The sequence below is a fragment of the Xenopus laevis genome, chromosome 1L (genome assembly GCF_017654675.1).
Source record: "Xenopus laevis strain J_2021 chromosome 1L, Xenopus_laevis_v10.1, whole genome shotgun sequence".
In the NCBI taxonomy this organism is placed as follows: Eukaryota; Metazoa; Chordata; class Amphibia; order Anura; family Pipidae; genus Xenopus; species Xenopus laevis.
The window spans coordinates 121755736-121899914 of NC_054371.1; the positions used below are offsets into that span (position 1 = coordinate 121755736).

The 144179-nt window shown below is 37.8% G+C and overlaps 3 protein-coding genes across 6 annotated transcripts in view; 1 reads left to right on the forward strand and 2 right to left on the reverse strand.

The window, feature by feature from the left end:
• Positions 1-5344: 5344 nt before the first annotated feature.
• On the reverse strand, positions 5345-79946 carry LOC108713409 (C3 and PZP-like alpha-2-macroglobulin domain-containing protein 8). The gene is made up of 43 exons (XM_018256783.2): positions 79332-79946; positions 70469-70620; positions 66744-66766; positions 66043-66208; positions 65908-65960; positions 65070-65087; positions 61895-61949; positions 60264-60377; positions 59969-60053; positions 59428-59536; positions 58460-58687; positions 54879-55049; positions 54236-54364; positions 53720-53909; positions 52676-52848; positions 50490-50639; positions 49749-49910; positions 48201-48343; positions 45062-45124; positions 41963-42194; positions 41701-41854; positions 39621-39757; positions 39236-39287; positions 38413-38711; positions 35655-35880; positions 34045-34221; positions 33072-33153; positions 32833-32989; positions 31383-31457; positions 29239-29404; positions 28044-28130; positions 27165-27301; positions 26119-26274; positions 24778-24840; positions 24416-24615; positions 23809-23896; positions 17593-17667; positions 16955-17060; positions 11319-11429; positions 10003-10215; positions 9435-9506; positions 7473-7641; positions 5345-7360 (listed from the first exon to the last, which is right to left on the reverse strand). Coding segments are annotated over exons 1-43 (5478 nt in total). The 5' UTR covers positions 79391-79946; the 3' UTR covers positions 5345-7359.
• Positions 79947-89455: 9509 nt separating this feature from the next.
• haus8.L (HAUS augmin like complex subunit 8 L homeolog) lies at positions 89456-103808 on the reverse strand. The gene is given in 11 exon segments (NM_001096833.1): positions 89456-89798; positions 90758-90899; positions 91320-91461; positions 92392-92550; positions 93283-93357; positions 94575-94651; positions 95275-95388; positions 95596-95707; positions 96907-96965; positions 98819-98895; positions 103679-103808. Coding segments are annotated over 11 exon segments (1104 nt in total). The 5' UTR covers positions 103693-103808; the 3' UTR covers positions 89456-89665.
• A 1-nt stretch (position 103809) lies between these two features.
• myo9b.L (myosin IXB L homeolog) overlaps positions 103810-144179 on the forward strand; it is an 88680-nt gene continuing 48310 nt past the window's right edge. For 3 of the 4 annotated variants that reach the window (XM_041563000.1, XM_041563004.1, XM_041563006.1), the window contains exons 1-3: positions 103951-104431; positions 117665-118531; positions 143875-143969. In XM_041563000.1, the coding sequence (XP_041418934.1) occupies positions 117704-118531; positions 143875-143969 (923 nt within the window). In that variant the 5' untranslated portion in view covers positions 103951-104431; positions 117665-117703. The other variant, XM_041562997.1, reaches the window with a different exon arrangement.

Here is a 144179-nt window from a genome sequence, read left to right on the forward strand (position 1 = left end):
AAAAGTTAATTTAAAAGTGAACAACTCTTAACGTTTTAATGATTTTTAGCAGACATATGGTATGGTGATCTAAACTATGTAAAGATCCCTAATCCAGAATCATCACCAGGTTCCACGCATTCTGGATAATGGATGCTATAAGAAATTGTTTACAAATTCAACACCTAATGCTGTTTTATTAAAGGGACCTCACTAGTTATAGAGGTTGAGTACGGTGGTACTCCATGTAATAAAATCTTAACTTCTAAATCTTAACTTCTAAAACCATTGCTTTGGCTCCATTGAATGTCATATTGTGTATATTCTTCAAAGTATAGTTAAAGGGACACTATTCTAAAATAAAATAACGTTTTTATTCATGAGTGAAAACGTATCATTTTTAACAAAACAGCCCGGGGGAAAATAATTCACTTACTTTTGTCACTTTTATGGTTGAATGGGGAGTAATATTCAGCCTCCTTGCTTTCCCTCACAAAACAGAAGTCATGTGCTCCTTTATGGCTAAGATTCTAGCAGAGGCAGACCAAAATAGGATCCTACCTGGAAAGCATTGTTTACATTACAAGAATTTCGAGCCCTCAGCAACACTAATTGACAAAGTGGCTTAAGATAAGAGAGCATATCAAGGGAATGCCTGGAGCAGCCACTCATCATCAGGATACAGAATTTCTGCACTCTGTTAACTTATAGGTATTTGTAGGCTTTCACCCTTTTCATGCCTACAAATACCTATAAATTAACAGAGTGCAGGGTATTTTGGCCCTTTGGCTCTTTAAAGGGAAACGGTCATGGGAATTTTTTTTTAAACTGCATCAGTTAATAGTGCTGAAATCCATTTCTCAAAAGAGCAAACAGATTTTTTTATATTTAATTTTTAAAATCTGACATGGGGCTAGACATATTGTCAGTTTCTCAGCTGCTTCAGTCATATGACTTGTCCTCTGATAAACTTCAGTCACTCTTTACAGCTGTACTGCAAGTTGGAGTCATATCACCCCCTCCCCCACCCCCAGCAGCCAAACAAAAGAACAATGGGAAGGTAACCAGATAGCAGCTCACCAACACAAGATAACAGCTGCCGGGTAGATCTAAGAACACCACTCAATAGTAAAATCCAGGTCCCACTGCGACACATTCAATTACATTGAGAAACTACAGACTGCCAGAAAGCAGTTCCATCCTAAAGTGCTGGCTCTTTCTGAAAGCACATGACCAGGCAAAATGATCTGAGATGGCTGCCTACACACCAATATTACAACTAAAAAAAAATACACTTGCTGGTTCAAGAATGAAACGTTATATTGTAGAGTGAATTATTTGCAGTGTAAACAGTGTAATTTAGAAATAAAAACAACATCATAAAAATCATGACAGAATCCCTTTAAGTTAACCTTTAGTATGTTATAGAATGGCTAATTCTAAGCAACTTTTTAATTGTCCTTAATTGTTTTCCTTTTTATAGTGTTTGAATTTTTGCCATTTTCCTCTGACTCTTCCAGTTTTCAAATGGGGGTCACTGACCTCGCCTAAAAACAAATGCTCTGTAAGGCTACAAATGTATTGTTGTTGTTACTTTTTATTGCTCATCTTTCTAAGGCCTCTCCTATTCATATTCCAGTCTCTTATTCAAATCAATGCATGGTTGCTAGGGGAATTTGGACCCTAGCTAACTGAAACTTCAAACTGGAGAGCTGCCGAATAAAAAGCGAAATAAGTCAAAAACAACAAATAAAAAATGAAAATAAATTGCAAATCGTCTCAGAACATCACTGTCTACGTTATACTAAAAGTTAAATCAAAGGCGAACTACCCCTTTAACTTAAGGGGATAAAGATCATGACATTATAAAGTCCTTATTCCATAACATTTGGTTTAATGTGGAATATGGTCTTTAAAATGCCAGGATCATTATCTCCCTGATGGCATGAGTTTTCCTGATATCCCCACACATTGGGCCAGATTCAATTCAGTGAGAATAAAGTATTTTATGGTTTATGACGTGAAAACTCATGGACGAGATTCAAATCCAAATTCAGTTCCAGTTTTTTCCCTTCAATAAAGTTAGGATTTTCTGAATTGAATTGCATCTCAAATTCGCTCTTATCCATGAACCTTTTTCTCACTGAATTGAATCTGGCCCATTTTATTTTTAGATATACTTGAGAAATAAACACAGAAACTGGAGAAATAAACACTGAAACTGGAAAATATGTGTAACGTAGTAATATACAACAATATTAAAGCAGAATTAGCATTTCTTGCTATTGATGTATTTCTAGTAATTTTCTGCCTACCTGGGTCATGGCAAGTCCCACATTTATGCTTATGCTAGATAGACAATCAATCTAGATGTGACCAATTCTGTCCATGCAGCAAGACACAGGAATGATGGATAGTGCTGGTTTTGTGCAAATAAGTAGCCAGACTGCTGATCAGTCGCCTGACAGTTGGAAGTATATACACCACAAGAAGAAAGCTTGTGCTATGGCTCTGCTTATAAAACAATAGAGAAATGTCAAATGTCATTTCTTTATTCTTTTCTAATTAAAGCAACATCAAAGACTTTATTCAACTTGTGAATTGTGTCTCCCAAATGTCAGGCTAGTTGGCAGAATGGACCAGCAGATGGCGCAGTTGCTTCAATTTCATTAAATTAACAGTGTAAAAACTGCCCTAATATCTTGAAAATGAGAAAAAAACAATTACTGTAAATTGCAAAATGCTCAGAAGAGAATTGCACATTCAAGTGTTTTGAGGGTTCACCTTTTTTTTGATTGAAATAAGAGATTGGAATTTAAATAGGAGTAAAGCTCCCCATAGACGCGACGATTCTTCTTGCCGAACGACCGATTTTAGGGAAGTCCGACCAATCCTTCAAAATTGTCGTGCGGTTAGTGGGATTCGAACGATCGTACATCTTATGATTTTTCGGCCGACATCTGTCAGGAAATTGATCGGCCAGGTCAAAAAATCTTTGTCGGTCCCAGTGCAATCTCTCTATGTTTGCAGGGCCAAGCAGGCAGCTCCCCTTTGTTTTCCTGCCAAATTGGTCTTTTTAGTTGATGGTAAATTCGTACGATCGTACGATCGTTCTGAGAAAATCGTGGTCTCAAGATCAGGATCTGATCTTTTAAAAATCTCAACATCTATGGCCAGCTTAATAGAAAAAGAAGTGATAAAAAGTAACAGTAATTATAAATTTGTAGCCTCACAGAGCATTTGTTTTGAGATGGGGTCAGTGACCCCCGTTTGAAAGTTGGAAACAGTCAGTAGACAAATAATTCAAAAACTACTAAAAATAAAAAATGAAAACCAATTGGACAGTTGCTTAGAATTAGCAATTCCATAACATACTAAAAGTTAAATTAAAGGTGAACCATCAGTAGAGAGCTGGGGAAATGTACACACACACACTATACAAGACTAAATAGTAATTCACTGAGATGAGCAGTGTCACAGACACTCAAAAGATTGCCTAACAAGATCCAAGATGTTAATAATGATAGCTTTAAACACTTATATGGAACACTTATACACACATCCAGCACACACGGGACTAGGCTAATTCTAAGGATTTTCCTTTGGAGTCATTGATTGAGCAAGAAACATAATAAAAACCAGCAAAGATTTCCCAGAAATGTGATCGAGTAAAAAACACTGTTCTTAGAAGTCGAGCAGAACAGAACAACTGTGTTTTCTCTTGTGCCGGATAATACCGTTGATTCTATAGATACAGATTTGAGCATTGGGCGCACAATTTTTGTTTTGTAATTCCTAAGAAAATGAAGTAATTGGAGACTGTTGGCTTTACAAGGCAGTGTTTGAAGTTTTTGTGGCAGTGGGGCTGATTCACTTCGCAACATGTAACATAGCTGCTAAACTGCACCAGTGTTGTTAATCATAGCACTGTATCAGAAGTCTGCTTTTATTTTGTAGCTTGCAACCTTTTAGCTGGATAGAAATAAGTTTCTTTTTTTTTTCCTTTGTGAATGGTTAACTAATATACTTCTACAAACAAAAATGGTCTTCTAAATTCCATGGTCTGGGGTTGTGCTGTGAGCCTGAGTGGCCATAGATGAAAAAAGCCGACCGTTATCGGCAGAAGACTTGGATATCGGTCGGATCGTGGATCGGGTGCCTTTGAAGGCACTCAGACATCGCCCATTGTTAGTGCTGAATCGTCAGATACAGATAGAATTCTATTGTTTCTACCTGTATATCTACCTGTATATCTGACAATTCAGCTCTACACGTGTGTAGATCTTTCTTGGAAATATCTTTTCCAAGAAAGATCGTAATTGTTACGTCTATGGCCAAAGCAGAATAAACCTTCTAAGCTTCACAAACATGTATCAACTATAAAGAATATTTGGCAAAACTTACTATATCTTTTATGTTTATCTTACATGCCAATAACTTGGATTTTATTAGTAATACCCAAGGTCCACTAAAGTAAAGTAGAAAAGAGGTTTGAGGACGCTGATTGGGTAACAGCAGCAAACATTTTAATGGACACAATTCTGACTTTAAGTTTCTTGATAACTACCACTTTGGCAATGATCTCCAGTTGGAGCACCAAGAGCTAAGGAGAATACAGTAGTATTGTATGTGAACAAGATTTCTTATAATTCCTCCTGTGGCATTGCTTTGTCATCTCAGGTGCTGTATCTTGAGGATAAACAAAATAAATAAATAAAAAGAGTCCAAAATAATTATATTTCTAACACTGTTGGGTAGACAGTTACAGAAAACAGATGTATTTTTCTAAACCAAGTTATGGAAGTTTCCCTCCCTCTATCAAGCCTACCCTTAATGGATACATGGCAAAGCTTGAGAAAGTACTAGACTCATTTATAAACACTGGGTAAAATGTACACATGGGCAGTAACCCATAGCAACCTATCAGTGGCAGGTACCCTGCCCCCTCATCTCCCCCCCGGCCCCATTCACGGACAGGTACTCATGGGGGACCTGTAGGGGGGATGTGAAGCCCCAGTGGACCTCCAGTGTGATGCTGACATTTACTGCAACTATATAAATGGGTACTATGAGTTACTGCCCACTGACAAATATGTCCAGTGTTGATAAATGACCTGGTAAAAGTACAGTTTTAGGTCAAAGCTTGATAAGTTCAAGAGGGGCAATACATTCTCATTTGTTGTCTCTGCAAAATATGAAATATTAGCCAATAGGACAGGACTGTCTAGATGAAAACTGGTTGATGTTTTTTATGATCCCCCGGTCAGCCACATGCTTTATAGACGGACATCATTTCAGTATCATGTGCCCAGCATTCATACAGTATGATATCAGATATATACCAGGTAGGAAAACAATGCCAAACCAACTTTAAACACTGTTTATTCTTATTTAAGAAAGGCAGGTAAGGGGAAAATAAACCACCAGATACAAAATCACATCCATTTACATGTATACCATAGATCATGGTAAAAGCTTATACAGTTCCGACAGCAAAAAAAAAAATACCACATTCACTAACATTTAGCATTACTCCCTTTGCTGCACTAAATTGCCTGCGCCATTATACGAGGCACTAGGTAGCAGACAACTTTAGCAGTGAGAGTTGAGCATCAGTCCTAATTTTCAGTGTATAATAAAAGCTTTAAAATATTTAGATAGAAGGTGAGTTAATGCCATTTCCTCCACCGACCCCATCCATGGGGCAGGCTGTACAACATACCAAAAATCTTACAATACAAATCCACCTTCAGCAATGCAAAAATACAAATATTTTCCTTTTAACATTTAATTTAAATATGTGTTTTAAAGAACCATAAAAAAAAACATACATATATTAAACATAATGGTTTTCAGAATTAAATTATCGGATGAGTGGAATGTCATAACAATGTTAGAGCAGACTCTACAGGTTCAGGGGTGCTAAGAGCAGAAAGAACACAGGGCTCAATGCCCTATAGTAACAGAAACAAGGGGCTGCTGTATGCCCTGTATAACATGGGTAGTGTTGGATATCATAGCACTTCCACTTTGAAGCTCTTATTTATCAAAAACCATTCACGTTTCAAGTGTTTTATTGAAGTTTTACCATAAAACAAGCAGTATTGAAAACACAGCCTGTTAAGATGCAGTGACGACAGAGACACGAGCAGAGACAAATCTATCTTATGGGGGGGGAGGGGAGTAAGTAACCCTATAAAATAATATTTTAGCTTCAAGTTGTACAGCTCAGACGAAGCCTGGACTATAATTGGCAGGCTGGGACATGATGCATTGTCTGTAAGGACCAACTGTTTTTCTTGTTCACAGACAAATAAAAAAATCCATTGGACTATAATACTGTACCCGAAGTGCCACTAAAACAAATAGCTGTACAGTGAGAGATTAAAAAAAGCAAAGAAAAAAGGCAAAAAGGAATAAAGTGGTTCCACTGTTTCTTGTAAAGATGGGTGTATGATTAAAATGATAAATCATCTTTTCCAAAGGGCTGACCTAATTAATTCCATTACATAATTTTCCCTCCTGCTCACATAAAAGGACAGCTCAAAATCCACCCCTATCCTCCCCCAAAACATCAGCATTTGTGCTAGATTGTGAATTGCATTTTGTTAGTATTTCCAATCCCCAAAGACTGCCTATGCCTTGACTATTCTTAGATTCTTGTTTAACATTCAACACAAGACTCAACTGCGGGATAAATGATCATAACCGAATAACCAATTTCCCTTTTTTAAAAACCATTGTGCCAAAAGAATCATTTTAACCTACGGGAAGAATAACTGATATTATATGCACATTTATAATAAAGGAATGCAAAACAGATATTTGGTAAATCCACAGTAAATACCGTATAGCCTTGCGTTGGTAGTCACACATTTATTGTAAACGCTTTGCTTCCATAAACAGGAAAGGGATTCCTGTGGTGGTTAATAAGCTCCGCTACACGGGTACAGACAGAATAACAAAACCTGTGGAATTCTATTAAAATTTGACAGTGGTTTGACAACAGCTAATGCAACATCTTCTCTAATAAAGTGTCATTATTGAATAATGCAGTTCTGCAGTAGGAGAAACACTGTTAGGAATCTAAAGGAAAAACAGGAAACACTGTTAAATCAAGAAAGGGCACAGCAGAAAGTCCATTTGCTAACGGCAATGCTTAAAACTGTTAAAACGTGTGTCCTATTTGGAAAGGTGACCTTCATCCTCTTACAGCTACAGTCCTTTTCTTCACTCGGCTTTTAGAAGAAATGGTAATCTGACGGCGTCTGTATCAAGAGCTCGCAATTTAAGAAGTCCTTTTTTTTTTTTATACCAGTTTTGTCAATGAAATAAGGGTAAAAACAACTCCTCAGCAATATTTGTGTCTGAATTGCATACTCTGTGTGTGGGGAGGAAGAAAATACAAAAGTGAACATTGTAGCTCGAGAAGAGTCTGCACATATTGACATATATGGCTGTTGATTGGTAAAAAGCACATAAGGATTGTTTACCATTCCTCTGTTGCTGTATATATCTTTCCTGATTCTTCCGCTGAGCTTGCCACAGTAATTAATTCCGCTCCCATCTCAAAGTTGTCCTCATTCTCAGCAGCATATGGATCCACATCATACTCATAGGAATAATAGGAGACTTCTGCATGATGAGAAGGAATTTCCTCTTCTGAAACAAAGTCCAATTTAAGATAATAAATTATAGGGAACAGAATTTTTAAACATCCAATATATACAATATAGGAAACATCTTATACTAGGCAAAATTATTATTAGCATGTATTTGTAAAGCTGTACAATACATACACAAAGGGGGTTCTTTTTCAAGGTTCGAGTTGTTTTTTCCACGAAAATTTGAGTTTTCGAGTTGATTTTTTTGGTCAAAACACATTTTTGGGTTAAAAAAAATTGATTATACCCCGACCCTGGAAATAGCTTGAATCATCATCATAATTTTTGCGTGAATCCGAAAATACACCATCTAAAACCTGTTGAGGTCATGTAGAAGTCAATGGCAGAGGTCCCTTAAACCATTTGAAGATGTTAATAGCCTTCATGATGTTCGAATTTTTTTGGAGGGCTTCGCCTTGAAAACTTGAATAATTTGAGCGATTAGTGTTTTTTCCTGCTGAAAACTCGATTGATTCAAGTTTTTTCACAATGAAAACTCGATTCATTTGAGTTTTCAGGTTTCGCAACTTGAACTCGCAGAATCCCATTTTTTTCCTTTAAATTTTTTTCTCAAATAAGATACCATTCGAGTTGTGAGTTCCATCAAGTTCATTCGAGGTATAAAAAAATCGAATATTCGACTCCTATACATACAGATATAAATAAAAAAACAATAAAATAGGCCCAGAGGACAAAACTTTAAATCTAAAAGGAAACAGGTACATAAACAGTATGAACAGATGTGGATATTTTTTATGCTTATTCTTTTAATTTAAGATTAATACTTTATTTTGCTAATATAAAACAATAATGGGATTTTTTTTCTTCCCCTCTCTCCTTATGAACAGGATATTTGCTCAATGGGAGATAATATCTATTTAAACATATCATAGGCAGCAGCCTTTGAGATAAAAACAGATCATTATACAGAGGCCTTAGGGTGGTCCAGCACCAAAACTTCTCTGCTTCGGGCGACACAAATTGCTTCGTATTTCTGAAGTTGCCCTAAATTTCGGCATGAGGCAACTTCGGGCGACTTCGGAAATCCGAAGCGATTCGTATGTCATTTGTATTCTTGCCAGCGAGAAGACATTTGATGAGATTAGTCACTCGAAGTAGAGAAGATTTCTAGCTGGGCGACTAATCTCCCCGTCTGCCACCACTCTTAAGGTCAGGGCACACAGGCAGATTCAGGGAGATTAGCCACCCAGTGACAAATCTCCTCTTCGTCGGGGCAACTAAGCTCCCTGAACTGCCTCCCCTGCCATCCCGCTGGCTTATATGTAAATCGCCAGCGGGATGGCACTTGGCACGATTTATTTTCCAAAGTCGCACGAAGTTTCCTCGTGGGGCATTAGTCGCCCCGAAGAAGAGGAGATTTGTTGCCGGCCGACGAATCTGCCTGTGTTCCCTGACCCTTATCTGTGACCTGGCTATTTGTTCTTCTATCTTATCTCTGCAAACAGTGACTTGGGAGAACCAGGAATTTATTGGTTTAATTCTTGTTTAGTGCAGCCTGCCCCTTTACGGGTACCCTAAATTCAGCAACATATTGCCCAAAAACCCAGATGGGACCCATGATTTGAAGTAATGTATGTGAGTGCAGGGTGTGAAATGCTACCACTTTAATGTCTTTACAAATATAAATACAACAAACTGGGATGGTTGTTCATTGTCAGTAAAACACATTTGCCTTATTGAGTCCTTCTGCTGCTTCGAGGACCTACACTCACACAACCTCTTATAAAAGACCATATTATACATGACAGGATGAGTCCTAAAGACATTTACCTGTCTTCTCTGGAAGCATGTCTTGGTCTCTGCTTAGAGTTACATCAGTTGCTTCTTCTGATACCGTCTCTTCTAAACAAAAAGACATTTGGAAAGTTGATCAGCTGCTAAAATTCTAGGTACATCATATTGCACAGCTACCGCTCCACTTTAGAGAGCTATGTTGTAGCCCAGTTCCACTGACCCCCTTGTGTATTCCTATGTATGTGATAGAAGGGCATGCTCTCTGAAATGCTGTGCACTGCTATTCATTATCATAGTGAAGGGAATGCAGATTTGAATCTTGTATTAGCATCTACTTTAATCAGATCAGGTTAAATGTCTGGCTATACACAAAGAGAAATGGTTATTTAAATTAGCATGATCATAAAAAGCAACATCTTGAAAATTAGATGCTTCCTAAGAATTGTCGGTCAGCTAGCCATCCATGCTTGTAAAGACACCAGTCAGGAACACAACAAAGAATGCAAACTTATCATTATGTCGACTATATAGAAAAAACATATATGTATGTATACGGCCAGATTAACTTTGCTGCCTATATTAAACAATGAGGTTGTACTCTTACCTGGAGTGCACTGGGACATGGGCACACGTTCAATTCTGGTGTTATTTCTGCAGGCTGTCACATCCAGCTGGCACTGGTTCTGATAAACAGTACCATCAGATCCACACACTGGATCACCATCATACCCACAGTCTCTATAGCACATGCACCTCTCAAAATGATCCTCTTCTGGGCATGAAAATGCCCCACTGCAAGGCCCATTGGGAGAAAAAGCTGAAATGAAAAAGAAAAACCAAAGTGAAGAAATATACAGAAATATGAGTAAAGAAACACTTTGATGCAGAGGTCCCTACAATGCAGAGAGTGGGAGCAGAGAGACATATGGAAGAAATCAGCAAGGAAATTGGATGCATCAAAGTGCAGAAGGAAAAAAGGGAGGTGCATTGAAGGGCTAGTATAATCATATAATACACAAGAGCCATGAATATCCTGTAAATTATATCCTTATAAACGGTGAGTTCTGATGTCATCAGTTATAAACGGTGAGTTCTGATGTAATTTCTGTCACATGACTCACTGAAATTTTTGTATTATAATAAATAAAATATCCCCAGTTGCAAAATATGAGGATATTAGACGTTACCTCAGAGTTCCATGACCTGTAACTTATAATATCCTTATATTTTACAAGAGGGGGTACTTTATAAACAACACTATTGCCCTTGCCTCGTCTGGCCATGGCTTACTGAAACCGAGTAGCTCTAGGGAAAGCAAATACATGCCTAGGAATGTAGTAACCCTTTATAGTTTCCTATCTTCCCAATTTTGGAGAAATGATTTGATAATTTACATAAAAACTGATGATTATGCCCTACTTTTAGTTATAAAGACTGATAATTATGCCCTACTTTAAGTGATAAAGACTAGGCGTAGACAAAATATTTTTCCTTATGCAGATAACAAATGTGGCTACGGTATATCATTTTAAAAAAAATTGATGACACTTTACTACATTCAAAGGCAGAAAAATAAATGAAAAATCAAGCTTAGTCACTGGCATAAAATACAGGGATGCAAATGGACCTCTGACTACTGCTGAACTAAACTTGAAAACACCCCATAAACGCTTTTAGCCGATGGCTAGGTGCTCAGAGTTGAATAAACATTTCTTAAGGAAAGATAATGGATTATAAAACATATTTGTGATAAGTGATTTGTCTTTTTTCTGTACTTTGCCAAATACATTTTCTGGCCAAGGGGAGTCTGGGGCCCAGAGTCTGTTAATAACAGGTGATTTACCTATAGACCAGAAAGTAAGTGTCATATTAAATTACTGCTGAATTATATGCACCATGTTTTAGTTCTGAGTTTCTGACCTGTCCAGTGGTTAGTGGAGCTTTCCACCTCATTACATGTGGTCCCATCACACAGTTCTCGGGATAAGGGGCTGCTCTCGCTTGCGTTGTAGAATCTTGAAGCTTCAAAAGCTATATACAAACAAGAGATGAGATTGTATTTATTTATTTACAGTGCTTAACAATAAAACAAATGAACCATCTACGTTGTCAAACTATGACCCCCATCTAAAACACAAATGCTCTGTAAGGCTACAAATTTTATTATTATTTTATTATGAAAGGGAGAGCAACTAAAATTGCAAACTGGAGAACTGCTGAATAAAAAGCTAAATAACTCAAATAAAAAATTAAAACCAATCGGAAATTGTCGCAAAATATCACTCTGTACTTCATCAAAAAAGTTCATTCAAAGGTGAACTACCCCTTTAAGATAATGAAATTAAAAATCGTATTTCGCAAATATGACCAGATTTTTTGCTCTGCACTTCTCCTTTGCACATCTTGATAAATATACTATAGGGCTGAGACAGAATATATTTTTATTTTTTGCTTCTAACTAACATGGTAGAAGAAATTTATAATATTGACATCAATATCCCCTGCGCCAGAGAAATAATTCTAGCAAGAACTGATGGCCCTTATATTGGTATTTTTGCTGGTTATTATCACAGCACTATGTTCCCTGCTACCCAGATCTAAAAAAAAAACATCTAATATAAAATGCTCAACAAAAAGTTTCTAGAACCAACAGAGACTAGAAATAAAATGTCTGCTCTGTCATGTGCTATTAAAACTAGTTGTCAGTGGAAACCATCAATTCTGAAGGTGTGTGATCTACAGAAATGAATTCTTTTTCTAAAGCTATCCAGTAGATAAGAGCTGGGGAGAGAGACAATATCGCAGAATCCCTCTGGGTAGCTCAAAGCCTGTTAATAACTGATATCTCTAGGAACTTTCACAGATCTCCTAGATCCAATAAAAAAACTCTTAGGAATAATGTATGTGGATTAAAAACAATTACTGGACATATGTGGATGGCACCAATCCTAGCTATCAGTAGTGATGACAACTTTTGTTCGACCCCTTATAGGCTTGGCTTCTGCTTTGGGCCTTCAACTGAAACTTCTCTGATTAATGTAACTAATGAAACCCTTTAAACTAAGACATTACACTCAGGGTCGGACTGGGGGGTCCGAGACCTACTGGGGTTGCTGCACACACACCCCTGCCCCAAAGGCAAAGATACATTACACACCTCAGACCCCCCAGCCACAACGCTGCTCCGCCTCCCCCCCCTCCATACCTACCTTTTTTCCTGCTCACAGCCTCGACTGGGAGGGAGGGAGGTCGGGGGGCCCAGTCTGACCCTGATTACACTAGAGTCATGCAACGTTATCACAAAGTCTTGCAGACTCATTTTCTCAACTTTAAGCTGAGCAGTAACCCGAAGTCCCAAAGCTCGCCTATTTTATTATAAATCTTGCTATGCAAAACCACTAAATACCCTTTAAGGCCTAAAGCAACCAGGATTTAAATTTGAGAGTACAGGTATGGGACCGGTTATCCAGAATGCTTTGGACCTGAGGTTTTTCCAGATAAAGGGTCTTGTAATTTTAATCGCCATTCCTTAAGTCTACAAGAAAATCAACCCACTTGGATTGTTTTGCCTCCAATAAGCACTTTATCAAATACATTGGATGGACTCTTGATGCCTGTATAACAACTATAATTTACACTGTGCTAACTATATTCTGTGGTATATTCATTTGAAATGTGTTCATTTGAATCATTATTTGCTTTATTCTCAGACTGGCAGTCAGGTTGCACATATAGCAGGCAATCCCCTTAAGCAATAATTGTCTTTATAAAGTATAGTTCTAGTCATTACATTTGAAATAACATATTTTAACTTTCACAAGATATTAGTCAAATGTTTCTAGGCCCTAAAATTGTTTTATGTTATCTTTTTATTCAACTGTGTGCTGGGAAAAAAAAAAAGATTCTTGTAAATCCTTGTCAAAAGAGTACATTTTCCAACAGGAAGAATTTGCAGAAAGGGAAATATGAAAACAATGGCTTCCCCCTTGTAAAAACAGTGAATGCGATACAGTTTCTCCGTGTGTGGAAACTTTTATATATCGGTTTGTGAACTTATAACGTGTTAACACACTGGGTTGGCAGCTGATAAGGAAATAACCTAAAATGAATCATTTTTTCCTCCAGACTATTATTTATGTCATGTTTCCCCAAAATGAGTTGGTGAACTCCTTTATGGTAATAGCCCAGGGGTCAAAAATACATACATTGGAGTTTACTGGTGGAATTTCTAGAATTTATGCAGCTGGACCAAAACAAGTTCAACTGTAGAAAGAGAATAGAATGAGAATCTAAGGTCAAGTTGCCATGTTGCTCTCCATTTCTTTTCACTGACTGGTCCATGCTTGACCAACTGTTGGTAGTTGCTGCAGAAAAGGACACAAATGAAGGCTAATGTGTTTAGAGATGTAGACAAAGTTGATGGTGGAAGGGTAGAGACTGGTGCTATCAAGTGGGCATCCTGTGGCTATGCAGTGATAAAAGGTAATCATGAAACCAAAGGACATGATGGAAGGGTAAAACTTGCTACAGAAGTTTAAAGAACATGTGTGTGCTTCAAAGATGCATGTGTCTCACACCCCGAGTGTATCCAATCAGTAACCTTGAACCCTGGGTTGGGGTTCCGCTTCACTGAAAAATGGGGTATATTCCCATCAGTGTCCCCATGTCCAGCTGTCCAAGACAGTAAGCATGCGCAATATAGCCAAATTCACTATTTTTACTATACTGCACAAATGCAAAGTCCAGAGGCAGCCAAAAAAAAAAAAACTGGGAAGCAGATGAACTTGGTTTATCTGTTAACAGCAACTATAAATTGGGAAATTAAGATTTAACCTCGATGTTGTGCAACAAGATGAAGGGCCCCAGGCAAGATTTCTGTTCACTTGCAGTGAGACCACAGAGAACTATAGGCAAGTTGCTGCCAGACTGTATCATTGTTGCTCGACAATTTGTGTGCCAGTCATTGTTTCCACTGAAATGTTAACTATGGAATAAAACTGAAAAATATATTTAGATTGTGTTGCAAAGACAAAAAATTGTTGGGTTTGCAATGCTATTTTATATCACACCTTGTATGTCAAATTGCCTTAAAAGGCCCTCAGTTTTTTTTTTAGGGTGCTCTATCCCCCTGGGGACTTCTAGCATGAACGTTATAGCCTTTAGCACAGTTTAGTGGTATGTAGATATAATAAATTTGCCCAGGACTATCTCTAGGAATTATCAGAGTCATGGGCAAAATTACAGGGTGATGTAGCCCACAGATTTTTAACCAGAAAATCCCATAGTACCTCAGTGGTGCCAAAGAATAATAACTTGCCTCAGACAGCACAACCAATTGCTGGCCAGCTTAGGAATAAGCATTTATGGAGCACAAATATGGCAACAAACAAACACTAACTAACAAACTTTCAGCACTCAGGAATTGCTGATTTTTTTTAAACTCACTTAGTTTTATTACCAATATACTGTAACAGTTATTATCTAGCAGCTTATGTCTATTTCACTAATGTTCAAAGGGATTCCCATCATTGTTTCATATTTAACAGTGTGATAATTGCCTTAGTTTGGTGTTAAAGCACAACTGCATTGTTCATTTCTTATATTGACCTTTTCCTCACCAAAAGGTTGTGACGTCCAGCTTCTCATTTATTCCATTTGGTCCAGTGGCCAGCGGGCCCTGGCACAGGATGGGCACCTGGGCTCCCCTGTCGGGCCCATCCCCTTTAAATCATGTGTTGGAGTGCTGCTGGAGTGCTGCTGGCATGCGTACTGTAAAATCTCCCTCCTGCACAGCCGCTCGCAATAACTGTTATCAGTGGGCCCCAAGGGGGTGTGGGCCCCTACATCCCTGGTAGTTACCAAGTCTTGCACATTGTTCTATTTAGTGTGATTCTCTTTCTTTTTATCACTGAACAGTATAACCCTGTATTACAGATTCATCTCTGCATAACTCTTATTGCCTCAGCATTTCCATTATGCACTATTGTGAATGATAGGGTATAGGATATAGGTATATATTTAACAGATTTTATTGTGTCTGTAGTATCTTTTTTGGCTGCTTTATAGATGATTTGATACTTATTTGGCAGTGGGGAAAGATATATTAGAACATTCCAAGACTTTAACTGTAATAATACGGGTATATGATTTACAAATCAATAATTCAAAGTGAACTCCACTATTTAGATTTAGCATTAAAGGCAAATAATTTGTATTACTATCCAAATGTATGTCAAACCAAATACACTTACTAGATACCTTCATTATTCTAGCAACCAAAAGGCTGCAAAGAGTAACTATATTAGGGCAAGAAGGAATTGTACAGAAGAACTATAATTTAAAAATCAGGGATTCTAACTGCAAAAGAATGATACTAATAAATGTAATCACTATTGAATTAATTCTTACAAATTTAAAAAGAAAATAAATAATCAGCCACATTTGATAATACGTTGATACATTGGTGATTATTTTGATACAATTTATTGAAGAATCATATACAGCAGGGGTCCACAACTTTTTTTTTTACACGAGTCACATTCAAATGTAAAAAGAGTTGGGGAGCAGCACAAACATGAAAATGGGTGCCAAATAAGGACTGTGATTGGCCACTTGGTAGCCCCTATGTGGACTGGCAGCCTACAGGAGGCTTTACTTGGCACTATACTTAGTTTTTATGCAATTAAAACTTGCTTCCAAGCCTGAAATTCAAAAACAAGCACCTGGTTTGAGGACACTGGGAGCAACATCCAAGGGGTTGGAGGGCAACATGTTACTCACGAGCTACTGGTTGGGGATCACTGATATACAGTATACCATTCATTAGTGTTGTCTTTTGAAATCAAAAATAATTAACCAAAAATCCTCCAGAAATATTTATTGCACAAGCTACAATTGTCACAAATTGCTGGCAAAAAATGTGACTGACCATAACGGACAGGGACATTCATAATGCTTGTGTAAATGACAGCACCTATTAGCAGCATTGCAGTTACTAAACATGGACCCCGCCTTGGTTTTGACGCTAAAAAAAATTGCAAACATAATGGAGAAAGAGTTATAGGTGGAAACTATGGTCCAATATGTGAAATAATGTGGACAGCATTTGTATATACCAGTGGAACACTTATAGAGAGCCATCTGTTGGTTGAATCTGGCATTGAATGTCTATTTAAAGGTTTCTGGATTGTATGGGTACTGTGGTATATTAGGTGCCTATATTTGTTCCCCTAAATTCCCCTATATTTTGCTTCTGGTAAATGACAGCTTTTACCTTTGGGCACAACAGGTTAGACAACCCAGTACAGCTCTCACTGCTGAGGCATATGGATAAGTAAAATATGCACTGCTTATGCTGGCAAATATAGCAGGCATGGTAGACCTTTCTTTCTATCTGTCTATGAACACTCACACCTACAGACTTATTTTTAGACATAAGGCACATATCCACATGGAACTAAAATAAGTTTCTTTGAAATGCAAGTTTTTCTATTTTGAAAACATAAAACAGAGGAGATGAGTGCGTAATTCACAAATGAAAGAGATATGATACGTACTTGGCTCATAATAGTCATAAATTTTGACCGGTACTGGTGCGGTTTTTCCCACAATATACTCCCGAAATGCTTGCAGCTTTACACAGGTCAAACACTGACTGGGAATCTGCAGAATGATACGTTATAAGTATATTTATTTTGGAGATGGCGGAAATTAACAGAAAACACAAATTTTGTCATGCAATGCCTCTAGCACATTTATTTATACAGCTCCATGCAGGGAGCCCACAGTCAGTTATGGGGAAGTGAAAACAAATATTTATTATTGCTCAGTATGGAAGAGGGGGCCCTAGTTGAAAACGGTAGTGTTGTGGAATCCCTTTTCACATCGTATACCCGTATGATCTGTATTTATATATATGTATATATATGTATATATATATATATATATATATATATATATATATATATATATATATATATATATATATATATATATATATATATATATATATATATATATATATATATATATATATATATATATATATATTCAGGCCCTAGCAATTTAGAAACTCTGGCAAATTGCAGATAGGCTGCCATACACCAGTACTTTATATTGGGCATCTGGAGCTGGGGATGAGCCTTTGTGTACTTGAAAATGCACTTTAATATTGCACTGCCCAAATGTAACTCACCTCATCAAAGTAGAACAGCACTTTTCTACCATCAATCTCATACCGTTTGAGTCCAATCTGCTTGTTTAAGAGCAGCTTAAAAAAAATGAATAGGCACATTATTATGGGTACATTAGGGAAAGACAATTCTAAATGTTCTAGCAACAATGTGAAGTTAAAAAAACGACAGCATAAATATATTTTAGTGATCAAATTCTAATAATTAAATTCATCATAGAAGGAAATGCTTATTTTAGCTTGAAGTCATGCTCGGACCGAAAACGTCTGATTTTCAGCATTCTTCGCAGTGATGGTTATAGGTTATGACAAGCTTTACGCAACACAATTTCTCTGAACTTGCTGTACGTATTTTGTGAGTTAATTAGCACAATCATTGTTGTGTTTGTGCTTATAAGCAAATTGACAGGTTATACATTAAGTGGATATATGTTGCTGTGTAACATATTCACGGTATAACGCATTCAGTTTTATTGTAAGAGGAGAGTGGGGGTCTTGTGTGTTCTTAGCAATAAATGCCATAATAGAACACATTCTTGTTCTACTTGTTTTGGGTTAGGACTTTCTGAATGCTTAGATGTAATTTGAAGGATTCCATTTGTTGGCCCCACAGGATCCTAATGAGGCCAATAAAACAGAATTCCTCTCCCTGCTGGGAACCCCACACATTTCCCGGATACATCTTTCCAAAAGGGCTCCGTCTGGGCTGCGGAATGCCCAGGACGCCATGTGCCATGGGGTGCAGCAGACACCGAAATGCCTTGTTCACTGAAATCACACTATGTTCATATGGCAAGAGGCTCACACTGTAACCTCTTCAGTACAAAACTGGATAATTATATCCCCAGGAACAATTGCTGTTGAGGAAATTTAAATTGCATGTAATGTGAAGAATTTCTCCTGTCTCACCATTCACTGTAAAGGCAGCATTACTTCCTCCAGCAGCTTAATGACTTTTTTTTGTAACTATGCACAGATTGCTTCATAATATAAATAAGATTGTGATTAGGCTGGAAAGCACTTTTCAATGTGGATATTTATAGCAACACAAAAATAAGAGAAAGCTTTCTCTTGGCTAAATGAAACACATTTGTATATATTCCAAAGGAAAGATTTGATCCAAATAAAAACATGCATTAAGTCATATATCCACATAAGAATGGAGATAATCCCTCAAGGAGAGAAAAGGAGAACACAATCGAATGTAAAGCATTAAAAAGGCAGTATACGCTTTGGTCAACATGAGTGTAACAAACCTTATAAATCTATATTTTTATGAACTAAACAGGAAAATTGAGGGTACTCCATGTTTGGTCTTTGCAAGGTAGATAATTGGCTTACCAAAAAAAAAACTGCCCTCCCCATATGTTGCAAAGTTTAGTTACCCAGAGTCTATTATGCAGGGAGTATCTATGAACTGGGAATCTATTATCTACCTCACAAGGACCAAACATGGAGTAGCTTGAATTTCCCATTTGCCCAGTTTAGCTCATAGAAATAATGAAAAACACAGATTTCCTGTTAATAAGCAAATTGTATTTGCCAGCAATATTTATTGATATCATGTTGGATAAAGGGGTATAGTGCCCCTTTAAAGAGAACACTGCAATGTTTTAGAAAAAACGTAAATTCAAATTAAGGCCTCTTTCTGCAGTTCTGTTTGACAGCCTGATCCAATTTGTGAATACAGGTATGGGACCTGCTATCCAGAATGTTTAGGACTTGGGATTTTCCGTAATTTGGAACTTTACCTTATACCTTAAAGGGGTTGTTCACCTTCAAACAACTAGTTGTTTTCAGATAGATCACCAGAAATAACGACTTTTTCCAATGACTTTCTAATTTCTATGTGTTACCGTTTTTCTAATGTTGATGTGTAAAGTGTCATCATTTACCTTCTACAGCAACTCTAGGAAGGGGAGGTCGCAGACCCTATTAATTGATACATTTAGTTAAGACATTTCTTATCTTTGTTCCTGCTGAGCAGAATCTCTGGGTTTCATTACAGGCAGCTGTTAGAATTGATACAATAGTTGCTAATACTCTAGAGATGCTGCTGAGAAATGTATCAACTCAATGTTGCAAAATTGTAACAGTTTAGAGTCTGCACCTGAATAACTGAGCTGTCAGACTCAAACACTAGAGACACGAACATTCAACTTTAAACTTCGATTTTGAAAACACAGTAAAAAATAAATAATGGAAAGTAATTGAAAAAAGTCTTTATTTCTGGGGAACAATCTGAAAACAACTGAACTGAAAAAAGGGTTTGGAAGGTGAACAACCCCTTCAATTCTGTTTAAAAACATTTAAAAATTAAATTAACTCAATAGGATTGTTTCCCACCAATAAGGATTAATTATATCTTAGCTGTGATCCAGTACAAGCTACTGTTTTATTATTACAGAGAAAAAGGAAATATGTTTTAACACTTTGAATTATTTAATAAAAATGGAGTCTATGGGGGACAAACTCCCCGTAATTTGGAACATTCTGGATAACAGGTTTTCCGGATAACCTCTACCTGTATTTGAAAAGGTAACTGTAAGAGATTACAATATGCGCAACAAGTTTCATACTAAGCAAGCAATTTGTGGGTGTAACTATACGAGCGTTGTTATTCCGTAAACATGTCTTTTTATATAATATGATATATGATATAATAGAGATTTAAGAAGTTTATACTACAGATCATACCTGTGTAAAGAAACAAGCAGAAAGGGTAAGTAATTATCAGCAGTAAAAAGCCACAAACTGTCACTGATGTTTTGCATTGTAGTGAATGGGGGGGGGGGGGGGGTTTGACTGGGACAGTTCATTTACAGATAAGTGCCTGCAATTCTCTCTTTCTGGGCTAGGTAAGCAATTTTGTAACATACCTAAAAATCTTATTCATATCTGCCCAATTAATAAGTATTGTAATGACCTGCAGATTGAGAGATCCTTTTAAGGAAGGGTTATAGCACCATAACCCTGGGATCAGTGCAGACTTTGAGTTCTACTGGAGAACATTGATATCAAAACTCACATAAGTAAGGGAAAAGGGGGCATGCACATTGTAACCAAATTTAGTGGAGACAGGAGTCGTGATCTTCATTGCGGTATGTGCTGGCACTGAGGATCACAAAACTTTCTCCTGAGGCATATATAGCTTAAACACATGTATACATATTGCACAAGTACGTATTTGGACCAGTAGTACAGTTCTGGAGTCACTTAACGCAAGGCCAAATTTCCTTTTAAGTAAGGCACATGGAAACATAAATTCTCACAAACAAGGTGGATTATTTCTAAGCACTAAAACCCATCAATGTGCCATAATTGCAGGCATTCAAACCGCCTGCAAAGGAAAGCAATCAATGGCAATTTACGGTGTTATATCAAATCAGTTTGCTATGATACGTTATGGAGACACATGTAACACTAGCCTTAACAATATGATACAACTCCGATTTGTTAACTGGACTTATTCTCTCCACTTATTCTGGTATTTTTATTGTGTGTTTAAAGTGGTGGGACGGAAATATTACAGAAATCCCTGTGTGGAAATGGGCATAAAAAAAGATGAAAGGAAAGAGTGTAAATGTTCAGGGAAGGGCAATGGAGTGCATTAACAGGATAGGGTGGAATTATGTGAAAGGTAAAGGAACAACTAGAATGCTGCTTTTGAACTTGCCTAGCGTTAATAGCTTTGCCTGTTCCACATGAGTAGGTACTGTGGCCTTTCATCACCGGAAGAAAACAATTATCAGAGAAAAAAAGAATCATGAGTGTTTAATATTAATATCAGCAGTTGCCACAAGGACAACTTAAAGAATGTTTTATAGGGTCAGCCACTTTGAAGATGGCAGCAAATACAGAGACAAATGAAAGTGCTGCTGAAATTAAATTGAATATAGTTGATCTACCAGTCTCAATTGATAGAAATGGTTAAATAAAGGAGAGAAACAAGTAAGGGCTGAGAGGAGGGGGAAGGTGCAGGCATTCTGTTTTTATGAAGTCCCTAAGAAGACAGGCGCCACTAAACATAAAACAGAGAATGCTGGAAAAGTTACAACCCAGCACCATTCTCCAACCAGTAATTCTCACAGGCTTCACGTAACTTTGATGCTATTAAATGATTTCTTATTTAAACAACCAAATAAAACTGCTATGTTCTATACAGTTCCTCTCTTAAACTCCTCTGGTTGCTCAACATATCTTGTATCAAGCCTTTTATTCCCCATTTTATCTAACCCTATAACTGCTACTCAATATTCTGTCTGCTTAACAGAGTGTCTGCTTCTCTGTAATCAAGGCCATTACCCTATATATGCCTTTATTACAATTCTTTGTCTCTTACAGTTCTTGCTGTCGCCAAAAAAAACGCTTGTTTCTCTTGCTTTAATATCAACTATATGTGTTTTTCAGAATTCTGTTGCCTGTGCTATTAGTTGCAAGGACTGTAGTTCTGCTGGGCAAAGGCAGTCAGCACTGGTTCTTAGCGTGGGGTGCTTGATAGGGGTGTTATTAATACATGTTGATTTTGAGCCAGAGACAAACTAAGACTTAAAATCAGTGCTGGCATATTATGCATACCAACACATTTTCAGTGGCAGGCTTGCAGCCAACTGCAAAATGAAGTACATCCATTACCTACAAAACAAGCAGGCAGCAGAGTATAACCCTGAAATGATTAAGATGTATACAATATATAATGACAACTACCCCATGGAAAGTTATACTAAATAAAGACATTGATATGATAACTACATTCATGACAACTATCAAATGCAGCTCATTTTATGGTTCAGGACTATTCATGAGTTTGTAATAAATATCAAGGGGCAGGAATGGTATGGAAGCCAGTTAAGCCATCATTAATATAAATATCAGCAAGTAATAACTTACCACATCCAGTGACATGCCTGCTCAGACTATTCCCTATAATTGTCAGCATATGCCATGTAGTCTGACTTGCTAGTGCTTCCCACTCACTACTTAAAATAGGCAAAGGCAAATAGTTACATAGTTAAGTTTGGCTGAAAAAAGACCAAAGTCCATCGAGGTCAACCCCTCCAAATGAAACTCAGGTCCAAACATACTCCCTCACACCGAACTCCATACAGTCACATAAACTATATATACCAATATCTATACTAATTGTAGATTTTAGTGTCACAATCTAGACACCTGAGAACGTCACACATCATTTCCACCTGAGAACTTTACATCAAAATCTGCTCTTCCCACTTCTGCTTCCATGTTTTCTGCACTGAGACCAAGTTCATATTTTTTCTTGTTTTGCTTAACTGGTGCCCATGGCTGCCATCTTTTATTACAAACCTAACTTCCTGAGCCCTTTCTGACATCTGCTGTGGATACAAGAGACCTCTGCAAACAAAGTGTTGGAGACGAGGCTTCTGGATAGGCCCTTCGATACACGTTTCAAGAACTACTAGATAAGCAATGGCCTGCTACTAAATCAGAGCATCGTTTTACAATAAAACACTGCAAAAGCCCTCCTGCAACAACTTTTTGGCTAAACTTTTCACAAAACCACAGGAAATATCCATGGCATATACGTCCATAATCATTTTTAAGTATGGCACCTCTATGGCGTGCAACTCATGTTTATATTAAATGAAATAGTATTGTTTTTAAGAAGAAACACATTGTAACGTGGAATATACACCTAAAATATCCACTGGAGGTTGTTTTTGTAAACTAAACATTCTAGGGTTAAGCAGAACTAGCACAATAACAGTTTACATCAATATGCAATAAGCAGCATCCTCTGAGCAGTGGGAGGATTCCAAGACAAGCAGCCTCTGGCCCAATTCAATCCAGATGTTGGATATTATGCAAACGTTTAGGAAGTTGTAAAAAAAAATCTCTTTAGAGCAGATCTGTCACCCATGGCTTTCCGATTCAATTTGTGCATAAAATCCCTTCCACCCATAAAAAGTTTCTGACTACTCATACATATCCAGAAATGCCTGCAAACATATTTTCTCATTCTTTATTGATTCTCAGTCCATGTGTTTGCCTTCAATATAATCTTGCTATATACACGATTTATATACATATGTTGGAAATTTTATTTGGTAACAGTTTGCAAGTCATATACGTTTAATAAATATGCACTTAATCAGCTTGTTGTGCAGAGGAACAAAATAAAGCTGAAAAGAGTTGGCTATTTGCAGATACTCTGAACACCAGATATTGACACATAATTACCTGCTCCAAACTCTCAATGTCTGCTCTGAAGCCTGATAATAAGGACAGTTCTAAAACGGCCATGTTAGAAGCTCCTGCGTGAAGCCATCTAAAAAATCAGATAAATATATATGAATATGTTTTTATTTACATATGGCATGGTGATAAATAAGTATTGCTTTTTAACTTTAGTCAATTTAGTGGATTTGTGACTCGAGGTTTTGACGTTTTGGTGGACTATTGGTTTGGAGTAGAAGTCCCATTTTGTGTATTTTGTATATATATATATATATAAACCTGTTGTGGACACTCCAAACCTTTATAGCCCACCAGTTACCCATAGGTACAAAAACATATCCTGCTTTAATGGTTCTGCTTTTATATATGTTTATTATGAGGATATCAGCCAGAACCTGCCTGCAAAGATAATCTAGGAAAAGTACATATACAATAGGTACTGTGCCTAGCAGAACAGCTTTAAACAGAAAGTATATTTCTGCAACAAAAATATTTGTACATAAAAGAGCGAATAAAATGAATATGTATCCTTTATGATATTACAGTTTCATTCAGTTTTCAAGGTGGCTCTTAGTTAACACTTTGGAAATAGATATAGATAAAGAGTCACCTGGTGCATGCTTCAAGAGTAATTTTGTACTCTTGATGGTCCTGATGAGATCCTGGATCATCATCATCAGGGAAGGCTCGATGCGTTTCTTGATGACCTGCATGTCTCCTCTTCCTACTAAGTTTTGGTTCCTTTAAATAGATCATAAGCTGGAAAGCTGGTTTAGCCACTGGGTCAGGAACATTGTAATGAACATCAATCTAAGTAGAGTGGTACAAAATACTGGTCAGTCTCTGAAACAATGTTTTAATTGTTTTTTCATTTTATAATGATAAAGGTAGAATAAGAAAAGCTTTCACAAAAAATTAAGGACACTCTGGCAAATAAATAAAACCACAAATGATATGTGATTTTGTTTTTACCTGCATTAAACAGCAGCCTTCTCCTTTAGCACTGACAAATAAACCAGTGGGAATAGAGGGGATCTGTAAGAACACACATACAAATAAGCTATAGTTAATCATATCTAATAACATTCAGAATACCTGGACATTGGTATTTAATGATGTATCTATAGAGGTTATTTACAGAGTGGAAGGAAGGGTGAAAAGTACAAAAAATGGCCTTGATAAAGGTCCTAGGAAAGTACTGAAACGTCGACCTTTTCAACAAGTGGTAAATAAAAGTTGGTATTTTTTAAAGGAGAAGGAAAGGTTAAAACTAAGTTAGCCTTATCAGAAAGGTCCATCTAAATATACCAGTAAACCCCCAAAGTAGTGCTGCTCTGAGTCCCCTGTCAAAAGAAACACCACATTTCTTTCCTTCTATTGTGTACTCATGGGCTTCTCTATTAGACTTCCTGCCTTCAGCTTAAACCTCATTGCCCTGGGCAAGAGCATGCTCAGTTTGCTCCTCTTCCCCCGCCCCCTCCCTTCTCTACTGTAATCTGAGCCCAGAGCAGGGAGAGACTCAGGCAGGAAGTGATGTCACACCAAGTTAATTCTGCAGCTCCTATTCTAAACAAACAGAGAGTTTCTAGAGCTTTTTACTCAGGTATGTTAAAACATTCTACAGAATAAATATAGCATTCTAGCTTGCACTATTGCAGCTAATCTATTGGCAATAAAATGCATCTGTAGCTTTCCTTCTCCTTTAAAGGTACCCAGTGTGCACTTTCCCTTTTTAGGAATTTATTGTATGCATGTTCAGTGCTGGACGTTTTTGGACTGCTAGTACAAAAAATGCACAATCCACAATTTTTTTGTACTTTGCCCATGCCTGCCAGCCTTGATGAAGTATCACAGGTATATGTGCTCCATTTAAGAATGGCATGTAATTTTTTCCCTGAGAATTCAAAAAAGATATTTATTTCTCAACCTTTGAAAAACATATTCTAAGGGGTGTGTTCAAACTGCAATTTTTGAAAAATGAGCCCTGCCTACCGAGTCTTGCCTTACTGTACAGTGTTATGTTTTTACTGTCAAGGAATTGAAATATTTGTTTATACAGTATATGTTTTACTGTTCAGGAAGGCACACAGACTTGTTTTCCCCCAATAGCTTAAGGCATCAAATAAACATGTCTCTGTCCCTGAAACAACTGGATTGCTCAGCAGGGTACAGTAGTTATTGGTCTCTAGCTAAGGCAGTCCTAAACTTAATTCCTTTGTTAGAGAACTCAGCCGTACATTTGCCGAAGAATGCTTGCCACCTTAAAAGCAATGTTTTGAAAAACCCCACTCTAAAAGCTGAATTTTTACTCACTCTGGCTGTCTGAAGAATTTTCTTATTTAGGCGATGAAGTTCAAATGTTTCTTGGTAATCCAGGTTGGTTGATGCCAAAGATATTGTGAGGTTAACACCTCCAACATAAGAGAGGATAGCATATTCGGCAAGGGCCTGCAGAGCCACACATGTGTCCTAAAGATTATACAATATGCCAGTTTTATTCCAAATTATTGAAAATTAGCCTACATTAAGCTATGTAAACAAAATGTTCTTGTTGCTGGAAAGAGGTGCCAATAACTATTGCTGATCATCAGCTAGGTAGGATATGGATGGTGGGTAGACCAGAAATAGGCTTGCAACATAAAGGATGCATAAGATATAGAATAAGACTAGGGATGTAGCGAACTGTTCGCCCGCGAACTAGTTCGCGCGAACTTCGACCGTTCGCGTCCGCCGAATGTTCGCGAACGTTTGGGAACGTTCGCAGTTTGAGTTCGCGTTCGATCGTTCGACCATTCGACCATTCGAATTCCTTCGACCGCTAAAAATCGAACGATTTCCATTCGTTCGAACGATTGTAAGCATTCGATCCAATGAAAAGCATTCGATCGAATGGCTTCGATCGTTCGATTCGAATGAAAATCCTTCGATCGAACGAGTAAAATCCTTCGATCGAACTATTTTAGCGGGTGTTCGAAGTTCGCGAACGTTCGCATTTTTTGCCGGTGTTCGCGAACGGCATTCGCGAACACCAAATCGGCAGTTCGCTACATCCCTAAATAAGACTATATTTTAACATTATTTTCAAAGACTTGAAGGAGACTCTGTTGTACTGTAGATATAGTTTTTCTACTGGTGTTCTTCATAGCCAAAAAGTGACTTGGTACTGAGCTTTTCAACCAGCGTATCAACCAGCAGCTTATTAGATGACCAGACAGCAAAACTTTGATATGGATCCCAAAAAAACACAAAGTTATGTGATTCAGTTGCGCAGTCCCCTTTCTGAAACTAGGCACACACACATGCATATATAATCCAAAAATGAACAGATCCAATTTAAAAAAAATCTAGATATATCTGACCTGTGTAGAGGAGAATCCCCCAAGAGAGTTTCGTTGCTGTGACAGCCACTTCACTACAGGCAGAGCTGATGCCACGTCTCCCATCAAAGTGTAAGTCAGCAAGGCATACGCAGTCATTTCCACTTCAGCTGAGATCACTAAGAGTTTACAGAAACCCAATTTCATTCACAGGACAAACAGGAAAAAAACAGCACACATATAAATCCAACACATGATGAAATTAGCCAAAAATATATAACAGACTATGAAAAAACAAGATAGAAAAACATAAAATAAATAACTTCTATTATAATGACTATTATTATGATTATTGTTATTATTATTATTATTAACAACACGTATAAATTCGCAAAACTGCAGCTATAATTCTCCGGCGTCAAAAATTTTTGGACGCGCTATTGAAAAGTTGCTTGCGCCAAAACCATTACGCGTCAACACTATTCGGACACCCATTGATTTTAACGCCCGAGTTTTGCAATTTTTTCACCATTTCGCGAATTTCTCAAGGGAAGCGAAACAGGAGAAATTCGTCCTTCACTAGATATAATATAATATAACCACTACTAAGATAGATGGATAGACAGATAGCTTGGGGGACCACTTCTTTAAAGGCAAAAATCATTACCAATTTTCATAACAGATAATATGGGGCAGATTTATCTTGGTGTGAAATTAAATATCACCACAGAAAAGCATATTTATTAAATGAGGAACCATAACACCACTTCTAAGGGCTTTAGCACACAGGCAGATTCGGGGAGATTTAGTCGCCTGGAGACTAATCGCCTCTTCTTCGATTTCCGAAGTCGCCCGAAGTTGCCTCACGAGGAAACTGCTTTCTTTACTAAAAAGAGCAAATGTGTTGCAAAAATGTCTCACCTGACTGAGAAAGCCCATCATTAAAGCCCATGAATGTATCCTCTTCAGTTGCTACACTCCCAGTTAAACTCCAGTGTGTGAAACCATCTGAAACATTGAAAGGTGTCACATTATCAGTTCATCAGTAGAATGTAGCACAGATAGACCCCAAACCAGCAAATGCAATGTCACATATATGTATTGCTATCACTATAGATGGATATATATGTGTGTGTGTGTATTTGCATAATATAGCTATAATATATTTGTGCAGTCCGTTAAAAGGAGCACTAACCTTGCATTCATGTTCAGATGGCCAGGCTGATCGACTGTCTAACTAAAGTACCATGCATTGCTATATATGCGTGACAACATAAATACACACAATCGAATACAGGTATAGAAACCAGAATTACCTAGAATGCTTGGGACCTGGCGTTTATCAGATATGTTTCTGTATCTTGGATCACCATACCTTAAGTCTGCTAAAAACAACTAAACCCAATAGGATTGTCTTACCCCCAATATGGATTCAGGCAGTTTAGCAGATATCAACTATCAATGTACTGTTTTATTATTGCAGGGAAAAAAGACATCATTTTAAAAAATGTATTTTTAAAAACATTTGGGGCTCTTCTACATGCCAGCAGTTTGCTGGTGAATTTTGCTTCAGTCAAATGCATAGAATTCAGCTGAACCAAATCCAATCTTAACTTTAAAGTGCTAAAAGGATTAAGGTTTGTTGTTTGTGCTCAAATCTGTATATAGAAATGAGGATTTAGAATCAGGTTTTATTTGACAAAATCTTTTGTGAAGGATTTGGTATTGGGCCAGATCAAAAAATTATAGATGAATAGGCACAGCTAGTGTTTTAAAGAGTTACAGTAGCAAATATGGGGAGCAAAAACATTAACAATATCCAATCTCTTTAAAAATTATCTGCTTCTGTTAACAATAAAGGTATAATAACAGGTAGATCTGGGAGAATATGCAGTTCTTTTGGCATTCTAGAAGCTTTTTACAAAATTAAAATAGAGTGAATAGAGTGAAAAATGTATTAACTCATCTTTGCCGCAAACAAAATCCATGTGCCTACAACTTTATATATAATAACTTATCAGTGGTCTCTTTTTTGGGAGGCTAAGCCTTCCTAAACCTTCCCTATTCACTACCTATACCACCACCTATTAATGATGCAGCTATGTAACAAAAGTACCTTGTGTTATGGCCATGGCATTCAGTTTGCGGAGAGCCACAGGAGCATAGGTGCTACGTAGAAGAGTCAGTGCATAAGAAGTCAGTGCTGTAGTGTATGGATCATCCACTGTAAACATATGGGACTCTAAAAATAGTTTGGCTTTAGAAACTGCAATTTTCTCATCCTGAAAAGAAATGTATATACATATCACCCAACTGGACTGTGAAGACATAACATAACTGATTGATTTGTATTCACACCCTTGTAGTATGTAAAAAGTGATTTCATATATTTTTTATTTCTCTCTACAAAAATGTATTTCAATACCCCATTCAAATGTTTTTTGTTAGTTAATTCCAGGTCCTGTAGGTCATTTATAAACGCAAAATTCAGACCACTGACACAATAGGAAAATCATGGCACAGCATATCATGCTTGTTCAGTAGCAGAAGAAGGCTGGTGTAATGCCATTTGGAAGGATTACATGTAATTTCAGCAATATTAGACGGAAATCACAGTATATAAAAGTACCACCATATGTAATAAAAGTCATGGGCTGCATAAGTATAAGCAGAGGTCTAACTGCCAGACTGAAAGCTCCTTTTAGAACAAAGCTAGTTTGCAAATCACTCATATATCAGAGTGAGGCAAACAGAGCTGGTGGGGGCGTATATATACAAACTTTTGCCATGCCAATATTGTGTCACTCTACTCTAGTACAAGAAGAAGCATTAATTTTCAAACGCCAAAATTCTAGCACAAATCATTAATTTGTGCAAGTTTAAAAAAAAAAAATACCAGTTTAAAACACACACACACACATGAGGTTTTCCTCAAATTCTTGGTCTTCTGAGTTGTAAATACTTATTCTGGAAATCTGCCTGATCCCCATTCTTCAGTATGACTGGTATTTCATCTATTTCTGAGATTACATTCCTCATGCTCTGTTAGGGTAGTCAGCATGAATGAGCAAGAATGTGAGGCTGCTTAACATTTTTTTCTAAGTAAAAAAATGTCTTTGGTTTAATAGCTTGATTCCAACAGATAGAACAAGTAATGAAAATTGTATAAGTAAAGGTGGCCATACACGGAGAGATATGCTCGTTTGCCGATGTCGCCAAATGAGCGGATTTCCCCCCCCTATATTCCCACCTTGAGGTGGACAATATCGGGTTGATCCGATAGTTGGGCCCAAGAGCCCCACGATCGGATCCTAATGATGGGTAACGGGCGGTCGGATTGCGGGACCGCATCAACGAACAGATGCGGCCAAGATCCGACGGGATTTTTAGTCCGGTCCAAGCAACATCTGCCAGATATCGATCGGGGGAAGCCCGTCGGAGGGCCCCATACACTTGGTCTGTCGGCAGCTTTTATCGGCCTGTGTATGGCCACCTTAACACATGAGATTCCATTTAAAAAAGAAACAGCTGAAGGACCCATGCCATATTTAGCAAATATCAGCTAGAACTTTAACTTCATGCAATAACATTATAATAAAATTAGGAAAGTTAAGGTTCCCCCTGAATTTTAACTGGGGATCAACCATCAATGTGTACACATAAATTAACTTTGTTATTTACAAGAAGCGGAGTAGTTTTGCCTATTTAGTAGTGGTTATCTAGTTAGGTGTGGTAGTAAAAATGTTTGCACTTTGTCACTTTCATCAAGTGGGACATTTACAGTGAGAAGCTCTCCACACACCACCAAAAACATACCAATTTCATAGATTCTGTTTTTCCAGTCCAGAGGATTAACTGCATTGTGCATAACAATTATGTTTGTTCTTTCATGTTGCTTTTCATTTGTATTTATTTTTTTTAAAACTTAATAAAAAAAAAACTATTTTAACAATATCTCCCTCTCTGTATACTATCTCAGTTTGATCTTGCAAGAACTCAGGAGTGTTACGTAGCCATGGGCGTAACTACAGAAGCAGCACAGGAGGGCCCAGGAGTATAGGGGTCCCAGTAAGGCCCTAATTAATTGGCAACTTTAATACATCTGGGTAAAACCGGTCAACTTACACATGTTTTGGGGCGCAGAGTTGAATTCGCTGTGGGGCCCAGTGACATCTAGTTATGTCACTGTATGTAGCCTTTCTATTTATGGTTATTAAATTTGTGAATTCGATTCTTAACAAGCTGAATCAAAATACTCACCTCTGATGTTACTCCTGTCTCTAAGAGAGCAGCTGCCACATATGCAGTCAGTGCAACTTTCCCATGATTACCACCCTGTACAAGAAAGGACCATTTAACAGAGATATGTGTAGAGAAATTGGATTGAACAGATATGCAACAGGAATTGGGCTACATGGGAGGCAGGAGCATTTTTTTTATTGCAGACAAATATGGAAACTATTTTGCATCAAACATCAGGACTGGCCTGGTGGGACACCGGAAAAAAACCTGGTGGGCCATGGCCTTCAGGGGCCCCCACCGGGCCAGATACCATCTCCTGGCATGTGCATGGCTCCTTTCACGCACGGGCGCCTTCACCTTTTGATAAATAAGCCTTTAAAAATCCCATAGAAATGAATGGAGAGAGACGGTATTTCACTCAAGTGGACTGTGGTAATCTCTAACTTCACTCTTTGATAAATATACCCCAATGACTCTAACCCTACTAAGTTAATGGGACCTTACAAAATTTTGTTTAGGGAACAGTAATGCCAAAAAAAGTGTTTTAAAGTAATGAAAATATAATATATGTTGTGCTGCACTGGTACATCTGGTGTGTTGGCTTCAGAAACTCTACTATCATTTATATAAACAATCTGCTGTGTAGCCATAGGAGCAGCCATTCAAAGATGAAAAAGGAGAAAAGGCACAGGATACACACCTGTTTTACCAGTTCAATGCAACAGTACTTTGTCATACATTGTCAACAGTATATTGTCATTCCCTTAAAACGCTTTAATTTTTTGATATTACTGTTCCTTTAACTTGTTAAATTTTCTATGGACAACAGATCTGCATCGTTTCTGTACCAAATTTCATCAAGAATTTTAGGCTTGTGAAAATATCACCTAATAGGATTATAAATTTATCCATCTGGTAAAAATAGACAAATCAAGTATATAGAGATGAACAACATTGTCTGACAAGAGTGTCTTAAAGGGGTTGTTCAACTTTGAGTTAACATTTAGTATGATTTAGAAAGTGATGCTGTTAGGCAATTTGCAATCGGTTTTCATTTTTTATTATTTGTGGTTTTTGCGTTATTTAGCTTTTTATTCAGAAGGTCTCCAGTTTGCAATTTCAGCTATCTGGTTGCCAGGGTCCAAGTTCAATTGAACAAGAGCCTGGAGTATGAATAGGAGAGGCCTGAATAGAAAGATGAGTAATAAAAAGTAGCAATAACAATACATTTGTAGCCTTACAGAACATTTGTTTTTTACATGGGGTCAGTGACCCCCATTTTAAAGCTTGAAAGAGCCAGTAGAAAAAGGCAAATCATTCAAAAAATAAATAATGAAGACCAATTGAAAAGTTGTCTAGAATGAGCAATTCTATAACATACCACCCCTTTAAGGAACAGCAAGAGAAAATCCGCAGACAAACCGAAAACACTAGGGAATTATTTTGATTTATTGCGCTATCCCTATACCTGAATATCCTTGTTTAGAATACGGCCCATAGCAGGAAAAGAGCCATCTTTATTTTGATGCTGGATTATCCAATCTTTTGCAGCAGAGAGCTCTCCGGGGTCAATAAAAATGAAACCTCGAGACTGAGCAAAGGATTTCAGAACAAAAGCAGTAAGCCTGCAAAAGAAATATAGGGAGTGTGAATTTATGCAAACCACATTTAGACAAAAAATTATACTGTTATTCTCACATGCCTTACCACATACTTCCAGATGAGTCCCTTTCTCCAAAAGCACTATAGGAGCCATCTAGCCTCTTGTATGTCAGCTGACGTTGGTAGCCTGTATCAGGGCAATAAAATATAAGATAGCTGGTTACATTCACAGGACGAGAACATACTGTACACAAATAATCATAACTGATGTCAATTTGCCTTATTTTTTAAATTAGATCACATTTGAACAGGAAATTATTCTGGAGGGTAATGTGTAAAATGTGGAGGCATGTTTATCAAATTTAAAATTTTGATAAATAGGTCTCAAAAAAAAACCCCTCAAATTTTGGAAACTTGATCAATTAAAAACTTCAAACAAGCAAAATCATATTCTACTCCAACTTTCAAAAAAATGAGAAAAGCTACAATTGTAAAATCTTGCCTAGGACAAATTGACTTCTTCCAGCTTTTAGGAGTTTTTTGCTCTTAATAAAATGGGAACATTCAAGTTTCTGAAACCCTAATTCAAATTTTTGAGTTTTAGCACAAAAAAACTCTGAAAATTGCGGAAAAGCTTGAATTCAAATACTGATAAATCAGTCCCCTAGTGTTAGAAATACACAAAGTGGTACAAAAAAAAAAAAAAAAAAAACCAAGGAAAAAGCATGCATAAAGGTGGCCATAGATGTTACAATTACGATCTTTCCAGGAAAGATTGTTCATTTCAACACGTGTAGAGCTGAATTATCAGATACACAGATAGAAACAATAGAATTCTACCTGTATCTGACAATTCAGCACTAACCATGGCTGATGTTTGGGTGCCTTGAAAAACGCCCAATCAAAATTTTCCAGCCAGCCCGATCGCTGAGCCGACCGATATCCAAGTCTTCTGGTTCGTCTCCCACCATACACACATCGAATATTGTACGAAAATATGTTTTGTACGATATTATTGGTGCGTCTAAGGCCAGCTTTAACTTTCCTGGGCTACATCTTTTAGAGCTTTAACACCTACCCTGTACCAGATAGTCCACAGCTTCACTTTCCACTTCAGGACACAACTGCCTGGTTTTTTGAAGATACTTTAACACAAATACATTAGGGGCAAAATGGATCATATTTTGCTCCCCACAGCCAAATGGGAGGCGGAGAAGGTTATCCAGATTACTCACGGTTGGGCCCATTACATCACCTAAGCAAAGAAAACTGTCTGAATAAAGAGGGACTGGTAATACAACGGCAAATTACTTAAAATTAAATGCCTGTCTTATTTCACTTGAACTTGAAGGATGTTCAATGAAACCTCCTGCTACCCACATATTATATTTAAAAAAACAAGCATGACATTTGCATTTCTAAGATAAAGCATATCATTAGAATTTATTCAGTAAAGACATAAAGGGGCAGATTTATCAAGGGTCGAATTTCAAAGTTAAAAATACTTCGAAATTCGACCATCTAATTGAAATACTTCAAATATCGAAGTAAAATTCCTGCGGTTGAAAGTAAAATCATTAGATCGAACGATTAAATCTTTAGAATCTAACGATTCAAAGGGTTTCAGCGATCGATCGAATGATTTTACTTCGACTTCCAAAAACTACAAACATGCTCTAGAAGGTCCCCATAGACTAACATAGCACTTCGGCAGTTTTAATTTGGCGAAGTATTGAAATCAAAGTTTTTTTAAAGAGACAGTACTTCAATTATCGAATGGTCGAATATTCGAACGATTTTACTTCTAATCGAATTCTAAGTCGTAGTATCCTATTCGATGGTCAAAGTATCCAAAAAATTACTTCGAATTTTTTTACTTCGAAAATTCCCTCAAACTCATTTCGACCCTTGATAAATCTGCCCCTTAATGTGGGGACGATAAGAAATATATAGCTCAAAACATTATTTAAGAATTTGAGATGTTGCCTTATTTTACAATTGTAGTGAATTAAATCCTTAAGGGTTAGAATGGAAGCCCTTTTTTTATTTCCAAGGTATGTTCTAAATAGCCTATAATTACTTAAAGGAAAACTATACCCCCAAAATGAACACTTAAGCAACAGATAGTTCATATCATATTAAGTGGCATATTAAAGAATCTTACCAAACTGGAATATATATTTAAGTAAATATTGCCCTTTTACATCTCTTGCCTTGAGCCACCATTTCGTGATGGTCTGTGTACTGCCTCAGAGATCACCTGACCAGAAATACTTCAACTCTAACTGTAACAGGAAGAAGTGTAGAAGCAAAAGACACAACTCTGTCTGTTAATTGGCTCATGTGACCTAACATGTATGGTTTGTTGGTATGGTTGTGAGTACAGTGAATCCTATGATCCCAGGGGGCGGCCCTTATTTTTTAAAATGGCAATTTTCTATTTATGATTACCCAATGGCAGATACTACTAGAAAAGTATATTATTATGAAAATGGTTTATTTACATGAAGCAGGGTTTTACATATGAGCTGTTTTATGCAATATCTTTTTATAGAGACCTACATTGTTTGGGGGGTATAGTTTTCCTTTAACTTCAATGAATCAATGAACTCCAGATAAATTATATCTGTCTGCAGAATGACCCCTGGAAGATGTTATAATTATTTAGGAAGGAATAATAGTATTGACCTATAATAGATGCAGTGGCCCTTTCGGATCCTGGGATAACATTGTGTGGGACCCCTAGAGTGAAGGCCTCATTGTGGTTCTCATCTGTTTCTTCTTTCCTCCATATTTTGAACTCCCCCATGGAGCCCCAGCCTGTGGAAAAACCGATGAACTTCACATCTGGTTGCTTGTCGACTGTCCATTCTACGATAACAGAGTCATTGGAACTGTAAATGCCATATCCTACCTAGGAATTGTGAGGACATATACATAAGGGATAAGCATTGTATGCAGTCTTTTACTGTACAACAAATATATACATCTATATTCAGTCTAAAGTTATGTTGCACTCAGATCTTAAGGGCAATCTAAAAGGGGCGCAAATCCCTGCAGTCTGTCTATATCCAATGTTGTGCTCTGAGGGTAAATATTCTAGGTGCATTAGGTAACAACCTGGGCAGCTGTAAATAAATGTAACATGAGCAGTGCAGAAGCAGCAAAGCTTAGCAGAAGGCATTCAAATGTGTTGAAGACAGATAAAAGATGTCGATAATTCTGAAATGAGGTCAAGCAGCAATAAATCCTGAGCCTTTCTAGTTAACTAATGAGGAGATTAGTAGAGATGTTAGATTCCTTTCTGCCACTAATTCATCAATGTTCCTGTTTAATGAAACAAAAGATGATGCCACATAGTTTTAAAAGTGTTCAGTATTCTAATAAAACAAGATATGTGATTCTGACTTTTTTTATTGTCCATGTTTAAAAGAAACATGTAAAACAGTTTTCTCTGTTTTCTGAAGGTGACTAAAATTATTGTCCAGGCCTGTGTTAGTCGTATAGTCCTTCTGTAGTTAGGGTTGCCACGTGGCCGGTAAAAATCATGGTTGATTCCAATGTTATTAATAGGGAAAATAGATAAATATGTAGGAAGGCCGGTATTTTTTCCAGAAAAAGTGGCAACCCTATCTGTAGTGTGTGTTTATATGTTATTCTGGTTGTAGTCCCATAAACTCAGACTAGTCTGAAGCTAGGCAAGGTACAGCTGAAAAATATGTTCATAGTAAGAAGATGAACAAGTGTGTACCTGTTTAATGGCTGCTGTTTGAGATATCTAACAAAATCTCTCCTACAACTTCTTGAAGCATGATAAAAATTGTACAATTGTAAATTAGTTGCCAAAGGGGATGGTCTGAGGTCAATTGGGTGGTTAAGAATGGGCAAAAATTCAATTACACGGGCATTGCTGCAGCATGCACAAACAGCTACCGGTAATTCTGCTCCTAGCCTGTACAGAGAGATACTATACAACCAGGCCCGGACTGGCAATCTGTAAACTCGGGCAATTGCCCGTGGGGCCGCTCTATTTCTTGTTCAAGTGGGCCTCTCTTGAACAGAGTTGTGTGTTTCCCCCTCCCGTCGCCTTGAATGTAGGCAAGAAAAAAAAGAAATGGCACACCAATAGGGCAGGAGAGAGAGACTCTGCTGCTGTGCTCTGTGATAGCACGCCCCCTCCCTCCCCTCCCCGCAGCTTCGCTGGGCTGGCTGGGCTGTGTACTTGAATAGGAGACGTCACAGCTCGTCATGTGACTCGTCTCGTCTAGACCTGCCTCTCTGCATTGTGATCCGTCGGCTTGTCAGCTCCTAGTAAGAGGTTCTGCTCAGTAGGGGAGGTTGGTTAAAGCTATAGACACGGGAAGGGAGCCTGGGAGAGGGATCACTGACTGTTTATTGCTTAAAATATTTTGTGCTGCGCAGGTACTAGCCACAATCTGTTACAATCTGGACTGTTGAGGGGGGAGGGAGTTCTAGTTCAACAAGTGCTTTGTTTTTTAGTTTAACTGTTTATTGCTAAGAATGTTTCATGCTGCGCAGGTACCAGCCACAATCTGGACTGTTGGGGAGGGGGGGGGACTTGGTGAGTTCTAGTTCAGCGAGTGCTCTCTTTTTCGGTTTAATAATCATTAAACCAAAAAACAAAGCACTCGTTGTACTAGAACTCACCAAGTCCCCCCCCCAACAGTCCAGATTGTGTCTGGTACCTGCGCAGCATGAAACATTCTTAGCAATAAACAGTTAAACTAAAAACAAAGCACTTGTTGAACTAGAACTCCCCAAACCACCCCCCCAACAGTCCAGATTGTATCACTTGCATATCACATATCACTTGCATATTATAAGAAGCAATATACCCCATACTATAATGGTGAACTATTGAATCCTTGTAATTTTTAAATAAAATGTTCAAGGCTTATAATAAATGGCAAATCAACAAAGTGGTTAATATAGACACACTAGATTTATGTAGTGCCATTAAATAATATTTTACTGTATTATAATGTAATAATAATAATTAATTAATAACTGTAATATTTTACATTAATTACAGTTAAGCGAGAAAGGCAGCCCTTTATGCACATCACCTATAACCATTTTTGCAGTTTTACCCCAATATACTGTATGTGTGAATGAGTACAAAACATAGTGTCTTTACATGTGGGCTGCTTTGATTATTTTGCCCGGGCTGCTTTTTACTTCCAGTCCGGCCCTGTATACAACTATAAATAACCATGAATTCTCTTACAGTAAGCAAATTTCTAACGTATAATTTACTTTTTTGTGTGCAAACATTGCATTTCATTGAAGCACAAGCATACAAATACTTTTCAACATTGCAATTTTCATTTTTTTAATGCATTTTACTGCATTAACGCTGTTTAAAGTTTGCTTTAGATGCAATAAAAGTAGCATATCTCGATCACCTGCTAGGGGATTGGATTACCTGGATCACTCCATTCTTCCAACTGATCCAAAATGCACGGAACTCATCCCAAGACAAAACAGATGATGTGCTTGCACTGGACACTGGGTCCCCCATCTTGCTGGTGGATATCCATGTTCGGGAATTCTGCTGTCCCCCAATGACAATCTCAATCATTTCAGCCATGTCATGGGGCCCAGAGGACAGAGCTATATGAGCGTCATTGTGGGCCTTGACTGTCAGGTCAAAATGAGTCATCCGTTGTGGTTTTTGCACATACTGATATTCAAATTTGTTAGGTGTAGAAATCTGAATTTTCTCTAGGCCAAAAAAAGACAACAAATAAATTCACGAAGGATCACTTTAACCCTTCTTAAGGTTTCTTAACTAGCAGCCTTCTCCTACACTAACTCACCAGTCACTTTTTCCTGACTGCTAAAGAGTGAAGGGCTCTCCCAACTGCTGTATAGAGCAGTTGGTGGCCACTGAGCTTGTAACATTACATACTTTAATGTTAAAAAATAAAGGATACATAGTACCAAAAAATGTATTTGTTCCATTATTGGCCTGTACCAACACAGCAAATGCCTAAATTGTAAATCAACTTACAAACCCACTGACATTTGCTCTGCACCTCCCGTCAGAGTCTATATTTACAGTGAGGTACATAGCTTAGCCAGTCCCCACTCTTGTGCCCTAGTTGTCTTAAACTTTTGCCTGGCAACATCATAAATGACCCTATAGTGTCCTTGGAACCATCTCAGCAACTTCTACTAATGCTAGTAAATACAGTTTCTGAAAGTTCACAACCAACAATAATGAAAAATCTTATCATGAAACTTACCATTGGGGCAGAAGAAAACACTGTACGTATATTCTCGAGCTAAACCCTCTGGCTAGAGGAAGAAGATATAAACATATTAGCAGGGTGAATTCATGAAGCAGCCTAAAAAATTTTTGTCTTTCACCCCAATGCAGGAAATATTAGGAGAGCCAAAAGACAAGGTAAGGTAGAAAAATGAAAGCATTAGTGTAGAAATAATACATAAACCTCAGGAGTTCTAAACTTATGGGAACTTGGCATTGTATTAGTTGGCAATGTATGATAAAATGTTGTCAGAGACACATCATACACACAAGTCGTGGAATACCAACGTTTTCTTCTTAAACAGTAAACAAATAGTGATGGTACAGAGGCCACCAAAAGATAAATCACTACATAGACTCACCTCTACCATCAAACTTCTGCGTACAAAATCACTGCCAGCTGGGACCTTCTTCTCCAAATAGGCATCATCTGCATGCTTGTTCTTGAAAGTATTGCCTTCTGGAAAGCAGCTCATGCCTGCAAATGCCAGAGCTCTGGCTGGTGAAGAAGACACTATTAAAATCTGTAATAAATAATATGTGTATTAAAACAGTGGTTCCCAAAATTGGCTTCAGTTCCATATGATTTATCCTTGCTGCTGTTAAGATACCCAGAGTTTAGGAAAGGCCAGGTTTATGAACCACTGTATCTAAGCAAGATATTGCAAAAGTATGTACACACTTCAATTATTCTCTCATTTTACTCTACCCTGTCATATTTGTGCTAAAATGCAATACAATTTATTTTTAATGTTTTATGTTAAAACAAAAGTGGAAGAAAAAACTTTAATAAATTTGCATTAAGTATTTGATCCCCCAAGCTCTAATATTTTGTAGAGCCACATTCTGCAAAGCTTTTATTCTTTTGGAGTATTACCAGTTTTGCACATAGTTCAGAAGTGATTTGGTCCAGATTTTCTCCATATTATTTAGGTTTGTTGAATTGCTGTTTTCAGTTGGACTGAGATCAGGGAACTAATTCTACCATTGTAGGACATTCACCTTTTAATTCTTGAGCCAAATCTGCAGATTTCGAAGGTTAACCTATCTTAGTAAGCATTACGGTTGTTTAATATTGCCTTCACATTCCAATAGTTGAACCAGCTGTACAAACTTGCATATTCAAACATTTGAATATTATTTTGTTTTCTACATTTTTCCTTACTTATAGATTTGCATTAATTCTTTGAACAATCTTTTTTCTTTTTCACAGGTGTCCTTCAAATTCACATCCTGATAATGATTTCTTACAGGGGTGGTTCGCCTTTAAGTAAACTTTTAGTATGCTATAGAATGGCCAATTCTAAGCAATGTTTCAATTGGTCTTCATTATTTATTCTTCGTCATTTTTTAAATATTTGGCTTCTTCTAAATTTTTGTCAGCTTTTAAATGGGGGGCCACTGACCCCATCTTAAAACAAATGCTCTGTAAGGCTACAAATGTATTGTTATTGCTGCTTTTTATTACTCAACATTTTATTCAGGCACTCTCCCATCCCTATTTCATTATCTTATTCAAATCTATTGCTGAAATTGCAAACTGGAGAGCTGCTGAATAAAAAGCTAATTAACTCAAAAAACACATAATAAAAAATGAAAACCAATTGAAAATTGTCTCAGAATATCATTCTTTACATCATATTGAAGGTTCATTTAAAGGTTGAACAATCCCTTTAAAGCAGAAGGAGGAAGCAGAGGCCAGTGGATTGATTCAACCGTGACTGGCATTAAAAAGCCTATTTAGTGGAGTGTTCCATAATAGTGGTTTACCTTCAGTTGTGGGCTTTTATCTGAAAATTTAAAAATTATTGTACTGATTCACTGATGGAGGCCAATTGCAAAGCAAAGGGCAAATGAAACTTCAAAACACATGAATTGAATAAACAGTTGTTTCTCGTGATTTTTTCTAACATAAAACAATGTCACATTAAAATATTTTGAGATTCAGAAATATCAAAGAACACATGCTCAGCATAGGATTTATTATTTAGTAAAATAAGACAACTGGTCAAGGGTTACAATACCCACAAACAGAATAGATTTTATAAAATACAACATTTTATAGATAAAATATTTTTTTTGGGGGGGGGGCAATTATGACTTGCGGCATCACGGGTAGCTTAGGGGAGTGTGTTGTTTATAAATAGCTGTAATCGCTCAGGCTGATGGCTATTCTTTCAAAATGGACATTTGTATTTAAAGGGAAAATATACCCTATCACATTTCAATGTAGACAGAAAGAAATGGTCCAAGAGCACCTGTTAATGTCCACTAAATCTTCCTTTTGAGCCTGTTTGCATATATTTATTGGAAACAACAAAAACAGCACACTAGCTAGTATTTTCATTCTCTATAATATTGTATTTTCATTTCAACCATCTATGTCTTACACAGCCGTTAATGCATATGTGCTATTAGCATGGTATATAAAAGAGATATCACCTGAAATGTTTGCCTGCCCCAGATCCGTAAAAGCAAAGACTGCAGATGTAGGCTTGGTTTCCCCTGATGCAACACATAGCTTCCGGATCAAATACTGTTTCCCAGGATATCCTACAAACTTTATACCTTTTGGGATAGTAATCTTTACATGCACCTTTGAAACGTAATGGGAAAAGGAGATGAGAAAGACACAACACACAAAACATACATGGGTACAAAAGTGGAGATTACAACCAAAAAAAAATATTATAAGTGCCCTCACCTCTACACCAACAGGTAGATAGTTGTAAACTGTGAGTGGGATTTTGACCTGCTCTCCTCGGATCACATGGTATGGCAATGTGAAATCAATAAAGAATGGCTTAAATGCTTTAAGGTGCGCTTGTCCAGCCACTCCTAGGCCTTTCTCACTAGATATGCCAATCGCCTCAGTTATCCAGGTAGTGATAGAATCTGGAACTTCCACATGTAGCTGTTCCTCTCCAGTCACATCACTGTGAAAGAAAAGCAATATATCTGAATTGGACAAGTTTGTCTATATTTGGGATAATGAGCGCCTAATTGTCTGCCTCTTTGCATACTCTGAAGGCCCAAATAAACAGATAAAGGATACTTTAATATTGTATAATAGTATTATATAAAGTATAATAATATGACCTAGTTAGGCCTGAAACAGCAAACCTTAGTAAAGTACACTTGCCCCAAATATCTAAAAATGTTGTTAAAAAAAATAAAAGATAAATCAGAATGCTGCAGATGCCAAAAAAGATGCAGATTTTTAGTTGACATATAATATGGACAGTTAGGGGCACATTTACTAAGGGTCAAATATCGAGGGTTAATAATCTGCCCAAGTATGTAGAGACAGTACTTCGACAATCGAATGGTCAAATAGTCGAACGATTTTTAGTTCAAGTCGAAGTCGTAGTCGAAGGTCGTAGTAGCCTATTCGATGGTCGAAGTACCCAAAAAAAATACATCGAAATTTACTTCTAATCCTTCACTTGAGCTTAGTAAATGTGCCCCTCAGAGTCTAAATAGACCTTGGAGAGGAGATGGGGCAGTCATTAAAACATGATTTAATAGGCAATGAAAACCACTTATATTAATAAACAGTTTGAAACAGCATAGTCAATCAAAAATGGTCTAGGCATGTTTATTCTTCATATCAAAATTAATGCAGGATAAGTAAATAACACTATTGTTATAAAAGCACAAATGAAATGCATGTGTAAAATTTATGTGGCACAAGAATACAGTGTTGCTGACAAAAAGGGAGCAAGGAAATGTGCAGTACATATTTTACTTGAAGCAGATGTGTGACAGGACACGTGGCTGCAGTCATACCACCTGCTGAGGAAAACAAGTGACAGACAGCAGATGTTTTGCTGAATAGGATCAGCAGACTAAAAGACACGTAGCAGAAGATGTATTTCCTACTTGGTTACATGTGGTAGTAGATGTGATTTTCATCAAACAAATCACATTGTGGCATATTAATTTCATGCTGCTGAGACAAGCAACATTTTCCCTAATAACAGACTTAAAGTATATTTTTTTTACAATAAAATACTGGGCAGGTAGAAAACCTCAGTTTCTATTGGAGGACAATTCCTGTTGAAGTAGGAGAAACCCAAAACATAATAGTTACCCACCATATCTCAAAAAACAAAGAATTTTCCAAAGGCCATCTAAAATGCAGTATTATGATTCTGCCTGTAGATCATAATGTAATGTTGAAGAAAATCAGGTTACTGATCATTTAATTTCATTATCTTGTTATAGTATAAGAATTTTACATAACTAGTGATGGGCGAATTTGTGGTGTTTCGCCGAAAAATTTGTGAAATTTGCGAAACCGCAAAAAATTCATGAAACGGCACCGGCGAATTTTCGCGGGCGTTTCGCGATCGCTGGTGGCGAATCGCGCAAATTTGCCGCTTATTCGCCCATCCCTATACATAACCACAGATTCAAGTTGGTCCGCAATGTAGCAGTACAAACAACAAAACTGCAAGAATTCTGTATCAAAACATTCTGTACAGTTCATGAGATCCATATGTGAAAACATCTAATGCAAACACTTTTGTTTTTTTAATAACAGTGCCTTGTATAATGGTCCTTATCCAGAAATTCTAAAGGTCATCAACCCTTGCCTCTCTCTAGTTGCTGAAATAGCTGTACAGGGGTGCAAACTGAGTCCAATACCTGAATGCCTGCCACTATTTCATGTTCTATTACACACAAGAACACACAGCATTTGTGCTTCACTACTGTTTGAGAAATATTTGCACAACAGATGTGAAAAAAATTTGCAACATGTTCATATTATATACTTTTTTGTTCAACCCTTGTGACACTGTTCAAATATTGAAAAAGTATGAAAACTACAGATATTTATTTATTAGTAAAATGAAGATAGTGCAGGTTAAGTTTCATGTTTTATTGGTCCACGCCCTTATGTTTGCAATGATGCAATATCACACTCCTTTGTTCATCTTTCTTTGTCCGTATTTCCTGCATATTAGTGGTTTGCCTAAAATTCAAGGTTTTTAACAGCTCCCTATGTCAATCACAACCAATGCAGCATAGTATATTCATTACAAATGTACAGAAAGTGGCACCATAGGTGTAACTGAATATGTTTCATGCCTAGAACCCTTCATCTTACATCCTTAATTACTTAATTTACAACTGTATCCTGGAATTGCTTCAGAGTTGTACTATGAAGTCAGGTTGCAAAAACTGTGTCCAATCATACACAACATTCCCTTTAAGAAATTAGAACCAAAACCATCAGCTCACTTACACTTGAAGATTTACATTTACAATGTTGTTTTCTGAAACAGGTCACACATGGTAAATATTGTACTACACACAAAATTGCCAAACAGCACTGATTTGCCTGTGGCTTTGTGCAATAAGATCACAAGTGCAACTGCTGAAATTGGTGAAGGTATGGTTCATCTAACGACCCTATACAGGTTCTGGTAGGCAGGATACATTCTTAACATACCACAATTGATAGGATTATAGAAAGGTTTGATTCAACAATATTATCAATCTTATTTTATTCACTTCTCCTCTTACACATTACATAAATCAAATACCCTTTGCAGCGTAGAAGTACTGTAAAACTGCAAGAGGGTCTTGCAAAACAAGTTCATGCACAAATTTTATTTCAACCACTCATCACTTGCATTCATTGTTTTCTGTCTGACACAGTCTGTTTATATGAAAATATAATAATAGTCAAACATGGGAACAATACATCAGAACCATAAATGATACTAGAAGTTTAAATAGTACGCATATTGAATTTTTTTTTAAATGGTTTCATTTTGTTGTGAAATCTTATTACCTTACATTGAAGCAGTGCCAGACCCAGGTTTCTGGAAAGAATGTTCTCTTCCTCTTCTCCGTTCTGCAAAATATATTTATTTAAAGAACAAGAGTAATGGAAATGACTGAACATGCATGTTTTGTATGACTTTTTAAAAAGGGAGTAGAACTTTGTCTGTCAGTACTCTAGTGGATATTCCTTGTGGACCAAACTCAGTTTTTCTTTCTATAGACATAATGAAGCTATTCAGGTCTCCTCAAAATGCCATCTACCAGTACAGCAAGTATTTGGTTCTGCCACACCTTGCACTAGCTGGCACTTAACTTCTGCAATTGAAGGAATCACAGGGTAACTGTAACCCTAATATTTTCTCATTTAATGGTTGTTGCAAAAAATAAAAATACATTTGGTTAAAATTTTTTAGAAAAGCTAACTTTAACACCCTAAAAACATTACTTTAAAGGACATAAAATGTAATCACCGAAGAGCCTCTTCAAAGGTTAATAGTAAGGCTGCAACATTCCCTTAATCCCTTAGGATTCCTTCTGCTCCTCTAACCCACTCAGTCCCCTACCCTGGGAATTTCCTTTGGCTGTTGGATCATGAGCATGCTCAGTTCTTCTCAACTCAGATTAAGAAACACACCTCCAGTCTAACAGCTATAAAGAGATAGTATTGCTGGTTCCCATATAAACTCTGCTCCTATTTTTAAATCCAAACCCTCTCTCCTGAGCTCAGAGTAACCATTACGGTGCTCAATGCAAGCAGGACTTGTCATCATATTAAATTCTGCCTGTGTAAGCCTGCATTCTTTAATTGCATGAGCTTCCTTTTTTTTTTTTAAAGGTTTCTTTTATTCAACAAAAGGCAAATTGACATATCAGTACATATCAAGTAGACACGTGTGATCAAAAATATAAAGTCCACATAGTATATGCAAGCAGGTATACAAATAAGACAGTACAGTCATCAAGGACAGGTTTGAATCAAAGCAATCACTGAACATTGGGGTTAGGATATACCTCAAGCCATCTCTCCCAGATTTTCTCAAATTTAGTTGAGGAGCCACGCGCTTCATAAGTGAGTTTGATAAGTGGTAAGGTGCGGTTGACCAAAGCAATCCAATACTGAACTGAGGGAGGTGCAGGCTGAAGCATGATGGCTTTTATAGCATAGAATAGCAAAGTACGATACAAAATTCTAACATGGGTTTGTGGAACCATATCATCCACGACTCCCAAAAGACAGGCTTCAGGAGAGAGGACTTGAGGCAACTCCAGGTTATCGCTCAAACATTTAACCACTGCACGCCAAAATCGAACAATCTTGGGGCAGGACCACAAAATATGTAAAAAATCTGCGGACTGGTCTTGGCACCTGGGACAGGCTGGAGATTTATCTGGGAATATATCATGCAATCTGAGGGGTGTAAAATAATAAAGGTGAAGAACTTTAAAATTAATTAATCTATCTCTAGTAGAAATAAGAAAGCTATAGCTAGAAGCAGTGGCTTCCTCCCATATATCATCACTTATCACAGGTAGTATTGATTGCCATTTACGGCGGGCAGAGTCAAATGGAGAAGGTCCAAGGTCTTGCAAAGCTTTGTACAAGTTAGTAACTAGCTGTCTCGTACTTTCTACCCTAAGAATATCTTCAAACCGAAAAGTATGATAAGTAATTGGACCCGGACCAAACTGGGCTCTACAAGCATGTTGCAGTTGCATAAACCGGAACACATTCAAACTCATAGGAGCCACAAAATCTTGTAGTTGCTGAAAAGTTGGAAATGACCCATTTTGCAACAGGTCTCCAAGGGTTTTAATGTTACGAATGGGCCAATATATAAAATCAGGCAGATGTCGAAGGTGGGGAAGATGGGAATTGCCCCACAGAGGGGTGTATGGAGTAAGCAAGGGATTTGACAAGTGCTGTAACCTCCGTGCAGTCTGCCAGGCATCATAGGGGGCCCTCAGTACAGGAGGTAGAGTAGTAAGAGTCCTTTAACTTTCTTTTAGGGCAGTGGCATAGGGATTCGATCGAACCCAGGATAAGGGAGTGAAATAACATATTGGGATCTTCTGGATTAGGTACCAGCCACTCATGCACATGCGACAATTGTGCTGCTATATAGTAAAACCAAAAATTGCATGAGCTTTACATCGCATTTGTGCTGTTTGCAGATATAAATGCACTGATGATGTGTCAGAGGGAAAATGGCCACCGGGTGAAAGCTTCTATTTGTTTTAGGGAAATTTAATGATGCTGGCAAATGGAGGGGATGTATGTAGTACAAATAACGCCATTTGGGTGGAGGAGATGTGCCCAACTTATATATATGGTAGGAAAATGTAGGCTTTACAGGTCCTTTAATATACATTGTGATCAGAGGTTTTCAGCAAAAAGCACAGAACAGAAATGAGTGTCTTTTAAAATTATCTTAAATTATTACTGTTCTCAATATATTCCCTTAAAGACGAATGTTGAAGCCAGAGGGGACTGACACTTCTTTTAGGGCCTATAAATACTATGAGGGGCAAAAAAAACCAACACGGAAAACCTATACACTCATGCCTGAATTTGTGGCGAGGCCACAAAAGCCCGGGCCTAGGGCGACAACATGTTGGGGGCGGCATGCAGCCCAGCCGCATCATAAGGAGCACTGGGGACTCAAAGCTCCCCAGTGCTCCTGTGCTTCACAGCGCACGGGCAGAGGAGGGGCTGCACGCAATAATAATTCTGCGCTGTGACCACGCGGCTGGGGCGTGCGTGAGCGAACGGCTGGGACTACCGAAGTCAGGGCGCCGCACTATGGAATCCGGCCCTGCATACACTTTCTATTCATTCCTATTGGATTTTTGAATCGTTTTTATCAAATGGAGAAATGTTATCACCAATTGATAAATACGATTTTAAAAATCCCTAAGTGTAGCTTTTTTCAAGCTCACCTATGTTAGTATGTTTGTGATAAGGCTGATCTGAAGTACAGCCACGTTGCTACAAAAGACTTGCCATTTTAAGTTGTGTTTTAAGTTGTCTATCAGAAATACAACATTTGCATTTCTTTTTTGCACTTTCCACACACACATTGTAAATTAGCATTAATATGGGAATATTAAATCTAACAAGGATTTTTACAGTTCTGCATCTTACTCACCGAGTAGCCATCCTGGTGTAGGATGATCCCACCAGTGTTCCTGTGTGGGGCTGAAACGCTGGCACTGCCTCGTCTGTGTACATTCCCCCACTTTGGCGATGATTAAGACTCACAATATCTGTCATTACAATAAGCCCTGTCTCCTGGGGAAATTTTTTTTAAAATAAAAGTTATTTCATTGCCAACTGTTTTTTGCCACCTGTTTTTGTAGTGTACAAATCCCCAGAACTTTAATATGATTAGAACATGTTCCTTTTTGTAAATACATTTACAGGGAAAATTAGCTGTTGCGTAAATCCTGTAATATGTTACTGGCCACCACAGAATAATTTAAATTGTGCAGTTCTGCATTGCCTTCCCAAAGTGTCTATTTACAAACAACAGAATGATATTCGTACCCTCTTCAGCAGCTTTCTCTGAACAGTGTGGGTCAAAACACTGCTGGCAGCTCTGAACACATGATCTAAAATTTCTGGCCTAATGATCAAATATAACCTTCACTCACCAACCACTTAAAACCTATTCACTTGAAGAAAGAAATTATGATTACATTTTACAAAATGGTCCAGCAACAAAGTGTTCCTGAAAATAATTTTCAGCTGTTGGCAGCTATGGTTCCTAACATTAGGGAATTTGCTGCTGTGCAAACCCTGGTGAAAATACAGGTGCAACCATTGGTGTAACTGGCATAAAAGGAAGCAGATACTGCACCTGTGGGAGGGCTCTCTCAAAATGTGCACGCTTGCTGTAAACTATCCACAGCAGGCAGGTCGAGGGGTGGGTGGGTAACTGTGTATGCTAGGCCCTCCAGATTTTTTTTGTGCAGGAGCTATGACGTTATGCCGCTGGGTGCAACAGTTCAGAAAAGTTGATCCAACCAACCAGATATAAATTACCAATAGAAGCAGTGGTGGAGAAAGATCTCAAGTGCAAGAATATTTTCTATTTCACAGAAAAATTCTATTAGAACATTTGTAGTTACCGGTATTAGAACTCAAGACTGCATTTTGTCACAATTCTAGGACTTGAGAAAAAAAGCACTTCTCATGAAATATTGAATGGTGGGTGTTAAAAAACATATAATGTAAATCTCGCAACCTAAAACAAGGTGTCTTTTTTAAGCTTGAGTTTTTGCAGCAGAAAAAATGTGAGTGTGTGTATTTGTCGTCACAAGACAACTAAAAAAAACATGATTACATGAAAAGTTGTGATTGTGTTTAGTCATGATTATAATATGTCATAATATGTCCTAAATTAGTGTCTGGAAGTTTCTTGTACCCACTGCATTTGCTGTGACCATATAGTCTCTCATGACTATAAGTAGTACCTTGATGTGGAAAGCAAATTTAGCAGAGCAATGATCAAAATATGGAACTAACCCCTAAATTAACTTAAATTAAACCCCTAAATCTTAGATGCAAGTTCAAATCCTTGATAAAATGATGATATTAAAGATCGGAGTGTGCAGTAATCTTTTATATGCACACATTAGATTATTAGAACTGCAATAACAATAAAGAAGGAATATTTTCCATTGCAATCTCATACCGTAAAAGCAAATCTTGCATCCTTGGTAATGTCCCAATGCCATGGAAACAAAGAAGAACGTCTCCTTCTTTGAGAGCCCATCCCTGGCCACCAGAAGTGACCTTCATCTTTTCCTGTTCCATATACATCTGAAACATCAAATTCTGATAGCTCTTGAAATATCTGCAAATTCCAAATATGACAATTTAGATGTGCACAGTTAAGGTAGCAAATCACTCGATTTCTGGTTGGGGTGTATTTTTGCATAGTTATTGAATTTTTTGGTCCTTTTGGAGCCTGTTATTCTACTGTATGAGATGCTTGTTACCTTTTCTATATAAAATGCATGGTTGTGCTATATTACGGTTATTTCTATTTCTCAGGGGGAAATATCTTATTGTCGTACATTTTACTTCATAAGCCTTGAGAGTGCAATACTTCTTTATCAGTTTCTTTTACAAGCATACAACATTCAACTTATAAAGGAGTGCTTCTCACTTCATGTAAATATATAGTATATGTAACATATAACATTTCTTTAAATGTTTTGAGCAAGCTTGCAGTGAGGACAAAAATAACTTGAAAATTAAATGGCGTGTGTGCATTAAACTAGAAATAACACTATGCTTTAGCAATTTAGTAGAAAGCAATATTTACAAAGCATTTAGTTTATATAATTTCATTCAAAAATGAAAAAAAAAAAAAAACCTTCCAGAGTGCTCTTCTGAGCTCCCCTTATTTTGATTAATTTCTGAAACCAACCTGTCCAGGTGTGAGTTGGAAGCCATTGCGTAGTAGATAAACACTCTTATCCACAGTCGACACGCACACACAGCTCCCTTTTGCAGCTTTAACCTTAATATCAACTGCATCCCCTGGTCTAGAGTTATTCGTAGAGAGGGTCAGAGAAACCTGATTAAAATAAAATTATAATAGCATGGATTTTTTTAGTGTGTGCAGAGTTTTACATGATGAAGCATGAGAACAGAATCTAAAACATAGAGTCCCCGTGATACTAAACTGTGTAGAATGGCAATTCTTTTTGGGATTGTCCAGTGTTAACATACATGAATCATCCTAAAAAAAGGAGTGAACATGGGCCTTGGCAACTAACAAATGGCAGGAAGTCCCTACTCGTGGCATGTTCAGGTTCATTGTAATGATCTGCTACTGATTTTCGACCATTTAAGATAGAATGTAAGGTATAGAATATAAGACATATAGAACTTTCCATCATCTCTCTAGGAAATTAATGCTGGTTGTGATGGGTTTGTGACCATAGCCTTGTGGCTGCATGCAGCCCCTTTATGTTAATTTTCAACCACAGTCTAACTACCAGGAAGCATTTTTTGTTGCTTTCAATACATTTATAGCATGCCCAGAAATGTTGTATTTATGCATATAACCTTGAAATAATAAATATTCAATAAAAAATGATTACAGTCATATGTGTTTCCAAATATGTTGCACTTTTCCTAACATTAATCTAACATATGAACACAATTTATCTGTGTGGTTTCTCTTTTCAAAGAATTGAGCTGCCTGGTACTGGAAGCTGGAATATTCTGGAAGGATTTATTCAATTACTTTCCATTATTTATGTTTTACTGTTTTGCCAAAATCTAAGTTTAAAGTTGAATGTTCATGTCTCTGGTGTTAGAGTCTGGCAGCTCAGTAATTCAGATGCAGACTCTAAACTGTTACATTTAGTTGATACATTTCTCAGCAGCATCTCCGGAGTATTACCAACTATTGTATCAATTCTAACAGCTGCCTAAACACTCTGCTCTGCTGGGACAAAGACAAGAAATGTATCAACTAATTTATCAATTTGGAACAGTTTACAGGTTCTGCGACCCCCCAGAGCTGCTTTAGAAGGTGAAAAATTACAATTTACACTTCAATATTAGAAAAACGGTCACACATAGAAAATAGAACGTCATTGGAATTTTTTTTTTATTTCTGGTGAACTGTCTGAAACCAACTAGTTTAAAGTTTAAAAAACCCTTTAATTTTACTAGAAAACAATTTAAATATTAAATAAATCCAATATGGGGTATATTTATCAAAAAGTGAAGTTAGAGATCACCACAGTCCTCTAGAGTGAAATCCCGCCACTCTCCATTCATTTCTATGGGATTTCGAAAGGCGTATTTATCACTTTCACACATTGAAAAAATCCCATAGAAATGAATGGAGAGTGGCAGAATTTCACTTTAGAGGACTGTGGTGATCTATCACTTCACTCTTTGATAACTATAGCCCATAATCTTAGTGTGGATCAAGTACAAGGTACTGTTTTATTATTACAGAGAAAAATAAAATAATTGTTAATTATTTGGATAAAATTAAGTCTATGGGAGAAGGCCTTTCCATAATTCAGTGCTTTCAGGATAAAGGGTTTCCGGATAATGTATCCCAAACCTGTAGTCCACAGGGGGCCCAGTTCAGTGAGGGAAATGTGTGTAGGTAGTGCCCAGTGGACAGGATTTATTTTTATGATTTGTGTTGTGTATCCTGAAATGGTTACCCCTGTGTGTAAGTAAACTGCCTTAAAGAGAAGAATGTGTATTTTGAACAACATAAATATATATATATATATATATATATATATATATATATATATATATATATATATATATATATATATATATATATATATATTTTTTTTGTATTTGTATGCTGTATGATACTTTACAGTGCATCTGGGTATAAGATAAAAAAGTGGTGTTCATATACATATATTTACTGATTTTTTTTTTTATTTAGCAATAGAAAAAACAAATAAAATGTTAAAATGGAGTAATGCAGAGAAACAAAAAAGGAATAATGCAGAAAAGGGTTATATTCTGTATATACTATGTGTATTTTGGTTGTTAGCTTACATGGGGATGGTGTTCATAAGAGATACAACATGGAAAAATAAAAAAAAAGCAGTAGTAAAATACCTGATTTTCAAAGACAGGTTTAATAGGTATCTGTGCACTGTCAGTTACTCCCTCTCCATTCTCCCGAACATAGTAAACCAGAATGCGGCTTAGAGGGGCCATATTATGAGTGACAGTGAAATGCACGAAGGTCAACCACACTGTAGAATCTTCATTGGGAAGCTGTGTGGAAGCTGGGAATATGATAAAATAAAAAGCATCCCTCATACAGTATGTCATAAAATACAAAGCCTGGCTAATGTTTTAGTAACGTTAGAACACGTGAAACACTATGAAATAAGCCTAATCCAAAAAACCCAAGGTTCCAAACATTCCAGATTCCAATGTTTATTGCACATGTTCACAACTCTTGTAAACATAGATGGTTTCCACATAGATGGTTTCCAGGACATTTATAAGCAGTTGTAAACCCATGGCCATTACTATTTACTATAATAGGAAGTAATCTGCAAAAACTTACACTGTACTGTCAACGTAACATTTCAAAGAAGAACCTAGACAATAAATATGTGTAGCACACTAACACAAAAAGCAGATTGTTGCCCTGTGCATGAATATGTGCCATACACATCGCAATTCTATTTAGAGAGAACAAACATTTTACATAGTCCCAACATATCATTAACATCTATTACATGCTGCATACTGTATTTTGACAGTGTCAGTATTAAATGCTTACAACTAATAACATTTTTCTGCAGTGCTCTATTGGCTAGTGATTATTAAATCAAGAAGCTTTTTAACATACTTCTTCCTCCAAACAGTTCATCAGTACTTCATGATGTTTAATATAATATAATTGAATATATTTTATAAAAAAATAAATAAATACATTTAAAAAAATGTATATATATACACACACACACACACACACAGTATAATATCACAGAAAATGTCTCACTTGATTAGATAACAAACTTTTAAAAAAAACAGTATGCTAAGTTATTTTGTGACTAATCTATAAAAAATGAAGTTTGCTGCCTACCCTAAATTTCTCTAACACTATGGAATTCAGTGTAAAAAAACCAGGTAAGATGAGTTTACCTGTGTGTGTTACCGTTTCCTGGGTATCTTTGTCAAATGTCACAGATGCATCCCTTTTACTCCTCTTTAGAGTCACATCTCCTGGCTGCTGCCCAGAAAATACAATATTCCCACGAGAGACCAACTCATAGTGGAGTGTAAAATTACACGGACATGTAGACTTAAGGGCAATTCTGGCCTCTTCCCCTACCTAAAAATAAAGAGAGTGTACAAATACAGAACTACATTTGAACTAGACATTGGCTTTCAATTAGAGGGAAAATGTAACAATGCTGTTGAAATCACCTATGCTCTTTAAAGGGATTGTACTTTTAGATACTAAAAAAGTATAAACTATAGGTTTTCAACAATATTAAAAAATATAACCTTTTCCTCTGAAGCAAGATTTAATTTTACCAGACAGACAAGCTACAGTTATCACCTATATGTCTTGATAAAGCCTGCATATGACATTTAGCTAAAGAGGCTAGAATTGTCACCTACCTAACTTCATTTAATATAAGCCAGTTTACTTACCAAGAGTGGCTTCTCAGGTGGTTGTATAAGAAGATGACACTTGCTTGGAGAGTACCAGCTGCTGATTGACAAGTAATTTGGCAAATACTGTTCTCCTGCAGGTTTTCCATCAATGGCCATTACCTTTGTCTTAAAGAGAGAAGAATGAATGCAAATTACTTTTAGATACAAGTCACACACATGTAGGAGGAAGTTGTTTTGGTTGGCTCCCAAGCCTCTCTCATAGTGGGGAACCACCCAAAATGTCAGTTATCTATAAACTATTTAATTAACATAAGTTGACATTCATGCAACATCAATTGCGATTGGGGTGGTGCGGTAGGAGGTTGATTATATATTTTAGGTGGCTTGGTGTATATGATCATAGGATTGAGTGCAATCAAAACCATGGACAGTACCTTATGAATTAACAGTTTACAGCTTTCTGACTTTGTTTATATCCACTAAAACATTTTACATGCTATATGATATTTCATATGCAAATTGATGAAACTGAAGGTTGTATAATGTGTGCCACACACACCCATGCTGTGTAGAATATATATATATATATATATATATATATATATATATATATATATATATATATATATATATATATATATATATATTTTTTTTTTTTTTTTTTTTTACTGAGGCATACCTCCAGCCAGACATATTGAGCTCCAGTTGGGATCGACGGAATCTGGAACTCCACTAGACCATTCTGTGATACAAGTTCACTGGTGTAAACATTATCCTTCGGGGTCAGCTCAGCTTTTATCTGCACTGTTACACCATCAGCAGGGCTTCCATCTGGGTACGTCACCTCAACCTAATGATGAAGAAGCTTATGTCAAACATAACAGGACCATCAGCCTACAAGATTACTGGTGCCTCTAATAATAATGTAGATATTAGGTACACCTATTAATATACAGTATGTTCATTTGCAAAAAATAATCAAGATTTTAATGGTTTTAAAGGTGAGTTTTATTTTATTTTGTACACCCAAAACAAACAATTAAGCAGACTAACCCATACAAGTTCCTATAGTCAGGTATTAGGTAAAAGTCGATACCAAGCATAGTATAAACAAAGATCATGGGGGGGGGGGTTTGTTGGACACACCAAAGAGTAATTTTGTAAGTTAAAGTTTAAGGCCCAGTCTGGCTTGTGATGCATTTAGGAGTGGGTTAACTTCCTGTTTTGAATATGCACAAAGGTTTCCCTAATTCAGGATGCGTCAAAGGGTGTAGAAATCAAGTTAACATCACACCACGGGCCCCAGAACATGTTGAATTTAGTTGATGATCCTCTAATTTTGTAGGTGAGCTTAAAGAGCGGTGCTGCATTGTTGACCAATTGTATCACAGCTCTGAGGGAGGGTGAGGAGTTACCCATCCAGTGCATTGCTACAGTTTTTTTTGCATAGAAAAGTAGGATGCAGTATCGAAGCCTGGGGTATTTAGCTGGGATTATCTCTTCTATCTCTCTTATCTGGTGTTATTACCCTCAGGAAGACCAGATTGTCTGCCAGATAGTTTATAACTTGGGTCAAAAAGTACAGGATATGCTGTCAGTCCCACACCATGTGGAAAAAGTCAGCTGCCGGTTGTTGGCATCTAGGAAAGGGTCTTCAGGTATTCGACCCATTTGTCGAAGTCGTATGGGGGTTATATTTAGGTGGTGTATGATCTTATATTGTATTAGTTTGTCTTTGAGTGAAATAAGACAGTTGTAGGCGTTCTCTACTGCTTCTTCGCAGTCGTCTTGTTCAAGGCCTGCAATTTTGTCGGTCCACCACCACTCTTGTGCAGTTTGAAAGGGTTTAGGGCCAGACAGAAGGAGGTGTTGATATATACGGGATGTCAACTTTGAGGTGTTGGGGTCATGAAGAGTTTCTTCTATAGCTAGGTGGGTCTGTCGGGGGGTAAGGGTAGTGAATTGGGAGTAAAAGGTAAGTCTAAGCTGGAGGTATCTGAAAAGTGGAATTTCAGCTGGTTGGCACTTTTGCTGAAGTGTGGAATATGTAGGAAAGGTGGGCTTCTCTAGAAGATCCCCCAAGCATTTAATATTCCAGTCAGGCCAAAAGGTAAAGTCTAGTAGGTGTCTGAAATGAGGCAAGTATAGAGTTCCCCATAGAGGGAGGTGAGGGATAGCAAAGGAGGGGTGTATCCTAAAATTTTGACAGCTAGTAACCAGGTTTTTTTGGAGATTAGTTAAGGTAGTTGGTAGAGGGCTTGAATCCTTAGGATGGTGGTATGGGAAATTGTGCAGTCCTTCCCAAGAGGATACTAGAAGTGCTTGCAGTTGTGAATTGGGGTTGTATGGATCTGATTTGAAGCACCAGTGAAGATAATAGATTTATGATGCTAAATAATAATAAATAGAAGTTGGGGAAGGCAAGTCCTCCCTCTTCACATGGTGCACATAGTTTGGTCCAGGCTATTCTGGGTGTTTTGTTGTTCTACAAAAAGGGAATCAGGATTTGGTTTAACTTTTTAAAATAGAATTTGGGGATATAGATAGGTGCATTGTGAAGTTAGTAGAGTTTGGGGAGGTAAACCATTTTAATGATGTTTACCCTGCCCCAGAGAGATAGTGGTAGTTTGGTCCATCGGGATAGGGTGTTGAGGATTGGATTTAGGTTTAGTGCTGTATATTTTGTGACGTCAGAATGGATCTTTATTCCTAGGTATTTGAATTGTTTGCTCCAAAAAATTACAATACTGACCAACTGCTGCAGTCTGTAAGGCCTGTCCAAAGGGCCAAAGTGCTGGAATATAGCCCCCAGCTCAAAGGGCACATGTATCAAATATAAAAAATATATTCCAAGGCATTCTATAAAAGTTAAAAAATCAGTCTTTATTTAACATCAAATATTAAAAAGTATGCCTAATTTTTAATATTTGATGTTAAATAAAGACTGATTTTTTAACTTTTATAGAATGCCTTGGAATATATTTTTTGAATTTGATTTGAATTTATTGGCCCACTCCAAAGGGGTCTCAGGTGATAAGTGCTGGGGTTGGTTAGGATCTATAGGGAACAAAACAGATTTTGACCAATTGATTCATAGGCCAAAGAAATAACTGAATTGGTTGACCAGATTGAGTAGGGCAGCGAGGGAATCATTGGGATCGGCCAAATATATAAAGGACATCTGCAAAGAGAGAGATCTTTTCTTGTATAGTACGGTAGGTTAAGCCTTTAATTTGAGGGGATTGTCTGATCAGAATGGCTAGTGGCTCAATTGCTAGAGCGAATAGTACTAGGGATAGGGGGCAGCCTTGCCTCGTTCCTCTAGTCAGTGGGAAGGGGGGGGACATGAGGCTGTTGACTCTGACTCGGGCCGTGAAGTTCCCGTAGAGCAGTTTAATCCAGTTTAGGCACCTAGGGCCAAGACCAAAGCGGGTCAGGACCTCCCACAGGTAGTTCCACTCTACCGATTTAAAGGCCTTATCGGAGTCTAGTGAGTGCACCACTCTGGTTTCTGTTTCTACATGGGTAATGTGTAGGTTGGTGAAGAGTCTGCGGAGGTTTTAATTGGATTTTTTAATATACAACTCTACAACTATTGACTATTAGGGCCTTTTGACCCAACTCTATAACATTGACTATTAGGCCTTTATTTAGCAGTGGCTCTTTATCAAGCTACATATATGTTTTGAGCAGTCAAACACCATTCTGTTTAATTGGGTGATTGTAGTCAAAGCTGAACACTATCAGCTATTTAAATCCTTACATCCTTATACAAACCTTCATGGTTCAGTCAATTATTTTAGAGTTTTAGAGTTGGAACTCTTAAAAACTACAAGCACTCCCCAAGTTATATACGAAATAGGGTCTATAGGTTTGTTCTTAAGTTGAATTTGTATGTAAGCTGAAACATTTATATTAACTTATTAAATGCAACTTAGACAGATGTCTGTCTTAACACAGTATTTATTATTACCTTTCTGTGCTCTGCAGTAGACAACACATGCCAGAGGGGGTTTGGGTGGATGGTTTATTAAAAATAAATGCTAATAAAGGCCAAGCAAACCATAGTATTTTACTGTAACATCCTCTGTTTGTAAGTATGAGTTGTATGTAAAAGCGATTGTTAAATTTTAAATGACCGTTAACCTTTTAATGAGTGGCTACATTTGTGATACAGTAATACTTTGTAAAGTGTAGTGATCATTAATAAATTATTTCACTTGACACCAATTTTTTCTTGTTCATTTCTGTCTGAATTACCTTTCCTTGATATGGCAAGCCTGGCTTGAACTGTTTCTTGGTATCCTTAGTATATTTGATATCAATTAGCTGTTTTTGGACTGGTGTTGTGTCATCAAAGGTAACCTGCTTACTGCCATCCACAGAAATGACAGTGGCCCAAATATTTACTGTCCCCCTGAAATGTTCTGGAAAGTCTACCGGCATCATGTCCTTAGCACAGATATCAAACACTGCAGAGCCATAAATCTGCAAAGAGAGAAAATTAAGGTATGATTTACAATAAACTACACAAGGGAAGGAAAAACTAAAACTTCTTGTTTGTCAATTCTGTAATACATGGTTCAAATGGCTTGCTAGCAGAACCAGCTGTATAAATGTTGTATTATTGATAAAAAAAATGACGAAAATATATGTTTGCTGGGTTTTTTTCACTTTATCTTCTAAGCGCACAGTTTGATGTGAATGTTTGGGTGAAATGTATGACTCCCACTGAATAAACATGTAAACGAAATTATAAAATATGCCCAAATAACGAAGATTTAAGACAAATTAAAACCTTTTCTGTAAGAAAGTATATTTTATAGTGAAAATTATTTAGCAGAATACCACATTTTTGGATTCACTGTATCCTACTGAACAGTAAACCAAATCCTACTTTAAATATAAAAATGCAAGAATCTGTGAACAAAAAAAAGTTGCCTTCAGTTGTCTAGCGCATTAATGTCTTATAACATCGATTTCCTTCAGCTGAAACTGTGCAGTCAGCCAAAATAGAATCTTGTTGGGATTCAGCTATATCCTAAACCAAATTGTGAATATGGGATACCAGTACCATTAAGTAGAGCATTTCTTTTACATAAGCAGCAATTTAATTTAGTAATGAAACCATATGCAAGCATATTTCAGAAATGTCAATTAATTTGCTATTTAGTGCATGGAAACAGCATGGAACTAAAAAAAAAGAAATAAATGGGTCTCCAGCTTACCTCCATAGTTTTAAGCACTTGAAGTCCTATTTCATGTTTGTAATAACCAACACCAGTAATAGTCATATTAATGGTCAACAAGCCTTTTACTGGCTTTCCAAATGTATATCTAGAACAAAGTACATAAGAATTGTAAAGGGTGAGACTAAGAGCCAAGACATTAAACAAGACAGAACAGAAGAATTATGAAACACAGAGTAATAAAAGAAACTCCAAATAAAAGTGGTTTGATATACATATATAATGAACAAGGGGCACAGCACTCACAGGATTTGTGAAAAAAAAGTCAATGAAGTGTGGCATGATCAACATTTCTCATGAGAAAGGTCTATGTGCTAATGATCACAAAATAAATTGACTTTTAGTTTGCACAAATCCTGAGATTGTCCCTTTTTTGATTGTGTTAAACTACAACATTACGCCAAGGTTGATGGTGACAACACACACACAAAGCAGAAAAAGAAGCTGTTACAGGGCCCCACAGCAAATTCAATTTAGGGCCCCAATACATTGTTTGTACAGGTATAGCATCTTACAGTACCTTGCCTTGACGTTGCCCTTCTCGCATGTACCAATATCTCGAACATAGGAAGGAGGGGATATCACCAACTCAAACTTTGGAAGTACTTTAAAAACAAGAAACCTATAATCAGAATGTTTGATTTATGCTGAAAGATTGCCAGATAACTGTTTAAAGAATATATATGTTCAATGCTACACTGTTAAACAGCTCAGGACAGGTATTACAATTAATGTTATATTTAGGCTACATTACATATAAGAAGAACACCCACAGGCCCAATTTGCTTCATAGCTAAAGGGGCAGATTTACTCACCATATTTCTGCACAGAAAAAGATTTGTTATACGCGTGCCCTTGAGTCTCTGCAAATATCAGCCACTCCCCAAAGACTGGTTGGTCAGAGAGTGGAAAACTCATATTAACGACACCTGGCAGGTGGGGAAAAAGACAGTAGTTTACAAATAATTTAATATGAGCAGGGAATAAATCTACAGATAATATTACTGAATAAAAGATGTAGGTTGCCCTTTAACAGATTTCAGCACAAGGGTGATGGCAGGTGGGGAGATTTTTTGTCAACAGGTAAATCTGTGCTACAAATCTCCTGAAAATGATTCGCTTCCGGCAAAAAAGTAAATGGCCAGTGGTAAAACATATGTGGTATTGTGTTTTCTGAAATCGTCCAGATTTGCCTCGGGGCACAACTTCAGCTATTAAATCGCTATGTCTGTTTTCACAACTGACAATTTTCTATATTGCTGGTGGAAAAGCATGTGTAGGAGATATGTTGCCTGCCGTACCAAAGATTTAACTGTGGGCAACAAATCTCCCAATCTTGGTGAAACAGTCCAAGGTAGACGCAGAGTTTTGCTGCAAAAAATCTCTTTATTCACACAACATGTTTCGAGCAAAGTTGCCCTTTGTCAACTTTGCTCGAAACATGTTGTGTGAATAAAGAGATTTTTTGCAGCAAAGCTCTGCGTCTACCTTGGACTGTTTCACCAACTATATCTTCAACTGAATGCTAATACCAAGGACGAGGTATAGAAACAGACCATACAGGTTAGAAAAACTGAGGGGATAAATACCACAGCCAGTGGAAACAATAGAAGCTTTTAAATCTCCCAATCTGCCATCACCCTAAGGTACCGGCACATACGGAGATTAGTCGCCCGCTATGAATCTTTGCTACCGCATCAGTCATAATGTAAATTGTCTGTGAGAAAACATATACAGTGCTTAATTTTTTCAAAGATGTTTTTTTTCAGAATAAAAGTTCTCAAACAGATAACCAAAAAGCTAGAAATGATTAATATTTGGCCATTACAACCATCTGTGCAATGTACATTCATTTGTAATTAGAGACTATTGTTATAGTGAAACTAATCAAGGAATGGTTCTAGCAGTGCTAAAAATGACCAAACTTTAGAGAAGTATATAAATTTGTGTATGTTGTCTTAAAGGAGAAGGAAAGCTACTGAGGCATTTTATTGCCAATAGATTAGCTGCAATAGTGCAAGCTAGAATGCTATATTTATTCTGTAGAATGTTTTACCATACCTGAGTAAAAAGCTCTAGAAACTCTCTGTTTGTTTAGGATAGGAGCTGCAGTATTAACATGGTGTGACATCACTTCCTGCCTGAGTCTCTCCTTGCTCTGGGCTCAGATTACAGTAGAGAAGGGAGGGGGTGTGGAAGAGGAGCAAACTGAGCATGCTCTTGCCCAGGGCAATGAGGTTTAAGCTGAAGGCAGGAAGTCAGATACAGAAGCCCATGTGTACACAATAGAAGGAAAGAAATGCAGTGTTTCTTTTGACAGGGGACTCAGAGCAGCATTACTTTGGGGGTTTACTGGTATATTTAGATGGACCTTTCTGATATGGCTTACTTAGTTTTAACCTTTCCTTCTCCTTTAAACACTGGAGAGCATACTATTTGACATTACCACAGCAGATAGGCCTTAGATCTGTCCACTGAATAATCCTTGATCCTCGTGGGTCCTAAAAAAAAAAACAGCACTTTGATTAAATCAAAGATACAGCATAATAGAAAATTGGCAATATGTTTTATGAATGTATGGATGTGATTTACCTAGACTTTGTTAAAGCATTTGATACAGTGCCACACAGAAGGTTACTGGTTAAATAAGGAATGTTGGCCTGGAACATAGTATTTGTATCTGGATAGAGAACTGGCTAAAAGATAAACTACAAAGAGTGGTGGTAAATGGAACATTTTCTAATTGGACCAGTGTTGTTAGTGGAGTACCGCAGAGCTCTGTACTAGGTCCCTTGCTTTTCAACTTGTTTATGACCTGGAGGAGGGCATTAAAAGTACTGTTTCTATTTTTGCAGATGATACTAAATTGTGCAGAACTATAGGTTCCAGGCAGGATGCTGCCACGTTGCAGAGTGATTTGTCTAAGCTGGAAAACTGGGCAGCAAACTGGAAAATGAGGTTCAATGTTGATAAATGCAAATGTAGGGACCCTGAGGCATAAGTTCCCCTTTTCTGTGCTCGCAGCCATTACTGCTGGAGGATTCCTACTTTCACGTTCATGTAGGTGGTGGACAGAACTCATGCAAAGATGTAAGGGGCAAAAAGGGAGTTCGATAGCCCTGTGGGCTAATGGAAAGCTCAACCATGCTGGTTTGGAGTTTGCTGGACATCTTTTGTGCTCGCGCTATAGACAGTGCTGGGAGCTATGGAAGCTACTACAAGCTGCATATGTTATGGAATGGATTCATCGCTGTGGATGCCTGCTCCAGCTCCAGGTGAGCCTGCCTGTCTGAGTGAATCCCCAGTGTGAGTGATGCCAGGGGAGGGTAGAAGAAGAGAGTAATCCAGCTATATTCCATTTGTGATATGGGCTTTGTTTATGCCTGCCATGAGACAGCCAGTACCTAACCGGAGGGAAAGGTATTTTGGGCTGCTATTGCTACTTGGGACCTATTGTGCTCTTTGGGGAAAAGGGACCGAGACTCTTTGTCTGCTAAAGGAGTTGCGGGACTTGAAATGGACTGCCATAGGTTCCCATGGGAGTGGGTTATATTTGATATGATGTAAATGTGTTTACTTCCCTTTTAAATTACACTTTCCTTATATAAAGTTGTGTTTTTTTATATAATAAAGTGTGTGTTTCATGTTATTCCTAATGGGACTATCCTCAGGTGTATTCCAGGATCCCATTTGGTGGAGGCTCTGCCAAAGAAGAAGAATTCCCAGTACCCTTTCACCTAGCAAAGGGGACTCAGGACCTGTTAGTCAGTGAATATTGTGATGTACCACTTTGGCACATGGGGGGGTGGCCAAAAATGGGTTACACATGGTTATGCACTTTGGCAAAATTAACAAAAATGCAAGTTTCCTTAGCACAGAAGGATCTAGGGGTTTTTGTAGATAACAAGTTGTCTAATTCTGGGCAGTGTCATTCTGTGGCCACTAAAGCAAATAAAGTTCTGTCATGCATAAAAAAGGGCATTAACTCAAGGGATGAAAACATAATTATGCCTCTTTATAGGTCCCTGGTGAGGCCTCATCTGGAGTATGCAGTGCAGTTTTTGACTCTAGTCCTTAAGAGGGATATAAATGAGCTGGAGAGAGTGCAGAGAGGTGCGACTAAACTGGTTAGAGGGATGGAAGACAAATTATGAGGGTAGACTGTCAAGGTTGGGGTTGTTTTCTATGGAAAAAATGTGTTTGCGAGGGGACATGATTACACTTATATCAGAGGACATTATAGACAAATAGCAGGGGACCTTTTTACTCATAAAGAGGATCACTGTACCAGAGGCCACCCCTTTAGACTAGAACAAAAGAACTTTAATTTGAAGCAACGTAGGGGGTTCTTCAAAGTCAGGACAGTGAGGTTGTGGAATGCACTGCTGGGTGATGTTGTGATGGCTGATTCTGTTTATGCCTTTAAGAGTGGCTTAGATGATTTATTGGACAGACTTAATATCAGAGGCTATTGTGATACTAAATTATATGGTTAGCGTGTGGGTATATATAATTTATGTCAGGGTATGAAGGGGTGTGTATATTGTGATATGGTAAAAGGAAAATGCATGTTAGTTCAGGGGTTAAGGGCCCTGGATGAAGGATATGGCAGTTAAGAAACTGCATTGTTATTCTTCTTTAGGGTATCCAGGGCTGGAATGGAGGGAAGGATCTGGGCGGGCCTTCCATTCCACTCCAGACTGACCTGGGTGTGGTGTTAGCTACCTGCTCATAAATTAATCAGGTGTCTAATTTCAGTGTGTGTGTGTGAGGGGCTGAGGAGCCTGCTGTGAACTCAAACTGAGAGTGACACAGAGAGATCATTACAGATTTGCCTGTTTAAAACTACAAGCCTGGAGCCATTGCTTTGCACACCAGACACTGAGGAAACTGAGCTGAATCAGTAAGTGCTGGACTGTGATACGTTTTATTTGTTTTATTTCAATCTGCTGAAACCTTTTCTTTATGCTGTCTGTGTGAACGGCTTCAAATAAAGCAGCCCAGGCTGAATTGGACTGAACTAAGGCTCTGTGTGCTGATTCTGTGCTACAAAAGTGCCGTGGTCAAGATTCCTGTTACCTGAAATCTCACAATATGAATGATGGGTTTTCATTTGGAGGGGTTGAACTTGATGGACTTTGTCTTTTTTCAACCCAATGTAAGTATGCTACTATGTTTATCAGTTATGACCTTGCACTGGGCAAAATAACTATTATTTAAAAATTCTGCCTTGCACCCCTGGGGTTATAGCTTTGATTCAAGCCAGGACACTTTCTACAAGGTGTTTGTATGTTCTCATGGAATTAGTATGTTCTCATTGTGTTCGTATGGGTTTCCTGGTTTCAACTCACACTTCCAAAAACATACAGGCAGGTCAATTGGCTCCTCATAATATTGACCATAATATGCATAAATGTGATAGGAACATTAGATTATTTATTCCACTGGGGAATGGATTGATTTGAATGGTGTATAATCTCTGTACATTGTAATTTATCTGAAATGTAACAGAAAGAGACCTCAACCCAAATTAAATTGGAACACCAATGTAAAATGGTGTGATAAAATAGTGCAGAAGAAAGATACCCATGACCATGCATCCAATAAGACATATAACTTACCAAAATGTATGCCTCAATCTGAAAAAGGTACAAAGAAATATCTTGGTGAAATTCTATGTTAAATGAATTGGTGATGCAGAAATACTATATCAAAAATGTACATGTATTTTGATGGTTACTATAAAAAATGTTTAATTATTTTCGAAATTATTTATAATTATCTTATAAAGTGCTAATTTGTCAAACTTCAGCACTATTATGAAAGAACATTTTGGAGGATTCAAGTAATAAACCATATTGATTAAAAAACCCTTATATATATATATATATATATATATATATATATATATATATATATATATATATATATATATATATATATATATATATATATATATATATATATATATATATATATATATATATATATATATACTACTCTATTACCTTTGTAGTCTAATAATTCAACTCACAGATTACAAGGCCAGGCTGGATGAGATTTGGCTGCATCTGTTGATGGTCATAGTGAACTGATGTAACTGTTCAGCGAACAAGATAAATAATCAGCTCACAAAGTGGCTGTTAAATTAATCTCTATTTTGGTTTGGCTGATTTACACCCATACGTGCAGATGATCAATAGATAGGGTTTTCCGGTCTGACAGACCAAATTAATTCCCATGGGATTACAACTCACCTAAGAGAGGCCCATATGATCTGCTATTTCTGTTAAAAATTACCAGATGGTCCAGTCATGTTGATGATATAAGCCCAATTTAAATATTGAGTTGTACATTATAAACATGTCATAAAACCATTTCATTTTTGTAAACTATATTTTTTAAATCAAGGCAAAAGCATGTAATAACAGCAATACAAATTGCTCTACCTTTTCTCACCTTTTCACTTGTAGGTCGTAGATCAGGTGTGACCATAAACATATTGATCAGTACTGAAAAAGATGGCAAAATGAGGTGAATTCAAAATTCATATATAGCAAAATTCGATCTGTCTATATACGTATGCATGCATACCTTTTTGTTTGGGCTTATAAACCGGCTTGTCAGTTTGTATGAATACAGATGATCCCTTGCTATCCACTGTAACTGTGGTAGAGTTATGAAAAATAAATCCTCCTTCTGTCAGATGTCTGTTACCCCAGACTTTCAAATGTGCTTGACCTCGCAGACCAGATGGCAGCTACATGGGAAAAATATTATTAGAAAAAGTAGAAAAGTATCAGGGACTCCTAAAACAGAAACCTTGAAAACTAGACTAAACTATTAATGCATGGTCTTGAGTCCCCATTCAAAAAGCAAAAAATTTAAATACAGATATAAGGTATATTAGCATGCCTGCAAGATTTACATTGTAAAGGTAAGTTGACTTCCACCCAAATGTCACTGAAGGATATGAAGCCCAGTTGTGAAAATAAATATGCATTAAAACATGTTGATTTACATATTGGTATTATTGTGCCAAATGAGTATCTAAGAACCATTTGAAACATAAGCCAGGCCCAAAATAACCTTTAACTACACAATGGATGACATTTCTGTTTGAGAGCTCATAGTTGATTATCAGTGAGGTCCATTGATACTTTCAACATATCTGCTATGAAACTGTATAGTTGCCAGTGGTGACAAAACATAAAAAACAAAAATAAAAAACAAAATAAATAAAGTGTTCAAAACACACCAGCAGATCACACATAAAATAACAGTTATGAACTTACCTGTATCTTAACTGTGCCTTTATCTAAAAGGAAAAAAATAAAAATGATCATAAAATGTAGATGCAAACCATAAAAATACCGTAAAGTGGACTGGCTTAGAATGGGTAGCCTCTGCAAGTATTGCTCACATGAGGCCAAATGATTTATGGTTGACAAAAATAGGTGTTAAATTTAAGTTGCCAATAGCAAACAATAAGCTACTAGTTTTGAGCAATCTACTACAATTAGAAAAGGAAAGCAACATCCTGATTGTTGCTATTGGCAAGTGGAATTAACACCCATGTTAGTAGACAAGCCCTTTGGCACATGCTTTTGGCCCATGGGTTGAATAAATATGAAATAGGTCAAACATAGGAGATAAGTCAGTCTGTGGATTCCCAACTAGATGTTTCTTAGGTTTCCAGGTCTGACCTACTTTCTATTATTTTGTATAATATAGAGGCTACACTATAAAATGCCTGGATAGAAGATTCCAATTCAGGACCTCTTTCAATAGAGTTACCATGTCAACTCAGAGATTGTAAATTTGTGAAGGCACACCAATGGAAAAAATGGAAGCAATTAAAAAAAAACTCAACATAATAACTGATATACCACAGTGGCCATCACTTACCACACTGGTCCAAATTTGAGCTTGTTAATACAGTTAATGAGGCCTGATATGTACAAGAACACAGAGTGCACATCTTAGCAAATGTCCCTAAAGAAAAGGTAATGGGTCAATAACATAAGATACAGTATGTGCTAGTTTTTATCGCTGTCCACATTATAACTGTTTTGGATTATCCCTACAAGTCATGTTATCTTTAACAATTTTAATTAAAAAAAATTACCTGGGTGCAAATGTACAATGTTCACTATGCTAATTCATAATTACTTAAAAGAATGAAATATATTTTGATATGTTTACTTGTTTTTGTAGGACTTTTTGGGCCAAATTGGGAATATTTGTATCTAAAGTGTTCAACTATGTAATATAGACTATAGAGGTCATTTATAATGCACCACATAGTGTGCAAGAAAAGTGTAATTGGCCATCTTCAGGTGCAAGGAGCAATGTGCAGCTTACCCATAAGTGAGCAAGCACTTGCAAATGGCAAACACATGCTTTATGCAAACACTTTCTTTAAAAAAAGAAAAAAGGAATGTCTTTTGAAAGGAAATATATTCATTATACCTTCATTTTCCCTTTGGATTGGACTGTAAGCTATTATATTTATCTTTTTTTTTTCTCCCTCCATATACTCTACACATATTTCCCTAATGGTTCCTCAGTCTGGGTCCCCCTTGTGCAGCTAACTCCAGTAGCTTTTCTTATAGCCAAATTACAGTGAGTTTCCTAGACACAATGTTACAGGAAAATTTTAGAAAACAAAACTTTCATTTACAATTTGCTAAAAGTTCTATTTTCCACTCCCTCTGTATAAAAATTTGACCCATAATACTTAATTCTGAAGAATTTTGTATTGCTAGATATCAGTTCTTACTTGCCTCAGCTGCCAGGATCTGTAGAGCCCACTTCATGGGGCAAATTCACTATGCACCGAAGCGCCTAACGCTAGCTTCAATTTGCTAGCGTTGGCCATTTTCGTTACTTCGCAAATTCACTAACGGACGCTAGCGTAACTTCACTAGTGTAACTTAGCACGCGTGCATTGTTTTGAACGCTACCTTTTACGCTAGACTTCCTTCGCCACCTCAGACCAGACGAAGCGCAATAGAGTAGATAGGGATTTCTTCAAAAAAATTTTTAAAATTTTTCTAAGTCCCAAAAAACGCTGGCGTTTTTTCTATATTATGGGTGAAAAAGATCAAAAAATTTTTTGGGGCTCCCCTCCTTCCCCCCTACATTTCCTAACTCATGGCAACTTAACTATACAGTGGGCATATGTGTAGGGCAAAATAAAAATTTTATTTGATGTTTTGAAGGTTTCCCAGGCATTTGTAGTGCTGCTACATATTCCTCCATTGAAATTTGAATTTGGCACCGTATGCAAATTAACCATCGCTAGCGTAACTTTGCTTCGCGAATCAACGCTAGCGCAACTTCGCAACCTTACGCTACCCCTGAGTGCAACTTCGGATTTTAGTGAATTTGCAAAGCACTGGCGAAACTACGCCTGGCGAAGTTACGCCTGGCGCAACTACGAATCTTAGTGAATTTGCCCCCATGTGTTACTCCCTTAGCACAAACCAAGGAATTGTGAGCTGGACATTTTTATGTCAATTTACCCACATACCATTATTCATGGTAGTGCGGATTTCAGAGTTACAGAATAAGATTCCTAATGAATCTTAGTGGTAAGAAATGTTTTTTTTCTGGTGTTGGTGATGTTCCATTTGTATTGCTAGCAGCAGTTTGATTCCATAGTTCTATGACCATTTTAATTGGGATAAGCTGTAATAGGCCCAAGCTCTAATCAAATTGCTCATCAGTCCAGATTCTTCACGTATTTATAAAGTGCCAACATATTTTACAGAGCTGTACAATAAATGGGTTTGGGACACATTGAACAAACAGTTTTACATACAAAAGAACTAATTATATGGGATCTATTTTCCTGATATCCAGACAGCTGAAAATCATGGAAAGACAGTCTCTCATTCTCCTATTTTTAAAATGATTTCCTTTTTCTCTGTAGTAATTAAACAGTACTTGTATGTGATCCTAACTAAGATAAAATCAATCCTTAAAGGCAAAACAATCGTATTGGGTTTAATTAATCTTTAGTAGATGTAAGGTACGCAGATCCAAATTAAGGATAGATCCCTTATCAAGTCCCAAGCATTCTGGATAACTGGTCCCATACCCTGTACAAGAGACAAAGAGGACCCTGCCCAAAAGAGCTTACATATTACTACTGAAAAGCACATTTTAATATTTTTAAACTAAACAACAAACACTCTGCAATTCAATAATTGTCTGGTCAGCCCACTCAATTAACTATACATTTAAAATAATCACATATCAATAAAAATAAGCATTAGTTCAAAATTCACACACAAATGTAATAATGTGGATAAAAAAACAAATATCAAATATATAATGCATATATTGCCATAGTATATTGGTCAGCTGTTGATTGCCTCATCCACTATAGTTGCATACCTCCCAACAGTTTGGAAATAAAAAGAGGGACAAAAAAGTTGCTGGGAAATTTTTTTGACCATGCCCATTCCCCCTAATTACCATGTTTATTTTACAAAATTTGGAAGGTTATGAAAGTTTGAACATATTTCTGTGTTTTTTTTCAGTTATTGCAGTTTTGTTCATGAAGGTGAATTGGCCGTTAAGCTGTAAGTCTAACTTTTCCTGTTATCTTATCTTGTTACAATTACTTATTTGCTTATCTCGAAGTTGTTACAAAAGTATCTTATCTGCTGCTGTAGATGTTCTGGGCTCTCTGCCAAAAGCCAATTAAGTTAGAAACTTTGTTTCTTTTTCTGGCTGTCCATTGCAGAGAAAAACGGGACTTTCCAGTACAAATGAGGGACTGCAGGTTGAGCTGTCAAAAGAGGGACTGTCCCTCAAAAAACGGGACAGTTGGCAGGTATGTAGTTGATAGATATCATGTACATTATTTTCACTTTTAAAGCTTAAAATTCTTCTGCTCCTCTTTATATATCACTTCACAAGCCCTTTCTGTGGCTACCCTTGTATGAACTTCTAAGTATCCATGCCACTGTTGGAATAGATGTTCTGTATATTCATGCATGGCACTCACCAAGCACAGTTCCATGTCCATGAGCCACAGTCTCTCCTTTGACTGCTAATTGCAACTGTATCTTTGTTTCTGTAGTTGCATTGAAGATGGTGACACTTACAACTTCTTCCACCCCAGAGCGAAACACAGATGGAGCTGCTACTAAATAGCCCCTAGAAGGAAAATAACATTATAAATTAAAATTGCTTAATTTAGACATCTACTTTTAAACATTTTTTAGAAAACCTTATAGGCTAGGGCAGGGATCCCCAACCTTTTCCCCATGAGCCACATTCACTTGTAAAAACAGTTGGAAAGCAACACAAGCATGAAAACGTCCCAAGTAAGGGCTCTAAACTCATATTTTTCATCTGTCTACACAAATGAGGAACCAATAAGTGAAGGTTTCCTTATTAATAGTCCCAATTCTAGTAATACAACTAACGATGCATGGTTCACACATGATGAAATTCAAGAGAGACTACAACATGTTAAGATTAACAAAGGTCCGGGCCAGATGGTATTCATCCTAGGGTACTTAGCGAGTTTAGCTCTGTGATTGCCAAACCTCTTTACTTAATTTTTCAGGATTCATTGAGATCTGGCATAGTGCCGAGAGACTGGCGAATTGCTAATGTGGTGCCTCTGTTCAATAAAGGATCCCGTTCTCGGCCTCAAAACTATAGGCCATTTAGTCTGATGACCGTGGTAGGAAAGCTTTTCGAAGGGTTAATAAAGGATAACATACTGGACTTCATAGCAAATCATAATACTATGAGTTTGTGTCAGCATGGTTTTATGCGTAATAGATCATGCCAGACTAACTTAATTTCTTTTTATGAGAAGGTAAGTAGAGATCTCGATTCTGGGATGGCAGTGGATGTGATTTACTTAGACTTTGCTAAAGCATTTGATACAGTGCCACACAAAAGGTTACTGGTAAAATTAAGGAATGTTGGCCTGGAACATAGTATTTGTACCTGGATAGAGAACTGGCTAAAAGATAGACTACAAAGAGTGGTGGTAAATGGAACATTTTCTAATTGGACCAGTGATGTTAGTGGAGTACCACAGGGCTCTGTACTAGGTCCCTTTCTTGTTTATTAAAGACCTGGAGGTGGGCATTGAAAGGTAATTTGAAAGGTCCTATATGGATTGGCAGCCTACAGGAGGTTCTGTTGGCTGCCAACCTGTTTTTTTATTCAACTAAAACTTGTCTTCAAGCCTGGAATTCAAAAATAAGCACCTGTTTTGAGGTCACTGGGTGCAACATCCAAGGGTTGGTGGGCAACATGTTGCTCACGAGCCACTACTTGGTGACTACTGGGATAGAGGATTGTCACTATGTTAAAGCACATTGGGTCTTTATTGCAGACTTATTTCACCTTTATTTATGCTTTTCAGTGCAGTGCAAGTTTTTGTGTATGCAAAGCTAGGAAAATGACTCCACAAGTAGTGCACGGAGATTCATTTGTATGCTGTGCTGTATTCAGTTGTTTGGGGTTCAGCCTAAGGGCAGTGGCACACCAAGAGATTCATTGCCAGTGATAAATCTCTGCTTCTGTGGGCAACTAATCTCCAGTAAAAGCTTTTCCACTGGCAATAATGTGAATCGCTTGTGGTAGAACTAGGGTTGCCACCTGGCCTGTCCGGTAAAAATTATGGTTTATACAAATGTCAGTAATAGGGAACAAAGATAAATATATAGGAAGGCCTGTATTTTTTTACAGAAAAGGTAGCAACCCTAGGTAGAACCCATGTGACTCAGGGCAGTTGCTGAGATGGAGATTTGTCACACGTGATTATTTATGCTCGATAACAGGCGACATATATGCTGAAAATGCATCTCCACTGGAAAGATATGAAATTGCTTTCAGGCTGAAACCCAACACTGCTCAAATTCCCCATGGTGAGTAGGAGATCAACTCCATAGAGCACACAGACAAATGTGTAAGTGTGTATGCAATCACTGATTCAAAGTATATCCCAAAAATGCGTCTCCATTGGAATGAAATTGCCTCTGGAGGAAACTTTGGGCAACTCAAGATAGGTTGGTTTTACTGCCAACGATTTCAGTTACTTCAAATGAATTAATAATCCTTGGCAAAAAATCTCCCCAACTGGCATTCAGGCTGAGCCCCATTACTGCTCAAATTCCCCATGGTGAGGAGGAGATCAGCTCCATAGAGCACACAGACAAATGTGTATGTGTGTATGTACTCACTGAGTCAGATACCAAGTACCACAAAAACGGTGTATAAGTACTGTATATCCCAAAAATGCATCTCCATTGGAAAGATATGAAATTGCCTCTGGAGAAAACTTTGGAGCAAAATTCACGATATGTTGGTTTTACTGCCAGCGATTTCAGTTACTTCCAATGGAGACACATTTTCGGGAGACAAAACAAAAATGGTGTACAAGTATGATGGAATATTCACTAATTGCTCAAAACCACCCTGCAGTGCAAATCTCCCCATCGCCACTGCCCTCAAGAGGAAACGTCAAGCAATATTGGAAGACTGAATGACATGGGTTTTATCACCAACGATTCATATTATTGCCGGTGGGAAAGCTTTTATAGATTAGTCACCCACAGAAACAGAGATTTATCACTGGCAATTAATCTCTGGTGTGCCATTGCCCTAAAGGGTATGCATGAATACTTGGAACTTGGAGTTTTTCCCTGTCACATACAAATGAGGAGAGGTTCTCCACAATCCCAGGTTGTTCATGCATAAAAGCCAGAAAAATATGGGGGTAAACAAATATCAAGCATTGTTACTGAACTGTAGACAATTCAATAGAAAACAGCATATTATTGTTGTAACCGTACACACAAGTGAGGACCGTTAAAACAATGCTGCTATGCATATTAGCATATTGGCTTTAGTGAATACAGATAGCACATTTATTTGTTACAAGAGACTACGTGGCCACCATAAGTGGTAGAAGTAAAAAAAAGTAGACACAAGTAGAGTGCATCCCTCCTAACCTTTACAATAGGAAGCTCATATTTCAAAACGAAGTGCAAAAGGAACATTTTTTTCGTTATTATTGCTTTGTTCTAAGATACAGCAAATACATTTAATGACATGCCTTTATAAACTCAACTGCAAACCTTAAAGGGGTAGTTCAACTTACAAAATGGCAATTACAGCAGTAAGCAGTAGTGCAAGGAAAAGGCAAGTAGTCCATTAAAAAGTAAGCCGTGGTGCAAGGAAAGGGCAATTGGTCCATTATAAAGGTAGAAGTAATAGGTAAAGAAGAATTGTTGTTTCATATAAGGTTGTATTTCATAACCAGCATCATTCGCATCAGTCCCTGCCCAAGGGAAGCTAACAATGGAAGTCTCTATAACAAGCACACACAAATTTATCATGTCAGTATTGTGGGAGGAAACTGGAGTAGAAGAAACAAACATGGGCTCATGGAGAACATACAAATTCCATGCACACAATAATTACAGCTCTAGAGGTGTTTTTCATTTTTGTATTTGTAATTTGCACCTTACAGGGGTTAAATTTAATTCTGCAGATCTGTAAAGTACAACTAAATTTATATCCTGCAAATTATAATGAAAACAGTTCTAAGTATTGTTCTGCAAAAAAGCACTACATGACTATGAATGTTACAAGTATATACCATAGGTCTATATGCGCTCTAAAATTTTACCCCTGGCATGCTAAATACCTTGTGTGTTTGGATTATGTTTCAAAAAATGGGCCATGTTTTAAAAATATTTAAAATCAGGTGGCTATGTTGAGATATACACAGTGATGTCATTGATGAGGCCAGAATTTGTATGCCAGGGACTTACCGCCAGTATAAAATGAAAAAATAATGAGGGTTGAAAAGGTTGAAAGATAGCATTAGGCCTTACTAAAAGAGAGTAACTTTAAAGGTTATGGTGAAATTACATTGAATTTAATATTATATGATCATATATTGCATCTTAACCCCAGCAGTTGGCAGAAAACATGCTCCTGCAATTATTGTTGAAGAGTTTATTTAAATTAGCATTAGATGTGCTTCACTAAGGGGCCTATTTATTATGATGTCTAAAATAAAATTCACAGAAAAAATGGTGTAAAAAGCTGTGTGTTTTATTTTATGCCATGCGAATGCCAGATTTTTCGCTGTTATTTTACATTGCTTCAGACCTTTGTATGTAAGCTCCAGCAGAGGTTGCACAAACAAAAAGCGTGTAAAAAAATTACGCCATTTTTACGCAGTCTTTACTCAGTGATGTGTGGTGAATTATTCCTCCATTTTTTAAACCACATCTTCACAGCCTTAAGTAAATTAAGATGTAAATATACCAAAACCAAAAAACTAGCAACCAATCTGTTAAACAGCTTATTGGTTGCAATGGGTTACTGCACCTGGACAAATGTTATACTTTTTTTTTTATTACATATGGAGGCGTTTCTTCGATTTTAAACAGGTAAGTGGAAATAAATGAACTTGCACTGTGTACATATTCAGACAACAATTACATTGTTCCATGTGTTCCTTTCATTGTATGAGGAGTATCAGTACATCTTTACGAAAACAATATATCCATATTGTCATCCATTATGCTCCCTTCCTGCAATGCGGGTTGTCAGGAATCTGCACTCTTACCACAATAGTTACCACTCTTTTATGCTCCTTTTTCCATTTTCTGTCAGCCCTCTGACTTGCATTTTCACTCTCCCTTACACCATAAATGTGGAACTTTAGTGTAAGAGCTAGGGTGGATTATTCAAAGGGATGACAGAGGATGGGGGAGAAGGAAGCATAGAGGAGGGCCTTCCAACCATGCTCTTGAACATGTTAAGCTTGCAGATAGTGGTGACCCAATTAGGAGTGGATGGCTTTGCCACCTCGGGTGGAAAAATGGGCCAGATATCAACTGAATGAACCAATTTACTTAGCAGACATAATTCAATATTGTGATTTTTGTTTCTTAAAAAATGACCCTTGAATGATTGCTAAAAATTATTTGCAAACTGGAGAACTTGTGAATAAAAAGCTAAATAGCTCAAAAACCACAAATAATAAAACATAAAAACTGCAAATTGTCTAAGAATATCACTCTCATACTTCATACTAAAAGTTCTCAAAGGTGAACAACCCCTTTAAGTAAATTCTAGTATGTTATAGAATGTCCTATTCCCAACAAGTTTGCAATTGGTCTTCATTATTCTTTAAAATGAAATAGCCGGCTTTTTAGTTAAAGTTTGGCTTTTCACTCTAATGCACATGCACAGCCACAAGAAGAATGCTGAAGCCGGAAGAGAAGCGCTCTGTGTTGCTCACTGCAATAACCCCGGGCCGGTGCAGCTTTCTGCTGATAGGAGCACCGGCCTGGGATTTCAGGTAAGTAAATACATTCACTTGGGGGAGCCTAACATTTGGCATCCCCAAGTGTGAAACAACTTTCTTTCTCCTTTAAGCACAAGAGAAAAATGGATTCCCACTTAGCACTATGCATTTTTCTATGCATCACAAGACTGCACATTAGAACTTAGGATCAGTCCATTTTGTGGAAGCTGGGGTGCAAACTGCATCCTTCTCCTGGTTAAACAGGTACCTCATCTGTGCTGCTCCAGTCAAGATTATGATAATCATTTTAACAACCTCATTATGAAACATTGAGTAACTAAATGACCAAGCACACCACATGTTACATGTTAGGAACATTTTTAAACCCTTTCCTTTTAGTCATTCCAATTAGTTGAATACAATCTACATTAAAGGAACAGTTCAGTGTGAAAATAAAAACTGGGTAAATAGATAGGCTGTGCAAAATAAAAAATGTTTCTAATATAGTTAGTTGGATGTCTAACATAACAGAACAGAACACTACTTCCTGCTTTTCAGCAACTTGAAGGGGGGCCACATGGTACATATCTGTTCAGTGAGTTTGTAATTGATTCTCAGCATTCAGCTCAGATTCAAAAGCAACAGATATGACCCATGAGCCCCCCCCCCTTAAGTCTCTGATTGGTCACTGCCTGGTAAAAAGGGTAACCAGTCAGTGTAAATCAAGAGAGCTGAAAAGCAGGAAGTTGGATTCTGGCTATTATATTACACATCCAGTCACTCCAGCATTTATACATTACATTTTTGCCTAAATAACTATATTAGAAACATTTTTTATTTTGCACAGCCCAAATCCTAAAAAAAATCCTAGCTCCCTCTTAATCAAGGATATACTGTATTTAACAAACTGAATGGAAGAATCTCTAAGCAAAGTCTGGAAATAGAAAATCAAGCACTTAATTAGCTAAATCATTCTGTATTAGTAATTACAGGTATGGTGAGGCCACAAACTGACCAGCGATAATTTACTGCAACAAATTTCTTCATGTGGTTACAAAAAAAAAAAAACACAGACTCCTTTAAATTACACAGTTCTTGAAATAGGCTGCTTCTCTGTCTAAGGGCTGTGGCATAGGGGCGTTTTGCCCACCACTGTAATCAGACAGAAAACAGAGCAGGTCCTCATAGAGAGATTGATTCCATAGGGAAACAAGGGAAATGTGCTGTCTAAAACACACAATACAGTGACATGACAATGTTTAATTGAATATCCTGTAAATGATATCCTTATAATACACAAAAGCCATGAATATCCTGTAAATTATATCCTTATAAACGGTGAGTAGTGATGTCATCAGTTATAAACTGTGAGTAGTGATGTCATTTCTGTCACATGACTTACTAAAATTTGTGTATTATAATAAATAAAGTACCCCCAGTTGTAAAATATGAGGATATTAGAAGTTACCTCGGAGTTCCATGACCTGTATAAAAACACTCGGCCTTCGGCCTCGTGTTTTTATATGGTCATGAAACTCCTCGGTAACTTATAATATCCTTATATTTTACAAGAGGGGGTACTTTATTCACTATATAATACACAAAAGCCATGAATATCTTGTAAATTATATCCTTATAAACAGTGACTAGTAATGTCATCAGTTATAAACGGTGAATAGTGATGTCATTTGTGTCACATGACTCACTAAAACTTGTGTATTATAATAAATAAAGTACCCCTTGTTGGAAAATATGAGGATATAATAAGTAACCGCGGAGTTCCATGACCTGTATAAAAGCACTCGGCCTTCATCATGGAACTCCTCAGTGACTTATAATATCCTTATATTTTAAGAGGGTAATTTATTCACTATATAATAATAATACTTTATTCACTATATAATAAGTACACACATATACATACATATATCAGTAGGTAAAAGCTTATTGTACAGGGTCATTTCACAAATAAGCTGAGGTGAAAAACAGCAATGCCAAACTGCCCATCACCACTTGCCATAGCAGAGCATGCCAAATGCTTTGCTAATGCACTCACTGGCCAGAAATAATTAGTAGAAATACGAAAATGACTTTAGGTGTTTCACTGCTGTTGTATTCAACACTCTACCATAGGCCTAAGGGCTAAACTACAAACGAGATCTTGGTCAGATTTTATCTTATCATGCAACACCATGTAAGAGCACAAGATTTTGTAGGATACTACAAAATCTGACCCCCATAGCTGTAATGTAAAGTCGGATCAGGTAAAGTCAGATGGTGTGCTTTGTTCATGCGTCTACATCTGACACCATGACACTTTCTCTCATCAGATGAAGACACAGCATGCTGCGTTCCCTTCTGACAGGCATGGCATGTCGGATAGCAAATTTTCCATGTAGTTTACACATCAGATTTTTGACTGCATCCAACTTGCAGGATGCATTATGTCGATCTGACTCCATCCTACAAAATCTCCCGTATAGTTTACCCCTTATGAGCAAAACAGGTGCAGAAGTTTGCTCAAGTTCTACTAACCAGCAGGCATCCTATTTTTAATTTAGCACCAAAACCCCAGAAAGATTTATAGCTCTGGCAAAACCCACATAAACAGAAAAGTGTTATATCATAAAGAAGAGTCATAAATTAAATAAATGCTAAATGCTCTAAGAGTCTCAGGAGCTTTTGGCACAGGTTAGGTGAAAGATTTATAATGAGGTTCACATACTGTTTGCTACATACTATTCAGTTTTTATGTGTGCATGTAATCTTTTTATGTTTGCAGTTCATTAACGGTCTCCTTATATTTAGTGCAGGTGTATTTTTTGCATAATGGTGTTTAACAAGACTGACTTTATTTATAATGATCCAGCCTTCTGTCTGGCTGTCATCAATACATGTCCTGAATGTAAGTCTATACATATCATGTCTAACTTTGCTTTCCTTATTGTATCTCAGTTTTGGGTTTGTGCCCCAAAAACATCTTTGCTGTACGGGTATTTCATTTCATTTATCTGGATTCATGTAAACTTTCAATGTCAACAATACTTTAAACTGTATGGTACTCACTGTGGTGGAAAAGTTTATAATACATAATGACATACACACTCACATTTATAGAACCATATATTTGAATATTGCTTTGCTTCTGACTTGGAACTCTGATTCAGCCACCTGCTTGAGACCTTAGACTAATCAATCTCACTGTGCTTGTGCCTCAAGCACCAGTCATTAGAATGTAAGCTATTCGGGGTCCATTTATAACAACTCAAATAAAAGAGCAGGCCTATATTTGTTAATAGTACGACAGTTAATATTATACTGCAGAAAATGGAGAACTCATACTGTTCTGCATGTTTCTAATGGCTAATATTTTTCTTATACATTAAGGCACATTTTAGCAAGTTAAAATGCTTGCTGTTACAGATTATTAACAAATAATAATGCACTTTTTTTTTTCCGCCACTGTGCGCCTCAATTATTTGTACTTTTTTTTTTACTCTGGGAAAGCATGCAATAACAACATTCTATAATCGTACACAAACACATCATAAAAGAAAAACTGTGCTTGACTTACTGTCTGTCTTCAGCTCTGCTGAAGTTGCAGATGATCCATACAATCCACAGAAAAAGCATGTTGACCCAGTGCACCTAAATCCACACTCAAGACTTCGCCCAGCGCCCCTACAGGGTAATTCAGTCTTTCTAAGTAGCACACAACACAGGAGGGGGGATTGTGCCCTCAGGGTGGAAGGAGCAGCATGCACTCTGCTCTCCCCCCCTCAGTCTGTGTAGAAGGGTTTAACCCTTGTCCTGACTTGTTTGTCTACAGTGCTTAGATCCTGAAACATTCAAGCTGCAGTTTTCTACTGCTCTGTTGTAGTCTGCTGTACTTCACTCATCCGCCCCTCAACATCTTTCTTATTGCTTTACTCTCTCGTGCCCTTCGCTGGTCTTTTGCCTACAAAGCGATTCTTTTTTCTCCCTCCCTTCTAGACCTTTACTACTCTCTACCTCTGTCTATATCCTTTCTTATACGTGCCTCTCCTAGCATTCCCAGTCTCGCCTGTCTGTCTTTGTTTCTTTCCTTCTCTCCCTCCCTTTCATTCTCTGCCCTACTCTCCTCTCACAAAAACTGCTCTAACCCCTGCTTGTTGGGACAGTAAAACAAGCAGACTTTTATAAATGTGTGAGCTTGTAACAGAGGCGGTCTTTGAAGAGGGTGGGCTTCAACAGTCAAGCCCCCAAACTGGGATGGGGGTGGGAACACAAGGTGGAGAAAGGGAGGGGGGAATGGTCCTATAAATCACAAGTAGCAGAGCCTTTTAACACAAGATATATGGCAAACTCACAGCCCCTCCCTGTTGCTATTCAATGAATGACCTTGGGCTGGGAAGGGGTTGAATGGAAGGGGGGGGGGGTGCATGGATATTAAAACAGCCCCAGGAAAGAAACTTTTACATTCCCTTGGTATTTCTCTTTGCTCTGTCTCACCAAAGGCAAAGTTTAGTAAACAGAGTTGAAAGTTATTATTACAAGATGAATTTTAAGCAAATCACTACCAATGATGAACATGCTCATAACCCTTTGTTCCTGTTAGCACTGAAACACACCAATTTGATTGGCATAGTCTTATTTAATTAGTAATATACCAAGGCTAATGCCATACATAACAGATGTCTCTGCAGGCCGAGAATCCGCTCCTATGCTTCTTGACATGCTTGCACATTGATACATCAAATCGGCTGCCTGTTTCTTTGCAGGCCAAGATCTGCTACGTCTGGCATTAGGCTGGTATTTGTAATTTGTATGTTTGATGTACACTCCCTTTTACTGGACAGCACTGAGGAATAGATTTGTTCACTTTATAACTATGTTTAATAATGATATTTTAAATGTATGCACTACATAGCATGCTTGAACCTGATTATAGCTATGTGCAGCAGAGCCTTCTAATAACTTGTTGGTGCCAGATGCATAAAAATGTAAACTGGCTTGTTCAAGTTCACAGAAAACTAGTTGAAGTAATTCAAGGCCACGAAAATAGGCTAACAGTTAAGCTGGCCTTAGCCGCAAAGGTAAAGCTTTGTTTTGTACGATTTTCGTACTGTGTGTGGATCGTCCCGACATTTTTTGTGTCATGGTGATCAATTGTTTAGTCAATCGGACAGGTTAGAATAGTTCTGTCAGCTAACAATAAGATCTCTGCATGTATTGCTTATCTGACCCCCTATGTATCCATGGGGACGGTCACTACTATTTGTCACACATAACTTTCATACGATTGTGGTCTGTTGGTTAATGGCCAGAACATTGTCAATTTGTTCTCTTCACTACAGGTATAGGATCCCTTATCCGGAAACCCAATATCCAGAAAGCTCCGAATTAGACTTCATTTTATCCAAATCCAAATCTTTTAAAAAATGTCCTTTTTCTCTGTAATAATAAACCAGTAGCTTGTGCTTGATCCCAACTGAGATATAATTAATCCTTATTGGAAGCAAAACCAGCCTATTGGGTTTATTTAAGGTTTAAATGAATTTCTAGTAGACTTAAGGCATGAAGACCCAAATTACGGAAAGATCCTTTATCTGGAAAACCCCAGGTCCCGAGCATTCTGGATAACAGGTCCCATACCTGTACTTTATTTTATCTGAATGGTAAGTTATAGGTTGGAAGATCACAACAAACGACTGTTCGGTGGACACGAGGAAAAAATCTGCACATCTATGGCCATCTTTTGCCAGTATAAAGCAAATTTGAATTTGCTAAGCTTTGTCTTGTTTAATCTAACAAGCTCATATATGTTTTGAGTGGAACTTTGAAGTTATTGGTGCTTTAAAGGGGTTGTTCACCTTTGAATTAACTTTTAGTATGACATAGAAAGTGATATTCTGAGACCATTTGCAATTGGTTTTTATGTTTTATTATAAGTTTTTTTATATAAGGTTATAAGGTTTTGAGTTATTTAGTTTTTTATTCAGCAGCTCTCCAGTTCACAAGTTCAGAAATCTGGTTGCTAGGTTCCAAATTAACCTAGCAACCATGCACGGATTTGAACAGGAGACTGGAATATAAATAGGAGAGGCCTGAATAGAAAAATTAGTAATAAAAAGTATCAATAACAATAAATGTGTTACCTCACAGATTATTTGTTATTAGATGGGGGTCAGTGACCCCCGTTTTATAAATGGAAGAGTCAGAAAAAAATGGCAAATAATTAAAAAAACTATACAAAATAAATGAAGACCAGTTGAAAAGTTGCATAGAATTGGCAGCTCTATAACATACTAAAAGTTAACTTAAAGGGATCCTGTCATTGGAAAACATGTTTTTTTCAAAACGCATCAGTTAATAGTGCTACTCCAGCAGAATTCTGCACTGAAATACATTTCTCAAAAGAGCAAACAGATTTTTTTTTATATTCGATTTTGAAATCTGACATGGGGCTAGACATTTTGTCAATTTCCCAGCTGCCTCATGTCATGTGACTTGTTCCTGCACTTTAGGATAGAAATGCTTTCTGGCAGGTTGCGGTTTTTCCTTCTCAATGTAACTGAATGTGTCTCAGTGAGACATGGGTTTTTACTATTGAGTGTTGTTCTTAGATCTACCAGGCAGCTGTTATCTTGTCTTAAGCTGGCCATAGACACAAAGATCTGATCTTACGAATCAAGGATTCGTACGATTTTCGAACAGTGTGTGGAGAGTCCCGCCATTTTTCGTCCGGCAGAGATCGGTCGTTTGGTCGATCAGACAGTTTAGAAAATTTCTGTCAGCTGCCAATAATATCTCTGCGCGTATTGCCGATCGTACGATTTTCAGTGGGAGACTAGCTTTGGTTGGACATAGATATCGTACGATTGCTGTCAGGGGCAGAACATTGCTGATCTGTTCTTTATTTGATCTGACTAGTAAGACTTTGATCTGAATGGTTAGTGGCGGGTCGGGAGATGGGAAAGTCCGATCGTACGATGATTCGTACGATCGGATCTTTGCCTCTATGGCCAGCTTTAGGGAGCTGCTATCTGGTTACCTTCCCATTGTTCTTTTGTTTGGCTGCTGGGGGGGAGGGGAAAGGGTGATATCACTCCAACTTGCAGTTCAGCAGTAAAAAGAGTGATTGAAGTTTATCAGAGCACAAGTCAGATGACTAGGGGCAGCTGGGAAATCGACAATATGTCTAGCCCCATGTCAGATTTCAAAATTGAATATAAAAAAAATCTGTTTGCTCTTTTGAGAAATGGATTCCAGTGCATAATTCTGCTGGAGCAGCACTATTAAATGATTCATTTTGAAAAAAAAAATTTTTCCCATGACAGTATCCCTTTAAAGGTGAACCTCCCCTTCAATATACCACCATAGCTCGTAAAAGGCTAATTCTAATTTCAACATAATGTTTTAAAAGGTATCCTGAAATATAGTTCTCTTTTTTTCTAGAAAGCAAACAAAAGATTTAATACATCCACCTGAACCTTTAAAGTCATATGTTAAGTCTGGACAACTGATATAGGTTTGTTAACAGATAATGCCGTTTTAAGCAGACTCCAATTAGGATTTAAAATTGGCTTGGTACTCGGAAAGTCATTTTAAAGAATAATGTATTCAGCCAATGTAAAAAAAATGGATATGTTGCATCCCTATCTAGAAATGTTTTATCATGCTACATCTAATGACTGAAATTACACTAAATTTTTTATACAATGCTATGTACTATAGCCAAGTTTTTAACTAGAACATTGATAGCCTGCCCCAGCTTATTGAAGGTATGGTTCACCTTAAGTTAACTTTTAGTATGTTATAGAATGGCCATTTATAAGCAACTTTTTGGTCTTCATTGTTTATTTGTAATAGTTTTTGAATTATTTGCCTTCTTCTGACTCTTACCAGCTTTCAAATGGGGGTCACTGACCCCATCTAAAGAACAAATGCTCTGTAAGGCTACAAATGTAGTTATTGCTAATTTTCACTCTCCTTTTTAATATTCCAGTCTTCCCTACTGCTTTTTTTCTGAATAAAAAGTTAAATAAAGTGAAAACCACAATTTTTTGGATCACATAACAAGTCTGTTTGGACCTGTTGTTAGTAGATCACATTCACTGACCAGATTTTATAGCTAGCACAATCGTTAACTAAAGCACACGGATCAGCTGTTGTGTGAATCAACTAGTAGTTGGGCAGGTTTAATTTAGACAAAAAAGTTGAATTAGATGTACGTGTCTCTGGTTTTTAAAACCTAAATTACTATTTTATTGTGTCAGGGAGCATTATTTAGAGCTCATACAGAGCCAAGGGCCTGCTAAGTCATCAGACAAGATCTGCCAATGTATAATTTATCGCAGATTCATAAAGGAGAAACTGGGTTAAGGGGGATACATGGTTTGTAACATGCCAAGCTGATTTACTTACATTTTAAAAATGCATACATTTGTTCTTGCTTAAGGAAGTGTATCCGATGGTTAGGTCTCCTTTCTTTTTCTCAAAGCATCCATTCTTTCATGCTTTATTGGGGAAGATTCTAGCTATCTCCATTAAACAAAGCTTTCTAACTACTGTGCTTCAAAAATCTATCTGAACCACTCCTCCTTCAGTTGGATTAAAAACAGAGTGAATGAAAAATGAAGGCTTAGCAAAGGAGGCAACTTCTGACAATAAAATAATGATATTAACAATATGGTAGATTTAAATGATGCATCTTAACAGAAAACTGCATGATTATAAGATACAGAAATATCCGAAAAAGTGACCAATTATGTTTTTTCAAGCATTTCTGCTCCCAGCAGAAAAAGACAGTGGGCAACCAGGCTGGTGCATTTGTTGAAGAGGAGGAACATAAGCCAAGCTAGGACACCCCCAGTGATTTTACCCTTCATCTTGTAATGCATACTAATCTGCAAAAATGTATTTAGACAATCAATATAAGCTGTTTATGCCTATGTAAATACCAGTTACTGTATGTAAATAACTATGTAAATGCCCTGGTGGGCACAAGATTTAAATGTATAGGCCCACATAACAATCTTAAAGTTTGTGACAAAAGTGCAGTCATCCTGAATTATACACACACCAGTAAGTAGGCAATAAAAGCATTATCAATGCTACATTAAAAACAACTTTCACTTTGTGTCTTCATTTTCTAGGACTACAAAATGTATTAAAATTTTCTGACCCGATGGTGTTGTGAAATCAAAGGAAATAATTCCAACATAGGCAGGTAATAAATTGACTCTCACTTTTAGACCAATTGTCACTGCTTTCGTCCAGTGAAGCTATGTAATTCACTCCAAGTAATTATCAGAAAAGGTCAAACGCAGATTATTGCTGCAAATTCAGGGTGCTTTTGCAGACCTTTTCTGACAATTTTCTGAATACCAAAAGGAAATAAGTTAGGGAGTATGTGGCACCTGCAAAAATGATATCTGGAAAGCTTCATGCTTTCATTATCTTGTAATAAATAAAGATTTTTTTTATATATAAAAGCAATACACCACCTAGTGGCAGCGACTAAAAATTACATTACAAGATCTTTTTTGTTACAGCTAACAACAGCACTGTTGCGTTAACATCTAAGCATGCTCCCATGTTGCATTTAGGTTTTGCACGATAGTTACATACTGTAGTTGATTTGGGTTGAAAAAAAGAAAAATCCACCACTCCAAATGAACCCCAGTGCATATGCATCACATACATTAAGAGACCTATCTATACACTTCCATATATAACTAAATATACCAAGACCTATACTAACTGTATGTATTCTAATCATAATAGCCTTGGATATTAAGCTTGTTCAAGAGGACACCCACACTCTGAAAGGCATTAATCGAATCTGCCATTAACCATTTCACTGTACTTCTGGTACTTTTATTGCTAGACTGTTTTTGAGCATTTTGTGCATTTTCTTGAGGGGAATATAGGAACATTTTTATATATTTTTTGTGTAACAGAATATAGATGTGTAAAAAAAAATTAATCAAAAAATGTTGCTTTAAAGTTGTGGTTCACCTTTAAGTTAACGTTTAGTATGTTATAGAAAGGTCAATTCTAAACAACTTTTCAATTGGTCTTTTTTTTTTATTATTTGCCTTCTTCTTGTGACTCTTTCCATCTTTCAAATGGGGGTCACTGACCCCACGTAAAGAACAAATGCTCTGTAAGGATACAAATTTATTGTTGATGCTACTTTTTATTACTCATCTTTCAGACCCTCTCCTATTCATATTCCAATCTCTTATTCAAACCAATACATGTTTGCTAGGGTAACCTGGAGAGCTGCTGAATGAAAAGCTAAATAACAAATTGCCAATTGTCTCAGAATATCATTCTCTATACCATACTAAAAGTTAACGCAAAGGAGAACAACCCCTTTAATACAAACACATCACAAATATTTTATACTATGCATGACAATAAAACCTTTTGGAAAGCCCCATGTCTCCTGAATGAGCCAATACCAAATATGTATGATTTTATGCAGATTTCTGACTTGTATAGGTCAAAAACTCCCGGCAGTATACTACCAGATTTCTAAAGCACCACTTCAAAACTAAATATTTCAGAAATGTCAAACAGAAGGTTTACCTTAGAAAATCGTATAATTTTGGAAAGAACAGATGCCGACAAATCCAAAATAGATATATATGTCTTTATACTCCATATTACCAAACTGGAAAGCTTTCCTGAAACTAGCAGTTCTAAAAATTGCTGCAAGCTTCCAATTGTAGGCATCTTATAAATATAAAACTTCCTAAATAGGAGTATGTGGGCATGTTTCTACTTTCAAACTACCAAATTGGCTAAGAATGCAATAAAAACAAAGTTTTGAATAAAGGGTTTGTGTAGACTTCTAAAAGTTATGTGACAGTGTACACAGGATACATAGATTTTCAATAGTGCTCACAGCAGCTTTTTCAACATTTACGAACATTCACCTTTTATTTGCCAAGTTACTCCAGAATAGCTGTGGATTCCTGCCCAATCACAAGGCAAACTTAGCTTTATTTGGTCTTTATTGGACCATTCATCCTTTGGTTGTGATGCATTGTATCATATGCTGGATAAAATAGTACATAGTTCAATGTTGACTTATGGTAGGCATGGTCTCCACTGATATATGCTCAGCTCCATACATAGTTTTCTTTTTGAACTTTACATGCTTACAAATAAGCACTTTCTTAGATAATGTGTTGTAAAATCTAAGCTGGTTTACACACTATGGAGAGGGAAGAAATGCTATTTACCAGCACTGTACTTCAGGCTGCAACATAAAAACAAAATCAGTCTTTTCTTTTATTAATATTTATATGATGCCAAAGAGGATACAAACAAAAGACAAAACAGTTCACACAAACATTTCACCAGAATAAATGAACAGTTACAATTGCTCTATGTATTTATGCCTTCTCTTTTGCCTCTGCTACAATACAGTTTGTTGTTTGCACTGATTCTTACCCAAGTTAGAACCTTACCATGGCAACCTCTACCAAACACCTACTGCATGTGACATATTATTATGTTATACTAGCTAAAGCTGTCTTTTGGGATTCAGGTATGTTTGTTAAAAAAAAGTTTATTTCAAATAGTGTTTATGCACCTTTTCTACAGTCCAACAGGGGGTATTTTTTTCTTTAAAAAAAAACAAAAAAAAGTGTTCATTCTACCAAATAGCAGAATGGTCCTGTTTTGTAGCACTTAGTTGTACCTTTTGGAACCCGATTGGCAAGCTGTTGTAGACAGGGCACTAATGTTTTGTCAACAAAAAGTCTGAAGTCAGTGACAAGGATTGTGGAAGGAAAAACTGCATTGTTTGTTAAAAACATTGTGCTTTCTGTCCAAAATTTGCACACTGCATGGTGTTTGTAAATAAGCCTTTTTAATTTAAAACAAACATTAATTTGCTTCATGTGTGTTATATTGGCAAAGTACCATATAAAGGGTTATGTTATGGCTTTGGAAGCAATTTGTTTACCATTTTTTATGCCAAAAAGCCCCATCTTACATGTGATTTTATCAGAAAAATATGTGACACAAAACACAAGCTAGATATCACTAATCACTATTTAGGCAAGGCAGTCCAACATTTAGGGAGTTATTTATCAAAGGTCGAGTTTTAGAGGTTTGTGAGGTTTTTTTTATACCTCAAATGAACTTACATCTGGAATGTTTTCTGATTTAAGAAAAAACTTAAATGGAAAGAACTTAAATCAGTGAATTTGGGGTGAAGAACCGAAAAATTCAAATCGTGTATAAAAGAACTTGAATCGATTAAATTAATCGAGTTTTAGAGCGAAACCCAGAGAAAAAACCGCCGAACATCATGAAGGCTACAAACATCTTCAAATGGTTGAAGGGATCTCTGCCATTGACCTCAACGGGTTTTAGCTAGAGTATTTTCGGATTTGAGCCATGTCCAGGTTCGGGATATAATACATCTTGAAAAATTCAAGGTTTTGTTTTTTTTTTCTTTAAACCTGAAAATTAGACTGAAATAATACCCTTGAAAACTAGAATTTTTCAGGTAAAAAAGCAACTTGACCTTTCATAAATAACTCACTTACTATCCAAATCACAATTTTGCAAGCAATTTGTTCAAATATGTGATAAATGGTACTTGGCTGAATTTTAAAAGTTTTTCATGAACATATGGAAGGACAGCTCCACGTATTTGGCATAGTGTATGATGCATTAACTGCAGCATGCGAGACAAAAAGATGTGTAAAACTAAAAATGTAAAGAAACAAGACTGGTCATGCAAACAGAACATGAAGGGGTTTCTGTAGATAATTATAAAGGAAAGGATCAGAGAGCTATGGAACACATATAATCATCAGAGAAAAAGCAGATGTTCTGTGAAATAGTCCCTTCCATGTGGTAACCAGTAATCAAAGTTAAATGGAAAACATTGATTCCAAAATACTTGATAAATATTGCCTACATCAATTATGTTGTGGGTTCAAAGTTCTTTTTAAATTGCCAAAACATCAATTTACTGGTGAAAATTCAACAGAAAATCTTTGAAAAACAGTATGTAATAATGACCTGGAAAAATGCGCTACAAGAAATGATGTGGTAACATTAGGAAGTGATTAGAACATATTATGAGATCAAAGTTATATGCCTAAGTGACCATGCACAATTATTACAAGTAAAAGTCGGCCATACACAGGAAGATTGTCAAAAAACAAGTATCTGTCCTTCCCATACACGGACATAATCCTTTGTTTCCAGACCAGAATTTCAAACCCAATCAATAGTCAGGATAATGTCGTTGGACCAATTTATGGTCGTTCATGCCCCATCTAGTTTAGGATAATTTTACAGTTTTATCAGATTGATCTGAAGTTTGACATTTGGCAGTATAAAATGTTACAGTATATGTACTTTATGATGTAATTAAGTTATACCACTATGCATCGCTGGGACTTTTAAATGGAAATGTGAATGTTAACGCATTGCTAACTGTTGGTGGTTAACAAGTCTCCTCCAGTCCAGGTTCACAGTGGCGGATAAGATTTGCCTAAGGTCATTTTTATGGCAAAGTAGCAGCTGATCATAATGCCTCTTACTAGACTGACAAGTGAAGGCATTCTGTGGAGCATGCAATGTATTATTGCAGATAGGAGTGAGAACATACACAGCAGTGACTGACTAACAATGATATAGCCAAGTGTTAACTGTGCAAAAATTAACAAATGCACACAATTGCTACAATTAGACTATTTTATTTACATTTTCAAGTGTTTGGTCAAGGTGTGTATTTTTTTTTTTTTTAAACAGTTAAGCGCATTTAATATAGCAGTGTAACTAAGTGCACCAGATAGACTTAAGAAAATAAGCATATCCTTATACATTGCTTTCCTGAATGTTTTGGTTGAAGAGAGAAAAGCTCTGGATTACAGTAGATAGAATTGATCAAGGTAGGGATCCATCAAAATACCACTGCCTCACCAAAGCTGATTCACAAGTCTCCTCGACTGCTTTCTGGCTTTGTAATGAAATTTCCTTATTGACTTTGAATGACAAGTCAAGAATCTGGCGAAAACTCCTAAGTTAAAATAAAGAGGGAAAAAAGAAAGGATGAAAAATATCAATATCTTTTAGTAATTTTAAGATTACAGCCCAAGATTAAATGTAAATAAAAATAAGCACGTTTCAGCCTACTGACAATATGTAGGTTAACTGCTTTAAAGTGCAAGCAAATGAGTACTGGGGGAAAAACCATTTCAGTCTCCCTTAATGGGAATTTTCACAGCATGTGTGTTAAGAAAGAAGTCCAATAACTACAGAGCAAAATGAGTAAATGCACAACAGAGATCTTTCAACAGGTAGGAACATTAGCAGGTGTGTTATAAGCCATCTGTAAATTGACCAGGTTTAACAAAGGAAAAGAAAAGGTTTGCAGTACTAGGCCTTAGTAAGAAGTGCAGTTTGGGGTAGTTTCCTTGGATATTCAAACCAAGAACTAAAAGGATTAAATAGTTAAAAAGGCAATATCTTTAAAGTTCAACAAAAGGTAAATTCACACAATGCTGCCATGTTACTTACCATTCCTGGGTTTCCTATGGCAGACGATGCAGTAATTAGTATAAATTTTGGATTTCAGTCTGCACTAAGGACACCTGGACAAGGTAAGATAGATGGCGGACACAGCACTGTAATACATTTCCCAGGCTGATGAGTTTTTCCTAAAGAGCACCCACCCAGGGAAAAAAAAAAGAAGACCAACCGTGTTCATTGGGGGTGCCTAACCCTCTATTAAATTCACTAGATGGGGAGGAATAGGTTCAATCTTACATTTAGCTGAAACCCTTAATGCCATGGACAAAATTAAAGGTTTAGATTCAGAAAAATAGTGTAGAAGATTCTGTAATTTTCCAAATCCAAAAATAATGGTTTTGATTGGGAAATAAATTTGCTTTTAGTATCAGTTTTCCAAAATCAGCCAATTGTTTCTGTAATTCACTTTGTACATCAACGGAGCAATTCACTGCTTTGGCTACATACCGTGCAAGTTCTTCATCTGTTTTGAGCACAATATTTTCCAAGTCCTTTATTGTATCAAATGATTCTGCATTTTCACTGGCATGGCTTGGCATTATTTCTTCCAGAAGGGATTTGGTAATGGCTAAATGTTTTTGGAGTTCCTCTGTTATAAAAAAAAGTCAAGTTTAAGTTTTAAATGCACTAATTATCAATAATCAAATCAATTTAAAACATGAACATGCACACAAGAAAATTCTACTTTCTCGTTCAAGAATCTGCACAAGCTTCCACCTCTTGCCAATAAGATTAACAGGAGAATATCTTCTTTTCCACTTTCAATATGAGATCTACTCCCACCCTAAAGTATGCGGTTCAGGTGGTAGTTAACCCCTACGTACGTTATCTAATGTCTTAGTGACTATTCAATTGGTCTTCACTTTTTGAAAATACAGTAGAACCCTGATTTCAATAAGACATGTAATAAAGGTACCGTAAGTATGTATTTTAATGTTACCCAATCCATTGAGCATGTACAAAAATCTACCAAATTTTTGTTGGGGGAAAGAAAAATCTCTCTGCATACCTAGGTATCTGTGACGGTTGCCTGTAATATGAATATTCTTAATAGCCAGTTGATGTCTAGTAGAGTCCAGGGCTGTGGCAAATGTTGTATAATTGTCCTTGAATGGGTCCTTGGAAGTAACAACAGGCGTGAGAACTTCATCCTGAAACAAATAAACAACATATGCGACATCAAAAAGGTTTGAAAATTACATCATAAAACTGCTTTTCTGTAATTCTGTACCTATGCTCATGTTATAGAGACGCAATAACAGATTTAGTGGATAACAGAATCAGTTCCGTTTTATGTTTTACTTAATCAGTACTTCAAATGCTTATATATTAATGCAAAATGTGCATTTAGCTATGTAAGTCATCTTTATTCTAAAGGCATATTTGCTTGTTATTATGATTTATCTTTAAGAAAGTTTTTTAAAGCAATATAGTAATTTATAAGAGATAACATTTTAAAGGGGGGGGGTCTCCAAAGGGCTAGTTTTACATATCGGCCATCCCTAAGCCCACGGCCGGTCAGCACCCCCATCACCTCCCCTTTATTTGGACAAAATTTCATTATTCATCCTTGCACCCTCAAAAATTCTGCTGCCCTAGGCCCAGGCTTTGGTGGCCTTTCCACACATCCAGGCCTGGGTCTCCACTCAAAACTGTTTTTGCATAATGAAAGGAACTATGATTTAGGTGTATTGGAAAACAGGCTAAAAGTAAAGATGTTCACTGGTTTCCTAACAACCTTATGTTTTTTGTTAAATTATTTTTTACTAGATAATGGAAACTGAAAGAGTTATAGTGAGTTACTTTGCTACTAACCCAATATAAGCTGTTCTAAATCTCAAGTCTTCCGTTTGTCAAGCAAGCTAAACATTTAATCACATATGTAAGTATTCAATATACAAAGAAATGAATTAACCCATATCTTTCTTTACTGAGGGGATAAACACCTTTATCAAAAGGTCAAAACCAACTGTATGCACATGAATTACACTGCTGTGGAGACTGCTACCAGTGGCTTTGAACATGCAAGCAACTTGAAAAAACAATCTTGGATAAAGGCTCTGAATGAAGATGAAACCAACCTGCTTCTCAATCAAATCCCTAAGCCTCTCTTCCCTCTGCAGCAAGGTTAGGTCCCTTTTCATCATGTGTATCTTCTCCTGCAGTTGATCCTTTTGGTCATTTACTAGAAGAAGATTTCTCTCAGCCTTCTCTTCCAGGCGAAACAGATTTTTCTGCATCTTTATTATTTTATAAATTGAACATGAGTATTTCAACACTTCGAAATCTACAAAGATATTTACACAGAGGGAGAAGTACAATATTCTCAAATGGCCCTCAAAGTCCCCCAACTTCAATATCATCAAAAATCTATGGGATGATTTGAAGCAGGCGTCCATGCTTGGCAGCCATAAAATTTAACTGAACTGCAGAGATTTTGTATGGACGAATGGTCAAAAATACCGGAATCCAGACACTCATTAAAGGCTGTTACATTTGCAAAAGGAGGCTCAACTAAGCTCAACCAAGTATTGATGTAATATCTCTGTTGAGGTGCCCAAATGTATGCACCTGTCTAATTTTGTTATGAGGCATATTGCAGATTTTCTGTTAATCCAATAAACTTTACAAATGCACATTAATCTGAATGCTTGAAATGTGGGTTTTCCCATATAATTTCCTTATTTTAAGCCACCATACCTCAAGTCTGTGAAAAATCAATTAAACCCTATAGCATTGTTTTGCCACCTATATGAATTTAATCAGCTTAGTTAGGTTCAAGTACAAGGTATTGTTTTATTAGAACAAAGAGAAAGGAAAGGCATTATAAAAATGATAATTATTTGCTTAAAATTTACTCTATGGGAGATGGCCTATCGATAATTTGGATCTTCCCGGATAACTATTTTCTGAATATGGGAACCCTGTGTGTGCATTCATGCGTACGTGTGTAACAACAAAATCCAACTTACTTTTATGGTTAGATATGTTAACAGCAATGTCTGTGACTCAATCATCTCTACCATATCTTCAGGCACAAGGTTTACCTGTAATATTTGTTATTCAGAATGTAATTTGTTATTTATACACAATGAACCTGCTGTGATGGATGTTATACCATTTATACAGATAATATGAATTGGGTGGGAGGTAGGACAATTTAACAAATATGTATCTTCCTTCACTAGTACTGAGTTTAGAACCAAGAATCCACTTTAGCAAGATCTAACGTACAATCCATAGCAAAAATAAAAGTTAACACAGGGTGTAGGATAAAGAAAATGGTAGTCATTAGAAAGTAAGTAACTCTTATCCCTGTCCATCTGCATCTTCAAGTATCAAAACAAACTACATCCTTGTTATTTCCTGTAAGAAAAGAAAAACTGTAAATGCACAAAGGCATTCACTTATTAAAAGAAAACTCTTCTCAGAATGTAAAGTTCAAAAAAGTATGTGTTACTGTGTAAAATAACTTTATAAAGAGGATTGAACACACCTTAAGCATGCCATATAGAGAAGGTAAGGGACTTTATAAAAAGACCGGGTATGCCCCTGGAAACTTTCAAAAAAGTTAGCAAAGATAAATGTGATAGAATGTTACAGATGAAAAAAGTTAGCATTTCACCCATTCCCCATAACACCACGTAAATAACACTATGTCAAGATTTAGCCAACATTTTCTACCTAGGATACATTTCATGGCAACTAACATTTTGGAGGATGGATAAATCAAGTGCAGAGAAATCATTCTAATCTCCCAAAAATCAGAGTGCAGTGATTCAATATCAGTAATTTAGAAACAAACCCAGAGCTGGATGTGCATAGTACAATCATAAGAAATGCCCGTCACAATCAGTACCAGTTGCCACTAAACTGTAAATTATTATAATTATGTATTTACTCAAAAAATAAGTTCTGTAAAACTAGGGATGCACCGAATAAACTATTTGGGATTCGGCCGAATCCCCGAATCCTTGGTGAAAGATTCGGCCGAATACCGAACCAAATCCTAATTTGCATATGCAAATTAGGGGTAGGAAAATAAAACGTGGAAAAAAATTCTTCTTTTGTGGTCGAAAAGTCAAGTGATTTCCCTACCCGCCCCTAATTTACATATGCAAATTAGGATTCGGTTCGGCCAGGCACAAGGATTTGGCCGAATCTGAATCCTGCTGAAAAAGCCCGAATCGAATCCTGGATTCGGTGCATCCCTATGTAAAACAGTAAGTGTTCCTCACAACTACCAATGTTTTAAATAACTTACAGGGGTGGTGTCTCTTTTAGGCTTTTTCTGTTCTGAAGTCACAACTGGCCTTGGGGTAATTTTCTGCAAAGTTCTATCTGGTTAAAAAAAACAAATATGTCAAAATGGATTATAGAACACCTCTTGCTACATACAGGGGCACATTTACTTAGCTCGAGTGAAGGAATAGAATAAAAAATACTTCGAATTTTTATGTATTTTTTTGGCTACTTCGACCATGATTCGAACTAAATATCGTTCGACTATTCGACCATTCGATAGTCGAAGTACTGTCTCTTTAAAAAACACTTCGACCACCTACTTCGCGACCTAAAACCTACCGAGCATCAATGTTAGCCTATGGGGAAGGTCCCCATAGGCTTTCTAGACAATTTCTGATCTAAGGAAAATTGTTCGATCGATGGATTAAAATCCTTCGATAGAACGATTATTCCTTCGATTGTTCGAACGAATAGTGCTAAATCCTTCGACTTCGATATTCGAAGTATTTAACTTCGACGGTCGAATATTAAGGGTTAATTAACCCTCGATATTCGACCCTAAGTAAATGTGCCCCACAGTGTAGCTTTACTGGCTTTATCATGTTTTTATCAACAACACATATTTATAAAGCAGCAGCACATTCTGCAGCTATATACTATAAATGCCATCAGTCTTAGCTTTAACAAAGAACAGCAACTGAACCAATAACAGCACTCACCATTAATAACAGATAGGTCCAGATCCGGACGGGCAATCCTGTGGCCATCCAACAAAGTAGACTGCAGATCTTCTTTTGTAAATATGCTTCCATCAAGAGCAGGTAAAGGCACAGCTAACAAATAAATAGAGAAAGCTTGACTTTTTTTTTTACATGTTTTAGGTCTAGTTAAAGAATGCATTTCCCTTTCTGTAAATATTTATTTGTGAAAACTATTTTTGTACTTATCAACAGTCAAAACACATATATGAAAGCATCATTAATTTGCCTTGCAACATATACTCCTAAATAAAACACAGTAGTGGTTTCTTATTTTTTAACCTGCTGTAATCTTTGCCTTGTGAGGTGCTAAAGATCTGCGTGTTGGCGTTCCTCCACTTCCTCTCTCTGGGACTTTACCACCTGAGCAGACTGTTGTGTTGGCCAAACTATTCTGTAAGAAAAAATGGCACAGGCAATTTACTTGGGTAGATAATTTACTTTTTCTTTTAGAAAAAGTTTGAATTTGGGGAAACAAAAAAAAAAAAAAGCAAAAAAAAAAAAAAGCATTCTGCTTAATTTGTATAGCCAAATTAAACATGTATGACCAATCCAGGTGGAAAAAACATATGTTGATTTAATTTGTTAGAAGAGATGATGGTGATAAGCCCTCTGAAGAGGTCAGTACATCTCAGTCAGTCTTAATATACAGTTAACTGCCACCTTATGTGACATACTTACAAGGGAAATACGGGGAAGTGGGAGCTATATCTACTCCGTTAATACGGATTGGGAAAATACTAATATTAGCATTAAAGGAACAGTAACACCAAAAAATTACGAAATTAACATATAATATACGGTTTGCATGCCCTGGTAAAAGTTTTGTGTTTGCTTCGGAAAAACTATATTTTATATACCGTATATACACTCGAGCATAAGCCGAGTTTTTCAGCCCCCAAAATATGCTGAAAAACTCTACCTCGGCTTATATTCGGGTCAAGCGCAAAAATGGTCGCCGGCGTCTAAGAATAGTGGCCGGTGCCTAAGAATAGTCGCCAGCATCCAAGAATAGTCTCCAAGAATATTCGCCAGCGTCAAAGAATGGTTGCCGGCATCCAAAAACGAGACACTGGCACCTCCAATGGGAGCAGAAACCCTCAATTTTTTGATTGAAACTTACCAGAAGCTGCTTCATTTCTCACCCTAGGCTTATACTCGAGTCAATAAGCTTTCCCAGTTTTTGGAGGTAAAATTAGGTACTTCAGCTTATACTCGAGTATATACGGTAAATAAGCGGTTGTATAGCCATGGGGGCAGCCATTCAAGCAGGAAAAAAAGTACAGGTTACATAGCACATAACATAGCACATATTGAGTAAAAACATCCAATGCTCATGACATGAAATTTCCCACTCCATATATATGAGATGGGGCTGATCCAGGTAGCTATTTCTATTTCTACCACACAGCAATTTTTTGATTCAGTTGGAAGTAATTGAACCATTGCATTTTGTACCCAACAACAGCTGTTTTGGCACATCATGGCAATGAAAAGTAATTCACTATGAACCAATTGGATCTGTCAACCTTCAGTCCTAATCCAGAATTCAGAAATATATCCCAATAATTTACGGATTCTGAAATTACTTACCTTTGAAACCTTGCTCCTGCCAATTTGCATGTAACGTGATTTTACAACCTTTGCTCCTCCTAATATCGAACAGACAAAGGAAGCATTGAACAAGCAACAAAATTCTTACGGATGAGATAGAAAGTGTGGATGATGTGTTTAGCTTAAGGTGCATCAGTTTTTAATGATTTATAGAAATTTTAGTTCCCATAGCATTCAATGTTAAATATTTTGCAATCGTGATATTTGTGTCAGTGGAACAGTTTCTTTCTAATTGATAATTGTAAGATAGCATGAAATGTATAAAAAAACTTTTTTTCTAACAAGCATCTTGTAAACAAGTTCAAAGTTTATAATTTCTGGTGAAGAAAATCTGGCAAAAAAACGTATTCAAAACTATATTATGTACTTGTTTCTATACAATTGTGCAGAACTTTCAAATAATTTACACACCATTGGACTAATTCTATAGCAGAGATAAAATGGCAGTTGCTATTAAGCTTCAGTAAAATTCATTCTGGAGCAGATGCAGAAAGATGTTTTTGTTTGGCATATATGTATACAGTTTTAATATAAAACCAATAGCGGGTGAAAACAATGTGCATTAAACTTTACATATTTATATTTCACTTTTTCACTTCCCTTCGGCTTCTTATTATTTTAGCATATTTAAAATTGAAACTGTCCATCAGTGGAAAGTACCAAGTTTGCACCTAAAGGTCAGGGCTCACACGCAGATTCAGGGAGATTAGTCACCCGACAACAAATCTCCTCTTCTTCAGAAAACAACATCGATCCGAGTGCCTTCCCGCCGGCGATGTTCAGTATAGTTGGCGGAAGGCAGTTTGGGGAGATTAGTCACCGCGAAGAAGAGGAGATTTGTCGCCGGGCGACTAATCTCCCCGAATCTGCCTGTGTGCCCTAACCCTAAAGGTGAAGGTCCACTGATGTTTTTGTTGCATTGCAATGTAGAAGATTATCTGTAGCTGTAAACAAGTTTGGAGTCACTGACAAATTTGATAGCATATGGAACCCCTGGTTGTACGTTAAGATGGTGTGTGTGTGTGTATTCATCAGAGCAACTCTGTTAGCTGCAGAGAATCACTATTTTTTTCATTTTTTTTTTTTAAACATTAACGAGAAACACTAACAATAGAACATACTGGCTAGTGTTGAATGCAGAATACCTTGAACAGTTATGCCATCTAGTGGATGAAAACTGGTGGACAAATACCTGTTCCAAAATAAGTAAGCATGTCTACACATTGGCAGGTAAAAGTTGCAGACTTGTGACCTACAGAATGAATTGCAAGCTTATTGTTCCCTATATGGGGTCTCCCAAAGGCGATGATCACAACAATGTATTTATGCACTCCTTTCCCTATGGTTCTGCATGGACCCACATAAGCATCCAATCTTTGGTCCAGGGGCTAAAGATTGATCAACTTGATTTGGCCTAATATGTCAGACAAGAGGATTTTTTTCATTTGTGGCCAGCTTAAAGGAGAAGCACCGAAGTTGGAGTTATTTTATATTACATGATACTATTTAAAACCTAATGCAAAACAATGTTGAATTATGATTTAAAGTTGTATTAGAACAGGGCTTTAAAATGTAACAAAACTGAACCTTGCAAGAAATCCTTTAGTTCAGTGAAATTATGGGACAGGTACACCCCTAATCCATACCTCCTGCATTAAAATGTTTACCACTACTTTTTCATTTGTTTTCACTTGTTAATTTTTAATTCACTTCAGAGTATGACTCCTAGGTACCTTTTGTTGTATGCAAGTTAATCATGGGGCTCAGAAACAGCATTGTTTGCCCTACATGGTAATTTTCCTGTAGTTAGATAGGTTTCCTCTCACAATCTCATTTATTTTATATGGTCTCCTCCATGGACATGGAAGAAAGATCACAATATTTTTCTAACCTTTGCTTTTTTTAAGTGCTGCATCTCCACTACTGCCTCCTGAGCTGTTCTGAGACCCATCTTCAATGGGAGCAACTCTAAAAAAAAAAAAAAAACCATTTAAATAGTTTCACCTGCCAATTTTATAACTTTCATATATAACTTTCACAATTGCACAGCAAATACATTAAGGAACAAGTACCTCAAATAATATATCTAAACCACAAGAATACCACATGGTTAAGGGATTTAGACAAAATGTCAGCTAGGAGCCTTGCTATTTGTGGTTCTACAGTTTTGTAAACTACGCCCAGAAAGCCTTATACATGTGACGGCTTACCTCCACTTGACATAATATAGCTGGGCGTAATATTAAAGTATGCACTGAATCAATAATAATTTTAATTCAGTCAAATATGGACAACTTCAAGAACAGATTTGATCAATACAGAACCAAATACAAACCCAAAATTGCACATTTAAATTGAAATATTAAGAAAAAATATATAAGTGTCAAAATATTACTGCCTTAAGCTGCTAAGCACTTTAATGATCCAGGACTTTTAGTGTTCAGATAAACCAAAGAGCAATCCTGAAAAAGGGCTAAGATGTGGCAGAGTCCTGGATCTGGTGCATCCCTACCCCTTAACCATAATTGTCTATCATAAAACTTTGCTTTGGTTAGGCCTTCAATAGTATGACATTAAATTCTGCTCATTAAAATTACCACAAAAACAGCATAAGAACAGATTTTTGTTGTAGTAACCAATACGCTATAAAAGTATATAGCAAGACCATGGTCATACATGCCAATTAAATACATTAAAGGGATTCTGGCATGATTTTATTGTGTTTATTTCTAAATTACACTATTTAGATTACAAATAAGTCACTACCATAAAAACCTTTATTATTGAACTAACAAATGTATTTTTGTTATTGTAATATTGGTGTGTAGGCAGCCATCTTATGTCATTTTCCTGTTTTTTCAGATAAGCCAGTGCTGTCCAACTTATGCAGAGTATGACACACACAGCGGAGCATAGGGCAAGAAGAGTATGGCACACACATGGAGCATAGGGCAGGCAGAGTATGGCACACACAGGGAGCATAGGGCAGGAAGGAAGAGAATGTCGCAAGCAGACAGCATGGGGCAGGTAGAGTGTGGCATACACAGGTAGCCAGAGTATGGCACACACAGGGAGACAGGATGGCACACAGGGAGCATAGAGCAGGCAATGCATGGTGCACAGACAGCATAGGGCAGGCAGAATATAGTGCACACACAGGGGGCATAGATCAGGCAGAGTATGGCACACAGTGAGGCAAGGTATGGAACACACAGAGGGCAGAGGTGATCCTGGGGTTACAGCTGCCTGCAGCAGCCCTGTTACCCCCCTCCTAATTCATGCGTAAAACTTCTGTGTCAGAGCAAGTCAAAGGGGGACCGCATCGTTAGTGCAATAGGCGCTATAGCAGGCTGAGAGCAGCTGGAGCCTTCATCCGGTATGCCCATTGCCTCAGTGTTACTGGAGAAGTTGTGGATGGGTTTGGGTGTTTTACTATTGAGTGCTATTCTCATATGTACCGTTAGGTGGGGCATGGGAACATTTTTAGCATTACAGGTGTCAGGGAGCTGTTATCTGGTTACCTTTCCATTGTTCCGTTGATAGGCTAATGAGGGGGGAGGGGTGACATCACTTCAACTTGCAGTGCAGCAGTAAAGAGTGACTGACGTTTAGCAGAGCACAAGTCACATGACTGCAGACACCTAGGCAACTTTCCATTAAAATATAATCATTGAAGGGCACTTGTCACATAACCCCCCCCCCTCCACCAGAGGTGCACGGTAATAAGAGCCCAAACTCCACACTTGAAAACCAGAAATTTCCACTCTTAAAGGAATTGTTCAGTGTAAAAATAAAAACTGGGTAAATAGATAGGCTGTGCAAAATAAAAAAATCTTTCTAATATAGTTAGCCAAAAATGTAATGTATAAAGGCTGGAGTGATTTGATGTATAACAAGTCAGTCAGAACACTACTTCCTGCTTTTCAGCTCTCTTGGTTTACACTGACAGGTTACCCTGGCTACCAGGCAGTAACCAATCAGAGACTTGAGGGGGGGGGGGCACATGGGTCATATCTGTTGCTTTTGAATCTGAGCTGAATGCTGTGGATCAATTACAAACTCACTGAACAGAAATGTACCATGTGGCCCCCCTTCAAGTCGCTGACTAACTCAGAAAAGCTGAAAAGCAGGATGTTGGATTCTGGCTGTTTTATTAGACATCTGTTTACTCCAGGCTTTATATATTACATTTTTGGCTAACTAACTATATTAGAAACATTTTTTATTTTACACAGCCTATTTATACAGTTTTAATTTTCACACTGAACTGTTCCTTTAAAGCTACCAGAGCAGCACTTTTGCTGCCCCTGGTAATCAATGGGGCACTGCCGTCTGAGGCAAGTTTCTCAATACTCCTCGCTGGCCACCAGCACTAGGCCGCCTGCATGAGCAGGGAGGGAGCTCCTGGTGTGAGTGGCCATGTTGTGGTGAGTTACAAATCAAACTCGCACACCCTGGCAACCTCGTAACCAATATGGAAGGAAAGCAATTCACTGGCACACAAGGGTGATGCTGGCCGGGTAAGCCCATGCTTATTTATTGTGGGACGCCATGTAAACAATGAGCAATTGATATGTGTTCATTATATGCATGTGCACTATACAACATGGCAGAAAACGATGGGAGCTCCCTCCCGGTCTTGGTGGCCTAGTGCTCGCGGGGGCCTTTTTTTTTTTTTATAATGTTTCCCCCAACCAGAGTGTCGGATCTATTACCTGCACCTCTGGTGAGGAAAAATAAAGTCAGGTGACAGATGCCCTTAAAAATTATAATCATGAAAATTATAATAACCATATAATCATTATAAATGTAATTGTTACTTAACACTCTATTTTATGTATCTTGCTGCACTGCTTTTTCTGACTCTTGAAACCTAGCAAAATTCACCACTGCGTTTCTCTTAGTGGTTTGTCAGCTGGCTTCTGCTACATAGTTTCCAAAAGTCAGAACCATCAGGGCAGAGAAGATAAAAGACAGAGGCACGAATTTTAAAAGCCATTATATCTATATTAAAATATGTGTGATGAATACAGGCGTGTAGTTATTTACTAAATCAATCTACCAAGTATTTCCAAAGATAGCAGGAACGACAATAAGGGGCAGATTTATCAAGGGTCAAACTGAAAATTCGAATTTTGAGCTATTTTTGTGTACCTCGACTAGGCTGTTTTAGCCTATGGGGGACCTCCTAAAACCTATTTGGAGTCTTTGAAAGATTGGACTTTTATTTGGAATTTTTTTTTTAAATACTTAGATCAAATTCGATCTTACTTTGATTCGAAAAATCTAATTCAGCCTATTCACCCGCAAAAAAATAGATTTTTTTTAAAATAAATTTCGATTTGTCTTTTTTTTATTGGAATTTCAAAGTTATAAAAAAAAAAAAACTCCCATAATTCGAAATTCGAACCTTGATAAATCTGCCCCTAAATGTGCGTCAGCTTTCCATCTTACGATGCAAGGATAGCAAACTAAAGGGGTTGTTCACCATTAAACTAACTTTTAGTATGATGTAGAGTGTGATATTCTGAGACAATTTGCAATTGTGTTTCATGAGTTATTTAGCTTTTTATTCAGCAGCTCTCCAGTTTGCATTTTCAGCAATCTGGTTGCTAGGGTCCAAATTAACCTAGCAACCATGCATTGATTTAAATAGGAATAGGTGAGGGCCGGAACCAATGGAGTAACTAGATATTACTGGGCCCCACAGCAAATTATTTTTAAGGCCCCAAAATGTCTAGAGATTTACCAATATATACAGTAGAGAAATTGTATATAAATTAGGGCCTCATGGGGCCCCTATACCCCCTGCAGTGTCTGCATCCTCTGTAGTTATGCCTAGGGTTGCCACATTTTCTTGAAAAAAAATACCGGCCTTCCTATATTATTATGCATTTCTACTATTTATAACATTGGGATCAAGCATAAAGGGGTGGTTCATCTTCAGGTTAACTTTTCGTATGCTATAGAATGGCCAAAACTTTTCAATTGGTCTTCATTATTTATTTTTTATAGTTTTTTTTAATTATTTGCCTTCTTCTCGGGACTCTTTCTAGTTTTCAAAAGGGGGTCACTCTAAAAACAAATCCTCTCTAAAGCTACACATTTATTGTTATTGCTACGGTTTATTACTAATCTTTCTGTTCCGACCCTGCCCTATTAATATTCCATATTCTCATTCAAATCAATGTATGGTTGCTAGGGTAATTTGGATCCTAGCAACCAGATTGCCGACACTGCAAACTGGAGAGCTGCTGAATAAAAAGCTAATTAACTCAAAAACCACGAATCATAAAAAATTAAAACCAATTGCAAATTGTCTCAGAATATCACTCTCTACATAATACTAAAAGTTAACTCAAAGGTGAACAACCCTTTCATTTTTACAGCTGCAACCCTGGTCTAAACTGAAAGTAATAGAGTAATAAAAACAATACATTTGTAGTCTTATAGAGCATTTGTTTTTAGATGGGGGTCAGTGACCCCCATTTGAATGCTGGACAGAATCAGATGAAGAAGGCAAATAATTCTAAACTATAAAAAAAGAAAAAAATGAAGACCAATTGAAAAGATTCTTAGAATTAGCCAGTCTATAACATACTAAATGTTAATGCAAAGGTGAACAACCCCTTTAACTTACTTTCGTTTAACTAATGAATGATGAACCCAGGAAATAGTAGTAGTTACGGTTCGCCAAACCAACAATGTAAAACAATCCCCTATTCGCTATCAAAGCTGTAATCAAACTCACCCAGCTTCCGACATCTTTTCTAATTTTCCCGCAATCTGCCGGAGGATACATAGGTTCACAGATATAGGTTCGCACGCCCTCTATGGCTCGGAGGTCTTAGCAGCTCCATTGTAATTTGAGAGCCGTCCAGTACCAGCTTTCCAACTCTATGATCGTACGCTGTGACGTTCTCTATACGATCTTGTTGACTGCCGGAGGAACCAAGACACAGAGCCGCCTATGGGTGGGCGTATCTGCGGTGTATGACGTTCAGTGGAGGAAGTAAGGTAGGAGGGAAGGTGGTTGGTGGGGAGAGAGCTAAAGCTGAGCGAGCAGAGCTTCCCACTGACTTTACATAGGAGGAAGAGAGACATATGAGAGGGAAGTAGAGAGAAGGAGGGGGGCTAGTGGTGCGAGAGGAGAAAAGAGGGTCAGAAGAAGGGAGAAAGGTTTTTGAAGAAGAGGGGAGCAAGTTGGTTATATAGTTTGGTTAATGAAAGAAAAGTTGGTGTGCTTGCGATGTATAAAGAGAGGAGTGCTGGCTAGACTGGAACAGACAAGGGGACAAAGTGGAATAAAGAAGTAGAACCTCTGGTTTATAAAGAACAAAACTTCGGTAAAGAGAGGCATACGTTTGATAGAGCCCGCATTCTATTTCCCCATGGACTATGATGCAGGAGTGAAGGAAACACCCTGCTTTTTTTGGTATTAACACCCCCCCTTCAACCTACAGGAGGATGGCACAGGAGAGAGGAAGGCCTGGAAGGCTCTAAAGTAAGTACATTAATTCCTTTCTTTGCTATTTAAAGCGTAAACTATACAGGAATATACTGTGTTTATTCAAACAGTTGTAAATCTATTTTATTGCTGAAAGACTGTGGACCCCACTAATAACATGTTTGGGCTAGTGATCCAGCTACTAGGAAAACAGCTGGTTCTATTTAAAAGCTACCTCAGCTGGGCCCTGTCAAGTGTAGGCAGCTTAGATGGTGTCTCTGTAGGATGGGTGCAACCTTTCGGATCCAGATGATCACTAATACAGGGGTTGAGGGGGAACATTTTTTCCATCAAAGCATTTTTTACAATAGCTTTCCATTAGAAAACGTACAAATATATATGTATTTATAGCCAATGATCTCTTTCTTCCCTAAATCTTAATTACTCTCCCACTGTGGTTGGCATAGTCTGTCTTGTATAGGTGGTGCCCACTGCAATATGTTTGCAAGGTGGCCACAGTCTATAGGATCGGTGGCGTGTCTTGTAAAGTGTGAACAGCCATTTTAGTCGAGTGTCCGATCTATGCAGCCTCTCTTACTGGATTGGTGCGAACGTTCTGGTCCAGGTGACCTCTCCTACCTCTCCTTCAGTATGGGCATTGCCTTGTGAATACAGGTGACCACTTTGCCCGGTATGACACAGCCTGGAAGGTATAGGCCACCACTCCTGTAGGGTGAGTACATCTTAGCTAGGTATAGCCTTTTTGACCCAAGTGACCACTGCAGCACAGTGGGCAGTGGCTGGGCGGTCCAGGCCACCGTTCCTGCAAAATGAGAATACCTGTTAATTTCAAACAACCACTTCTGCAGATAGATTGTACTATTCAGGGTCCTGGTGGCCTCTTGCATGTGCCATTTTTGCTTTCAAAATATATCCTGTCCGGTCTATGTGGCCAAAGTCTATGCAGTGGTACAGAGCCAAGAATCTACTCCCTGGCATTGCTATGACCAATAGTTATTATTTTACAAATTTAGAAACTTACCTTTAAAATCAGATTACATTTATTAGAAAAATTCTTGGAACAGATTGTTAGATGAATTAATTACACATTTATGTCTAATGCTGGCCCACCCACAGATTCTTATTGTTTGATTTCTAACTAAACTTTTTAATTTTCTGTGACTGTCCGCTTCAGGCCCAAACTGCCAATCTGTGGGTTCTGGCAAATTCCAAAGGGGCTGCTGTAAATTGCTATAGACAGTCGCTATTTAGTGGGTTGGTGGGGGAGGCTGTTTGGGCCTCTGTGTATTCGAAATGCCAGGGCCTATTTTGATTCTTAGTCCAGACCTGATCAGCTTGGCTGGCATTTAGTGTGATCTAAACACATTTTAATTCACTGGAATAACTGAAATCCCTTTTACCTTGAACAGAACAAAGAAATGTCTTCTAAAAAAAGTACCTTTTTGAGTTTTTATGAAACAATTTGACATGTAATTTTGGTTATACATTAAGTGCAACCTTTATATTGCTAGAAGTAAGTGTCTTACAAATGTATTTTGAGACTTCTTTACTTCTACAAGTCACTGATGGGTTAATGCCCCAGGGTAGAGGCACCAACATATGAAAGTTATTTTGAGAGGCACAGGCAGGGGGTGGGGAAGTCAGGAAACAGTAATGGGTTTTGTGAGACTATAGCTGCACCAAGGTTTGTTACGTCTGTTAAATTTTAAGTCCCGTACTGGGACAAAGAGAAAAATCCAGTTCTCCTGCAAGTTCTGTATAAACACATCACCTTTACTTTGCAGTGTAGTATGTTTACCTGTTTTGTAAAGTTGACCCCAGAAATGTATTGTAGCACTCGGTGCACATGTACATTGACCGTTTTTTTTAATTTGATCTATTCTGCTTGAAGGCTTTGTAGCACATTCATTGCTTTTGAAGTGAACATATGAACATTGTTAAACTATTTTTGAGTTTTATACAAAATAAATTGTGATGCTGCGTGCAGAAACTAGTCACAAGCAGAAACAGTGGTAATTGTATTAGTCAGGGTTGCAACAGAAGGCCATCTCATGCAGTCTGTATCTAATCTGCACTCTTCTATAGCTCTTTTATCTACTTGTCCAAGTGTTTACAACTTAATGTCCTCTTCAGTTGGTTAGATCATAAACTAACTGTTTAACTTCAACACTTCAGCCGGTTTACCCTTTCTGTACTGGTTTGCATTGGTAACTCTTTTAAATTAATGTATTTCTTTTTAATATATGTGCAAATGTAAAGTTTTTTGATCTAGCTTTCCAGCAAGGGTGGAAGATGGCAAACATAAGCTATGTAACATAGACATGCCAGTACATGAAATCATATCCTGACTAGAAGAATGGCAGCGTGGTTTGTCGTGAATATTCGTCACTTGACAATAACTACCATTGCAGTTTACATTCAGACGGCCCCCCTTCTCTTTAGTACAAAGTGCTGAGTGCTTTGTCCTGTTGTCTAAAATGACGATGTTAATTTGCCTATAATGACCAAATAAAGCACTGTACATGTGTGATTACCAGGCTTCCTTTGCATGATTTTTGCTTGCTGAAATTAATAGCTTTGTTCTTTCTCAGTTGGCCAACTCTTCTACTTAGTGACATGTTGCATTGATCCTCTTTTTTTCTAATTTTTGATTGGTCTGGGTAATTTTTGGCCTGCTTTTCCCTCTAACTGAATACAAGATTTTGAACATTATTATCTGACACCACTAATTAATTACACACAGACAAATATTTCGCAACCCTCAATTTACTTGCTTGGCAGTAACATGAACTCCTTTCCATTTTGTTCTCTTAATCTGACAGCATAAATATTTACAACATGTCACTCGCTATCAGTTACCACTGTTGGCACTTTCTTTCATGATCATGGCATGTATACTTTCCACCCACCAAGGTGTATGTACACCAATACTTGTATTTCTAACAGTGAACAGTTTAGCCTTCCAAACACATTGTCTGTGCTCAGTTTGGCCCAATGTGTGGAAGGTTAAAAGGGGAACTATCACAGAAATGAAAATTTAATATAAGCTTATGCATACTGAAATAAGAAACTTTCTAAATACAACCAATTAAATTCTGTACTGTTTCTGAAATAATCAAGTTTATATTTACTATTCTTCTCTCAGCCTCTGTTTCTCTTCATTCTCTCTTCATGCAGGAGTTGGGTGTCAGATATTCATTGACAGTTAGATCCAATATATCTTATCTTCCTTTTGCCTAGAAGATGTATTAGAGCTCACTCTATTAAAATTTTCAGAAATCCGGTCTCTCTACATGCAGAATGTTTGCAGAAGTCAGTTATTTTTTTTAGTGATTTTATTTGTACTGAAATCTGTTATCTGAATGAGCTCTAACACATCTGCTAGGAAAGGAAGCCCCCCCCCCTATAATATATATTGGATCTGACTGTCAATAAATATCCGACACCCAACTCCTGCATGAAGAGAGAATGAAGAGAAACGGATGCTGAGAGAGGGATAGTAAAGATAAACTTGATTATTCCAAAAACAATGCGGAGTATTTAATTGATTGTATTTATAAAGTTTCTTATTTCAGTTTGATGAAGCTTATATTAAATTTTCATTTTCGCGATAGTTCCCCTTTTAACCTTCCACACATTGGGCCAAATTGTACAACACACTTGTGGGCTTGGTCTGCCATGATTTTCAAACCTGTTCTATAGATATCCAGTTTTCATCCAGAAACTGATTAGGCCAATAAGCTGTAACTGCGTATGGTCCGCTTTAGTGTATACTTCGATATAAAGTATACTAATATAATCTAGTCATTTGCACCAAACATGAGCTTTAGTCATTCTTAAGATGACTAATATTAACTGCTTACTTGGCTACTCTTGACTTAGTTGGCTAGTTGTTGGCCCATGTATGGTCTTACAATTCTGCATAAATCAGCCTGCACAAACAGGTTCCAACCCACAGAGTACTTACTTAATAAGAGTGTTGGTACCTTTTAATAAAATAATGGACAGCAACTATTGACTGAGGTTCTGTTTGTGCCAGCTTGTTTACAAAAGAATTGTATGATGTTTCTCCTCAAGCTGAAGGTCTGAGGGATGGGCACCTGGACCCCCAGTGTGATGTGATGTCTACCTTTTTTGTTTAGAAAACCTGGTTCATGTTTGCAAGCCATGTATGGCCTCCCTGATTGCTAGCCAGTGGCTGGAAAATCCAGGTGAGGATTACATCTGGTCATGCATGGTGAAATCAGTCAAAGATATACTTGTTTTGCAACGTTTACAAAAAAGAGAACTACACATTTATGGCCAGCTTCAATCTTCAGGACATGCATTGTGGTAATTGCTCGTCAAGAAAAAAGGTCTGATTGGTTTGATTAGTACTACGTAGCCACCCACATGTGCTCAAATTATGCAATATCCAGTGGAATAGTGAGCTGCTATTTGCCAAAATATTGTGGTACTTGAAACTTTACAAGTCTTTTGAGCAAGTACCCTTCTTACATGCATCGAACTTACCCTGCAGGGTTTCGAAGGCTGGTCAAGAAAGTTACGTTATCTACATTTTGAAAAACTATTTCTAGCTCCTAAGAGTAGCTATGTGCAGACAAGTTTGCATCTTTTTGAAGAATCCACAACAAATGCACAACTTGTCACAGTGCTTCTTTATACATATTCTTTCTTGGTGTGATCTGAAGCTAGAGATATACCAATTTTCCTCTTTTAGGTAGGTAAGCTGAACTTTAATACCGGTCATAGCCAGGGTTGCCACCTTTTCTGAAAAAACATTGGGATCAATCATCTTTTTTACCAGCCAGGTGGCAAACCTACTCATAGCTGGTCTAGGATCCGTTATTTGGAAACCTGCTATACAGAAAGTTCTAAAAATGTCTAGCTTTCTGTTATACAGTCCTGCAGAATTAGTTTGGCACTACATGTCTGTTTATTTTATTAATTCATTAATATAAGGATATGGGTAAGAGGTACTCAAATTATGACAGAAAAGCCAAATGTAGCCTTAACCAGTATTGTTCGATTTCTGGGTTTAGGAATTGGCACGTCATTTTCTTATATCATATCCTATATGAATTGAATTTTGGGTTGATGCTTACATAGACACTGTTTGCCATAAAATGCAGACCTTTATATTTTTGAGCACTATATGTGGCTCACCATTCTTTAAGCCACTAAAAATATTTAAGGGGGGATTTTTTTTTAGCATAGTTAATCTTAAGTACACTGTATTTTTTGTGTTACAGAGAAAAGGCAAATCATTTAAAATTAAGAATTGTTTGTTTAAATAGGACATATGAACTGGTTCAGAGGTTTCTGTATATCTGAATAGATCCCTTTATCCCTGTTGTTGAGATTAAAAGGGGTTTGTCATGGGTTGTTATCTGACATTGTACGCCATGCTAAACAAAGGGCACTTATCCCTCTCCAGTGTAATGAAGGCCCTGGATAGCCAGCCCCATTTACCAATGCAAAATAACAAAAGCTAACAGACTCTATTAACAGGATTTAGCCTATGAGCTCATCGGCACATATGATGATCTCAATGGATCCAAATTTTGCTAACCATCTGTGTGCTGATATCTAAGAACTAACCAAACTACGAATATTACTCTCATGTAAGATGTGTCTGAGTAACTCTATATGTAGAACCTTTCTTCATGTCTTTTAGAGCCATGCTCCTCACAGAAAGTTGTTCTACCTGTTCTGTGTCCTCCATGCAAGCTTTTTAACCTTGTATATTTCTAATCCTCTGGTGGCCAATATGGCACTTCCTGCTCTCTAGGAAAAAAAAAACATTCTGCAGATGGGGCATGTTTAAGGGAGTAAAGATACATGCTCGTATCTGCTTTGTAACTTGTGTGCTTAGAAATTTCCAGATTTATTTGAACGTGCAAATCAAAATATCATTGAACTTCTGTCTGAGTGTCTGAATTATCTGCTAATATCATCCTTGTTTGTTCTTGTATTGTCTACAACCCCCAGGATTTGTCTTGTTTAACTAATTTAGAATGCTGGTTTGGTATTTGTTTATTCTTCTTTCGCTTTGTAATTTTTATCTTGATTTAAGAAAGGATTACCCTGCCCTACATGTGTCAATTTATTTGTATCTGTGTGCTCGTTTATTGGCACACCCCAAAACTCTCATTCATTGTGTTTTTAGTGAATCAGTAGCCAGACTCTTTGTCTGTAAATTGTAAGTTTTGTTATCTAGCTGTGTTGTTAGCCTGTATATAGTTCTTTAGGTGAAACTTCAAGGTGCATTAGACCTCTACTGTATAAGGCTACGGGCACACTAGTGTTCCCTCTGCTTCTCTTGGCCTAATCAATACGAGGAAGAGAGCAGTGAAATCAGCACTGCATTTAAAAGTACAGTTTTAACTTGTGTCCTTCTACATGGAACAGAGCGGAGATTGGCTACAAAATGCTTACGGTACTTTTGTGTATTTCAGGCGGGTCTCCACTCTGCTCGGCTCTGTGTAGCCACACACAAGCAGATACTGTATTTTTAAATGCAACACTGATTTCAGAGCACCCGCTTTTCTCTCATTAATATTCATTAGGCTGAGAGAAGTGGAGGGAATGCTAATGTGCCCTTGCCCTAAGAGCACACAAGGTATATAGCCTCAGTTCACTCCTCTCCATCTGCATTAGGGTGATGATGTTCCATCCAGTCTGCAGGCACACAGTCAGCCTTACAGAGCGGATATTGGTGTGGAAATGTCATACTATTCAGTTACTTTACTGTACAGCAATGTCAACTTCATGTGTCCGCATGTAGGCCAGCATCATCCCTGCTGCTTCTGTGCAGAAACACATTGGAGCAGATGGTAGCAAATCAACGTCTCCTTCTGCAGAGAAAACACAAGTAGAGTGGAGCTGCACCTCATGTGCCCTTAGCCTTAGGGCCATAATAGTCTTGGGCTGATAGCATGTGCAGCATGTTTTTACTTGCTGGAGATGTCCTGAATTTGCCACCTCTGTTTAAAAAGAAATTTCTATTGCCAGTGCTGAGGCATTTTTAGCTTGAAGATGCTTATGGTAAGCCTGACAGACTGCATTCTAAAGGTGAAAAGACTACAGCCTTTTTGGTGTCTAAAAATTCAGGCACTGACGCTGCCATGCATTTTCAATTCAGGTTAATTGTAGGGTTAACTGTCAGGCTTCTTTCAGTCACCTGAAAAAGTACTCCATCAGCCTTATTATGAATGCACATTATTTTATATGAAACAGGGGCACATATAGACTTATTCAGCATGAATGTCTGATGTAGATTTATAGTTCTTCAGCTCTACTGCAATGCAACAACCAACTTCCTCTGTTAAACAACATATGAAATTGCACTTTGTGGTAAATTTGCAGAACAGGGGTTAACTGTATAGAGCTTATTACTTGCTGGTTGTTACTGTTAAGTAAAATGATACACTCCATATGTAATAAAAGGCACTACATTTGCCTAGGAGCAGTTACCCATAGCAACCAATAAGATGTCTGCTGATTGGTTTCTATTAGTTACTGCTCCAGGGCAAATGTTGTGCCTTTTATTACATAACCCCATAAAAGTATACTTGATTACCCTTTGTGCCTCCTGATCATAATACCCGTACTGCTCTAGTGAGGCATTACATCTTGTGCTGTCATGGTTTAAACTAGATAGCAAGTATTCAGCAAGACAACTAGTCAGCATTTCAAGGCAGTGCATGTTCTCTGATTGGCCACTTCCCACTGAAGTAGCACACAACCATTAATGCAAGCTGGTACAGCACCAATCAATACACCAAGGAGGAAAAAGATATTTTCAAACTATGTGGAGAAACTTTCTCTCAGTTCTTTAGGAACTTTCTTTTCAATAGTTTTACTCTTACATTACCTTTTAGGGCTGTGGCATTTATTTTAAGCGATGATCAAAACACAATTATGGCAACAGATATAGAGTCCCATGTAATAGTAAATGATGCAAGTAGCCCTGACGGTAAAGGACAGATTCTTTTGTTGTACTTAGGGATTTCCCTGTTGTAGTTAGTAGCAATTAAACTACTTGGATATGTATGCATTCAAATACTTCTTTTAAAGCTACAAGTAAAGCTGGACATACATAGGCATATTTAAGTTGCCCAATAGACCCCCTTCAGACCAAGTTGGCAAATTATCTGCACGTGTATGGTGCTTCCCCAATATATATTTATTGGAAAATCAGGCAGGTTTGAAAATCCTGTCTGGTGAGGACCACATCTGCGCATTGATGTGTTGTTGTGTATGATCACCTTAACTTCTGAACTTGTGATCAAAAGGTGGCCATACATGATAAGATCCGCTTGTTTGGCGAGGTTGCCAAATGAGTAAATCTTTCCCCGATATGCCCACCAATAGCAGGGCGATATCTGGTTAATCCAAACGCCCAGCCCTAGGCCAAACAAGTGGATTATTTGAAGGAAATGGGAGCAGAAGGGTGGTAGGACCGCATTAAATATCCGATGCAGTCCTCGTTTGTGGGAAAAATCGAACCTCCCTGATCGATATTGGACGATTATTGGCCAGATATCGATCGGAGAGACCCGTCAAACGCCCCCACACACAGGGTAGATAAAGTGCTGAATCGGTTGGATTGCATGCCTAGCACTCTTCTCTAACTTTAATATAGCTCTGCGAACATGAGAACATCTTCTCCAGCCTCTCATGTAGTTTTTAATGAAGTCTGTTGTATAAAAGCTGCTGAGAGAAATTGGGAAAGGGGCTTTGAAACCTACTTTAAATGGCTAAAAAATTAAACAAAGTGCTTCTAAAAGAACTCTTTGTCACATTTATTTTTCAGCAGGCTGTACATCAACCTTTTAACACAACATGAATATTTCAAGTCACAGTGAAACCTAGATTGCTGCTAGACAATCAGTGTTGTAAGCCATGCATGTATGTATGTATGTGAGTGAAAGTAGGCACAGGATGTTTCAAGTTTCATTTACACTTTATTTGTATAATTTTCTGCTTGGTACAGCTAAAAACGAGAGAATATTGTTGCTGCCTTCTGAAACACAGCAAGTGCCAAATAACATGATCTATGGTTTATACACATACATACAAATGTTTTACTTATCACTGTTAACTTTTCCTCCTGTCCTGTGTGTTTTCTCCTGTCCTGTGTGTTTTTGTTTTGTTTTTTTAATAAGTCTGGCTGAGTTCTTAATTTTAAATGCAGTGGACACAAGGCTGTTTTTGGAAAAGAAACACAAAAGTTTGCAGTCTCACACTGAAATTATCCACATTTGCCTGCACCTGGGCCAACACATTTGTTTCAGGCACAGGCAGGATAGGATGCTAATGCCATTGTAGGGGCTGATTCTTGGCCTGCTTTTTTCAGGTTCAGCCCTGTCTGGCATTAGCCTTGCCCTATTTCAACTTGAATGGCTGCCCCCAGCTTATTTATATAAACTATAGTAGTGTTTCTGAAGCAAACACACCAAGTTTACCAGTGCAGAGCAACAGTCCATTATATTTTATATAATATATTATAATTAATTAAAAGGAGAAGGAAAGGCCATTTTACTTTGGGTGCCAAAAGTTAGGCACCCCCAAGTGATCTCATTTACTTACCTGAAACCCCAGGCTGCTGCACCTATCAGGAGAAAACTGCACCAGCCCACTATTCTTCCAGCGATCATCACGGATCGATTGTTTTCCTGCTTCTTCTTTCTTCAAATTTCCCAGAGCAGACGCATGCGCACTAGAATGAAATAGCCAGCTTTTTCATTAAAGTTCAACTTTCCGCTTTGCTGCCCATGTGCAGCCACAAGAAGAAAGAAGAAGCCGGAAGACGGTTGCTCTGTGGTACTCGCTGGAGGAATCCCAGGCCGGTGCAGTTTTCTCCTTGTTTTTCCACTTGCCCAGGGTGTCAGGTAAGTAAATGCGAACACTTAAGGGTTCCTAGCTTTTGGCACCCCCAAGAATAACAGGACTTTTGTTCTATAAAATACTTCAATTTTTTTTTCTCTTGTGCTACTGTCCGTTTAATATCATACTTTGAGTTTTGATGCTGAACTGTTGCCTTATCGACTAAATGCAGTTTACAAGTATACAGGCCAGCGGCATAACTAAAGACCTAGGGGCCTGGGGACACAGAGCTGCAGGTCTCCTAGCAGGCCTCAGCAGGGAAGTGCTCCCCAGTGCAGTATCAACACCAGCTCCCCTGCTTGTTGCATGTATTAGTGGTGTAACTAAAGCTCCCCATAGATGCAACGATTCTTCTTGCCGAACGACCAATTTTAGAGAAGTCCGACCAATCCTTTTGAAATTATTGTGCGGTTAGTGGGATTCGAGCGATCGTACATCTTATGATTTTTCGGCCGACATCTGTCAGGAAATTGATCAGCCAGGTCAAAAAATCTTTGTCAGCCCCAGTGCAATCTATATATGTTTGCAGGGCCAAGCAGGCAGCTCCCCTTTGTTTTCCTGGCAAATTGGTTGATTCAATTCGTACAATTGTACGAGAAAATCGTGGTCTCACGATGATGATCGGATCTTTTAAAAATCTCAACATCTATGGCCAGCTTAAGGGTGACAATTGGTAGTAATCCCTCTGTGTGCAACATGGATTCTTATTCATGCATGAATACATGGGAAGCTTTGATCCATGTACAGCTAAGGACTGAAGACTACAGAAGAGTTCCATTAGTATAAATTGAATTACCTGCTGACAAATTGGTTATGTGGCATCTGTTCCATTTACTAACAGGAAGCACTTAGAAGCAATCAGCATCTCCACAGTCTACTCTGGGATTTTTATTCAGACATAAAAATGACCTCAGCATGGCCTGGCAGTGAGTCAGTCTTGACTGGATATGTGTTGTGTGGACATACAGCAGCTATCACTTCCTGACTGATATGATATATAGTTGTGTAAACTGATTCTGTGTTGTCAAAGAGTTATTGTCATCAGTAGGATAACAATGTTTCACATAATCTGCACATTAGAATGTCTTGTAGACTTGGCAGTGAGAGCTGGAAGAGCTTTTGTAGTTTTTTTTCCCGACCCTAGACTGTATAGGGGCAGGGTAATACTAGCAAAGGCTCCCAAGCATGTTCCAATGACTTTGCAAATCAGAACCATTTTCAGGGTGATGGCAGATGGGGAGTGTCAAATCCGAAGTCGCTTGAAGCTGCTTCACTAGGAAAATTTGGGCTACTTCGGATAAACGTAGCACCAGACAAATCTCCCCATTTTCCAGCACCCGTAGCAACATAATGCACTTGCCTGTCAGTGGCAATCTCTATCTTTTTATGGGCACACTAGTTTATTGCATGCATCTTTCTTCATGATGAATATTAATGAGGAGGAGAGAAGCAGATGCTCCAAAATGAGTGGCTTCCTGTATCTGCATTTAAAAGTACAGTTTCAGCCAGTGTTCGACTACACAGAATGGAAGAGCAGAGAGAGAGAGAGTGCAGCAGAGATTGGCATCAAAACGCCTGCCTTTGTGTGTTTCAGGCCGATCTCCCCTCATTAATATTCACCAGGCAGAGAGAAGTGTGCAATACGAGAGTGTGCCCTTGTCCTTATGGTCTTTTCAAAGCTTATTGCTTGCATAGCATGTCAGTTGTAGCATAGGAGGCAGGGCACACTTCCATAGTTGAAAAGAGATAAGCACTTAAAGCACTATAGTCTTAATAGGTTAAGTAGAGATTAATAGGGGTCAGCTTCAATGCTCTTTACTCTCCTTTAAGGGCTAGTCCACACGGGGAGATAGCGATGCGTTTGCGGTCGCGGCGACAAAGCGCCGCGACCGGCGCAGGCGACAGTTTTGTATGGGCGCCTATGTAAAAACGCCTGTGCTAACCACACGAGGCGATGCGCTTTTCAACAGTCGCCTGAAAATGCCTCGCCAGGCTTTTTCAGGCGACTGTTGAAAAGCGCATCGCCTCGTGTGGTTAGCACAGGCGTTTTTACATAGGCGCCCATACAAAACTGTCGCCTGCGCCGGTCGCGGCGCTTTGTCGCCGCCACCGCAAACGCGTCGCTATCTCCCCGTGTGGACTAGCCCTAAGACAAAAACATTTCTTAAGCTGGCCATAGACGTGCAGATTTACCTGCAATATCGGACGAACGAACGGACGTCCCCATCTGCTACTAACCTTCAGTTTAAAAAAAGTAGTAAAAGAACAGATCAGACGATGTTCTGCCCTGACAGCAATTGTGCAAAAGTTTATGTCCGACAAAAGCTGGTGACCGTCTCCCACTGATATTGTCAGATCTGCAATACATGCAGAGATATTATCCTGTTCGATCGACCAAACAACCGATCTCCGCCGGACGAAAAATGACGGGACTCTCCACACGATTGAAAGTTTACGTCTATGGCCAGCTTTACACAAAATAAGGCTGATGCTACCAAGAAATTTTTTATTTGAGGCTGCTGTGTTGGTCTATATTTGCACTTGGTGCAGGAGTTACAGCACCTTGTGTCTCTAGATCAGGGGTCCCCAACTTTTTTTACCAGTGAGCCACATTCAAATATAAAAAAAGTTGGAGAGCAACATACGCATGAAAAATGTTCCTGGGGTGTCAAATATGATCTGTGATTGGCTTACTGGTAGCCTCTATGTGGGCTTGCAGCCTACAGGAGCCTCTGTTTGGCAATACACATGGTTTGTATGTAACTAAAACTTGCCTTCAAGCCAGTAAATGAAAAACAAGAGCCTGCTTTAAGGTCACTGAGAGCAACATCCAAGGGATTGTAGAGCAACATGTTGCTCACGAGCCACTGGTTGGGGATCACTGTCTAGATTATGGGGGCAGTGTTTGGGGCTAAGGTTTTATTTCTCAAACTCTTTATTATATTTTTTTTATACATTTGTGGGTATTGTTAAACTGCCTATGGCTTGATTTGGTGGAGCAGAGAACATGTGTGTCAGCATCAATCCATAATGGGAGTAGAGGAGAAGTGGAGGGAAAAAAAGGGGGGTAACTTAAGTTCTGTTTCATAGAAACTGAACGTGATATATGAAGAGTTCTATAAACTAGTAACTACTTGTTAAGGGTACTCCAGTTAAAGGTTTTTACTTTCATTTGAGATAATTGCACTCCGGTGGCAACTATTTTCCACTTATTTGCTTGTCAGGTAAATAAATATGTGGCATTTTATCCACTAATTGGAGATTCCGCACTCTGTGGCACTTAAAGATATTTACCACATCAAGACTTTGTAAGTGACATAAAACATTTCCAGGAGTAAATTTATTATAATACATAAGCCTATTTACATTGTTTTTCAGATGCTGAAGGCAACTCTCTGATGCAAGGACAAACACAGGATGAGTTTAAAAAATGACCCAGGCCATGAGAAGGCATCTTACTGTCTCTACATATACCCTCAGCTCTCTAATGAAGCCTCCACTTTGTGTACTGTTTTGGCAACCAAGGAATTATCAGCCTCTGAAGTGATAAAGAATGCAGTGTCTGCTCTGGCATTGGACAGCTGCAAGCACTATGTTTTGGCTGAAGTGAAAGAGTCCGGAGGGGAAGAGTGGGTGTTAGATCCTAATGATTCACCTGTGCAAAGAGTGCTGCTTTGGCCACGGAAGGCCCAAGATAGGCACCAGCAGTCAGATGGTTATTATTTCTTACTACAAGAGAAAGACCAGGATGGAAGCATTAAGTATGCTCACCTTCCACTGGTTTCAGAGGAGGAGGAGTCCAGAAGGTTGATGGAAAGGGGATTTCTTCCTCGTCTTCAAGTGGACTATAATGACTTGTGCAACTTACCCAAACTAACTGAGGATGCAATTCTTGATAACCTTAAGTCTCGTTTCTTGAACCAAAAGATCTACACTTATGCTGGAAGTATTCTGATTGCCATCAACCCCTTCAAATTCTTGCCTATTTACAACCCCAAATATGTCAAAATGTATGACAACCACCAACTTGGGAAGTTGGAGCCTCACATTTTTGCAATTGCAGATGTTTCTTACCATACCATGCTGAAAAAGAGGGTTAACCAGTGTATTGTCATATCTGGAGAAAGCGGATCTGGAAAGACGCAGAGCACGAATTTTCTAATACATTGTTTGACAGCACTAAGTCAGAAGGGTTATGCAAGTGGGGTAGAGAGGACCATATTGGGTGCTGGACCTGTACTTGAGGTAAGACTGAATTTTAGAAGCAAACCTGTTAATATTTTAAAAATATTACATTATATGTTTTTGTTTAGATGTATATGCTTCTGAAAACTGTTTGATAAAATAGCAGATAATAATACTAGGATAGATTGAAGAGTAGGACTAAATTGTCCCGTTTTTTTATATGGCCTAGGTGAACTGTAAGAAAAAAAAATACATTATTGCTTAGTTACCCGCAGTAGAACAGATTTATTGCAGGCAACTAATCTCCAAGTCTGCCATTTGCCTGACTGGTGTCACTGAGATGATCCAAGATGCCCACTGCTGTGCAGAGCTGAGGAGTCTGAATCAGTAGCCATATTGGGTATCTGGAGTCGGAGTTGCCAAAAATGTTCACATTCCTAATAACTTTAAATACAAGCACTGAAATAATCAAGTCAGATTTAAGAGCTTATGTGAAGGAGGATATGGCAGAAGCAATTCTGTTTCTAAGAACAATAGTTCATTTTGGATTGTATTTAGCAGATATTCTACAGCTACAGTTAGGCCCATAAATATTTGGACAGAGACAACTTTTTTCTAATTTTGGCTCTGTACATTACTACATGAATTTTAAATTGAAACAACTCAGACTTTAATTCAGTGGGTTGAACCATGGTGGTGATGTCCATGAGTTCAGCCCACTAAATTAAAGCTGAAAGTCTGCAGTTCAACTGCATCTGAGTTGTTTCATTTAAAATTCATTGTGATAAATGTACAGAACCAAAATTAGAAAAAAAAGTCGTCTCTGTCCAAATATTTATGGGCCTAACTGTTTATGCAAGGTTCAATTAATATATAAGTTGTTTAAGGTTTTCCAATAGTTTTTGGTTTATGTAGTAACTTTTTGGTTTAGAATTACCAAAGGATCTGATTTATATTTTTGAGCATTGGCAGTGATAAAATGCATGCTATGTTTTGTACTTAGCTTCTTTCAGTTAACATGGAAAATACATTCGGAAAAGTAACACCAAAAAATGAAAGCATTTTAAAGTAATTAAGATTTATTATACTGTTAGCATGCACTGGTAAAAGCTGTGTGTTTGCCTTAGAAAGACTACTATAGTTTATATAAGTAAGCTGCTGTGTAGCCATGGGGGCAGCCATTCAAGCTGGAAAAAGGAGAAACGGCACAGGTTACATAGCACATAACCGATAAGCCATGTCCAATACAATGGTTTGACCTGTAATGTGCTATGTAACATGTGCCTTTTCTCCTTTTTCCAGCAGCTTGAACGGCTGCCCCCATGGCTACACAGCACCTTGTATAAATAAACTATAAAATAAATTAGAAGTTGGGGAGCACCATCCATCCAATGCAAAGGACGGTGTGCAGGGTCAGATAATGGTTAATGATACAAAAAGGAGAAAAAGAAATGACCCATCACATTGCACCTTCCCATCCATGTGTTGTGAACACTCAAGTGAAGTGATTATTAAAACGTAACTTTTAATTGACGAGTAAAACTATGTCTAGATAGCAATATTAAAACACTGGTTAGATAGGGGGCTGATCGACTGATAAGCCAGGGGTAGGAGGGATAAAGTCACCTGAGAGTGACGGTTGGTTGGAGCAAAACAATAAATCTTGTCAATTTCTTGACGATTATTCCTATCACAAGGTATCAATTCGCAACAGGCCACCCCTTCACCCACCTCAGGATCCCTCCCTTCAGGTGTACAATCACCCTGCAGAGCGATTGTGTTAAAGAGGCCTGAATAGCAAGCGGTTATAAATTAGCCCAAATTATCAGAATATTGTTAGCAAGTTCTTTACCCCGCGGATCGTCCGATAACCAACCCCTTCACCCTCAAGGAGCACCCTCCCGATCCGTTTTCCCCAGCTAAATTACGTTGTCCCTATCAGACGCCTGCCTAACCAAAAGCTAAAATTGCGCCTGACGCGCGTTTCACCCGTTCAGTCACGGGCTTTATCCGCGGGGTAAAGAACTTGCTAACAATATTTTGATAATTTGTGATAGGAATAATCGTCAAGAAATTGACAAGATTTATTGTTTTGCTCCAACCAACCGTCACTCTCAGGTGACTTTATCCCTCCTACCCCTGGCTTATCAGTCGATCAGCCCCCTATCTAACCAGTGTTTTAATATTGCTATCTAGACATAGTTTTACTGGTCAATTAAAAGTTAAGTTTTAATAATCACTTCACTTGAGTGTTCACAACACATGGATGGGAAGGTGCAATGTGATGGGTCATTTCTTTTTCTCCTTTTTGTATAAATAAACTATAGTAGTCTTTCTGAAGCAAACACGCAGCTTTTACCAGTGCAGGGCAGCATTACATTATATTTTAATTACTTTGATATGCTTTCAGTTTTTGGTGTTCGTGTTCCGGAGTCGAAGGATTTAGTACCAACTCCACAGCCTGCTGCTGTGATGCCATACTGGATACACAGCACAACTCTGCCACCCAAAAAATTATCTAATTGTGAACTATTTCTCTCTGAATATTTACCGGTATATTTTGTGCACATTACTTACCTCCCTCATTTGCCAAGCAGTATGGCAGCTCCTGCAGCTATGGAGAATAAAACAGAATGAAAATTATATCCTTTTTAAAATAGGGCACGTTTCTCCTTCAGCGTGTTCCATATACTTTTATGTAGTTTGTTCTTTAAGGTTAGAAAAATCATTGCCTTTTATTTTTATTGAACTGCGGGAGCTAAAATTATCTGAATGCTGGCATAAAACAACGTGTCATTGTACTTGGCAACATCCTCTGTGTATGTCCTTGCATTGAGAGCAAACAATCAATCTGCTTACTTCATGAGTTCCGCTAGCTAGCTCTATTCTTGTGTGTAGCCATCAGGGTTAACTGTGTGAAAGGAACATTTGAGCAAATCACAATTTTACAAGGCTGCACAGGTTACATAGTAGATAACAGATTAGCTCTGTAACAGAATACAATAGCCTTCTGCGGAATATTTATTGCATTGGAGATAAAACTTATATTCCTTTTTTTTTTAAAGGATAGGCTACACACCTTTTTTTTTTTTTTTTAAAAAACAACCATGTCACGTGCCAAGTGCAATGTAGCAGAAACTAAAACAAACACGGAAATACCACACTTATTTCCAGGGTTTACACAGGGATTGCATTACACCAGGGTTGAAGACGGGAGAAACAGGAGCAAGACAAAACCATGTCAGACCCACAAGTTGATTAGCACAGTACATAAAACAGTTACAAGGTTGACAGTATAGATCTCTCCCTGGTATCCACATCTAGGTTACCCTCTCATTCTGTGGTATTTTAGTTGTGTATAATGACTCTATACCCTGCCCATACCCCCTAGTCTTAATTGGCTGTGAGGCTGACCTTCTGTTAAACCCCTCACACTAGGGAAGGAGAACTTTGGTTTCAGGGTCCTTCCCAGTTCCTTTGAAATATCCATATGGTATACAGTATTTTGACACAGCTTGTTCTTTGACTATGACAGTCTATAACAGGAAAGCTGCTTGAGATGATCACAAAACTCCTATTCTATTGTAAAAACTTGATTCTTATATAATATGTATGACATAGTGCTTTTTTGTGTAAAAGATCTTGTTATACTGACATGTTTTGAAATGTATTGGAATGTCGCCTCTAAGACCCAATATCTTGTCAGGATATTTTTTCCTTCAAAATACCCAATTTTTAGGGCTGTGGTGCATCAATTACTATGGAGCACAGGAAGTTGGGTGCTGCCTTCTTTTCATAGTAGGAGGAAGCAGCATTTTCAATGTCTGAAGAGCTTGTTTCTGAATCAGGCCACATTCTTGTAGTGCAAGAAATAGACTGGAAGTTTGTCTAGGGTATATCAATGTGCATCTGGTCAGTATCACTTTTTATTATTGTGAAGATACTGAATTTAGGGTGCATAATAGGTAAAAGTTAAAAATAATAAAAGGAAAACTTTCTTTAAGCACACAACTTTTTACATTACAAAAAAACTTGTGACAGTGATGTATTTTGAGGGTTCAATTAAAACTTCTTTTGGGTTTTACAGTGAACTATAAAAATAGTTTTACAGGGATACCATTTGCTGACTTCAGCTCCGGAACCTATTCTGGCTGCTTATTTCTCACTTTTCCTTCCTGTTTTCTGTTGAGCCTTAACTCTGTACAGGGAGAGGAAGCACAGTCTGTGTTTTAATCACTAATAGTCTAGGTTTGTGACTTCCATTATACTTATACTAGAAAATGTTACAGTTTATAGTCCAGCTCTTGTTATTTTGGTTTTACTTGCTGCGGGATTGTAGTGCATAAACCTTTTTGGCTGTGGCCGATTAGATATTGCCTAGCCACATCTTGCCAGACTACATGTGTGGGTGTGTAAATCAAGGAGGAAAGTCTAGAATCCGGAGCACTCACAGTCAGGTACTTGACTGGCACCACTTATTTTATTTCTCCTGTTAACATTTTTACTTTGGGCTTTATTCTTGTATTCTACAGTTGTTGAGTAGTTTTTAACTTTGTTGTAGTTGTTAGTAGCTTGGGAAGTGGGGCAAAAAAATCCAGAGGTAGTTATGAGTCCCTGCAAGCTCATCAGGTGATTGCCCCTTGGAAACATATTAGTTTGTGTTTTCTATTCACGAAGAACAAAACTATTGCCTTTGTGACATTCCTTGAAAATAATCCACCCTCATATATTTAATTGCAACACCAAGTAGCGATAGATTCAGTGTAATTGACCTATAACCACTGCTTCCGTCCAGGGAAGCATAATATCCGACAAGAGAAGTTAAGTGGTTAATAATGGGTCCAATACGCAGAACTTTGCTGCAAAATTCGTATGCTTATTGGACCCATTATTAACCACCACTTCTCGTGTCATATAGATTTTCATAGGGATTGCTGTTATTTTTTAAATTTATATAAACAGTCATTCCTTTTTTAGGCATCTGAACTACCATTAAGGCCTTGTCTCTAATGAATCTGTGTGCTGCCAATTATCATGGAACATTTCTTAATGCATTCTTGGCTTTACAAAGCAGTATCTTTTAGACTAAAGATCTTGCATGCATGACAGATCTGTTGTTTATTTTCCAAATACGGCATATTTGTTGTTTTCAAAATCCTTTTTAAATCACTACTTAAGTAACTTACAAAGTTATATTTCATTATCATTGCTATAAGATAACTACAACATTTTTTATTGAGGTATAAAGAGAATGGGTTAAGTACTTGGAATTCCTTATCCAGAACCCCGTTATCCAAAAAGCTTCAAATTATGGGAAGGCCATCTCTTATAGACTCCATTTTAAACAAACAATTCCAGTTTGGTTAAACTGTTTTTCTTTTTTTCTGTAATGATACAACTGTTCACTAGTACTTGATTCCAACTTAGATAATGAACATTTTTTGGAGGCACTTATTGGGTTTATTCCATGCTTAAGTAATAGTTCAGTGGAAAAAATAAAAACTGGGTAAATAGGGTGTGCAAATTAAAAAAAAATTCTAATATAGTTAGCCAAACATTTGATAGAGGTTGAGTGAACTGATGTCTAACATAATAGCCTGAACCCAACTTCATGTTTTGCAGCTCTCTAAAACTTATTTAGTCAGTGACTTAAAGGGGGGCCGAATGGGACAAAAATTGTTCAGTTAATTTACTTTTGATCCTCGGCATGCAGGTCAGATTCAAAATTAAATGATTATGACCCATATGCCCCCCCATTGACTGGTAACCAATAAGAGAGCTGCAAAGCAGGAAGTAGTGTTCTGGCTATTATGTTAGACAGCCGGACACTTCAGCCTTTTTTGGCTAATTTAAACATGTTTTATTTTGCACAGCCTATCTATTTGCCCAGTTTTTTTTTTTTACAATGAACAATTCCGTTAGAAGAGTTAAATTATAGTGCTCCAAATCACCCCAGGTCTTGCGCATATTGGAGAACAGGTCCCATCCCTGTACCAGAAAATTCACTTCCCTATGCTAGCATAACATGTAACTTTTTCAAAACTTAATTGATTTCTTGCTTACACATACAGCAGGCTATGTTGTATTGAACTATAATATAATAAATAGGCTTGAAGAATGCAAGAAACCTTCTCTGCTTTTGACATCATTATTTACTCAGATGTACAAAACAGTGAAAGAACAGTTTATATGATATCCACCCTCAACTACTGCTGAATAGATTATGTATAGTATTACAGTTTAGTAGATAATAGTAACAGCTTTCTGCATCAGTGCGTGACAGTTCATTGAGACAGGCAACAGACTGAGGGCATTTCTGGATGTGGGCTTTTCAAGTAGACTGATATCTTTGTTCTGTATTGTCTGAGGAAATATGTGGTCATGGAGACATCTCTGCCTGTGCAGAAAGAAACTGTTTTGTAGACTTCACCTCCAGTGTAGAAAAGGTAAAAATAGTGTCAAAAACCATTTGCCAGACTGTCTCTTTAACCTTTTCAAATTGCTCTATTATCTATCTATACAGGTTTAGGATCCCTTATCCGGAAACCCGTTATCCAGAAAGCTCCGCATTACGGAAAGGTTGTCTCCCGTAGACTCCATTATATCCAAATAATCAAAATTTTAAAAGTGGTTTTTCTCTATAATAACAAAACAGTAGCTTGTACTTCCAAACTAAGATATAACTAATCTTTATTGGAAGCAAAACCAGCCTGTTGGGTTTATTTAATGTTTACATGATTTTCTAGTAGACTTTGGGCATGGAGATCCAAATTACAGAAAGATCCCATACTTTTTTTCTTAGTTTGTCTTTGTCCCAACATGACATTTTTCTTTTTTACCCCTCTTCTGTGCCATTCTCTGCTTTTTCCCCACCCTTCCTGTGTTTCACTATCTTTTTGCCTTTCTCCCTCTGATACAAAGATTAACTACTAGTTTGCAAGGTTGTTTCATTCATTGTTTTAAAGGAACAGTAACACCAAAAAAGTGTTTTAAAGGAATGACAATATAATGTACTGGTAAAACTGGTGTGTTTGCTTCTGATACATTAGAAAAATAGGATGGCACACACATATGCAAACGTGCTTGAATTAAAGTGCTTTTATTGTGATCTCAAACACAACGTTTCGGAGGCACAACCTCCTTTATCAAGTGTTTTCTGTGTTTGCTTCTGATGCACAACTATAGTTTATATACACAAGCTGCTGTGTAGCCATTTGAGCTGCCATTCAAGCACAGGATACACAGTAGATAACAGGTACTTCTGAAAAATCCCATTCTATACTATAGAGCTTAACTGTTATTTGCTGCATATCCTTTGCGTTTTCTCCTTTTTCAGTTTTGAATAGCCACCCCTGTGGCTACAAAAAAGCTTGTTTATCTAAACTATATTTGTGTTTCTGATGCAAATGCACCAGTTTTACCAGTGCAGTGCATTATATTGTCATTCCTTTTATTGTGTTACTGTTCCTTTAAGACTACTGCTAAACCGGGGGGGGGGGAGAAATCAACTTGCTGAAATACGCAGGCTGATTTCAGCCCTTGTGCGGGCAGTAGCCTTTCACATCTGGAACCACTTTGTCTGATCCAGCACGAACACACTACGCTGATTTCAGCATAAAACATTACAGTTCTTAATTTCGACCTTAAACTCTGAACACCTAGTTAAAGGAGAACTAAAGCTTAACTAAAGAAGTAGGCTAGAAATGTTGTACATTATGGGGCAAATTTACTAACCTCCGAAAATTTGCCAGCGTCAGCTTCACTCACATCGCAACACTTCTCCAGGCATAGATTCGCCAGGACAACGTTAATTCACTAAAATCTGAAGTTGCGTCCAGGGCGCCGAACGCTGGCGAAGTTGTGCTAGCATTACTGTGGCAAGTAAAGCGAAGTTGTGCTAGCGTTGCCTCATTTGCATATGGCGAAAAGTTCAATGGACGTATATGTTGCAGCCAATGCATAACACTACACAAGCCCAGAAAAACTTAATAAAATAAAGTTGTTATTTTGCCCTACACATGAGCCCAGTGTATAGTTTATGTGCCGTATGTTAGGAAATGTAGGGGGAAGCGGGTTACCCCAAAAAAGTTTAACGCTATTATTCAGCCTATCACCCTGAAAAATTAAAAGACGCTAGCATTTTTTGGGACTTAGAAAAATGTTTAACTATTTTTTGAGGAAGTCCTATCTACTCATTGCACTTCGCCTGGTCTTAGGTGGCGAAGGCAAGTCTGGCGCAAGAGGTAATGTGCAGTAAAATCTGCATTTAGTGAATTTGCGTAGTTACGTCCATTCGCCAGAGCACAACTTCACCAGGCGTTAGGGAGCGAAGTACCACAAGAGTCTATCTCCTTCGCTAGTGAAGTTACGCCCGCGTTAGTCACTTCACCCTTTAGTAAATTTGCCCCTATGTTTTGCTCTTCTGTACCAGCCCAAGGCAATCACAGCCTTTTGGCAGGGGAAGATCTGTGTCTCTTAAGATGCTTCAGTAGCTCCCCATCTTCTTTTCTGCTGATTCACTACACATGCTCTGTGCTGCTGTCACTTATTGAGCTTAGGGATCAACTCAAAATATACAGTATATATAGAATATGAATGTCACAATATAAGGCTGATTAATAATCAATATACTTAATTACTACATGGCAACTTAGAAACCCAGAAACATTGCAACTCCCATCAGAATTTAATAAAAACCAGCTTTTTAGCATCAGCTTATATTACAGGCCAACCTCTTTTCTGCTTGATAATTTGTGACAACTCCTAAACTTAGTTGCTCAGAGCCCACTGAACATGTGAGTGTCGAAGACACTTTCCAAGAGGATGTCCCCCTGTGACAAGTTTGATGTTCTGGATTATTGCTTCTATTGAGAAGCTGAAACTTTATGCTGGTGCAATACATTCAGTATATAAAATGTGGCGTTTTTAGCATTAACCTAGGGTACTTCTGAACGAGCCTAACAGAGCAGTCTTCTTTCTGCTTTTTTTGAAAAGACATACTTTAAGTATAAAGTGTTTTCTTTCACTCAACTGCGTGTGCGCCAGTCCGGGCCATCCCTCTGTGGTACTTGCTCAGAAGTTCTCCAGGCCAGTAAAGCTCTCCAGCTATCACATTGCTAGAGTTCAGTTTACTGTACCAACCAGGCAGCAGTTACAGTCAGAGTCTGGAATATAAATAGAGTTCCTGAAAAGTGAGAAAATTTATAAAAAGTAACAAAAACATTGTTCTGTTCTAATTTAAAAACTAATAAAAAATAAAGACAGGTTTAAAAGTTGTTAAAATAGTACATTCTTTAACATTGGAACATTAAAAAATAGTACATTCTGTAACCATGTAATATTGTTAAAGGGAAAATACAGTGGTTTGAAAAACTATTTGCCCCCTTCCTGATTTCTTATTCTTTTGCATGTTTGTCACACAAAATGTTTCTGATCATCAAACACATTTAACTATTAGTCAGAGATAACACAAGTAAACACAAAATGCAGTTTTTAAATGAGGGTTTTTATTATTTAGGGAGAAAAGAAATCCAAACCTGTGTGAAAAAGTAATTGCCCCCTGAACCTAATAACTGGTTGGGCCACCCTTAGCAGCAATAACTGCAATCAAGCGTTTGCGATAACTTGCAACGAGTCTTTTACAGCGCTCTGGAGGAATTTTGGCCCACTCATCTTTGCAGAATTGTTGTAATTCAGCTTTATTTGAGGGTTTTCTAGCATGAACCGCCTTTTTAAGGTCATGCCACAACATCTCAATAGGATTCAGGTCAGGACTTTGACTAGGCCACTCCAAAGTCTTCATTTTGTTTTTCTTCAGCCATTCAGAGGTGGATTTGCTGGTGTGTTTTGGGTCATTGTCCTGCTGCAGCACCCAAGATCACTTCAGCTTGAGTTGACGAACAGATGGCCGGACATTCTCCTTCAGGATTTTTTGGTAGACAGTAGAATTCATGGTTCCATCTATCACAGCAAGTCTTCCAGGTCCTGAAGCAGCAAAACAACCCCAGACCATCACACTACCACCATCATATTTTACTGTTGGTATGATGTTCTTTTTCTGAAATGCTGTGTTACTTTTACGCCAGATGTAACGGGACGCGCACCTTCCAAAAAGTTCAACTTTTGTCTCGTCGGTCCACAAGGTATTTTCCCAAAAGTCTTGGCAATCATTGAGATGTTTTTTAGCAAAATTGAGACGAGCCTTAATGTTCTTTTTGCTTAAAAGTGGTTTGCGCCTTGGAAATCTGCCATGCAGGCCGTTTTTGCCCAGTCTCTTTCTTATGGTGGAGTCGTGAACACTGACCTTAATTGAGGCAAGTGAGGCCTGCAGTTCTTTAGATGTTGTCCTGGGGTCTTTTGTGGCCTCTCGGATGAGTTGTCGCTGCGCTCTTGGGGTAATTTTGGTCGGCCGGCCACTCCTGGGAAGGTTCACCACTGTTCCATGTTTTTGCCATTTGTGGATAATGGCTCTCACTGTGGTTCGCTGGAGTCCCAAAGCTTTAGAAATGTCTTTATAACCTTTGAAATTGAACTCAGGTGTGATAAACCACAGTTAAGTTATTTTTTAACAAGGGGGGCAATCACTTTTTCACACAGGCCCATGTAGATTTGGAGTTTTTTTTCTCCCTTAATAACGTAAACCTTCATTTAAAAACTGCATTTTGTGTTCAATTATGTTATCTTTGACTAATAGTTAACGGTTTTTGATGAGCAGAAACATTTAAGTGTGACACATGCAAAAGAATAAGAAATCAGGAAGGGGGCAAATAGTTTTTCACACCCCTTTTTAACATGAGCTCATTCAGTAAGGCTTAAAGGAAAAAGTGCGTAAATACTATTATTTTTAAAGGAAACCATATTACTCTAACCATTTCCCAGCATACCTTTAGGCTGAAAGTGTAATGCAACCTGTCCCTCACCTTCAATTATGAAGTAATGGATTCTGGGACCTGAAGTCCATCTGCTTTCCATAGTGGGTGGTGCACAGATTCTCTGGAATAGTGATGGGCGGGCCGACCCTAAATACGTGAGTTGGGGCCAGCTTCAAGACAACCGTTATGGTCTGCACCATGCGCCCACCCTGCCTACGACTTTACAATGCCCCGATTCTTCCTCAAGTCAGCGCTTTTTATAGACTCTCACCTAAGTGTCCCGCCTCTTCAGTGACACCAGAGAGGGTAGGGTGTGGGTATGTAAAAAGCGAAGCATGCTGGGTTAGGATCTGGTTTTTGTCGACCTGCAGATCATTACCCTGGCAAGTAGAGTGACTTTAAAGGGGAACTAGAGTCTAATACAGAATAATGCTAGAAATGCTGTATTTTGTATACTAAACATAAACTTACTGCACCAGGAGCCTAATTAAACAAATGATTTCTTTTTTCAAAGTTGGCCGCAGGCGGCTGTCTTCTTGTAACTATCTTTGCAAGACCATGCACATGCTCAGTGTGGTCTGGGCTTCAGTTGGGAAGTTAAGCTTAGGGATCGTCATAAATTATCATAACAGCAGAAGCCAAATAATATCTGTCATAGAAGCTGATATAGCAAGACTGATTAATAATCAGAATATGCAGACTGCACTGGGTCTGCAGATACAGGTAAAGAAACAACAACTTTATTTTTTTTGATGATAGTATGTCCTTAAAAAGATTATCATATGTTCCAACATCCTAGGCACTTTAATCATGTTACAAAAAGAAAAATGGGCCTCTGTTCTTTTTAAACACAGAACAAATGAGTACAATGATCTCTGTTACTGAGCAGAAACCGAAACATACGTTTCTTCATTTCCAGTTAAAAAAACAAACTTGTGTTTTTTTGTAAACATATAAAATTCTATAACCTATTTTCCCCCAAAGCACTTGTGCAACACAGAGCAAGCATTGTTTTTGGATCAGTCTGGCAGTGTGTGCTTTTATTTTTTTAAATAAAAAGAGTACAAGCTGTGACCAGTAACATCAAAAAATTTTTTTAAAGAATTCGTTAGTTTAGAACGAAAAAAAACTACCAAGACAAATTATACTTTAAAATCACAAAGTCTTTATTAAGAAAAGGCGAAAGGGCGACCATCCATCCTGCGGGGCTCGATTCCATCTCCCTGGCTATTCTACTGACAGGTCTTTGGTGGGGGGCGGGGCATCACCAGGTCCCCATCCTTTTCCTCTTCTTCCTCTGCCCGTGTCTTCTCCCACCACATCTGCAAATGGCAAAGTATAAGGCTGCTGGGGCTGAGGGGAGAGACCTGTACTCTCCCCCCTTCTAACTGGTGCCAACCCCCACACTGGGCAGCAAAGCTATGGGCACACAGGTAATATCATGGAGGAACAGACTGAGCAAAGTCACAAGGGCCCCAAGTGAGCCAGATCCAGGGGCCTCCCGTCCACTCTGCACCCTGCGGCCCCCACTCACTGGACCGCTAACTTCTTCATAGAAAACATTCTTCAGCCGGACTTTAGCTGCAGGAAAGAGACCCCTGGGAAGAGCAGCTCCAGCCCTCTGCACAGCTGCCTGAGAAACTCTACTCCCAGCCCAGACTTTGACAGACCAGAGAGTAACAAGGGCAGCGACTCAAACCGGCTCTGCTCCTGGTCTGAAACACGGCACAGACGGAGCGCTTGCGCTGCCCAGCTTGCTTTATTTCTTAAAAAAAGACTTTGTGATTTTAAAGTATAATTGGTCTTGGTGGGGGTTTTTTTCGTTCTAAACTAACGAATTCTTTAAAAAAAAAATTTTGATGTTACTGGTCCTTTAAGGGTCCACTAAGTAAATAAACATCATATGATTAATTCTGATGATGGCACTGTGGCCATTTTCTCCACAATTTTATGTCTGTCAAACTGCTCATTATGCCTTTTCCATCTTCCATTCAAAAAAAAAAAAGATCACTGGGCAGCACCAACGATGGTGTTTTTAAGCCCAAAGATTCTCAAGCATTTAAGACCAATACTGGATTTGTTGGGCATTTGTTATTTAAGAGAATGGTAGACAGCAGGGGCGCTATATTCTTTTTCTCTGCCAGCTAAAATATGCCACAAGAAATGTCTAATGTGCCATCAGCCTAGACTAACGCTGTCAAGTGCTGTGAAAGCAGGACAATGCTTGCCTCATGAGATCCATTTATATTTTGTTACATGCATGCATTAAGTGAAGAGTTCTGTTTCTAATGCTATTGTCCTTTAGCTCTGCAAGTTGTACTTGGAGGGTATAAAGAAAAAAATAGTGTTTCTTTGTTTTTGTTCAATATATTTTCCGTTTTACAGACAATAAACTATGAGGTCACAGCCTATGTTTTGAACATTTAAGAACATTTCCCTCTGCATAGTTGCTTTAATACATTAATGCGTATTAATGTACCCGGGTAATCTATTCATTGTTTATTGTAATAGAATATTCACATCTATTTATAACAAGCAGCCTTTCCCTTTGACAGCCTTGTCTTGTGGCAAGTGGTATGGTAACAGACCGTGAAATGTATAAATGCAAACATGCAGAGGAGCCGTTTAATTCACACCGTATACTGTACAGGTATATCCGGAAACCCGTTATACAGATAGTTCCGAATTACTGAATGGCTGTCTCCCATAGACTCCATCAAATAATCCAAACTTTTAAAAATGATTTCCTTATTCTCTGTAATAATAAAACAGTAGCTTGAGCCACACTAAGATATAATAATCCTTATTGGAAGCAAAACCAGCCTGTTGGATTTATTTAATATTTACATTATTTTCTACTAGTCTTAAGGTATGAAGTTCCAAATTACAGAAAGATCCGGAAACCCCCAGGTCATAAGCATTCTGGATAACAGGTCCCATACTTGTACCTTAAAAAAAAAACAAAAAAAAAACTGATTTACTTTTAATGTTGAACAAATCTCATTATGCATGCATGGTGGGTTGTGGGTTTTATATCCTGGTACTTGTCGGTTTCATGCTTTATGAATTTTGTAAAGTAGCAATACAAGCAATAGTCTCACAAACAAAGTCTTCATCGCAAGATAAGCTAAAGGGGCAATATACACGAGCAAAATAAGAACAGCTTGTTTGGAAAATTTTGCGGTTTCCCTTACTACCGCCCCTGTAATCAAGACCTTTTTAGAGTTAATGGGCTCAATGAGACTTAAATGAGACCTTCTTTGAAGCTTGTATCTCAGACTTGAGTGTAATGAAAAAAAATCATTTTACATGTGTTTTAGGGAAACATTAAGTTGCCCAAATATGGGGCCTCTATATTTTGTGATCTAAGAAAAAAATATAAAAATTATTTTTGTACCCAGTTGAGCTACTTCCTGTGTGACTCATTAGTGACATCAATTCCGGTTTACACAGTCTGCTGTAGGTATAGGGTTGGTCTCCCTGGAAACCACCTGCAGGTCAGTCAAGTTGTGGAACCTGGTTGGACTCGGGTCTGTGCAGGTTTCTATATCGGGCTTACAGGTTTGTTAAACAGCACACACACAAAGGGTTTTTATATTTAGTATGACATGTTACAAAAAGGAAATTATCCCATATATACCAGAAAGTATGTAAACAGAAAATTAGCTATAATATTTTTAGAAAAGTAAAATCAGAAAGTAAATCAGAATTTCCAGCACTAATCTCATTCATCAGGCCGTGTACATTTTTTTCAGACACTTTTTACTTTAACAGTAGAATACCAGTGCCCCTCAGATGTTCCTGCGTAATTGTGCTCACTACATGTAGCTTCTACACTGTCATAGTTTTATGTTTAAGCCAAGAAAAAAACCCTGCTGTGGATTTCCATTTACCAACTTTTTTGGCTATGTCCTTAAATTTCATACCTCTTCTTGCTTTTTAGGGGTCACAACACAAAAGGATGTGGTACATTTTAAGGAAGGATTTATCCATCTATTATAAGAGACACTATGGCTCATGGAGCTAACAGTTTTTTCTGAGATGGTGGAAAATACAGCTGTAAACTGCCCATGTTTTCTCTAAAGGGGTTGATCACCTTTAAATTAACTTTTAGTATGATGTAAAGAGTGATATTTAAGACAATTTGCAATTGGTTTACATTTTTTAGTTTTTGTGCTTTTTATTCAGCAGCTCTCCAGTTTGCAATTTGGTTGCTAGGGTCCACATTACCCTTCATTGATTTGAGTAAGAAACTGCAATATGAATTGGAGAGGATCTGAATGAGCAATAAAAATTAGCAATAACAATACATGTTTAGCCTTACAGAGCATTTGTTTTTAGATGGGGTCTGTGACCTGCATTTGAATGCTGGAAAGAGTCAGAAGAAGAAGAAGACAAATAATTTGCAAACTCTAAAAAAAATGAGGCCAATTACAAAGCTGCTTAGATTTAGTCATTCTATAACATACTAAAAGTTAACTTAAAGGTGAACCACCCCTTTAAGCAACTTGAATGGCATCATCCAGCCAGTGTTGTCCACAACAATTATAGCGGCTAGATACATAGTAAAGCAGCAAGTATACATACACCTCTTTACTTTTATACCATTCAAGCTTTACCAACCCAATGACAGTTCCTCTTAAAGGTAACATTTCAAGACATAATTAAGACATTGCAAAGCTACAATGTTGAAAAATACTTATGCATGGTGAGGGTTTTAGTTCTAGCTTTGAAAACCTCCATTACAGTGATTTTAGGATCTTTTTAGACTCATTTTGAGCTAGATATGCCTGTTGTAAAGCCATCATTATTATGCAGATTATAACCCTGTTCTCATGTATTTAAATAGTGCTTCAAAAAAATAAAAGTTCTACATGCAAGTCAAACCTAAGCTTCTCTGGACAAAAAAAATGTATCCAGATTTTCTACTTTCTGAATAAAGTGGAGCCATAACAAAAAAAAATCTTCCTTTATTCCTCCTATTAACTGAGAGAGCTTTTGGAATTGGTAAAAATATAAGGAAGAGCAGAGGTGATGCCTAGCATCTTTTGGCCCAATGGGGTGCCTCAATGCATGGGACTGTTTGAGTGGCCGCTCATCAGCACTAAGAACTGCTCATTTGATGAGCTCTCCAAATGAGCCAACCATTATGCTGTGTGACTACCAATGAGGTTCAAAATTGGTGCTCTGGTGACCCTTCAGGATAGGACTTTACCACTTTTATATTTATGATATCCATTTTTAATAATACTTCTTGTAAAATATATTTTTACCTTGTGTGCTTCTCCGTACTTCCTCTTCTGTTTTCATTAATGAATGTTGCCACTAGTTTACTTTGTATGACTAGTCACCAAACAGGAGATCAGCTCTATCTGTTTAATGTTGCTCAAATGAATAGAAACAATTTTATATTATATTTTTTTTTTACAGACCAGGCTGGTGGATAAATGTTGATAAGTGTGTGACATTTGATGTGATTTCATAGCCTTAAGATAAACAGTGATTAAAATCACTTGCACTATGCATCTTACCATTTTTAATCAATAGCGCTGGAATTATGGGAAGTATAACAGGTCTGCCACTTTCTCCCCCTTTTTCTTACTCATTGCCCTGTTTTCTCTGTCCTCTGCTCTCATCTTCTCTCTCCCCTTCCCTTTCGCATTTCTTTTACCCATCACATGCAAGATCTGACACACCCTTAGATTACAGCCTCTCAGTTGCTTTCCTTCTTTTTATTTCCCAATTATGGAGCTTTCAAAACCACAACCAGGCCTATTCAGCAAAAATAGCCTGTGTGCCTCCCACATTGGATACATGCAGAAGCACTTCAATAACTGTGTGCAAGCAAATAGGACAAAAACTAAATTTTGTTGGTTAACCTTTAAATGTCATATGTTACTCTGTACAGGTCAAAATCCATTTGAAGCTACCTTGAAGTAAGTATAGACAGTCTCTCATCCTGTGCAAGATCCCTATGTTAGGCTAATGCCACACGGGCCAACTTCTCCTTGCATTAGTATGCCTTGTTGTTTTGTGAGTTTGATCTGGAACTTTTCTTTCTTTCTGTTCTTTTGGGGTCCTTCACCAATATTTTACAATAAACTATATTCTGTTTGACCTTCGCACACCAAAAATGCCACAAAGGGGACAACTTTACAATATACACAACTTATTTAATTCTTACTGTTGTGAAGATAAAGGATCTGGTGTCTTTAGCTTTACTAGGCAGACTCAGACAGCCCTACTTCAGCTGTTTAAGAAACTTAAGGTGGCCATACACAGAGATCGACAAACGAGCAGCTCTTTCCCCGATTTGCCCACCTTGGGCGATATGGAGCTGAACCCATTGTGAACCATAGGGCCCAATGATCAGATCATAACGAAAGCAATACAGGCAGTCGGATCGCATCAACGAACAGATGCAGTCCGCGATCTGATGGTATCTTTACCCATGCCCGATCGACATCTGGCCGACTCTCTGCCAGATATTGATCGGGGAAGCATGTCGTAGGGCCCCACACACGGGCCAATAAACTGCCTACTTAGTCTGTCAGCGGGTTTTATTGGCCTGTGTATGGCCACCTTTAGGCAGTTGCCAGTCGCCTATCTATCAGTGCAGCCAGAGCCGGTCGGAACAGAGACTACACAGGCAGCAACAAGCATGCTTGCCTCTGATTGGCTCCTGTTGTACACATGGGACAGAGCAGTAAGAGAGGGATCGGGTTACAGTAGAAACTTAGCAAGGAGCTGCCTGAGGTAGAGTCCTGCAGCGGGTCGGGTACCCACGGGTTACCTGCAAAAACCTGCTGTACCCTGTGGGATGCGGGTACAAGTTCTGGGTGCGGGTATAGACGCGGGTCGGTGGTTCTGCTAGTTTGTGGGTCGTGCCGCGGGTCTTCTCAATAGTGATTTTTACTCTACTTTTTTCTGATCACGTCTACTTCCGGTTTACAATGACAGCACTCCTGTTTTACTCCTTTTTTCTAACCATTCCGGTTTACAATGACAGCACTTTCTGATTCTTGATGGTCAGCGGGTTGCGGGTCCGGGTTGCAGAGGAGGTCGTGTTGTGTAGCGAGTCCAAGAATGTGGGTCCAGGTTGCTGATTGCAGGTTGCGAGTATGGGTCGGGTATGGGTTCCAAAAAATGGACCCGCGCAGGACTCTAGCCTGAGGCTGCAAAGGAAAACGGATTGATTGTAAAGCACATATATTGGAAAGTTGCTTGTTTTTAGGGATTCTTTTAGAATCCATTAACTTAACTTGATGACTTTACATCCTCTTTAAACTCACTTGCATTACCCAGATTAGCCTATTGAGATAGATAGGATTTACATTGACTGGGTATTTATTCAGTAAATCACAGGCCCGGATTTGTGGAAAGGCCACCTAGGCCCGGGCCTAGGGCGGCAGGATTGGTTAAAAAACTATGGGGATATGCAGGAGATACAATAATTTTTTTAATTTCCCATGCGCAAATACCCATCGCTATGGTCCCGATGAAATTTGCATGAAAAAGAGGAGGGGACAGGGGCGACGAATGGTAGTTGGCCTAGGGGCTCCAGTTATATAAATCCGGCCCTGGTAAATCATGCTTGGACTATGACACTGCAAGTAAGTTTATGGTCATATTTAAAGAATAATGAATATTTAGGGAGGCTTAGTGAGACGTGAATGCCAACATCATGTCTGTAAGTGTACTTGCACCACAGAGCTGATGGGAGTGGATTAGCTTATCCTTCACCTGTGTTTATACCTGCCTGTTGTGGCATTAGCCTATGCTAAAGTTATGAGACCAGTATACAAAGTTTTGTGGGAATTTTCTATGCATGAGCCACAGTTCATTCATTCATCTATTGGCTTGGACACACCACACTTATCTGTACATACAGTCATTGATTAGTAATGTGCTTACACTAATTCAGTTGTAGAGGATATGTACCAGATGCACCATTTTATAGTTAATCTCTGTAAATGTTGTAGTTCTAGTCATTTCAATGTCATGGCAATGTGAAGCCTAACATTAACCTCTTAAATTTGTCCCGAAGAAACAATTTGACTTGACGATCATTCTGTTTGGATAGTCTGTATGTGAATTGGTTATATTGCATCTTTAAAAGGGATAAAATTAGATTTGTAAGAAAATAAATAGGAGTTCCTGAATTTGCCAGGCATGTTTCAGTCTGTTCTTTCCCAGATGCTCTAAATCATGAGGCTGCAAACTGATGTCATCCTGGTTTCACCACATTGCTAGTAGATTTAATATTCGACCTTCAGATATATAAAAAATATGTTTTTAACATTGCTATTATATAAAGAGAAACAAAAACAACAAGTTGGAATGTTACATAAAAGTACAAATAGTTTCTACATATATGGGCGGATTCCATACTATTTCTGCTCACTGCTTTGTTGCGATGTTTTGTTTGTGGTACAAGACAACAGAGAATTGACTGTATGCCATCTTGCTGACTGGGCAGCCTTTTATTTTTTCAAAAAAAAGCCAGCATAATTCTTGTGAGCATAACTTTCCTTTAAATGAACGTATGTTGTGACTGATAAGAACCTGCCTAATCACACTAGTCTGCAGATTTCCTTCCTATTGTAAAACCTCATTCTATTTAAAATATACTGCCCCTTTTGACATGAGCTCATTTGGTTGGGTTTATGTAGAAAAGGAGCATAAAGGAGCAAACGTCCAAAAATAAATAAAATAACAGATATAGCTAACTCCACAGATTGAAAGGAAATTATAGTCTCCAGGGTCCAGTGCCCACGCATCTCACATAGTCATCCTACCAGTCCCTTACATTGTTCAGTTGTAAAGTGATAGATTCTAGGACTTAAGGTCCCTGCTTTCCAGAAAAAACCACCCACTACAGAAAATCAGAGAGGCTTCAAGTACCAGGGTCCATCATTAAATAATAGAACAAGGTAAGGAAGGAGTTATTTAAACCTTGAAATTGTTCTAATGATTAACACAGTATTCAGTATAATTGCATACAGGCCTATTCAGCAAAATTTGAGTTTGCCAAAAAAGGTACAAAAGAACAGTCTACAGACGCTGCTGAGAATCTATCAAACTGTAACAGTTCAGATTCTTCACCTGGCTTATTGATCTACCAGGCTGGAACGTTATGCTTCAATTTTAGAAAAACAATAAAAGATAGAAAATGGGAAGCAACTGAGAAAGTCCTTATTTATTGAAATAAAAATGGAAAAAGGGTTTGGAAGGTGAACAACCCCTTTAAGAGAGCAATAGAAAATCATAGATTATAATCCCTGGGCATGTGCACATAAGTAGCCATATATAAATACAATATACATACATACACATAACCTAATGGAGTCATCATTTGATGAGAGTTAGTGGCTCATATTTGTCATGAACACTGGTATTCAAACTACAAGCAGAATAAGATGGACGGAGCTCATGTTACAAGTGTCCCCTTCTAATTTTCATAAGGTTAAAATTTGCATCCTTTAGTAATATCTGAAAAAACTGTATTTGTAGTGTTTTGAAGCGTGGAGCAGTGGGTTCAGTGTAAGTTCCCCTCCTTTTTGGTGTCTTGCGTTATTTTGATGAGTCTGTAACATACCAGACAGATGATTTCACAAAAAAAAAAAAACTTGGGACCATCTCCTAAACAGTACATGTAATTACTAAATCATTTTTTTTTTTTTTTTACCATTGGGTCTCCAGCTGTTTCTTAACTGCAACTCTCTACATTATCCAATAGTCATTATCACTGTAGCATACTAATGTTACTTGTAAGATAAACCCTCCCTTTAAAGAGGTGGAATAAGTAATTAATTGCTTATGTTCAGCTGACATCACACTCTGTGTATTCCCCCCTACCCGTCCCCTAATTTGCTCATCATTTAGATGCACAAGGGAGTGGGGACAGACGCAGGTCACAATGGGGCCTGTCCTTTCTGCTTGCAACCCTTAGTGCTCTTGCACTTCTGAGGTCTCGATAAAAGACCCTTTCTATTTTACCTACAAACTTCTTCAGTTACTGCTGTTTTATTGGATTACTTCTGGTCCTACACATAGATGAGTAAAAGCAAATTGGACTGATTGGTTAAAGCGAGTCTATCTGTCAGTTTTTTTTGTGGTGTCGTTTTTATTTCTAAATTACACTGTTTATACTGCAAATAATTCATTCTACGATATAAAATTTTATTTCTAACCCAACACATGTATTTTTTTTAGTTATATTGGTTTGTAGGCAGCTATCTCAGGTCATTTTGCTTGGTCATGTGCTTAACAAAAGAGCCAGTGCTGCACTATGGAACTGCTTTCTGACAGGCTATTCTGCTTTCTGACAGGTTTCTCCTACTCAATGTAGCTGAAGGTGTCTGGATTTTCACTATTGAGTGCTGATTTTATATCTACCAGGGAGCTGTTATCTGGTTACCTTCCCATTGTTCTGCTGATGGGCTGCTGGGGGGGGGGGAGAAGGGAGATGGTGATATCACTCCTACTTGCAGTGCAGCAGTAAAGAGTGACTGAAGTTTATCAGAGCACAAGTCACATGACTGGGGGTACCTGGGAAACGGACAATATTTCTAACCCCATGTCAGATTTCGAAATGTTGAAAAACACATGTTTTACCATGACAGTATCCCTTTAAGATCAGGCTCATGCAGTGTAAAGCTTACGTATGTGCCTAATGAGCAATGTGACTTTGGAAGGTCAGTTTTGAAACTCAAGAGCCTGAGCTGCTGAGTCAACCAAACTGTCTAATCTGTGCATGTGTGGCGAGCTTTAAAACATATTTATTAAGGGGAAATAAATGATTCACAGCCGCCAGTAAATGTATAATAGGATAGTAGCACTGTATAAATATTCTAAATTATGTCGGACCAGTTTGGAGTACTTTTGTGTGCTTAAGAAAATGGCCAATGATTGGTCTTTAGAATCTCAAACAGAACTTTCATAAATGTTTTTGGTAGCTAACTGTTTTGATTGGTCTCCCCAGGGTGTTTTAATTTAGGAGATTTTCAATCACAGACCAGACTGCCGCAGCTGATTTTATAGCCCGCCTGTAAATATTGCAAAGGTATACATGAGGGAGTGATAAGATACAGGACTTGAATTTTAATTACAATACCTAGATATTTTAATATCTACCCCAATAGTCTAACTATATATGCTGCAGGCAAGATAGGATTTATGCCAAAGCATCCATTTCTGTCACTATTTCTCCCACTATCTGTTGATTGGTCCTCTACAACCCAAACTGCCAGCAGTCTTCTATGTTCAGTTGGATAGTGAGGAAGCAGGGGACGTAATAAAAAAGCCACATTTTAAGAAAAAAATTAGCTGTAATGTGAGAAACATTTATTTCAATATTTCAAAGATGTTTTGAAATGTAAGGTTTGGATGCTTTATGTCCCCTCTTATTTGAGACTGCTATTAAAGCGGTGAAAAACACTATGGTGGAATATCTTTGTGGAACTTTTTATACTGCCCCTTAAAATGCTGCAAGAAAGTATCTTAAAGGAGAAGTCAACCCTTTAAGTAAAAAAAAAACCCTTCCACCCCAGGGAGACCCTCCTGCCCCCCTGAGGAAATGCCCCATACTTTATACGTACCCCTTGGCGCAGATTCTGGCATCGGAGTTCCACGCAGCCATCTTCCGGGTCTTCAGCAAGCTTGGTATGTTGGAGCAATTTGCCGGTTTGCGAAAACTGTGCATGTGCCGAAACTCACAAAAATTGCCGAAGCAGCGGAAGAAGACACGAAGACCTGGAAGATGGCTGCGTGGAACTCCGATGGCAGAATCTGCGCCAAGGGGTAAGTATAAAGTATGGGGCATTTCCCGGGGGGGGGGCAGTTAGGCTGGAGGGAAGGGGTCTCCCTGGGGTGGGGGGGGGGGTACGGGTTTTTTTCTTAAAGGGTTGACTTCTTCTTTAAAGGGTCTCATAGAGCTGAATGTGGCCAGTAGGGTCTGTAGTAAAAAAATGTTCCCATACTATTAATACTGCACCAAATGCAGAATCTAGGAAAGGTGTTTTGTTTAGTAATTAATCATACTTTATTCTGTAACTAGACATTAAGCCCGTTAAATTAACGGGCGCTAGAACATATGTAGTCAAACATTTATAAAAACAGAATTGTTCTAGTCTAAAAAAAATTCGCCAGAGACGGTCCGTGGGGCACATGCGCAGTAGCGCAATCCAACGGACACAGGGACTGGACGCAGAGACACTTCAACTTTATTATATAGGATAGGTGTCTTTCCAATCGCAATACATTTCAGAAAGTGCAGAAAGCAAGCGATTTCTGGGTACCTAACATATGCAGCTACAAGTAAGAACACATTGTCTTTCCACTTGGTCTTGGGATTATAGTAAGTAAGACTAAGTGCTCCTATAAACTGTACAATACAGCACCTCCCAACCTGGCCAGGTGATTGCTGCAGTTTGTAGTGGAGTGAGTACTCCAAGCTCATCTCATATCATTCAATGTCTCACGTTTGTGTTGAGTCATTTCTCTTTTCCAAGGGATTAAGGACAAATGAAAACTATTGTGTGATGTTAGAGGCAGAGAGTTTGTGTATGCTGCTGCTGCTGCTGGTGAGTGATTGTGTGAGTGTGTAAGCCTTGGTGTGATTGTACAGAGTTGTTGGAGTGTGTGTTTGTTAGAAGTGTGTATATGTTATCAGTGTGTATATGTTGGGAGTGTAGCGAGTGTGTATGTTCCTGTGTTTAACTGTTTGTTGCCGGGCTGCAGATGAGCAAGCCGCTAGTTAGCTCCCTTGTGCCAAAGTGCGAATGAATTAGCGCCTGGCGACGGTGGAGATACTAATGGGGCTGCTGGTGAGGCGGTCGGAAGAGGCGGGGTGTCCTATATAATAAAGTTGAAGTGTCACCTCTCTTAGACATCTTGGTTACCGGAAAGAGAAAGAGGCGGGCGCAAGGGATGCCGGGATATAGCAGCCAGTTGGGCAAGGGAGGGAGACAGGGGGGCGGCACCATGTGATATCGTCAGCCTGATTGGACGTGCCGTACGTTGGACGGCGCAGCCACGTGACCAGGAAATGGGAGGGGAGGCGTGAAGCTGAGGCGCTAATGGCTGATTGTGACGTTATCCTATATAATAAAGTCGGTCCGTGGGGCACATGCGCAGTAGGGTAATCCCACGGACACAGGGACTGGACGCAGAGACACTTCAACTTTATTATATAGGATTATATAGGATGGAGAAGAAGCTTGCCTGAGAAAAACAACAACTGCCTTGGCCCACAAATGGAAAAATGCAGTCAAAACACTTGTTTAGAATTCTAAGGATTTCATTGCTCTTTGTTTTTTATTTGGGCCTGTTTATCCCAGTAACATACCACAAATGCAGGAGAGAGGTGGGCCCCAGGAGGAGACCTGCATGCAATACACAACATTGCCCTGTATATTTGTGCTGCCACCTATTGCTCATTGTGATCAACGACCATTGGCTGCAATTAGACAAATGCCACACCCAAATGCCACACGAGCACATATTTAGAAGGAATACAGTGCCTGCAGTGTTCAATAGTTAGTGTTTCTGGTGACTCATGGCCATGTAGCTGCAACCCTGCCAAGCAGTTTCAGAGATACTCGCATTGTGGAAATGCAAGACAATACGTTGTAACGTTCTACTATCACATGCAGTAACACATTATTAACAGGTGTGAGTCAGAGATTCTAAAAATTTTATAGTGCGATGCTTTTAGGAGTAGCAGAAAATGTTAAATGTGTGTTTGCTTACTTATTTCTTGATTTTCTTTTTTTGTATTACAAAATGTTAGCAAAATCTGGTCAATGATATCAGTTTGTAGTTGGCCAGCATTTATATTATTTGACTTGTTCACATTTGAAATTTTGATATGAATTCCTCCACTGTGCAACTGCAGCTCAGAAGAAAAGCTCATTGTTCAGGTATTGGACCTATTATCCAGAATTCTGGGGGCCCAGGGTTATACTTTAAGTCTACTAGAAAGTCATATAAACATTAAAAAAAAACAAATAGGCTGGTTTTGCTTTCAATAAAAATGAATTATAGCTTAGTTTGGATCAAGTACAAGTTACTGTTTTATTATTACAGAGAAAAAAGGAAGTTATTTTTTTTTACAAAATTTGGATTATTTGGAAAAAATGCAGTCTATGGGAAATGGCCATTCTGTAATTCTGAGCTTTCTGGAAAACATGTTTCCGGATAACTGATCTCATATATGTACAGCAAATACTGATTGCAAGGAACATATACATTAGAGCAAATTCCTATTGTTCTAATTGGTGGCAATACAAAAAACAGTGTTACCTTCTGACGAAACATATTTGCCGATATCAGTCCTGATCTGTGATTTTCGCCAATTTCACTGTCAGTAGAACAGTTACAAACAAAACGGTTGGGTTGAAAGCATTGCATAATGTGGTAAACTAAAGTCACTCTTTGCATAAAAAAGTAATGTATTTGAGCTATTTTGTAAAAGGCTTGGTCACATTTTCCATTTGACTGTTCTAATTTACTGCATCCCTTCTATTCCAGGCTTTTGGAAATGCCAAAACTGCACATAACAACAACTCCAGCCGCTTTGGAAAATTCATTCAAGTGAATTATCTGGAGAGTGGCATTGTACGGGGGTAAGTGGCTAACGCGGCATTCATTTGGTTCATTGAATCTACTAGCATGGTTATTGGACAAAATTTGTTTCATATTCATTAAAGTTTAGTGTTCTAAAGTTCTACAGTTAGGAATAGCTGAGCTGTAGAACAAGTAATCTTCAAGGCTACTTTGGCTTTTATTCAGGTATATTGCAAAGTATGTTGCTGATTAGCAAGAGTGAAATACTT

Excerpts from the sequence above, each read along its gene's own strand:
- LOC108713409 (XM_018256783.2), bottom strand. The coding sequence starts at position 79,390 with ATGCTTTTTCTGTGGATTGTATGGATCATCTGCAACTTCAGCAGAGCT. Across the intron at positions 50,640-52,675 it reads AACCTGTCTTTGAAAATCAG|GTTTCTCTGACCCTCTCTAC; the intron begins GTATTTTACTAC and ends TATTTTAATCAG. Across the intron at positions 35,881-38,412 it reads GGAAGAATGGAGTGATCCAG|GTAGGATATGGCATTTACAG; the intron begins GTAATCCAATCC and ends CACAATTCCTAG.